Source organism: Quercus suber, unplaced genomic scaffold, assembly GCF_002906115.3.
Source record: "Quercus suber isolate HL8 unplaced genomic scaffold, Cork oak 2.0 scaffold_776, whole genome shotgun sequence".
Classification (NCBI taxonomy): Eukaryota; Viridiplantae; Streptophyta; class Magnoliopsida; order Fagales; family Fagaceae; genus Quercus; species Quercus suber.
Genome location: NW_027070212.1, coordinates 159,471 through 289,783, shown reverse-complemented (window position 1 = coordinate 289,783; position 130,313 = coordinate 159,471). Strand labels below are relative to the sequence as shown.

General features: G+C 35.1%; 3 protein-coding genes and 4 long non-coding RNA genes across 11 annotated transcripts; 3 read left to right on the top strand and 4 right to left on the bottom strand.

The window, feature by feature from the left end:
- Positions 1–41: 41 nt before the first annotated feature.
- Positions 42–8,869, bottom strand: LOC112033270 (LRR receptor-like serine/threonine-protein kinase IOS1). Of its 2 annotated transcripts, none has more exons than XM_065767135.1 (12): positions 8,646–8,869; positions 8,030–8,567; positions 4,205–4,686; positions 3,977–4,115; positions 3,822–3,893; positions 3,672–3,743; positions 1,882–1,962; positions 1,245–1,417; positions 920–1,146; positions 698–824; positions 353–415; positions 42–264 (listed from the first exon to the last, which is right to left on the bottom strand). In XM_065767135.1, exons 1-12 carry the CDS (start codon positions 8,731–8,733, stop codon positions 71–73), a joined length of 2,256 nt encoding a protein of 751 aa, XP_065623207.1. In that variant the 5' UTR covers positions 8,734–8,869; the 3' UTR covers positions 42–70. The 2 variants fall into 2 exon arrangements, with proteins under 2 accessions (XP_065623207.1, XP_065623208.1); XM_065767136.1 differs by having other exon boundaries at positions 920–1,143; positions 8,646–8,868.
- A 17,724-nt stretch (positions 8,870–26,593) lies between these two features.
- On the bottom strand, positions 26,594–27,689 carry LOC136064835 (uncharacterized). Of its 2 annotated transcripts, none has more exons than XR_010626490.1 (3): positions 27,521–27,689; positions 27,308–27,394; positions 26,594–27,030 (listed from the first exon to the last, which is right to left on the bottom strand). It is a non-coding gene; the product is annotated as an uncharacterized LOC136064835 (long non-coding RNA). The 2 variants fall into 2 exon arrangements; XR_010626489.1 differs by having other exon boundaries at positions 27,542–27,689.
- A 10,515-nt stretch (positions 27,690–38,204) lies between these two features.
- On the top strand, positions 38,205–39,799 carry LOC112033239 (uncharacterized). Of its 2 annotated transcripts, XR_002885185.2 has the most exons (3): positions 38,205–38,322; positions 39,248–39,358; positions 39,503–39,799. It is a non-coding gene; the product is annotated as an uncharacterized LOC112033239 (long non-coding RNA). The 2 variants fall into 2 exon arrangements; XR_010626491.1 differs by having other exon boundaries at positions 38,205–39,358.
- A 19,475-nt stretch (positions 39,800–59,274) lies between these two features.
- On the top strand, positions 59,275–62,350 carry LOC112033237 (uncharacterized). Its single transcript, XR_002885184.2, has 4 exons — positions 59,275–59,875; positions 59,957–60,001; positions 61,847–61,951; positions 62,103–62,350. It is a non-coding gene; the product is annotated as an uncharacterized LOC112033237 (long non-coding RNA).
- A 2,885-nt stretch (positions 62,351–65,235) lies between these two features.
- LOC112033238 (uncharacterized) lies at positions 65,236–68,389 on the top strand. 2 transcript variants are annotated; one of them, XR_010626487.1, is made up of 6 exons: positions 65,236–65,447; positions 65,564–65,618; positions 65,726–65,925; positions 67,125–67,282; positions 67,540–67,675; positions 68,207–68,389. It is a non-coding gene; the product is annotated as an uncharacterized LOC112033238 (long non-coding RNA). The 2 variants fall into 2 exon arrangements; XR_010626488.1 differs by having other exon boundaries at positions 65,726–65,958.
- Positions 68,390–89,382: 20,993 nt separating this feature from the next.
- Positions 89,383–90,259, bottom strand: LOC136064837 (novel plant SNARE 13-like). The gene is made up of 4 exons (XM_065767133.1): positions 90,207–90,259; positions 90,033–90,125; positions 89,849–89,923; positions 89,383–89,729 (listed from the first exon to the last, which is right to left on the bottom strand). Exons 2-4 carry the CDS (start codon positions 90,114–90,116, stop codon positions 89,625–89,627), a joined length of 264 nt encoding a protein of 87 aa, XP_065623205.1. The 5' UTR covers positions 90,117–90,125; positions 90,207–90,259; the 3' UTR covers positions 89,383–89,624.
- Positions 90,260–91,075: 816 nt separating this feature from the next.
- On the bottom strand, positions 91,076–92,102 carry LOC111998645 (novel plant SNARE 13). The gene is made up of 5 exons (XM_024030735.2): positions 92,025–92,102; positions 91,900–91,956; positions 91,726–91,818; positions 91,542–91,616; positions 91,076–91,422 (listed from the first exon to the last, which is right to left on the bottom strand). Exons 1-5 carry the CDS (start codon positions 92,100–92,102, stop codon positions 91,318–91,320), a joined length of 408 nt encoding a protein of 135 aa, XP_023886503.1. The 3' UTR covers positions 91,076–91,317.
- Between the last annotated feature and the right edge of the window lie 38,211 nt (positions 92,103–130,313).

Here is a 130,313-nt window from a genome sequence, read left to right as displayed (position 1 = left end):
TGTATTAAAAAAAAAAAAAAAAAAAAAAAAAAAAAAAAAAAAAAAACTTACAACTAAATAACAAAAATACTCACTCAGGGTCCAAGTATCCAGGGGTGCCAACAACATTTGTTGACACATGTGTTCCGCTATCAGTTTGGAAAATCTTTGATAGTCCAAAATCACCTAGTTTGGCATTGAACTTTTCGTTCAACAAAATGTTTGTGGTCTTCACATCCCTATGGATTATGGGTGGCTTACAACCATGATGCAAATACTCCAAACCTGTTTTACAATGCATTATTAATTATAGAAAAATAATGAAAAGATTAAACATTTTAAAAATATTTATACAAATCATCGTATTGCTAACCTTCAGCTGCATCAATTGCTATTTGAAGTCTTGCTTGCCAACTCAAGATATTTGTATTATGACCTGCATCCGTAAATAATCGCCTTAACCTAGTTGTGTAGTTCAAATAAATTAACCTTGATCGCGTTGTTTAAGAAAATTTTTTGAGGGGAAATTATTTTTATGTTGCTTCAAAATAAAAATTGGCTTAAATTAATAACTTGACCCTTCTACTATTGGCCAAATACAATTGTTCCCTATACTATTAGTTGAGTCAATTTAGCCTTCTAGTTTTCAAAAATCAAATCAATATGATTGTTGGGTCTCCATGATATCATTATAAGCTAGTTTTAATTGTGACCAAACCTGACAATTGTGCTTCTAAGTCTCTGTTGGCCATGTACTCATAAACGAGCCCCATGTTGGTTCCTTCGTAGCAATACCCGAGAAGGGTAGTCAAGTTTTTATGATGAACTCTCACAAGAAGTTTTACCTGCAACTCAAATCATCCTAACTAATTTAGTATAATAATCGCTGTATGGAAAGGTGTGTATCGGAGATCAAGAATTCTATGTTATAGTGGCTTGCCTCTGCTTGAAATTGTTGATACCCTTGAACTGATGATGGAGAGAACACCTTTACTGCTACACGAATTCCATCCATGCAGCCATAGTAAACTGTTCCAAATCCGCCCTTGCCAAGAATCCTCTCAAAGTTGTTGGTGATTCTTTCGAGATCAGAATATGTCACTTGTCGTTGCATTGACTCCAGTGGCCGATTCTGGACGTTTGGTTCAGTATCAACTAGCGCAACTGCTAAGATCATCAAAAGTATATTAGGCACATATCTTAGGAGAATTGAAGTTTTCTTTGTTTCCAAGAATGTGTATCTTATATTAATTTAATGTCCTAACCTCTAGTCTTATCCTGTTTTTTCCTCCTTGTGAGCCCACAAAAGATAGCCGCTATAGTCAATGAGAGGATAAGCAAACCAACAACTGATGCCAGTATTAAAACGACAATATTGTTCTTCGACTTTTTCCTCTCACATGAATCCGATGCACAAAGGTTTGAATTTTCTCCCACACTACCAACAATGAGGTTAATAGCAACAATTGGAAGTGATCAGCAAGGAATATCATAGTCAAATACTCACTCCGTCTTAATTTGTATGTCATCTATTCTATTTTGGAATATCCCAAAATATTATCTTGTTTCTAAAATTAAAATTCATTAATTTATCAATATTTCTATTATGCCCCTACTTTATTTTTAAAACCATTTTTGATAAATTTATTTGAGGGTAGTTTTGAAAACTAATACATTTTTATATTCCAAACAAGACAAAAATGATGTTCCGTTAAAAAGTTGAATTTTTGAAATATGACAAACAAATTGAGGCAGAAAAAGTATAATATTAGTGTATGATAACAATAACGATACTTTAGGTTTTTGTTGAGAAACTATGTACAGACATTATTTATTTTTGAAAATTGGAGCAAAATAAAATTATGATATTACAGAGTTCATCTCTTTTGACAAAAATCATACCTTAACAATAGCGAACCACTCTTCGATCTTTTTATGAGTTCAGCTGGAATAGAACCATTGAGCTGATTTCGTTCTAAGTTTCTGCAAGGGTAAAGTGAATATGATTTTCCCCCGTTTTAACATTGAATAGGTAACAGGAGGCAGGGTAACACATTGTAATGGGTGCAATTACACCCACTGAAATTTGGAAAAAAAAAATGTAAGAGTTTTGGTACTTTTTTATAATTACACATTTACACCCACTGAAAAAAAAAAAGTTATGTGATCAATTATGAGAACCCTTCTGAAAAATTAGATAGTACTGTAAAAATATATCATTCTAGATATAATCCTAATTCCTAAATCAAATATTATTTTACAAAGTGATCTCAAAAGAAAAAACCTATTATTCAACTTTTCTCCTTCCCCATCCAACGCTACAATTCGTCAATTTGGCCAAACAAAAATACGAAAGGGAAAATAAAGAAAAGAAAAGTGAAGAAGAAGAAGATGAAGAAAGGAAAAAAAATGATAGAGATGAAAAACGAATGAAAAGAAAAGGAAACTAGTGTAAGGCAGAATATATATTCACTTTAATTTTTTGTTTTTTACTAAATATTTTATACTTATGTATCCTTACTAATTTTCTAGAATATGAAGTTATTCATTAAGTTTTGAAGTATTTTAAATTAAATTGAATCCTTATATAGTAGGATATTACCTAATACTTGTTTAAGAATAAAATTATTCAGAGAAGAATTATATAATAAAAGAGCTAGCTTTAATTTAATTGGCACTTCCATAAGCAAGTGTTTGAAGTTTTAGGGGAGGAGCAGTTCGAGCTATAAGGTTAACACATATTAATGTGTGTTTGTTTCTTAAAAAAAAAATGATAAAATATTATTTTAGTCCATATATAAACTTTACCAAAAGTTTGTTTTTCATCCCTAAACTTTAAGAAGTTCATTTTTCGTCTCTAAATTATTGAAAAATTCATATTTTGTCCTTAAACTATTGAAAATGTTTTATTTATGTCTTTAAACTTTACTAAAGGTTTGTTTTTCATCCCTAAACTATTGAAAACGTTATTTTTACCTCCTTATTTTTGTCTTTATACTATTCAAAAAACTATTTACAAAGTTTAGAGATGAAAAAAGAACTTTTTAAAGTTTAGGGACGAAAAACAAATTTTTAGTAAAGTTTAGGGACCAAAATAGTATTTTACCCAAAAAAATAATAAAAAATAATAATAATAGAATTTTGTGCTACTATCCAAATGAAGCATATAAACTTAGGGGAGCATATCTACAAAAGGAAAAGGTTTCTCATAGGCCATGCCTATGAGACCTTTGTCTCACTAACAAAGGGTGTATGTGCTCGGCGCATACAAAAGTTTTGCCTTCAAAAGGATACCTATTAACCTCATTACCACTGCTTTCCAAAAAAATTAAAATTGGAAGTTTTTCACGTCAATTCAATTATGCTTATTTTAATGAGTATGAAATTGGTTGGTTCTTAGTACAAAAATAATAAAACAATATAAAATCCATATATTTATTTATTTTAAGAGTTTGTACTCATTTCAAAACAACTGAGAAAAAGAATATAGTAATGATCCTATTAAGCTGTTGTTTGATAGATCCCTAAAATAGGAAAATCAGTTACACTTATTATTAGTTATCAACAAGTTCGGTTGAAATTGAACCACAGATTTGGCTTTGTTTTAAATTTTTGTACGGATAGTGAATGTGATTCTTCATATTTTTAACAAAGAAATTTGTAGAATTAGTGCAAAAATCCAAATAACTTACAAGACCTCCAAATATTGCAATTTCGACAAAACATCAGGAACTGATCCAGTTAAGCTATTGTTTGATAAATCCCTGAAATAAGCAAATAATTTATAATTAATATATTGGATGTCCTAAATAATTGTGACCTGATTTGGCAATAATACTTACAAATATTGTAACATTACGAGAGTTGATATATCGGCAGATATTGCTCCAGTCAATTCACTAGAGGACAAATCCCTGATTACAATAAGCTAGTTAATTAGGAGATACTCCAAAGCATGTTTGAAAGCCAAAAATCTTATCTGAAGGCCTTAACTTACAAGGATATTACTCTTGGGGCATTATAACCATCATATCTACAATTTAGACCTTCCCACGAGTATGCTTGTGGGGCACACGGATCTCCTTGCCAGTTTCTTTTTACTCCATAAGTTGACTTGATCTTTGTTATAGCACCAACTAATATTTTCAAATTGATGATCCAAGTAAGTAAAATTCTATAGCAATTTTGCAAACAAGGATAATGAAATGCACAGTGAAATACATACCATCTTCTTGGTCAGTTTCTGATTGCAAGAGATTTTTCACTGAATATATCTCAATTGCATTGATGATGGGTGGAAGTGTTGAATTTTCAGTTTTCACGAGTGAAAAAACATATTGTCCTCCAGTACTAGTCAATGCATCTTTGCTATACAAAGTGAATGTCCACAAATAATCTGGAACATAAGGTCCATACCAGTGCTCCCCATTTAGTATAACGTTGAATGATCTGGACTGGTTGGCTTTTAGCTTTACAACTTCGGCAAAGTGCATGTAGATATAATATTTTGAAGTTGCATCCTCTGGGTACCACTGAAAGTACAAGGGAGCACTATCATTAATTGGTGTGGCAGCAGTACTCATGACGACAGATGGTGGCCGATAAGGATTGGAACTTGGGGATTCAATTGTAAGCGAGGTACTAAGACCTGTCCACTTTTCGTAATTATAGGGCCACCAAATGCGATCATAAACATCGTATTTATACCTAAGTAAAACAATATATTTAGCATACTCCAGGAACTAATTGAATTTATATTCTGTTCAAAAGAGATGTAAACTTGGCGAGTAGCTTGAGATCTATAGAAGTAATTATTGAATTTTAAATGGAAGATAAAAATATGAGAGGAGAAAAACAAAGGACGGGAAAGAGTCAATGGGCTTGAGAGCCTATGATCTAATTCAGAACTCGAAACATTGATTTCTAAAATGACTCGTACCATTTTTTTTGTCGCCAGTGTAGGATCTTTTGGAATTCAGCACTAAATTAGAATTCTTGATGAGATCTTGAAGGGTTTTATGTAAGGTTTAAAGTTTAAGGATTTTGGTAATAAAAAATTGAATCTTGAATATATTTGCAGGTTGTTTGGAATTAAAATAATAATTAAAAAATAGCCTTAAAGAAAAAAGATAAAGATAAAGATAACCATTAGGCAATTATACCCTCAGGATTTAAAATAAATGTCATGAATTTTGTTAAATTAATCTCATTATCAATATTATTAGCTAGAATAAAGCCATATATAAGCTATTAGGAAATCTTTTTGTAGAAAGACTAAGTGCCTGTTTAGTAGTGGCTTTTAAATAACAGTTTTTAGTGTATAAACAACAATAAATTTTTGACACGTATTTCTATAATACTTAAAAACATATTTTCACAATATTAAAAACTGAACAACAATACTTAAATACTACTACCAAACAGACCCTAAATTCCTAAATAACCAATCCATAAGAAAATTAGGAATACTAAAGAACCACTAAACCAAGTGGTACCCGGTTTACCATGAAACCGCTAGCTCAGAAGTTCGAGCCCCCGCAATAACCAATTACCTAGCCAAAAAAAAAAAAAAAAGAGTGATGGTGCTAGAAACACTGCTTCTTATAAATCTTTAAAGGAGACTACTCATTACATTCCCCATCATCTCACCCCAGCTTGGAAAATCTCGACACCAGAAAGAAAGAAGAGTGATGGCACTCTTGAACGTCATAAATGATACGTTGAAACTCATCAACAATTCAAGAAGGAAAATTCTAGTATCACATAATTGTACACAATTTTGGCCATGGCGAGTTGTGATCTTATGTTATGGTTTGATGGCAATCAAAGAATATTAATAAACGTTATTTTTTTTCTCCTCTCTTTTGTTAATATTTTCTTAACTTTAAATATATGCTAATTTGTATTTTAAAGAATTTTTTTTTATTGAGGTTTTGCCCCCAAAAACTTTATGTATTAAGATTTTTTTTTTTTTGGTGATGTCGATCATGGTTTTAAAAACCGAACCGGTCATAGAACCGTTTTTTTTGTAATTTCCGGTTCAACCCCGGTTTTTGACCGGTTTTTGGCCGGTTTTCCGGTTGTTGACCGGTTATTGACCGGTTTTGGAGCTTATAACCGGACCGGATTGGCCCCCGGTTCCCGGTTGAACCGGTCGGACCGGCCGGTCCGGTCCGGTTTTTAAAACAGTGATGTCGATATATTTAATTTATCTTTTGTTTAAAATTTTGTATAATTTATGTTTTTTATTAAACCCCTAGAAAATAATCTTCGAGCCACCACTAGTTCAAAAGTGATATAAAGTCTGTGAGTAGCTTGAGATCTACAAAAGGTAACTGTTGAATTTTAAATGGAAGATAAAAAAATGAGAGGGGAAAAATAAAGGACGAAAAAAAAAAATTTCAATGGGAAGCCTTTGATGTAATTTAGAACTCGAAACATGACTTCTAAAATGGCTTGTACTATTCTCCTTTTGGAATTCAACACTAAATTTGATTTCTTGATGAGATCTTGAAGGGTTTTATATAAGGTTTGAAGTAATATATATATTATCATAACTGGTAAATTTGAAGTTGCTACAAACTAGTTATCAAAGGTGTTGGATCTAAACCTTTAAGGGTGGTCTTGGAGACATAGACTAGAGGTCTATGTGATTCACAGCTTCAATGAGATTTTGAAGTGCATGGACTGGAGGTTCACTTTTGGAACAGGTCTATATCAAAGAAGTCTGTGAGATTCAAAACTAAGTTTGTTAACTTTAGTTAAACTTATTACGAATAGAATATTTTGACTGTAAATCTCCATCTGATTGTGAGTACAAAAAGAAGATAAAGCCATTTAAGTATTTGAAATATTTGGTCTCTTGGGATGGAAATTTTCAAATCGTGAATTTTAACTCAAGCACTATTTTGGCTACATGCTAGGTTGTGACTAATTACTACAACTCTACTAAATTTCTTTAAACTGGATCTAAATTTTGATAAATCCACTATTAAATTACAATTTCTTCTTATATCATTCATGCTTACAAAATTTTCAGAAGATCAAAGATCAACAGTTTTGTTTTCAATTAAGTGTTTAAATTTCAAGTTTTTATAGTCTAAAATTATGCATAAAAAATAAGTTTATGAATTGAATGGTAAATAACATCCAATTGACACAAAATTTCACAAGTACGTTGAAGACATAATGAACATGCAATGGAATAGTTAGATTTTCAAAATATGATACAATGTTAATTTTTTTAGTAAGAGTTGTAGCCATTAGCTACAACCAAGGTTCAATTTTTTGGTGTTTATTATATTTTTTATTTAATTTTTAGAATACATTTTTTTTCTTTTTTAGAGATTTTTTTAAGAATATGCGAGTATAAATTGAGTTTTTATATTATAAGGTATCAATTATGATCTATTTAAGAAATTTTTTTTGATGATATTTTCTTCTTCTTCTTCTTTTTAGCCCAATTTTTTGCTTAACACAAATTAGGATTTCTCAACATTTTCCGTGTTCTCTTAAGATTTCTTTTAGGTTTTTCTAAATTTGTAAAATTTCAGAGAGTTTTTTTTTTTTTTTCCTTATTGATTCAAGTATTTTTTTTTTTTTTTTTTTTCCCCCTTATTGATTCAAGTTGTGTCTTTTTATTTTATGAGAGAAATCAAGTTTTTCACGAAGTGAAATTTTGAGGTGATTTAGTTTAGATAAATTGAAATTTTACTGTGGAAATCAAGATATGGAGGCTCCATAGAAAGAATAAGAGAGAATTTGATTTAAGGAAATAGGAAGGTTGACGGAGAAGGATGGGAAGCCGGGACAGAACCTCAAAGCAAAGTTTGTTGGGGTGGGGGTTAAGGGAAGCATAATATACCAAAAATAATGCTCTAGTTAAGAAATTAATCGGTTATTGGTGTAGGTTAGTTTAGAATTACTAACCTCATATTCAATGACAAAGAAATTTATGAGTTGAGCTTAAGTCAAACCCGCTACTTCACTGCCATTATTGCAAACTGTCTTTTATACTTTTATTAAGATAAGGTCCAAATAAATGACTAACCTGTATTGTGAATTGCTTTTGGAACCAACATCCACGCGCCAAAAGCGTTCTAGGGATCCATCTGTTGTCTCATACGTCGAATTGGGCAGTGGCCTTAACTCTATTGCAGTTATAAACGGTGTCCCACGTTGCGTATTTACAAGACACAGTTGTATATAATTTAGAAGTGGTACATGTATCAGCTCCTTAACGAAACCATTGGATACATTCGTTATTTTGATGGTATTCCACATATTTGCTCCTAGATGAACATCAAATTCTGGTAACTTACTTTCTCCGTCATAATTTCCATAGAAGAAAGTTGCTCGGATCAAATACTTGGTGCCTTGCGTAATCCTTATGCTGTAACAGTTTCGGATTCCTTCAGGAAAGCTTCTGAGACTCCATACTTGTTGTTGAAGATCACCTTTAAATTCAGTTGATATCTGCCTATTTATGCCAGAGTCTATGAATCCCGCGTCAGAAATGTAATCTACGCCTGTTTTCCACTCTGTATAGCTCGAATTTTCTGGCAACCCACAATCTATGCTTATGAAGTCTGTGACAGAGAAATAACAATATCTTAGCCATAGCCATAGCCTAAACCAATAAAATTGCAAGGTTTAGATTATCATACCTGATTGATCCTGAGCATGAACCAGAAGAATAAGAGCCAGTCCACCAAAAAATTCAGAGATGAAACGTTTGAACCTCCCCATCACCATCTAAATTCCTTGTTAACTATTTGAACAAAGCCATGTTTTCCGCCATCTTATACTCTATTCATAATTTCCAGTCTTCCAGTCATTTGAGAGAACAGTAACACGGATAGGTTAAGGACCAAAATACTGTCCAAAATAATTACATTATATTAAGTTTTTTTTTTTTTTTTTAATTAGGGCCTTGTATTAAGATTCTAATTAGTAAAAGTCTAATTTTTTCCGTCTACAATATCAACTTTAGATTCCATAATGATTTATCTCTCAAAAAAAAAAAAATCTATAGAAGAACGTGAAACAGGGGATAGTTGATTTATTAATGAAAAGAGAAAGTAAATGTAGGGACAACTTATGTGGAAGCACTTCAGCAGATTTTAATTATTAGCTTCATAACCGATGAAAGAAATAGGTACCAATATATGTCAAGGGTGTTGCTAGCTATGTAACATAACATGGATAGAGGAAAATTCTAATATGATTAAGTCCACTTTAGCTCATGATGTTTTGAATTTCTCTTCTTCTTAATGAAAGTTATAGTATTCTTATTAAGGGAAAAAAAAATATCTAATATGTGTATTACAGAAAAAGAAGAAAACATCATATTAAGATTTGAGAATTTCAAATAAGTTCGTGTAAATGCTCCTATAAAATTGATTTATTATAATTGTAAGAAGTCACAAATGCTCAAAATAATTACCTTATATTAAGCTTCTTCTTTTTCTTTTTTTTTTTCCTTAGGGCTTTCTATAAGATTCTAATAAGTAATAGTTTAATTTTTTTCGTCTACAATATCAACTTTAGATTCCATAATGATTTATCTCTCAAGAATAAATCTATAGAAGAACGTGAAATATGGGATAGTTAATTAATTGATGAAAAGAGAAAGTAAGAGTCTGTTTAGAATCTGTTTATTTTGCAGAAACTGAAAACTTTTTGCTAAAAATACTATAGATAAAGGTAAAAGTTAGCTGAAATAGTACAGTGGGGCTCATGAATAGTACTAAAAAATGCAATGGAACCCATAAATAATAGTAAAAATAAACTAAATAGTAAAATAAAATATAGAAATCCAAGTTGTCTGGTTATTATCAACTTTATTTTTTACCCTTTCTAATCCACGTGACTCAAATGTAGGCACATATTACAAGCTTGTAACAATAATGCTTCTACATTTTGTAATAGGAAAATATTATACGAGCCCTCTTATCATAGGACATATTGAAGGTATACAGAATGTATTGCAAGTTTTTGTCCGAGAGAGAGTGCTTAATTGTAGAGTTTAACTCATTGCAACTCGCAGAGAAAAGTAGTGAATAGTGATAGAGGAGATGGTATATATGTATATTCACTGATGGAGGAACTGAAATTTGAAATTAGACGTACTGACCATTTGTGTTACCCTTCTTATATTTCTAGATTTTATGATGAATTAGCATTGCTAAAAGTAGATTCTTAAAAAAAAAAAAAAAGGCATTGCTAAAAGTAATTACCAAAAAATAAAAAAAAATAAAAAAACAAAATCCATTGCCAAAAATCCCTTTCAAGCTCCAATTATTTGAGTAAAGGTCATTATGAGGAGACAGCCAATTTTGTTATATGTGTAATCATCCAGGTGCTCATTGGCTGACATGAATTGGAATATCGTTTTCTCTAGGTCTTCCGAGATCATTGTAAGGATCTCACTTTCTCCGTGGTCGATACTTCGTGGAAAATTCAGTCTTCAACTGTGCTTACACATACACCTATTAGTTATTTTCCATGCCGAGCAGAACCTTCTCAAATCCTTTTTCTATTTATTATGATATCAAATCCCATTAAACTTTAAGAATTTTATTCCAAATCCATCCAACTTTAGTTTGAAAATTTAAACCTTCTCCAAACTTATCTACTCCCTCGATCCCACTTTGTTTGTCCTGTTTGAAAAGTCAAATTTTTTAAGGAAATATCATTTATTGTCTTATCTACCTTTTAAAAATGTATAAGTTTTCAAAACTACCCTTAAATAAATTTATCAAAAAATAGTTTTGAAAATAAAATAGGAGTATAATAGGAACATTAGTAAATTAATGACTTTTATTTTTAGAAACAGGACAATATTTTGGGACATCTCAAAATAGAATAGAGGACAAACAAAATAGGACGGAAGGAGTATTTATCATACCATAAGTCGGTCAAGCAGATAAATTTTTTTATTTTTTATTTTAACAAATTGTTATGACAAATGGAGGAAGGGAATTTTCACCCTATTTCTCTTCATAAATAAGATTAGTCAATATCATTAAGATTCAGGACGTCTCTTAACAACTTGATAAATTTAGATTAACCTAAATTTAAAATTTTGAAATACACTTAAAAAAAATTGAAATATTGTTTAACTAAAGCTTAGCATTAATAAGCCTTTTAGAGTAAATTTAAGTGGTTAGTCAATATCTTAGATCTACCCTTTAAGGATTACTTCACTAAAATTACTAAGTGTGTGTGACAGTTGAATTTTACATACCAAACCAGTAAATTCTGTACCGTACCAACTGATTTTGTTGATATTTGTGGTTTTGATACTTAGGCCGGTACAAAAACATTGTCATATCATGTTGATTTAAATATTGGCCGTAGATTGTTTCCGTATCAAAGTGAACAAAGTAAATACCAGATTTCAGCCGTTAAATTTAAATTGAACTAGAAAATAGAAAGGAAGAAAAAATCAGTCGCAGTGTGCCATCACGTCCCTTGATTGTTGTCACATTGCTAATTGCACCCTCCTTAGCTTGAGAATTGAGATTGGATGCAATTGCTATATGCAATTGCACCATGCAATTTATCCCCCTCCCCTCTCTCACAATAATTTTATACCATTCTTAGGTTGAGTTTGGATTGTACTGAAATTATTTCTCTTTTTGCATTAGGCATTTTTCTATGGGTCTTGTACACTGTTTACGAGATCCGCAAGTATGGATTTCAGTAAATCTAACTTTAAAATTGGGTCCTACAGTACTATTTACACATTTAAAAATTATTTCGCTACAGTGTTTTCAGTTTCAGCTTTCAGCAATAAGCAGTATCCAAACAAATCCTTACTTTTTTTTTTTTTTTTTTTAATTTAGTGATTGAGAGTTAAAATTACTTTTTACAATTTTAAACCTCAATCATTCATAGTAATTACATTAAATAATTGCATCAAATAAGTACCTAATCTCAATCGTCATCTTGTGTTCCGTGCTTTTCTTCTACCGTTTTTTTCTTTTTCTTTTTTTCATTTTGTCCTGCCTGTTGAATATTAGCTCTGATACCATGTTAAATGGAGAATATTATCAAACACAATGTGTTATACCATGTTGTGTATGCTAGAGTGGATGCGGAAGAGGAAGCATAGAATAGGAACACTGAGAACACGAGGGTTACGTGGTTCAGCTTTGACGGCCTACATCCACGGAGGAATCCCTTAAGGGCTACATCTTTATTGTATAGGAGTGTAGTACAATAACCTGTGTTACAATGAACCCTAACATGAGTATATATAGGCGACTAAACCCTAGACTACTAGTACAAGCAGGAATGAGTTTGGGCCTATTACATTGGGCTAATATATGTTTAATATATATCTCTAACACCCTCCCTCAAACTCAAGGCGGAAGCTTGATGAAGGCTTGAGGTTGGATAAGCATGAGAAGATCACTTGGAGATGCCTTGAAGAATGCCTTTGAAGAAACCACAATGAAGAATGTGCCAATTGACCAATTTTGGAGTTTCAAATGAAGAAACGGAGTCCAAAATCGGAATCTACGCGAAAAACTGAGCAAGATAGGCCCTTTCGGAAATTTTGACTTTTGGTCAAAGGTCAACGCAAAAAGTCAAAGTCAACTGGTCCAGGGTCAAAGTCAACGGATACTGGTCCGGGTCGGTTCCGGGTTTCCGGGTCGGGTCACGGATCGGGCAGCAGAGCCGCTGACGTCATCCTATGACGTGTCGCTGACGTGTACTAGGGCTGATGTGGCAACGGCTTGCGTGGCGCTGACGTGGCAGGATGACGTCAGCATATGACGTCAGCATCAGACTTCAGGAGCGTGGGGCGCGTGACGTTATTCCACCGGCGCGTGGATGGCACGTGAGAAGTCCACCGGCGCGTGAGGGCGCGTGTTGAGTCAGATTATGGCCGGAATTTCAGGGTTTGTAGATCGGTGAACGAGGAGGCCTTCAGGGCGGCGCGTGTACCATGAAAACGATCTGAAATTCATGAATCTGAGGCGGCGCGTGTGGGAGGTTCCGGAGCTGTTGGCGGCGCGTGGCGGCGCGTGAAGCTTCCTTTGTTGGCCGAGTTCCTGGGTTTTGGTCGCGGGAGGTCGTGGATCACGTCTGTGGTGTTGGTTTCATCAGGCGAGGCTTGGATTTGCACAGATCTGAGAAGTTGAGTCACGGCTTTGCTTGAGTTTGTGGATCTTGGACACAGCACTGAGCCACGGTGGCTGCGAGATGCCATGGAGTCTAAATCCAGTAGAGAAGCATGTGTGACTTCTGATGGTGGTGTGCACATGAGAATCTTCTTTGATTGTCAGAGATTTTGTTTGATGCCAAGAACGGAGTTTGGCTCTGATACCATGTTGAATATTAACTCTGATACCATGTTAAATGGAGAATATTATCAAACACAATGTGTTATACCATGTTGTGTATGTTAGAGTGGATGCGGAAGAGAAAGCATAGAATAGGAACACTGAGAACACGAGGGTTACGTGGTTCAGCCTTGACGGCCTACATCCACGGAGGAATCCCTTAAGGGCTACATCTTTATTGTGTAGGAGTGTAGTACAATAACCTGTGTTACAATGAACCCTAACATGAGTATATATAGGCGACTAAACCCTAGACTACTAGTACAAGCAGGAATGGGCTTGGACCTATTACATTGGGCTAATATATGTTTAATATATATCTCTAACACTGCCATTGCTCCCACGTCAAAGATTGACAGACGGACAGAATTTGGAAAATATGAAAAGTTTGAATCAATTTTTAAAACTATTCAAAACTTTATCCTTATCAAATCAGGCCAAGTCTTCAAGGCTTTAAGCCTTATTATGATTACTATTATTATTATTGGATTGAATGGATTAAGATTTGATATATTAGGTGAGATATAGATTTATAATTTAAAAGACTCTTAAATATTTAGAACTGTATATATATAATTATTAATGGTAACTCTAAAGACTAAAATGGCACACAGGTGAGATATAGATTCTGATTACGTTGTTCACCCGTTCCATCAGATTGTAAATGATTACATACAATTCCAAAAAGTTCTCCTGTTTGTACTTTTGTTTGCAATTGGCATTTCCATTTTTTTAAGGCAAGCTTATCCAAATTTTGTCTAGATGAGCGACGTCCATTGACTTGTGGAAAAAAAGGATAGGAGGTCAAGGAAAATGGAGGAAAAAGAAATATGGAAAGGAAAGAAAACTGTGTATCCTGTACAAAGCTGCAAGGGTTTCATCAGAAAGTGATAAAGATTAGAATAGTTAAAACTAATCATAGATGATAGTATTTGGTTGTGTCTTGGATACCTACTTTCTTAATTTACATGTTTATTATCAATATTAATTCAATTATATATACAATAGCCTTCACATTTCTTTTTCTTTTTCTTTTTTTCTTTTTTTTTTTTGATAAGTAGCCTTCACATTTCTAAACATTATATGGTATCAGAAGCAAAATTGACCAACTTCAATCTATAAGTTAAATGACTTCCACTTCGTCTTCCTCAAACGATATACTGATTCCGAAACTTCATCAGTCATCTCCACAGACTTTACCACTATATACTACCTGACAACTATTAAGATTACAAGTGACAATTACCTCTTGTGTATTTACTATTTATAAAATGACAAAATTTCTATGACTATGAACTTGTTGATTGCTCAAATCCAAATCCACTATTCGTTATCAGCACTAAACGAATGTTATTCCCAATCCGGCCTTCACAAAATCGCAACTACAAGTTCAAATCATCATTGGTGCGTATATCATCTCTTTTAGAAATTTTTTTTGCATGTAGTTAAATAATGTTTAACCTCTCGAGTCTTGAGACGTTTGACTGGCTCTAGTATACCTGCTCAAATCTCAATCTAGAACTTGAACAATGCAGATTTACCATTAGCTTGCCACTTAAAGGAAGGAAACTTGTCCACAGCTAATTATTTTCACAAATTATAGTGCTAGGTCTTGGTTCAAATTATAAATAATTTCGTCATTTGTGACTTGAATCACAACAAGTGTTGTTCCTGATTACTTCCTATCTCCCTTGTCCATCCACATGAACTTGACCTATTTCTTTTCCAATCCAAATCCACCCATTTGCCACTCCTAATTTTGGTTTTCAGTATTAGTAAATATCAATTAATACTGTTAGGTTCTAAGAAATTAGGAACTAATATATTAGAACTTCAATATGTATATGTTGGCAAACCATGATCAAAACGTTTAGTCTAGATTTAGGCTACTCAAAGTATGTGTATGTGTAAAGTTGGAATCAAGTAACTGCAGGAAATTACTATTCAATTTCTGCAAGGCTCAATCAATCAAAAATTAGACTTGATCGTTCGAAGCTCGTATAGATTGTTTTTCTGCAGAATTTTCGAACTCAGTCCAAGCCCGGTTTAAAGTGTAGGGTTTTATATTTTACTCCAAGTATAAAAAGAAAAAACCCTAGTCACGTTTTAGAGGTTGTTGATATACTGTGTGTGTGAATCTCTTGTGAGATCTAGATGTTAGGACATGTGATTCATGTTAGGAACATATGTCAACATTTTATGTAATTAGCTGATCCTTTGATAAAACGCACATTACTTGTAATTGGATAAATCTAGGATGTGTTTAATGCTTTAAGGAACCTTATTTCAAGTTTAAGTGTTAAAGCCATGCAAGTTTGTCCAAGAATCAAGTCAGAAAGTACAAGATTTTAAAGCTTGATAGCTAGCATCTATCGAGGTTTAAAAGCTATTGAAGCCCATGGCTTGACAGCTAGTTCAATAGATAGGGTATCTGTCGAGGTTTATGAAACTCAGTTTTTCAAGACTATTTTTTATTCTGATGTAGGACAAAATATTCTAATTAATTTTTGTAATCTTTTATATTTGGTATTTTTATGTAATTTTCGTTATTTTAGGTTTAGGGCATTTATTTCCTTATTTTTAGGTGCATTTAATGCTTTTTAGGTCAAATTTGATTCCTATTATGGTTAGGTATCAATTAGGAGTTAATTTAGATTATATTTTCTTGTCAATCAAGTTTTAAGGAGCCCTTAAATAGGCCCCAAAGTCTGTAAACGTTTTTTCATAGTTTATTATCAATAAAAATTCAGACTTGTGTCTTTTGTATTCTCTGGTGGATTCCAGATTTATCACCTTGTGGATTCAAAGAACCCCTCGTGGATTCGAGGTTTACTACCCAGGAACTAACAGTTTAGTTTCTGTTCCATCAAGAGAGCATCGTGTGTGCTTCTCTTCAGGCTTCCGCGANGTCGGGTATGGGTTTTTTTAAAAAAACCCGAAGCAGGTCCGGGTCAGGTTCGGGTTTTATTAAAAAACCCTAAAACCCGACCCGAAACCCGACCCGTATAAGACCCGGTTATATATATATATATATATATAATTACTAAATTACCCTCACATATATATAGCTAAAAACCCTAAAGTTTCCTATTCCTCTCCTCATTTCAGCTCAGACCTCTGCCTCTCCCTCTTCATCTCTCAGCTCTCTCACACACACGGCCACAAGCCCATAACCAGCCACTCTCATCTTCCTTATGCCGCCGCCGCACAGGCTTTACCTTTACCCCACGCCGTCGCCGCACGAAGCCCTGTTTCGCCATCTTTCTGGCCATATCCTTGGCTGCCTCGAGATGGCCGGCGTTTAACAGGCCTTCCATGAGGAGATCGCGGTCGCGGACCGGCGGATTGAGGCCTTTTCGGCTCATTTCCTTGAGAAAGTCTTGCACCTCTCTTAATCTCCCAATCGAACACCAGGCATTGACGAGGACGGCGTAGGTTCGCTTGTTCGGAGTGAGGTTTTTTCGAACCATGCGGTGGATTAAGGCGTAGGCGCCATGGAAGAGTTTCACTTTGCAGAGAGAGAAGAGAAGGGAGTTGTGGATTTCAATAATTTGTGGACAATTTTTTTTTTCTTTTTTTTTTCTGGGTTTAGTTCGCCTCAATCATGTGAGTTTGTGTTTGTGTTTATGATTTCTGAAAGGGAAAAATGAAAATCATAAATCTGAAATTTGTGTTTGGTTTTTGATTTTGAAAGTGAAAATTGTAGATCTGAACTCTGTGTTTGTGATTTCTGTGTCTATGTTTGTGAATCTGTGATTGTGTTTGTGATTTAGGACTGAAAAATCATAAATTAAAATTTTCGTTTCTGATTTTGGGCTGGGCTGTTCATGAGGGACGGGCCCCGCGGGGCCCGCGGAGCCCGCCAGGGGCGGGTCCGGGTCCCGGAAAAAAAATCCGTTTAGTAAACGGGCCGGGTCCGGGCCGCAGGTCTTGGCCCGTGGGTCGGGTCCGGGTATAGAAAAACCCGGCCCGAACCCGACCTGTTACCATTCCTAATCAGAACCCCAAAAACTACCATCACTAACCTACCATCATCGACCCACGATCTACCATCACTGACCCATCAACCACCATCATCAATCCATAAACTACCATCACCGACCCATGAACCCCACGCACCCTCCTACTCCTCCTAGACTTTGATTCTAGATTAGTACCACCACCACCACCACCACCATGCCTTCATCACCTAAGTTGTTCCACACCCAGAATCGCCCTTCGCTAGCCTCCCCGTGCAAATCAACAGTATTTATCCTCGCCAACTAGCTTCTCACCGGCTTCATCTTTAGACTTGATGTGCTTCTCAGCACGCCACAATATTGCGTGAACACTAGGCCAAGATTGATCCTAGTTGTTTGGGAGCGTGTTTGAGATGGAGTCGTCAGCAATGGCAATGGATTGGCATAGATCTGAATATGAAGACGAGGAGGCAGAAAGTGATGGGTTTTGTGGGCATTTAGACTAGGTTCAAGTTCGTGGGATGTCATGATCTATGAAATTAACCCAGACCCATGGAGTAAAAAGGGGAGACAGAGAGGCAGAAAGAAAGAGAAAGAGAGAGAGACGGCTGGAGGGAGAGAGGGCAGGAGCTATGGTGGCTTGTCTACGTGTGAGAGTGAGATATAGTGATTTAAGGTAGATGAGGCTTGCATGCGTGTGGGGGGAATAAAAAATTATTTTTTCTTTTAACATCCAACTATAGTGAACTACTATCTCTAATAGCTCCCTGTAGCAGACACTCAAGATTTTTTAACTTTACCTTCTTAGTTGTTAGAGTTGGGATCCCTAAGTTTAACGACAACATACTAGCACACTGACCAACAGGCTAATCTCTTTTGATGATGGCACACTAACCAATAGGCTAATCTCTTTTGATGTAACATTCTTAGATTCAATATTTTATTTATTTTGAGTTTAAATTATAGTTTTTCAATTTATCATATTATCCCATCTTAATCTATTATTATTTTATAATCTTATTAGTGGTTCAAGTAATTATGCTTTTTGCAAGTGAATATAAAATTTATTAATTTATGTTGAAAATGATTTTATTGTAAACCTTTTTTTTTTAATTTGAAAGATTACTAAACACACATTTTTTAACACTTTTTTATACTTTATTATTTTCTATTAAACTTATAAAAATGGTAAAAATTCATTTGAAAGTTGTTTAATATTTTTCAGACATAATTTTAGTAAAATTTTGTTAATATTTTCTGTGGGGGGAGTAAAACCCAACCCAACTTATTGGGCCCAAGGCCCTGAATGAGAAACACTCTTCATCCGAGGAGGTGAGGCCTTCAGTCAGAAGCCCACGCCAAATGGGGATGCCTTGAGATGAGTACGTTTACCGTCCGAGGAGATGTTCATATGTCCGAGTGGTCCTGCATCCTCGGATCCGAAGAGGTGTGACCCAGCAGGAGCATGGGAGGTTCAGGTGATCTATTTGACAAGTGTCAAGAGGGGGAGGAACCTCGGACACGCATAAAGATGACGGGAGCAGAGAAGTATCGAGGATGCGTACTTCAACCACCACATTTAATGCACTGCACCTACCTTCTTGGCCGCATTTATGTGGATAGGACCCCTGAACAGTGCTTTCTCAGCTACCGCCACTCATATAAGGCTAAAAGTGGGGTGATGGGACATGCACTCAAGTGGGTGCCTGGATGATAAACAAGTGGACGGAGGAGATGTAAGAAGACAATGCTATATAAGGGAAGGGCGCCTCTGATAGGAGGGGATCGAAAAACAGGAGAGAAAAAGGATATATTAGATGGTTGTAGCCCCAGGAATTGGGACCTTAGATAATCAATGAAAAACATCTCTTCGGACAGAGTACTCATATTGGTCCGAGAGCACATTAATTCAATTCCTCTCATTGGTGTTGCTGTTTAATACTGTTATTTTCATTATTAGCCTAGTCCTTTCACCCACTCTCTACAAAATTTATTGTTTTGGGCTCGGTGGGCTCCGAATCCATACCTCCTTGGGCTTGGGCCGCCAAAACTGACCCTACATTTTCCATTTAATTACCTTTATTTGTATTTTATTATTATTAAATTAATTATGACATTATTATGATTCAATTTCAGTTGAACCTTGGTCCAACCTTAAAAATCTTGAATCTCTTCCTTTTTCAATTCGTTGAACAGTTTGAGTTTGAAAACCATGATATTTACACAAGATTTTTAACATTGAGCCCCAAAATATATACTTGCTCCCCTACCCAAAAATACACAAACTAACCCAAGAAATACAGGTTATGGATCGAACTAGGTTGCTAAGATCTCTTGTAAATGATTTGATCTAGCAATTTGAAACAAGAAAATGATGGATCTGAATAGACTTGTTGTGAAAAGTAAATGTCAATAAAAAATAGAGATAATATCACTGAGGTTTCAGGAAAGAGAAATAGAGAGGAGAAGATTATATTATTAAGAAAAAAAAATATTTAAATACTGTGTTGTTTTGGTTTTTGGTTTTCATGATTAATATTCCAAATTTAATTTTTGATTCTTTATTTTTGGGAATAAAAAATATTGTAAGATTTTAATTTTGACACTTTCTTCTCAAAAAACAAATTGTAATTGAACGGTGTTCTTTGGTTGTAGAAAATATTTCCATATTGACAATAATTTAATGTTGACATTTTATTCTCAAAAATAAATAAATTAATGTTCCTAATTTAATCTTCCTTTAGTTTGCTAAACTTGCCCTAAGATTGTTTCTCAAAAAAATAAAAAAATAAAAAATAAATTAAAAAATTTAAATTTAAATTTAAATTTAAAAAAAAAAAAAAAAAAAAAAAAAAAAAAAACCTTGCCCTAAGATTTCATTTCAGTGATGCCTCAGTCATGCACCTTGTTTCTAACAAGCAAGCATTGTGGGACTTCTGTTGTTTTCTCTCTGTAAGTTGGTATAATTTCTTCTATGATTCAATTACAAATCTAAGGTGAATTTAATGCCATATCATTTAGAATTGTAAACGATCTGGCACTTTGCACATTATTAGATCTGGGAAATCACATCTTGACTGTCAAATGAACCCTCTCTAATTTAAGTAGAATTAAGAGGCTCTTGCTCCATGAAGTTTGTCTCTGAACTTGTGGAAATTTCATATCTAATTCTCTTTTTCTCTTGTTGGAAAACATTGCTTCATAACATATGTGCCATAAAGGAACATACAGACAAAAAAATTTAATAAAAAAAAAAAGTCAAGCCTGATAAAAGTGTCAACATTAAAAGAAAAAATGGTGTTCGTTGGTTGTATCTATGCTAGATAATGGAAGAGTGTAATTGAGAAGAAAGAGCACAAATTGATTTGAATAAAAAAAATTGATGCTACTCTAACAGCTCCGATGCTTCTTTTATAATATTTCTTATGTCATGATATTTTTATTTGCTGAAGTATAGAAAATATTGAACAGATGAGACCTAGCAATAAAGTAAGAGAAATATTAGCCCAAATACATTCCAAGAAGCTGCCGCCTAGTTTTCGTTATGCAAAGATTGAGTTAGATGAGGAGTGTCCACAAGGGACCATCCCGATTGTGAGGGTCACATACAATGAAATACCTGAGAATGTATCAAATTTAAGTAAGCCTCAATTTTCTCCGCATCGACCGATTGGTGGTTTGGGAGTAAGTGATTTATGGCTTTCTTTGTTTAATATTAGTAGTGCATTTTTATTTCCCTGCTCATTTTTGTTTGGTAATATAATTTAAGTCCTTTAACCTTGGATGGAATTTATCCTCATAGTTTGCAGGGCTGCTTACAAAGACAACCCCAGACAAAATGTATCATTCAAATTTAGCAAGTATTAGTGTATATAATCCTCAAGTTGGACCTCACCAATATATTCGGCTTCAGTAGCAGTTGAAGCAGGAGATGGACCTAACTTCAATCAAATACAAGTGGGATGGATTGTAAGTCTTAGGAAAGAGAAAAAGTATTTAAACTTTATTCAGCTAGCTTTACTTTTTATTTGAGGATATCTAATATCTTAACTTCTTGTATATATAGTTTAATTTCAACATATGCTTTCACCTTATCATTGTGTTTAAATTTAAATTTAAATTTTTTAATTTATTTTTTATTTTTTTATTTTTTTGAGAAACAATCTTAGGGCAAGTTTAGCAAACTAAAGGAAGATTAAATTAGGAACATTAATTTATTTATTTTTGAGAATAAAATGTCAACATTAAATTATTGTCAATATGGAAATATTTTCTACAACCAAAGAACACCGTTCAATTACAATTTGTTTTTTGAGAAGAAAGTGTCAAAATTAAAATCTTACAATATTTTTTATTCCCAAAAATAAAGAATCAAAAATTAAATTTGGAATATTAATCATGAAAACCAAAAACCAAAACAACACAGTATTTAAATATTTTTTTTTCTTAATAATATAATCTTCTCCTCTCTATTTCTCTTTCCTGAAACCTCAGTGATATTGTCTCTATTTTTTATTGACATTTACTTTTCACAACAAGTCTATTCAGATCCATCATTTTCTTGTTTCAAATTGCTAGATCAAATCATTTACAAGAGATCTTAGCAACCTAGTTCGATCCATAACCTGTATTTCTTGGGTTAGTTTGTGTATTTTTGGGTAGGGGAGCAAGTATATATTTTGGGGCTCAATGTTAAAAATCTTGTGTAAATATCATGGTTTTCAAACTCAAACTGTTCAACGAATTGAAAAAGGAAGAGATTCAAGATTTTTAAGGTTGGACCAAGGTTCAACTGAAATTGAATCATAATAATGTCATAATTAATTTAATAATAATAAAATACAAATAAAGGTAATTAAATGGAAAATGTAGGGTCAGTTTTGGCGGCCCAAGCCCAAGGAGGTATGGATTCGGAGCCCACCGAGCCCAAAACAATAAATTTTGTAGAGAGTGGGTGAAAGGACTAGGCTAATAATGAAAATAACAGTATTAAACAGCAACACCAATGAGAGGAATTGAATTAATGTGCTCTCGGACCAATATGAGTACTCTGTCCGAAGAGATGTTTTTCATTGATTATCTAAGGTCCCAATTCCTGGGGCTACAACCATCTAATATATCCTTTTTCTCTCCTGTTTTTCGATCCCCTCCTATCAGAGGCGCCCTTCCCTTATATAGCATTGTCTTCTTACATCTCCTCCGTCCACTTGTTTATCATCCAGGCACCCACTTGAGTGCATGTCCCATCACCCCACTTTTAGCCTTATATGAGTGGCGGTAGCTGAGAAAGCACTGTTCAGGGGTCCTATCCACATAAATGCGGCCAAGAAGGTAGGTGCAGTGCATTAAATGTGGTGGTTGAAGTACGCATCCTCGATACTTCTCTGCTCCCGTCATCTTTATGCGTGTCCGAGGTTCCTCCCCCTCTTGACACTTGTCAAATAGATCACCTGAACCTCCCATGCTCCTGCTGGGTCACACCTCTTCGGATCCGAGGATGCAGGACCACTCGGACATATGAACATCTCCTCGGACGGTAAACGTACTCATCTCAAGGCATCCCCATTTGGCGTGGGCTTCTGACTGAAGGCCTCACCTCCTCGGATGAAGAGTGTTTCTCATTCAGGGCCTTGGGCCCAATAAGTTGGGTTGGGTTTTACTCCCCCCACAGAAAATATTAACAAAATTTTACTAAAATTATGTCTGAAAAATATTAAACAACTTTCAAATGAATTTTTACCATTTTTATAAGTTTAATAGAAAATAATAAAGTATAAAAAAGTGTTAAAAAATGTGTGTTTAGTAATCTTTCAAATTAAAAAAAAAAGGTTTACAATAAAATCATTTTCAACATAAATTAATAAATTTTATATTCACTTGCAAAAAGCATAATTACTTGAACCACTAATAAGATTATAAAATAATAATAGATTAAGATGGGATAATATGATAAATTGAAAAACTATAATTTAAACTCAAAATAAATAAAATATTGAATCTAAGAATGTTACATCAAAAGAGATTAGCCTATTGGTTAGTGTGCCATCATCAAAAGAGATTAGCCTGTTGGTCAGTGTGCTAGTATGTTGTCGTTAAACTTAGGGATCCCAACTCTAACAACTAAGAAGGTAAAGTTAAAAAATCTTGAGTGTCTGCTACAGGGAGCTATTAGAGATAGTAGTTCACTATAGTTGGATGTTAAAAGAAAAAATAATTTTTTATTCCCCCCACACGCATGCAAGCCTCATCTACCTTAAATCACTATATCTCACTCTCACACGTAGACAAGCCACCATAGCTCCTGCCCTCTCTCCCTCCAGCCGTCTCTCTCTCTTTCTCTTTCTTTCTGCCTCTCTGTCTCCCCTTTTTACTCCATGGGTCTGGGTTAATTTCATAGATCATGACATCCCACGAACTTGAACCTAGTCTAAATGCCCACAAAACCCATCACTTTCTGCCTCCTCGTCTTCATATTCAGATCTATGCCAATCCATTGCCATTGCTGACGACTCCATCTCAAACACGCTCCCAAACAACTAGGATCAATCTTGGCCTAGTGTTCACGCAATATTGTGGCGTGCTGAGAAGCACATCAAGTCTAAAGATGAAGCCGGTGAGAAGCTAGTTGGCGAGGATAAATACTGTTGATTTGCACGGGGAGGCTAGCGAAGGGCGATTCTGGGTGTGGAACAACTTAGGTGATGAAGGCATGGTGGTGGTGGTGGTGGTGGTACTAATCTAGAATCAAAGTCTAGGAGGAGTAGGAGGGTGCGTGGGGTTCATGGGTCGGTGATGGTAGTTTATGGATTGATGATGGTGGTTGATGGGTCAGTGATGGTAGATCGTGGGTCGATGATGGTAGGTTAGTGATGGTAGTTTTTGGGGTTCTGATTAGGAATGGTAACAGGTCGGGTTCGGGCCGGGTTTTTCTATACCCGGACCCGACCCACGGGCCAAGACCTGCGGCCCGGACCCGGCCCGTTTACTAAACGGATTTTTTTTCCGGGACCCGGACCCGCCCCTGGCGGGCTCCGCGGGCCCCGCGGGGCCCGTCCCTCATGAACAGCCCAGCCCAAAATCAGAAACGAAAATTTTAATTTATGATTTTTCAGTCCTAAATCACAAACACAATCACAGATTCACAAACATAAACACAGAAATCACAAACACAGAGTTCAGATCTACAATTTTCACTTTCAAAATCAAAAACCAAACACAAATTTCAGATTTATGATTTTCATTTTTCCCTTTCAGAAATCATAAACACAAACACAAACTCACATGATTGAGGCGAACTAAACCCAGAAAAAAAAAAGAAAAAAAAAATTGTCCACAAATTATTGAAATCCACAACTCCCTTCTCTTCTCTCTCTGCAAAGTGAAACTCTTCCATGGCGCCTACGCCTTAATCCACCGCATGGTTCGAAAAAACCTCACTCCGAACAAGCGAACCTACGCCGTCCTCGTCAATGCCTGGTGTTCGATTGGGAGATTAAGAGAGGTGCAAGACTTTCTCAAGGAAATGAGCCGAAAAGGCCTCAATCCGCCGGTCCGCGACCGCGATCTCCTCATGGAAGGCCTGTTAAACGCCGGCCATCTCGAGGCAGCCAAGGATATGGCCAGAAAGATGGCGAAACAGGGCTTCGTGCGGCGACGGCGTGGGGTAAAGGTAAAGCCTGTGCGGCGGCGGCATAAGGAAGATGAGAGTGGCTGGTTATGGGCTTGTGGCCGTGTGTGTGAGAGAGCTGAGAGATGAAGAGGGAGAGGCAGAGGTCTGAGCTGAAATGAGGAGAGGAATAGGAAACTTTAGGGTTTTTAGCTATATATATGTGAGGGTAATTTAGTAATTATATATATATATATATATATAACCGGGTCTTATACGGGTCGGGTTTCGGGTCGGGTTTTAGGGTTTTTTAATAAAACCCGAACCTGACCCGGACCTGCTTCGGGTTTTTTTAAAAAAACCCATACCCGACCCTATTCTTTATCAGGCCGGGTAAAATCCGGCTCATTAGGGTTGGGCCGGGCCGGGTATCCGCGGGTCGGATCTAAATTGCCATCCCTAGTTCTGATTTGCAGGATGTGGGTAACGGTTGTTTATGGGATATATTATTTTATTGTATTTTTTATATTATTTTAATGCATTGAATGTTAAAGTAGAAGCTTTGATATTGAGTGCATTATAAAATGAGTTGTTAAAATAGATAAAGTAGTCTAAGAACAGTAGGAGGTTGCGTGGGGTTCATGGGTAGTTTATGGATTAATGATGGTGGTTCATGGGTTAGCGATGGTAGACCGTGGGTCGGTGATGGTAGGTTAGTGATGGTAGTTTTTGGGGTTCTGATTTGCAGGATGTGGGTAACGGTTGTTTATGGGATATATTATTTTATTGTATTTTTTATATTATTTTAATGTGTTGAACGTTAAAGTAGAAGTTTTGATGTTGAGTGTATTATAAAATGAGTTGTTAAAATAGATAAAGTAGGTTTTTGAGTTACTAAAAGTTATATTTTTTAGCCTTCTTACTGTAAATGCTCCAAGAATATAAAGTAATATTAGGAGGACAAAATCTATAAAGTAAAGTAATATTAGGAGGACAAAGTCTATGGAGAGAGATGAATTTTTATTTTATAACTAGGGAGAGATGATTTTGAAAATCCTACTGGAATTATTACAAGCTTTAGCATACCAAACATACCCATAATTCACTATCTCCATTCAGAGTATAAAGTAATATTAGAAGCATAGTTATTAAACCTGAACAAGACGTTGACCCGGTCTATGAGCTAGGTTACCGGATCATTGGTTCAATTAGTGGGTCATCAGTCAAACCGCAGGGTCAAATAACAAGATTTTAAAAATGAAATATATTTAAAATTAAGTTGGAGAAATCATAACCTGAATATGTAAATTAAAAAAGAAAAAAGAAAAAAAAAGGCTTATGCCGAAATTAAACTCGCCATTATAATTCAAAATCAATGTTTCATAAGCAATAGCATTAGAAATTCTATAAAATTCACAAGGAAAATAAACAAATGTCATAAAATTGCAACAAAGTCTTTGCTAAAGAAAATCTTGTTACATGTTTAAAAATTATGTATATTAAAGAAATAAAAAGGAAAATCTCAAACTCTAATGTGTATTTCTCTCAGTTTCTCACACATCACACTATACATGACAAAAAAAAAAAAAGAAAAAAAAAAGATGCTTAACTAAAAAGCAATCAAGAAATAAAGTATTAAAAAAAAAAAACCTAAACAAAAGAAGATAGTTGGTGGCATAGAGTTATATGGTCATACTTACGTGCTAATTGTTGGCCAAGTACATCTGTTCAGACTTCAAAGCATAAAAAAAATTTATGCACAGTAGCAGCTTGTAGCAGTAGGTTTTAAGAATTGTGAAAACTGAAAAGTGAAAAAATGTTTTTATTTTTTTTTTAAAGGTTTTCTCTTGTTTAAATTATCATATTATCACACATTTAAATAATAAAAGAGTCAATAAAGTTGATCTATTAATGTAATTTTACACAATTAACAAATCCGGTCGGGTCAATAAAACCCAACCAAGTCACACGGGTTGCTTAAAACCCACTGGGTTGCACTGGTTTTGACCGGGTCATATACTTTTCCAATCCAATTGATCACCTGGCCCGATTGATGCGCCGAGTCACCAGGTCACTAATTCGACTGGCTGGGTCGGGCTATGTTTAATAACACTGATAAGGAGGACAAGATCTATAGAGAGAGATGAAGAAAAGAGATATTAAGAGTATAAAGTAATATTAGGAGGGAAAAATTTATAGAGAGTGGTGCAAAAAGAGAAACTAAATCTTATAATAAAAAAAAAAAAAAAGGAAGAAAGAGAGAAACTAGTCTTACAACATGGTTGTGTCCTAAGAATGCTTAGAAACACCATTGATTATCATGAAAAACAACCTCTCATGCCAAACACCATAATAAAATTTTAATTTTAATGAGAAATTAAACAAAAAATATGTAAAAAAATATGAACCTCAAATTTATGGTTCTTGAGTGAAGGGTGCTTTAAGCTTGGTTGCTCATAAATATTCACGCAATCATAGATTTCTCCATTTTTAGTCTGCAAAAATATTGTAATTGTTAGATTAAATCTCAAGCTATTATAAATTCCAGGAGTTTGTTTGAAATGAAAATTGCAATTGCTTTTGCACTAAGTTGACATGGAATAATGAAAAAATTACTTTACCAAGCAGACAACCGAAGATACCTCAATACTTTTGATGCGTGGTTCAATCTGTTTTTCTGAAATAAAATCATTGAGATCATTCTCTTTTACTATGCCTCCATCAAGGGAGGATGCAATACATATTAAGACAAAAAAAAAACAACTAACTCTTTGAATGCCATGGATCCTCAACACTTGAGTTTGTCTGGTGTCAATATCTATTCTATACTATTTATAAAAGAATTCCTCTCTTTGGAATAGACTTTTATGTGGTTTAGAAATATCTCAAAACTTTATGTTTAATATGGAAAAAACTTGAGACCAATCCGGGAAAATATATTTCCAACTCCTCTTAAAATACCTACAAAATAGGACATTCTTCTACTAATCCATGTTTTGAAAACAAACTTATCCGAAATTTTTATTAAAAAAAGGAAAATTATGACACTAGCAAAGGAAAAAAGAAAAAAGAAAGCCCCATCACACTCGCAAAGCATGTGTGATAAGGCTAATATATTTATAAGAGATTAGAGACTATAAAATGTAGGGAAATTCTTGGTGCACATCCGAAAATGCACATGATGTGCACGTACTGATATGTAAAAGCATAGTTAGTGCCAGCGGAAATGAACTTATTTGAGGGAAACCTTATCCTTGTCATTACTTTGTCAATATATTCACTTAATTTCATTAAGGGAAATGTTAACCAATACCCTTAGGACATTAGTTTAGGAACTATTTTTAGAAATATTTTATTGGTAGAATGATAAAATAATAAATGTTGTTGACAGCTTTTTATATTTTCCAAGAAAGTAGTGTCCAAACGTTCCTAGTATGATTTATTAACAATTGCCCTAAGGGCATCCGTTAATATGACCATTTCATTTATATGGAATTTGATTTGATATTACTTTTTAGAGCTTTGCTAGGCGCACATATGGAAATGCACGTATAGTGCACGTATTTACGTGGATGTAATTTTTCGTGCATCCAGCTCATTAAATTACCTTATCACTCGCCTTTATTGGTATAATAAACACTGTTGATTCTTAATTCTGCTGGCACTAATTATGCTTTTACACATCAATATGTGCACGCCATGTGCATTTTCGGATGTGCACCAAGAATTTCCATACTTTTTATAGTCTCTAATCTTTTATAGATGGGTCATGCTAACAGATGTTATTAGGGCAATTGTTAATAAACCATAATAGGAAAGTTCTGACACTAATTTCATGGAAAATATAAAAAGCTGTCAACAACATTTATTGTTTTATCATTCTCCCAATAAAATGTTTCTAAAAATAGTTTCTAAACTAATGCCCTAAGGGCATTGGCTAACATTTCCCTAAGTGAAATTAAGTGAATATATTGACAAAGTAATGACAAGGATAGGGTTTCCCTCAAATAAACTCATTACATCATAATCCAGAAGGTTTAGGTATCACTAAATTATCAAAACAACTTACAAAATGATGATGATGATGATGAATTTTTTTTTTTTTTTTTTTTTTTTTTTGAGATAGTTTCAACCTATTGCGTCTGCTTCTGATGATCTCTTTATAATTAGACCAATACACCAATTGGTTTTTTGTGTAGGCGAGGATTGAACTTCAGATTTCTTATTCAATCATTAGAAATTTTACCAGTTAAATTAACTGGAACCCACAGTGAAGTTATTAAATATATACATAAAGGGTAATTTTAATCACGATGTGGTGAGTTTATAATAATCATAAATACATTGAATAGATACCAAATTTCAATCTCTTAATTTTGTCTTAGAAAATAAGTGAAACATGTTTCAATTTTCAACATATATCATGTCCTAATTTCAATTTCATGAAAAAAATATGTGAGATCTTATTTGAATATTGACCTTAAATTCTTCAAAATATGCTTTGGGCAAAGGGGGTTCCAAAATTGGGAGCATTTATGCCAATCATTGAATTATATTTTAAAAATCCAATCATTAAATTACATGCTCTATTTGTTCTTAACATGTATGCTAATTTTCATACTAATAGGATGTAATTTACCATTCGATCCATAAACTCATCTTTTATACATTATTTTAAACTATAAAAACTTGAATTTAAACAATTGATTGATGACATGGTTATTGACCTTTGATCACATTTAAATATTGTAAGTATGGAGAATATACAAAAATAATGTAATCCAGCAGTGAATTTATCAAAATTCACTTCTAATTAAAAAATATAAGGTGGTATAACATTACTTAAAGTGTGTATATATATATTGTCGACACTCGGCCTCGATTGGAACAAGGTGAAAAAAATGCCGCCGTCGTCACGGGCTTTCGTTTGACCACCCGCTGTGGCGACAACTCCTGTGCGTGCGTGGCCTCGTTGGAGGGCCCTTCTCAAAATGGTGGGTGTTGTGGTTCATGCAGAGCTTTGGGTGCTCTCTTTCTCTCGATGGAGGAAGGTAGGTCTACCTTTGGCGTTATGGTAAAAATCTGGGCCAAATTTTAAGGAATTACCAAAGGTAAGTGGAGTTGCCATCAATCATTGGGTTTTTCTAACGTGTGATTGGTCACCTGTTTCTAGTTAATTTTATTTAGGGATGACAATTTATGCCCGACCCACAGGTACCCGGCCCGGCCCGACCCTAATGGGTCGAGTTTTACCCAGCCCGATAAAGAATAGGGTCAGGTTTGGGTTTTTTTTTTTAATTTTTTTTTGGACTTCGCTGTCCGAGTTTTGGCAAAACTCGGCCCGAACCCAGACCCAACCCGGTTAGCATAAATATAAAATTAAAAAAAAAACCTACCTATATATATATATATATCACAACCCTAACCTAAAACTCATTTCTCTCAACTCAGCGCCTAGACTCACCTCATCTCATCTCACTCTCACTGGCATCTCATCCGGCCCTCACTAAATCTCATCCTCACCCTCACTCTCATTCACTCACTGACCCACCCTCACCCTCGTGGAGGAGCACGAAGATGGTACACAGTTGTAGTAAAAACAAGCTATCACCGAAAAGTTTGTTTCTTTGGGCTTGTTTCCCTTTTCAGTTGGGGTCGAATTCCCTTTGTCTTTTTTCTTTATGGCGTGGGTGTGGCTGTATATACATTTGAAGGGGTTGGAATGGTTTTGCCATTGGAGTCAAAGGCAAAAGACAAAGACAAGTTTAGGAAAGTTTTGGGGTAGTGTATGACTTTCATTTCTCTATTGTACGATGGATTTGGAGCTCTGGGTTACTTTGTTTTTAGTGATGAAATGAAAATTAAAGACAGTATCAGAAACCAATTTTGGTGAAGGATTGGTCCATAAAATTTTGTTTCTTCTATTTTTTGTGTTTATTTATTTTCTGTCTAAGAAAGATTGATAACAATGTTGATTGTTTTTTTGTTTTGTTTTTTTTGTTTTTTTAAAATAAGATTGGGTTGGATTGGGCCACGGATTAGGCCCAGAAGTCGCTGGATTGGACGAGGCTCGCAAAGACCCGATGGGCCAGGTTTGGGGCTAAAAAAAAGAACCATTTATTAAACAGGCTGGGTCCAGATAATAGATAAAGACCTGCGAGTCGGGTTCGGGTATCAAAAAACCCGGCTCGAACCCAACCCATTGCCATTCCTAATTTTATTACCAATCCTAGGTTAAGAAAAATGGCATTTTTCCTAATCTAATGTGGATGGCAAAAAACTCTTGATTCTTAGGTTTGGAAGTTTGGTTATGTGTGGGGAAGGTGTTAGGCACCCTACAACGCTTGTCCAATGACAGTCCTTTGTATTGATAAAACCTTAATTTTTGGAAATTGGCAGTAAAAACATGATTTCGGCATTGGCTTTCGGGGCTTTGCACGCATGGGGGCTTTGAGGTTTCATTTTGGAATGGGTGTGGTCCCAATCTATGCTTTCCTAAAGCATTCAAGCAATGTACCAAATTTCCACAGCAAAAAATATGGCAACATGTCACCTTACTTTCACGGTGGAAATTAGGCATCGCTTGCCTTAGGTGACACGGACTATGACAATCGCACCGAAAAAGGGGCGAGCAGGTATATATATACATACATCATGCACAATGAAAACACACAGAGTAGGAAAGTAAATGCATACATCCTTAGAGCATGGCCCAAAATATAGGTGTAGGAAAGTAAAGAGGGGTCGCCATACTCTAAAGATGAGGACGAATGGTACATGGCATGATCTACCTACTACAACCCATCTAAGAGAGAAAGAGAGGAGGAAGGAGGGGGTTTAAAAAAGTACAAAACTAAAAGGGAAAGGCTAAACTCCTAAATCTATTGAACGCTACTGCTTGGCTCACATCGACATGCTTGCGTCTGTGCCCTAGCTCCATGCGCCCTTGTTCCATGTGTGTAGATGCAAAGGCAAAAACAAGAAACTAGCAGACATGCAATGGAAGGAACAGGTGCAAGAAGCATATGAAAAGGCATAAAGCGGATAAGCATAATAGGCATGGCAAGCAAAGAAACTAGAAAGCAAGCAAACAAGCAAAAAGACAAACAAGAAAGAAAGCAAACAAAATGTGGTGTTTGCGAGGGACAAATGTAGGTTTGGATCGGGAGTCCATAGCTTCATTGTGTTGAAGTATGAACAACACACTAGCAAGCAAGACTCATGCATGGACATGTAAGCAAGCGTGTAAAGATGCATATAAAGCCAATGGGTGGCACAAACAAGCATGGTAAGCATATCATCGCATGAAGCAAAAAAGGGAGGGGTATGCACGGAGCAACTCGGCATCATCCCAAGTGGTTACACCTAAACAAGGCCTTGTGGCCGTTGGATGTAACCACACAACCACAAACCCACTAAGGGTGTCAAGCTTGGCAAAGTCTAGAACTAGAGAGGCTAACAAAAGCATAAAGCATAGAAGAAAGCAAGCATAGACATGCAAATAGGGTGATCCAAACCCTTTGATATGGGCCAAGGTGTACGGATAGTGACAAAGACCATAGGGTCTAGATTGGGTCCAAACCAATAGGCCAAAACATAAGAAAATGCGATAAAAGGAACAAGATGGCTACAATAGCACTTGGCATGACAAACATAACCTAGGTCTACGCACATAAACATGGCATGGAGCGCATGAGCACATGGAAGATAGTATAGAGCATGTAGAGAATATAGATCCGAGCACTTAGGCATGTGAAAACATAGATCTAGTCATGTAGGTGCAAAAACATGCATGTAAACATGTAGAAATTTAGCACATGGATATGGTAAAACATGAATCCAAGCAAATAGACATGTATTGATGTAGATCTAAACATATAGCATAGAAATAAACACGTAAACGCATAGATCCAAGCAAGGCATAAGAACGACATCAAGCAAACATGTGAATATGTAACCTAATCATCACAGAGCAAAAAGAGGAACGAAACAAAGGAAAACATGGCATAAAACCCTAAGCGTGTAGATCTAAACATATAAGCATGTGGAAACATAGATCTAGGCATGAAACATGGCATAAGACATAACAACCAAGAAATTTAAGCTAGAAACACAAATAAAGCAAGAAACATGCTAAAGAAAGCAATAAATCATGTTATGCAAGCAAAAATAGCAAGACAAATGCTAGAAGAAGATTTAGAAGGTTAGGGGTGTGGATGATAGCTAGAAAACCTACATTCGAGAAGCTTTGATGTGTTTTTTGGGTGTTTTTTGGTATTTGGAAGAGAGAAAAATGTGTAGGGAAACCAGGCAGAGAGTAGAAATTTCGAAAAATGTGTTCCTCCCTTGGTCTGAGGGGTGCTTGGGGCTTATTTATAGCCTTGGCACGTGTTTTAAGGCGGCAGCCCTTTAAGGACCGCCGACCTCAAAAGGGCTAAAAAGAGGGTGATCTTGACACCCTTAGAAATATTTTGACTTTATGTTTCTAAAAATGTATGGATCTTGAAAATTCAACTGTCGGATCAAAAGTTATGGCTCTCGGAAGTTAGCAGTGCATCAATCAGTGTGTCATCCCGGTTTTCGTGATATCTCGGCCATTCTAACTCCGATTTCGACCTATGAATAGTTGTTAGAATGAGAATTTGATAATCTTCGTAGTGGCATTGGTTTTAACCTGTTCTGATAGTTGGATCAAAATTAGGATTTCTCGGCCCACTCGGGATTGACTTTGGGTCAAACTTGGTCAAAGTTGTTTAAATTCTCCAAGAAGCTCAGGTTTGATGTAAAACTATGAAAAATATTGTTTTGTGAGAGTTTCGACCTTGTTTGACCTTCGGTCAAACCTAGGGTTGATCAAGGCCATTTTGCTCATTTTAGCTGAAAAAGGCACTTTGGGTGTTCTGATGCCCGAACAAGTTGTGCACATCTTGTGATCCTTTGTTGTACAACCCTAGATTTGGTGTTCACTCTCTAGTGATCATCTCTCTATCATCACATGTACAAGACCCATATCATTATTTGATGCACATAGAAAAATTTCTGAAGTAGGTGATAAATAGTTTTAGAAATTGCAAAGGCCTATTTGATAAAATGTATTTTCATATTAGGAAAGTGTTTTAATCCTAGAAAGACACTTGCATTTGATATGTTGCATTGCATGGAAGGTATTATTTGTGCGTTGAGTAATTGGTTGTTTCAGCATTATGTGAGTACATTGAGGGGATATTAGTTCTTTGGAGTTGCAAATTTGAAGAAGAAAAATATTGATCTTTAGATTTGCAAGAAGCAATGAACTATAGATCCTATTTGGCTGAGATTTTTTTTTAAAAAAATAGTGATTAATAGTGTAGGTGAACTTCTAGGAAAATGAATTACATTATTTTACTAGTGACTCTTGTTATGGCCTTTACCATTAAAACATATCTAGAAATTTTGCAGTCTGAAATCTAATTTAGAAGCTCGAATGGATCGAAACACAGCATATTTATCAAGTTTAGTAACTAAATGTCAATACCAAGTAGTGTGGTGATGTGGTCACCTCATTGCATTGTCTGCACTCACAACTATTATAGCTAAGATACTCTTGTCTATACTCTATACCCTACATGGCAATTTTGCCCCCAAAATTGATTATGGAGAGGCTAGCTGGTCCTGTGGCAGGCTCTATATAACAAACTGTATTCATGCCACAGTCTATGCACATGTCATTCTCCTGCAATTTTATCTCACAATGATTCTTTTGGCCATAACACATCTAAACCTAATGATAGCGTTTCTCTATTCTTCAAAGTTTTTGGGGAAAATGAGATGGACTCCAAACCAATAACTACAAGATTCACACACGCTTTCCGTCTATAAGTACGTGTATAAATGATTTATATATAATTTAACCTTTTTGTGTATAGCTTAGTATCATCTTCAAAATACTAATCTATTCCTCTTCCTTCTATCTCATTTTTCTTACTTTCATCAGAATTAATACAGCCTCGTTAGGGATGGCAAACCGTTTTCACTTTTCACCCTGTTTTGCTCTTCAATACTAATCCATTCCTCTCCTTCAATACTCTTTACCAGAGGGCATGAATTAGGTGGGAGGGGGGGGGGGGGGGTTCATATAGAGTTCTAGAACACTTGCCACTTGCAAGTTTGTGAATAATTTCTATTAATGAAGTAAATAAAAAAAAGTGAAAGGAAATATTGATATAAAAAAGTAAAAAATAAATAAAATAAAACCAACTGAATCGCACAAGGAGTACGACTAGAAATTGAAAGAACCAAGATTTTGTAAAAGAACTTCAAGAGTAATAATTATCACACCCCTGCAATTGCACACTCAATACACACTCCCTTTCAAATGGTGTTTTGAAAACAGTAAAAACTATGTGGGCATGAAATGTATACGAAATGTGCAACAACGAGTGTGTGACAAGAATTAGCCAAAGCTCAAATCACAAGCGATGCCCTTAATAATATAGCAAACTCACCCTCTTCTCTTTAATTTACTTCAAAGAGCCGCGGGGAGTGGGGACCAATGTATTCAAAATGAACTTTCACCCACAAGATCCACAATATTGAAAGTAATATAGGACAATATGCCTCGAATGATTACTAGGTTAGCCAATGGCATGTAGCTTGAGTCGTAACTCATGTAAAGGGACCAGCAGACTACCGTTTTCCTTAAACATATTGTGAGGGCTATACCTCTGATTTATGATGCATGTCATTGCTTTTTATCATGATATAGTTTTTCAAGAGAAAAAGAAAGAGACGGAGAAAAAGCAAATCTTAAATGCTACATAGTCGGAATAATTAACTTTCACCCTTTTTCATTTTTGTTACAATTGCACAAATCATTATTGAATATTTAATATAAAAGGAAAATAGAGAGAGGGGGAGTTGGGGGGGGGGGTTGTTCTTGGCACATAATCCTGATGGATAACCAAAAGTTCAGCATAATACTCCATTGACATGACCTAGCATCAACCAGTTCACAGCTTCAAAGTCACAGGTGGAATTGGACTTTTAATCACCCTAATTAGGCCCTCTTGAGTTGCAGATGCAACATGCTGCTCATCAAAACATGTATAAATCGGTTCATGACACAGACATCACTTGGATGGAGAGAAAACAGCAAAAAGAGTAGGAGGTAATTAAAGAAGAATAAAGAAGTGTTTCTGCTATTTATGAACATATAATGAAATCTTTACCTCTCTCTTTCTATTGAAAATTTTAGCAGAAACAAAACCACGTGCATTGTAGGCAGCGGGGCTGTTTACTGGGGGGAAAAAGCCAAAACAAACTTGCAAGCACAAGCATCTAAACAAAACTAAACGTGAGAACTAAACACCTGATGGCACATACCACAAATAATAGGCAGTCATCAGCTCTGAGAGGCCAGTGAAAGTGCATCCTGAGATGGAATTGAAAACAAGCTTATAGTAATGATTGAAAAAAGTGGCAAAGGAATGCTCTTCAATCAACTTTGACCATGAACTTAAATGCACATACAATAGTTGACGACATGTATGTCAGGATATTTAAGTTTGCCAACAGAGATACTTCCAAGACATGGCCAGAAACATCATTTGATAAATGATAGTAGCAGTGCATCTATTCAGCAATACAAAAGAAGTTGTCCAATTTTTTTAAAAATGCAGTTTGCTACAAGGCAATAGTTACCTGAATTCACTTCGCACTTCTCGTTTAAAATCAAGAACCATGTTAGCAAACTATGATTTGGTCATCTTTTTCAGATATATAACGGCTTAAGCTAAAACAGGCCCTATATTTTTAAACTGATATTGAATATAAAAGTACTCGATAATCAATTTTGGCATATTGGCCACACACTTTGGTGATTAATCATCTGGTAATATGACACAGACACTTACCAGTGGTCCAGACTAACAGCACTTGTCTTCAAATTCTTCCTATGGTGGGGATTCATACTTACTTGAAGTAATATCATATCAAAGTATATGCCACTACACATCTGTAAATGACCAAAAAAGCATATTAAAAAATAGGAACAAAAATAAAGCCAAGTAAATTGGACCTTTATCCAGATATCATTAATAATATTCGAATTTATATTTGATTAAGAGTACATTAAACATCGCATAGGGCATTATTTGTGCTGGTAAACTGTCCCAAGAGCTCTTCTATATATGCCAAGTAAACCTTTCTTGGGGCAAGGCTCACCAACAAAAATTTTCATCCTATATATGTATGTGTGTGTTTCATATTTATATTTATCAAATAAGCCATCAGAAATTACGAGATATCAAATGTACACAAAATCCATGGGTAAGTGATGTGTACACATGCTCTTTCATGGAGCTTTTTTTCTTCAAGAAATACATATATTTGGATCATTTCCATTTCTATTTGAAATAGAGAGAGATGTTAGAACATTCACAATGGTGGAGCTAAAATATTTAACTTTTAGCATTTCAAAATTTTACTTTATCTATTTTAACGCATCACTTTATGACACACCCAACATCAACGATTCTTTTTTTTTACCATTTCAATTAAAATGATATAAAAAAACTTATTAAAATAAAAATAAAAATAAAAATAAAAAACTTCCACTATTATAGACACCGCATTTTGTACCCCTTACGACTCGACCTCCCGTTTCCTAATGATGCTTAAATTCTAAAGCCCAAGACTAGTTTAGAGCCCAATCAAATATAAAATTGACTTGAGTAGTGTAAAAATGGAAAATATAACCTTTTAAATAAGCAAAAATCTATTTTTGGAAATAAAATGATCAAAGTGGCCCTCAACCCTGCGTATGTGGGCCAAAGCTTGCGTACACAGGCACATTTCTACTTACGCAGCTAGGGTTTCAGAAACATGAAAAAGACTGTTAGGTTCTAAAGATTTAGGATTTTATGTATTTATAACTCTAATTTGTATTGTTGGCAAACCATGATCAAAACAGGTTGTTTAGTCTTATTTAGGCTTGCTCAAAGTTGGGTCTTTCATGTAAAGTTGGAATCGAGTGGCTGCAGATGCATTGGTGCATTTCAGCCTGGCTCGATTAGGGATGGCAATTTAAATCCGACCCGTGGATACCCGGCCCAACCCGACCCTAATGGGTCGGATTTTACCCGGCCCGATAAAGAATAGGGTCGGGTATGGGTTTTTTTTGAAAACCCGAAGCGGATTCGGGTCGGGTTCGGATTTTATCAAAACCCGGCCCGAAACCCGACCCGGTTAAGACCCGGTTACCTTGAAATTACAAAAAAAACCCCATATATATATATATATATATATATAAAGTTGTAAACCCTAATATCCTAACCCATCCGCCTCTCATAATCTGATCTCATTTCAATCTCTCTGTCACTCACGCCTCAGCCCCTCACCTCAACCCTCAATCTCTCGCCTCAGCCACGCACAAGAGCACATTTGGGTAAGGATTGGTGGGTTTTGTCTCTCACCGTTTGGTATGTTAATTTCTTCTTTAGCTGTTTTTCACTTATCTGTTGCTGTCTAGGTCCCAAAAATTGGTTCTATTTTTCCTTGTTTTTATTTCATTGTTTGGTATGATGAGTTCATTCAGTAAAGTGGATCGGTTTCTCAGTCTACACTCTGCATCCGCTCACTTCAAACTTCATAAGAACAATAAGGTTGAAATATTTAGAAATATTTGGAGTAATTCGGTTGGTTCAAGTTGATGTAAATAGTTTCATGTTGTGATTCTTTTTTCTTTTTTTTTTTTCTTTTTTTTTTTAATTTTATGAAGTTCAAACTGCATCTGATTTGGAGTAATTCGATTAGTTTTATGTTAATTTTATGATGTGAATAGTTTTATGAAGTTCAAACTGCATCTGATTTTTTTAATTTTTTTTTTTATGCTATGAATTTTGGAAGTGATGGGGCAATGCTATGAAATTTTATAAGAGTGAATCTAATTGTGAACAACTATGGATATAAATATACACACATTGCATTATAAGAACTAAATGAAATAGATTTAGCTTACAATTAGAACTTTTAAGCATTACTTTGAAGAGGAAAGCCTTTTTCGAGCCATGGTATTTGCACCACAACTACACAGAAAGGTGGCTTTTTATTATTACTATTATTATTATATTGGTGGACTCTTTTTTTATTTTTGGTGGACACTTTCAATAGGATCCAAAGACTGCAAATGGATGTCAACCCTTTGGCCAACTAGGACTTCTTTGTTATCTTAATACAGAATACTAGCTCTTACAGTTGTTTTTCCATTGCTACTCTTTTTCTATATGAAATCTCCATTTTTATATATGGAAATCACATGTTAAACATTCTCATGATTTTATTTTATTTCCTATTATTTTTTTATGAATAAGAAATTATTCAATCAAGAGAAAGTTGGAAACAGAACACATTACAAACAGGTTGTTGCAGACATCATCCTTAGACGGCAAGCTACTCTACAAGATTCAACTTGTGAAAACACTGTATGGAAGCTTCCAAATACAACACAAAGCTTTATTCTGAATTGTGTTTTTAACTTTGGTCCTAGTAGCCAATCTGTCATAAACTGAATGGTTTAAATTCTTTCATTTTAGTTGTTTATTATCCAATTCAGCTCATTGTTGTAGGTTCTTCAACTCTGTCTGGAGATTGTCCACTTCAATCAATTCTTGATGATGGGGAGACTAATGAAGAGCATGGGAGTTGTGTCACAATTGTGGAGGATTAGACATTTTGTATTAATTTAGTAGTCTTTTTTAATTTCTTAGACTTGTTGGATTAATTTGTTGGTTTGTAATTATTCTAAGCCTTTTTAGCCTTTTTGTAATTTCTTAGCCTTTTTAATTTGTTGGTTTGTGGAGGATAAGACATTTTGTAATTTCTTAGCCTTTTTAATTTCTTAGACTTGTGAGATTTATTTTGTAGCTTTTTAATTTCTTGAACTTGTTGGACTTGTGATACTTATTTCTTGGACTTGTTGGATTTTAAAAAAAAAAAAAAAAGGCGTTCTTAATCTTTACTTCTTTATCTCTCTTTCTCTCACACTTTTATATGTATATGATATGGGTTCAAGGTATACTTGGAACCCGTTTGGATAGGCATTATTGAAGAGGAAAATGCTCATTAAGGATCTGGACACAATAAAGGTAAACGTTTGTTAGAGCAATTTTAACTAGATTGCGCTTACAAATCTCACCAAATCAACGGTTTTAAAAGGCAAAATTTTAGAGCTTTTTCAATTCACGTGATTCAATATCAATTATCGACCGTGCTTTTTTTTCATCCAAAAATCTGTTTTGTCCCCCAAATACTAGTATATATTCCGGTTCTATGTTCTTTCTCAACAATCCTTCTTCACCAATTTCCCACGTATCACCTCCGCCTTTGGTGCTCTGCTCTTCTGCTTCAATTTTTGTCGTTCTTTGTTACTGGGTCTGCTTCCAAATCTCAGGTAAACTTATTCTTCATTCTTTTCCTTGAATCTTTCCTATAGATTTGGTTTCTACATGTTGGTTTAACAAGTTATTTCAACGTAAACTATGTTTAGTTAATACTAGAGATTTGGGTTTGGTTTTTAGTTCTTGGTTTAGTAAATTAAATTTAGTTTTGGAATTTGCTTTGAGAGTTGGCGGCAATGGGTTTTTTTTCCTTGAAAAAAATAGAATAAGTTGAAAAAAATGTTATTGTTTAAAGGTCACTGCTATAAATTCAATTTTTTTCCTAGATCAAAGTAAATCTCAATACTTTTGAAAAGGGTTGGGAGAATATTATAACAACTTTTGAAAAGAAAACAGGAAAAGAATATGCTAGGGTGAAGTATAAGCATAAGTGGGATGCACTGAAGAAAGATTGGGTACTTTGGAATAAGTTGAAGGGAAGTGAAACTGGATTGAGATGGTACGCAGCCAAAGGGAGAATAGCTGCAACTAATGAGTGGTGGGAGAGGAAGCTAATGGTACGTTTCATATAATCCATTGTACATATGTTGTATTAGTAGATAAACTATGCTAATGTGAGTTGTTAGGTTCTAAAGACTTAGGATTTGATGTATTTAGAACTCTAATGTGTAATGTTAGCAAACCATGATCAAAACAATATGTTTAGTCCTGTTTAGACTTGCTCAAAGTTGTTTAATTTATGTAAAGTTGGAATCAAGATGCTGCAGATGCATTGGTGCATTTCGACCTGGCTTGATCGATCGAAAGTTAGACTCGATCAATCAAAAGTCGGCCAAAATGTTTTTCTGTAGAATTTCCAACTCAACCCTATCTCATTAAATGCTTTGGGTTTTCTGTTTTTGCCCTAGGTATAAAAACAAAACCCTAGCCACATTTTTGAGAGTTACTCTAGGTGTATTATTGCTCATACTTTGCGGTTTATGTGAATCTCTTGTGAGATCATTGAGGAGCTTTCCTTCACATAAACTTAGTGTTTTCAAGGTAGAGATTATTTCAACATCTTGATGATTAACTCAGTTACTGCCATTGGAGCTTAAAGAATAACAAGCGTGGGTGCTTGTATCTTGTGGAGAATCCAAAAAAGAAGGAGTTCGTGAATTCGGAGCTTGCATGTGGTCGTGTCAGTAAGTTCTACTGGTGGGTAGCATTAGGAAGTCAAGCGGGGAGCTTGTAAGTCCTTTTGTATAAATTTCAATTCTTTCAAGATAGTGGATTCAAGTTTACCTTGAGGATAGCTAGGTCAAACCATCCCCAGGTTTTTACCGTGTGGTTTCCTAGGTCATCATATCTTGTGTTATTTATTTTTTCGCTGCTTTATATTCTTGATATGATTGTTTGATTGTGATAACCTAGATTTGCATAATTTGACTAAGTTAATCACTTGGTTAATTAACTAGATTAATCTGGTTAGTTTAAGGGGTCTAAAACCGTTCAAGTGGTAATAGAGCTGGTAGCTCTCTTGTTTGAGATCTTTTGATTTTTGAGCTGATCCTTGACCCCTGTTGTCATGGAATCTTGGCAAATCTTTTTGCTTATATGTCAACTTGTCTACTTGTGGTCTTTGCCCTTTGTTATGTTTGTTAAATCTTTCCTTGAGTATCTTGGTATAATCATATGTAATAAGAATTATGTATGTTGTACTGCTTTAACCGCCTTAAAGGCACGTGATTCTTGTCTTTGGTATTTGGATAGTAGTTGTTCCAGGCATATGATAGGAAACAAAGGTTTATTCAAAACTCTCTTTGAAGGAAAGATTGGGACAGTCACTTTTAGAGATGGAAGCAAATCTGTAATCAGAGGCATTGGAACTGTGGACATTCCAAGATTGCCAGTGTTTGAAGATGTTTGGTATGTTGATGGATTGAAGACTAATTTACTCAGCATAAGTCAGATTTGCGACAATGGATTAAATGTTCTTTTCACAAGTATGAATGTGAGATACTTGATGGAGGAGGTGACTGTACGTGTGTTGGTGTAAGGACAGGGGCGGCAGCACATTATAGTTAGGGGGTTCAAATGAACCCCTTGACCTGAAAATTTTTATATATATATAATTTTTTTAAAAAAAATTATTTTAAACCCCCTGCAATACAAATTTGCACCCCCTTTACCATCAATCTGACCCCTTTATTTTTTTAAAGCCCAACTTAAACTCTAAAAAAATAGAAGTCCAAAAGAAAATTTTGGTCTTTAATCTTAGAAATAAAAAGCCCATAAATCTAATTTTGAAAAATCATTAAAAAAAAAAAAGTCAAATAAAACCTAAGAATTTGTAACGGCCTAACCTCTAAAATCTCTCATTATCCTTCTTCACTCTCCAAACAGAAAGGAAAAAGGTTGCCTCTGCTTCACACACAAAATCTGCCACTGCCACCGCTTGGTCTGCCTTCTGCGCCGCTTGATTTGGTATTTTGGCTCTCTCTTTCTCTCTTTCTTTCACTGTGAGAGTGTGTTTATAGTGTTTTGATATGCTATTTGTGTGAATGTGTTTATAGTGTTTTGTACCGCCGCCCCTGTGTGGTGTAATCTTTTGATTTTTTTTTTTTTTTTTTGGTTGATTTTTTGAATCTTGGACCGTGTGTGTGACTGTCTGTGGGAGCTGTGGCATTAGAACCGTGTTTTGAACTTCTGATATTTGTTTTTGAGACTTGAGTTTTGAGTCTCTAAAGTCTGACCATGTGTGTGACTGTATGTGGGCTTGTGGGGTTAGTGGGTTATAGATTTATAGGACTTATTACTTTTATTAGTTTATAGTGTTTTATTGTTGTTGAGTACTTGGGTTTGAGTTTCTTTACTGTTGGGTGTTGGCGCGTTGCAGAGTTGCTGTGAGTGTTTTGATGATTTGATATAAAGTTGAGTTATTACTTTGACTATTTGACTAATTGGTAACTTGTGAGTAGTTTTTTTAATTTTGTTGAATCTAAGTTGTGAGTTGTGAGGGATTGCTACTTATGTGACTTGGTCAATACATTAATATTAAAGACAATAAAAATATAAAATATTTAAAAAAATTGTAAACTTATAAATTATAGAATTGCAAAAAAATCACTTAACAACAATAATTAATATATTTATTGTATTAGAAAAAAAATATGTCAAATGAATTTATAGTTTATTTTTTGTCCTTTTGCTAGTACTATGGATAAATTTGTAATAAGGAAACCCCGTAGGCCGCAACAGTGGAAAGAAGTTTTTTAGCAATGAAATATATCAAGAATGATTTACTTAATCAAATAGGAGATCAGTAGTTGAATGATTGTTTGACTATATACATTGAAAAAAATATAGTTCGTAGGATTGATAATGAATCTATCATGCAACGGTTTCAAAATATGAAACCTCGTAGAAGACAATTGTAGAATTTCATTTTTTTTTTTTTTTGAGATATTGATATATTCAAATCTCTTTTGTTTTAAGTATTATATAATTTATGTTTCATATTGACCCCCCTAGACAAAAATCCTGGAGCCGCCCCTGTGTAAGGACAGCTGACAACTATTATGGCATAACACCAAGTGTAAATAACAAGTGCTTTAGTGCAAAGATTAATCAAATTGATTTGTGGCATCAACGGTTGGGGCATGCCAGTCATAACCAGTTAGAGAAGATTTCCAAATGTGAGGCAGTTATCAGTTTACCTAAGTTTGAGAAGATAGATAAGTGCTTTTGTAGACCATGTCAAATAGGTAAACAAGTAAAATCCAAGCATCCGTCTGTGACTAGTGTTCAAACTTCAAGACCTTTAGAGTTATTACACACTGATCTCATGGGTCCTGCCAGAGTTCAAAGTTTAGATGGAAAGAAATATATTCTAGTTGTTGTGGATGACTTTACTAGATATACTTGGGTTGTACTTTTGAAAGATAAAGATGAGGCTCTTGAGAAGATGATACATCTGTGCAAGAAATTGCAAGTTGAGAAAGATACTGTGATAGCCAAAATCAGCAGTGATCATGGAAGAGAATTTGAGAATACCAAGCTGGCTACTTTCTGCAATAATCAAGGCACTCATCAAGAGTTCTCATCGCCCAAGACACCTCAACAGAATGGGATTGTGGAAAGGAAAAACAAGGTTTTTCAGGAGATGGCGCGGGTTATGCTACACAGCAAAAAGTTGCCAAAATCTTTCTAGGGAGAAGCAATCAACACTACTTGCCATACACTCAATCGGGTGTATTTTAGACCCAACTCCAAGAAAACTCCCTATGAACTTTGGAGAGGGAAGAAACCTGTTGTCAAATATTTCAGGATATTTGGTAGTGACTGTTACATTCTATGTGATAGAGAGAACCTAGAAAAAGTCAATGCAAAAAGTGATAAAAGAAACTTTCTAGGATACTCTTTCACTAGTAGAGCTTATAGAGTGTACAATCTGAGAACCAAAACAGTCATGGAATCTTCAAATGTTGTGATAAATGATGAAGTGTGTTCAGAAGCACTTTCAAAAAGCACTGCTCCCGTTCAAGATAAGTCTCTAGAAGTTGATGATTCACTTCCTGCTGAGTATGTGGGGAAACATAGTGAGGAAGAGCTGTTGCTGTTGAATGATACAGTCTCAGTACCATCAAGTTCAAAACCATCCACTCCGGTTCATGACACTCGACAGGTACAAAGTGAGCTCAGTCCTCCATCTGAACAGAAAGGTACCACCACATCTCTAGTTAAAGGTCCATCCTCTAGAGTGAGATTGAACCATCCTCCCACAAATATATTGGGTAGTCTGAATGATAACATGAGATTGAGATCAAAAGCCCTGAATGTGATTACTCACTCATGTTATCTGTCCCAATTTGAACCAAAGAAAGTGGATGAAGCACTTCAAGATGCTGATTGGGTAAATTCCATGCATGAAGAACTTCATCAATTCGTTCGAAATGATGTGTGGGAATTAGTTCCTAGGCCGAAGAGTGTAAATGTGATTGGAACTAAATGGATCTTTAAGAACAAGTCAGATGAACATAGCACTATGATCAGAAATAAATCAAGACTTGCTGCACAAGGGTACATACAAGTGGAAGGAATTGATTTTGATGAGACTTTTGCACCAGTAGCAAGGTTAGAATCCATTCGGATACTGTTGGCCATAGCAAGTCATCTAAATTTCAAGTTGTATCAAATGGATGTCAAGAGTGCTTTCTTGAATGGGATGCTACAAGAAGAGGTATATGTTGAACAACCTAAGGGCTTTATTGATCCTCACAAACCGAATGATGTCTACAAGTTGAAGAAAGCCCTCTATGGTTTGAAACAAGCTCCTAGGGCTTGGTATGATAGATTAACTGCATATTTCACTGAGCATGGATTCAAAAGGGGATCTGCAGATACAACTCTCTTCATAAGAAAGGATAAGACTGGTTTTGTTGTAGCTCAAATTTATGTTGATAACATTGTTTTTGGTGCTACTGATAATTCTCTTGCTCATTCTTTTACAGATGAAATGAAGGTGATATTTGAAATTAGCATGGTTAGTGAACTGACTTACTTTTTAGGGTTGCAGGTAAAGCAAATGGAGTCAATAATCTACATCAATCAAGCTAAATATGCAAGAAATCTAGTCAAAAGATTTGGATTGGACAAGGCTGCTCATGCTAGAACACCGATGGCTGCTAATGCAAAATTAACAATTGATCCTTTAGGTGAGTCTGTTGATGTTACTTTGTATAGAAGCATGATTGGATGTCTTTTGTGTTTGACTGCTAGTCAGCCTAATATCTCTTTTAGTGTTGGTGTCTGCTCTAGATTTTAGTCTAATCCTAAGGTTTCTCATTTAAATGCTGTTAAGAGAATTATAAAGTATATAAGTGGAACTTGTGATTATGGATTATTTTATAGCAAAAGGTCTATATTGTCTCTTGCTGGTTTTTCTGATTCTGATTGGGCTGGGAATGCTGATGACAAAAAAAGCACCACTGGGGGTGTTTTTATGTTGGAGCTAATCTTATGGCTTGGATGAGTAAGAAGCAAAATTCTGTTTCTTTATCCACTGCTGAGGCAGAATATATTGCTGCTAGGAGTTGTTGTTCTCAGCTCCTTTAAATGAAAAAGCTTTTAAGTGGTTATGGGATTCCTCAAGACACCATGGTTGTCTATTACGATAATTCTAGTGCTATAGATATATCTAAGAATCTTGTTCAGCATTCTAAGACCAAATACATTGAACTTAGATATCACTTCATTAGGGATTTGGTTGAAAAGAAAATTGTTGTTCTTGGGTATATCCCTACTGAATGTCAAAACGCTGACATCTTCACCAACCTCTTAATGGAAGTAAGTTTAAGACACTTCGTCAAGTAATTGGTGTGCTTCGATGTCCCTAGTCTCTTTTGGCTTTCTTGGTCCTTGTGCTTCATTACTCTATTTTTTGTGACCATTGTTCTTTGGTTTTGTGTTTTTTTTTTTTTTTTTTTCTAGGATTTGCATTGCATAACATTCATGCATTTCATTCTAGGATTTATTTGTTTTCTCTTTNCATCTTAGTGCATATCATAAGATTTTGTACTCGAGAAAGTGTAGCACATGCACAAAAAGAACATAAGGTGATGCCTCACCTTAATTGCTTAATGCTTAAAATTGGTGTGTACTATTAGGCTTAATGCCATCTCACATAATTAAAATTGGTGTGTATTATTAGGCTTGATGCCATCTCACATAATAATGAGGCAAAAATATAAGAAACTTATATGATTGCAAACTTTTGTTTTAGGAGATGTGGGAGTTATAGGATGTAACTCTTTAGGTGATAGTCTCTTTTAAATTCTATGTAATGAATTTTGTAGATTTTGTGATTGATTTCTATTCACATATCACCTCACATGTATCTCAAGTTTTTGCTAGTTTGCACACACTACACAAGTTACTCTTTGCTAAACACTGTACATGTTATTATGTGTGTTTTTGGTCTGACTAACCAAGTTTGAAAAATACCTTGAGTATTATGCAAAACATTTTTTTTTCTTGTGAATTTAAAGGAAGAACCGGTTGACATTTTACCTCGGAGAATTTGGGATTATAAATTTGGGTTTTTGAAAAAGTATTCCATTTCATCTCATACTCATGCATTGTGTTTCATTGTTTTTAATGCTTCCAGGAGTTATTTTCAAAAATTGGTTTGAGTTTTTCAAAACTGAAATTTTTCTCAAAATACTATGATTCATTGCCTGTTTCATCGATTCATTCTGTTTTTCGATCGATCGAAAATATTTAAAATCCTTTTTAAAACTTTCGGAGTGATTCGATCGATCGAATGTAATTTTCAATCAATCGAAAGTCGTGAATCAGGTTTTTAAACAGTACTCTTTGACTGATTCCTCTTCTTTTTCAAAAGACTTTTTCAAACTTTCTTTTCTCTCTCTGACTAGGCAAGGATCTTTAGCGATTTTTTGTCGTTTTCCTCCAAAATTTTTGCAAGAATTCTCTTTCCTCAAGCCGGCAAGTCCCTTTTGTCCCTCATTTTTGAGTTTATTTGCATTTTTCATGCATTTTATCTCATAATTTTGGACCTCTTTCTTTTTGGGATTTTTGATGTTTTAAACCCAATTTTGTGCAATTGATCAATGGGTTTTTATGGAGACAAGCTATAAATATGTTCTTGATAGTTTAATTTGATCAATTTTGGGTTTTATGGAAAATTGGAAATTCTAGGGTTTATATTTGTTCCGAATTGGAGATTTTGTTCAATTAGGTTGAATTTGATAAAATTGGCTTGTTAATTGGATGTAATTAGGCATTATCATCTATGGATTGTATTCTGTAATGCTTAATTCATCAATGTGCTTCAAAATCTTAACAAGTGGTTTTTCAATTTTGGGTTTTTGTTAGAAACTCCATGCTTAAGCCAATTTTGTTAAATTGAACATAAATTGAGCTTAGTTTTATTGCATTAGTACATGCATCATGGCATTTTAACTGTTCATGCATCATATAGTTTTTTTAATTTTTGGTGCTAACTTGCAATTTGCCCTTGGTTTTTATTTGTTTCTCTTTTGGTTTTCTCTATGTCTCTGTCCTTTCCTTAGCATCATGCTTAGGAAAACTAGGGCTCGTAGGTCTATCCCTTCACCTACTCCTTCCCTCCCGTACTTTGACTGTGAGAAATTTCCGAGTGAAAAAACCAGGAGATCATTGAGAAGCTGAACCTTAAGTGTAAGATATGGTCTAAGCGTTCTGTCATTCTAGATGAGTTGGATCCTGCCATTAGGGCAAACTTAGAGCGTAGGGGCTGGCTAGCCTTGGTGGATATTTCTAATCCTCCTCCACCTGCTACCTTGATTCGAGAGTTCTACTCGAACATCTCGATCCGCATCTATGATTCCAACAATTTAGTAAAGAGTTGGATACGAGGCGTAGAGTACACCATTACTCCTACCGTAATGGCTGATGCTCTAGAGGTACCTTTGGTCTAGCATCCTATCTACCCTTATGATGAGTCTCCCGTTTTGAGTGATGTCATTTCTTACATCACTGGGTCATCTATCCAGTGAGGTTCTGATCCTAGGATCACCACTACTGAGCTTTCTAAGCTTCACTATCTTTTCTTTAGGATAGCGTGTCACTGCTTTTGGCCCATTTCTCATCTGCACACCATTCCTCTCGAGATGTGTGTATTTTTGTATGTTCTAGTTACTGATGCTCCTATCAGTTTTCCTCATTTGTTTCTTCGTTCTTTGAACGAAGTGTATAGGAGTTCATCTTCCTCTCATGCCCTGGTTCATCCTATTTTTATTCATAGGATTCTTCTTTATCTTGATCTTAGTGGTTTTCCCTCCTCTGAGCCTGTGCATGTCATTGGTCTTTTAGGTGCGTCTTTTCTTAGACAGAGGGCTGCTCATCTTCGAGCTGACTCTAAACACCCTAGGTCTTCACCTTCTGGGTCCGCACCTCCTCCCTCTTCTTCTACAGGTCCTTCTGGTGAGGCTGTTTCTGATCTTGATGCTGCTGCTGCTGTTGTTCCTCCACCTCCATCGGATGACTTTGATATCCGTCGTACTTTGGAGACTATCCTGACCGTTCAGGTGACTCATGGTCAGATTTTTGTGGACTTGGTTGATGAGATTCATGCGCTGCGAGCTGATCTGGCACATCTTCGGTCTCCCTCACCACCTCCTTTTGATGATGGATTGTGATTGCCCTTTGGCATTCCATCACAAAAAGGGGGAGTAGTATTTGTCGAGGAGAGTTTTGTAGTTAGGGAGAGTATTTGTCGAGGAGAGTTTTGTTGTTAGGGAGAGTTTTTTGTTGTTTTGAGGAGCTTGTGGAGCTGTTAGATTGTATTTACGCGCTTCACCTTGTATATCATTTTTTTTTTTGGGATATTCATGTTAAGGGGAGTAACATTGATTGATATACATGTTTTTTTTTTTATTCTTGTTGTTTTGGATTCACTATTTATTGATTTATATTCTATGAGTTATTCATTTGATATATGTCTTTATTGTGTGTTATGTGAATCATACAAGAATGTTATACCTGTTTATATACTATTTTCTGTCACACATGCGTTTATGCATTTGTTGAGTATTTCAAGAATAAACAGGATGATTCAATTGAGCTGCTGTCTACACTTGCAACTGATGGATAGTAGTTAGGATTGAATTTTGGTTTATGAGCATTATTTTTGTAAAGGGTTTTTTAAAATTGTAAACTTTGAGCTTAGTATTTGTGTTTTGTCACGGATTGCCAAAAGGGGAATTTGTTAGGTTCTAAAGATTTAGGATTTTATGTATTTAGAACTCTAATTTATATTGTTGGCAAACCATGATCAAAATAGGTTGTTTAGTCTTATTTAGACTTGCTCAAAGTTGGGTCTTTCATGTAAAGTTGGAATCGAGTGGCTGCAGATGCATTGGTGCATTTTGGCCTGGCTCGATCAATCGAAGAAAAGACTCAATCGATTGAATCTCAGGCAAAATATTTTTCTGCAGAATATTCCAGCTCAGCCCTAGCTCATTAAACGTTTTGGGTTTTCTGTTTTTACCCTAGGTATATAAAGAAAAACCATATCCACGTTTTTAGAGTTGCTCCAGTTGAGTTGTTGCTCATGCTTTGCTGTTTTGTGTAAATCTCTTGTGAGATCTAGAGGAGCTTTCCTTTACACAAAACTTAGGGTTTTCAATGTAGAGATTACTTCAACATCTTGATGATCAACTCGGTTGCTACCATTGAAGCTTAAAGATTATCAAGCGTGGGTGCTTGTAGCTGATTGGAGAATCCAAGAAAGAAGGAGTCCGTGAATTCGGAGCTTGCACGTGGTCGTGTCAGTAAGTTCTACTAGTGGGTAGCATTAGGAAGTCAAGCGAGGAGCTTGTAAGTCCTTTTGTATGAACTTCGATTCTTTCGCATAATGGATTCAGGTTTACTTTGAGGATAACTAGGTCAAATCCTCCCCAGATTTTTACCGTATGGTTTCCTAGGTCATCATATCATTATACTTTTGATACGATTGTGTGTTTATGATAACCTAGAATTGCTGAAATTAACTAAGTTAATCACTTGGCCAATTAACTGAGTTAATCTGGTTGTTTTAAGGGGTCTAAAACCGTTCAAAGACAAGTTTTCTGCAATAATGACTGAGGTTTGGAATGAATCCAGCATCATTTGGGAGCCACTCCAAATCCCATTTTTCCACTATATAAATCTTTACATTGTACATTTTCAAAACGCACAAAAATCTTACGAGAAAAACCTAAGATTCACTAGAAAATAGTGAATTAAAAGGAAGTTTTTCACAAAACATCCTCAAGTTAATTTTCTTTGATTAGGACTTTTTCTGGCCCCAATCCTTTTAGTTTAACGTTACTAATCACTTTCTTATTAGTTTGTGAATAGACTTGACTGAGATGAATGATCAAAATCAAGCTTGGAAAGCTTTTTGTGTGAGGTATTCTTTTAAACTTCTCTTTTCCCTTTCTTTTATTATCTTCCTTTAAATCCTCCTGTTTGTTTTGTTTGTTGTTAGATTATGTTTTAACATACTTTTCTAGGTTAGGTTTAAGTTTTTGTATGTTTGAAATGCATGTTTGCTTATTAGAATTAGGGTTTTAGTTCATGTTATGCTTTTTGCCTTGTTCGTTTCTAGGTTAGGGTTTTGAACAAGTCTCATGCACGCATGCTATAAGCATGCGTATGCAAGTTTAATCTTGCGTACGTGTTGTGCACGTAAGCACTTACCTAGAAACCTTAATCCAAATTTCTTGTTGTTTGGCTCGTTTGTTTCACATGCTTTGTCTTTTTTTAAAGTCCTTTTCATATGCTTATATGTATTTGTGCCTCTGTCTTATACGCTTTTTGTCTTTAACATGTTTAAATTAGGGTTTTTATGTTTGTTTCTTACTTTAATGTCATGCCATTTATTCACATGTCCATGCATAAGTGTCATAGGTGCTGTGTTACTTCAAGGTAAGTAAAAGGTAATTCATGCATTAAAAATGTTCATTCATTTGTATTATGGTTTATTTTGATGATATGATGGAGTATGCTTAGATGTATGATTAGGGTTTGTAATATATTAATGTCTTGCTGCCATGATCAAGTTGTTGCTTTAGATGTATGATAGGGTTTTCACATGCTAGATGAATGGGTTTCTTTTGTGTGTTTGGCTCTCTTTTACTTTGTGGATAGATAAGTATGCTTGTTAAGGGATAAAGGTGTCATGTTGTGTGTGTGTGCGTGTGTGTGTGAGTCTAGAATATAAGTGTTGAGTTAGTTTTCAACAGGTTTAAGACATAAGACACAATGATGAGAGGCCAATCTTAGGGTTGGGCGATCTTAGGTGTCTAACACCTTCCTAAGAACGTACCTAAACTCCTAACCTATACTTTGGCAGTAAGATCAATAGTCCTTCCTCGAAGAGACGCTATATATATGGTTCCTAGACCACTGCAAAAACTAGGTGGCAACTCCCCCCTTGTGTCCACAACCACAAAAACTTTAGCAACCAGTCACAACCACCTCCACTTGCCATTACCACCATCGTGGCAACCACAACCCATCACCATCAACTCACTGCCACAATCAAACACACAAAACCTATAGCCAAAATCAACAGAACCCACCACCATAGCCAAAATCCACTACCATCACCACCAACACAGCCACACCACCACTAACCACCAATCCCAACCACCACCATCCACATCCACAACCATAGCTAACAACCCAATTACAGCCACAACCCAATTTCAACGCCCCACCACCAACACAGACCAACGAACCCACCCCAACAATGACCTACACCGATCCACCCTAACAACAACCCACCACCACGAACCCAAACAAACGGTCTCAACAAACTTAAAGGCAAGAGTTAAACAAAGAAAGGCTTTGGTTCAGTTGAGTGGGAGAAAATGGAGGTGCTGCAGAGAAAAAAAGATAGGGGAGAGAGAGAGAGAGAGATTTTTAATGAGAGAAGAGACGAATGAAAAAATGTTTTTTTTTAATCACTTTGTTGCTACAATTGATTGCCAAAGATGGTAGTTTATTGTAACAAGTTTGTTAAAATTTTTAACGATAGCACCATTGATGTAGCTTGGTTTTTGTTGTTTGTGGTGCTAAAAATAGCAATTTGGCAATGTAAGAGAATCACTATGAAAATAACCTAAAGTTTTCTCTTTTTGTCACACATTTAACATAAAAATTATATATTTGTTTCATATTTATATTTACCAAATAAGCCATCTGAAATTACGAGATAACAAATGTATACAAAATCCATATGGGTAAGTGATGTGTACACATGCTCTCTCATGGAAAGTTTTTTTCTTCTTCAAGATATACATAGACTTGGATCCTCTACATTTCTATTTGAAATAACTTTAGCTAGATTTTCTGGTGAAGGTCATTGAGAGATTTGGGTTGGACCCATTAGGTTAGGTGGGTGAATATTATTTAGATCTTAGTCTAAGGGTGACGTTAGCTCACTTTTCTGATGGTCATTGAGGGATTTGGGTTGGGCCGTTAGGTTACGTGGGCACATATTATTCAAATCTTGCCAACTTGTATTTGGGCTCTCTATAAAGTGCCCATTTGGCATACACACAAAAAAGAAAAAAGAAAAAAACTTTTGATTTTTACATTTTATCCGTAGTTTTTAAACTTTTGATTTTTAATCTCTCCTACTCAGAGTGCTTTTGTTCTGGGTTGTCTTATTATGGATAACTTTATGGTGGCTTATGAGACCCTGCATTCTATGCATTGGCTTAATAAGGGAAAGAATAGTGCATTGGCACTTAAGTTAAACATCAGTAAGGCCTATGACTGAGTTAAATGGGATTTCTTACATGGTATTATGACTACGTTGGGTTTTCCGGAGATTTGGGTGAATAGGGTGATGGGATGTGTTACTAAATCCTCTTTTTCTATTCTCGTTAATGGTAAACCCTATGGTCATATTACTCCATCTAGGTGAATTCGTCAAGGAGATTCTCTCTCACCTTATCTATTTCTATTATGTACAAAGGGCTGCACTTCATTATTAGTAATGGCGGAAATAGATGGGCACATTCATGGGGTTTCCATTTGTAGGAGAACACCAATGATCTCTAACTTAATTTTTACAGATGACTCACTGCTTTTCTTCCAAGCCAACCAGCATAATATTAAAGAGGTGACCAAAATTTTGAAAGTATATGCTGCTACCTCGGGTCAAAGTATTAACTTGGAAAAATCCTTGGTGTTTTTTAGTAGCAATACATCAGCTAAGAATAAGAGTTGGATCAAAGACAAGCTGAAGTGAAGGAGGTAGATTGCTTTGAAATATATTTGGGACTGCCAACTGTGATTGGAAAGGCAAAATACCATTCATTTTCTTATCTCAAAGACTGGGTGTGAAAGAAACTTCAAGGATGGAAGGGTATGATGCTGTCTAGAGTTGGGAAGGAAGTATTAATTAAAGTTGTGGCTCAGTCAATATCGACCTATACAATGGGTGTGTTTTAATTACCTATAAAGCTATGTGATGAACTTGATGCTTTATGTGCAAGATTTTAGTGGGATCAAGTCGAGGATGAACGTAAGATTTATTGGAGAAGTTGGAACAAGCTGATTGAGCCTATGAAGAGGGGAGGAATGGGATTTCGTGACTTAAGAACTTTTAATCTAGATATGTTAGCGAAGCAAGGATGAAGACTTATACAAAATAGAGAGTCTCTAATGTACCAGTGTTTCAAAGCTCGGTACTTCCCACGGACTGAATTTTTGGATAACTCAAACTCATTAAATAACTCATACGTGTGGAAAAGTATTATGGCAGCCAAACCAATCTTAACTGATGGATGTTGTTGGCGGGAGGGTGATGGATCAGCCATTAAAGTTCTCACAAATAAATGGATTCCTAATTATCCAACGAACGAAGTGATACTTCCACCAAGTGAGGAGGAATGGGAGTGGCGTGTAGCTGATCTTATTGATCCAAACTTGAAATGGTGGAGGCGTGACTACATCAACTCTGTGTTTCATAAGGAAGATACTAAAGCTATTTTACGTGTATCTCTTAGCCACAAACAATGCTCAGATACCATTGTATGGTTACATCATAGGAAGAAAGTATACTGAGTTAAAACGTGATATTATGTGGCAAAATGGGTCATGCAACTTGAGAACAGAGCTGAAAGCCCTTCTGGTCCGATTGGAGGTCAGCTGTGGCAAAAATTTTGGATGCTTCATGTGCCAAATAAAATAAAAATCTTTGGATGGAGAGCTTGCCAAAACATATTACCCACCTGTGACAATCTTGCAAGGAGGAAGATTATTGAGGATGATAAGTGCTTGTTGACTACCAGGTGTGCCAAATCAGGGATACATGTGTTATGGGAATGTGGGGTGGCACAAGACATCTGGGTGGATAGTTCAGTCAAATTGCAGAAATATATTCTTGAACAGCACGATGTAGTGCAATTATTTCAAGAATTATTGAGCATATTGCCCAAGATTGAGTTTGAATTATTTTTGGTTCAAGCTTGGCTAATTTGGAACCAAAAGAATGTTTTGAATCATGGAGGGAAGCTAAAGGATTTGACGTGGCTGAATAGAAAGGCTACTGATTATCTAGATGAGTTTTGGCAAGCCCAGGACCTACCGCAAATACCAGTGATAAATACGGGTTCCTAGGTGTGGCAACCTCCTCCAAGATCAATGTTTAAATTGAACTTTGATGCTGCTACTTTTCCAGGCTTAAACTGCTCAGGTCTAGGTGCTATGATCTGCAATGAGAAGGGTAAGGTGATGACAGCTTTATCAGCAAGAGGGCCCTCGGTGACTGACAGTGAGGAGATAAAGACCATGGCGTGCAGGAAGGAGCTGGAATCCGTGATTGATGCTAGCTTTTGTGAGTATGCCTGGGTTCTTTAAGTTGTTCTTCCGTGAACTCCCCTACACAATGATGAAGAAGTGGGTGGATAACTACTGTGCATATTATAGCAGTTTAATAGAAGGTTACCTCTCATCTATCTTTAGCTCGGCTACTGTTGTAGCAGTACCATCGCTCTTTATCTGCACAAAGTTGGGAAAAAGATGGCCTTTGCTGTTAGGGTTTAGTTCGTTATTCCTAGGATCTGCCTTAAGCTCTTCAACAACATTTTAATAATTTTTAAATTAGGTTATTGAAACAAAATAAATTGTTGCAATAATTTATTGCAACATAAATTTTTTTGCAATAGAAGTATTACAACAATATATATATATATATATATTGTGAGTATGCTCGTGTTCTTTATGTCGTTTCTCCATGAACTCCACTACACAATGATGAAAATAAGGATGAATAACTGCTATGCATATTATAGTAGTTTAATAGAAGGTTACCTCTCATCTATCTTCAGCTTAGCTGCTGTTGTAGCCGTACCATCGTTCTTCATCTGCACAAAGTTGGGAAGAAGATGGCCTTTGCTGTTGGGGTTTAGTTTGTTATTCTTGGGATTTGCCTTAAGCTCTTCAACAACATTTTAATAATTTTTAAATTAGGTTATTTTAACAAAATAAATCGTTGCAATAATTTATTGCAACATAAATTTTTTTTGTAATAGAACTATTATAACAAGAGTATAAGAAAAGAAATATTTTGCAAAGAAAAGTTTTTCTAGGAGAATAATTTTTTTTTAAAAAAAATCTTTTGTAAATGATTTTTTAAGGAATTTTCAAAAAAAAAAAAAGAAAAAAAAAAAAAAGAGAAGTTTTCAATAGAAAAAAAAATGAAAAAAAAAAAATTATGCCCTAAGTTTTGGCCCCATTCAAAAAAAAATTCAAATCAAGAGAGCCCAAGATCATGAGTATACCATAGATTTTCGAGAAAGACATTGAGCCATAAAAGTCATAACATACCCTAGGTTTTGGATCGAAATTCAAAAATCTTTTTCAAAAACAAGAGAGCCCAAGATCATGAGTGTGTTATAGGCTTTATTGAAAAAAGTTGAACCCATCCATACTTTGGGAAAGTTTTGAAACCCTAAAACCCAAAGATATGGGTAGCTTACTAAGCGTCCAATGAGCATTAAAAGAGGAAATCTTTTCGAACCAATTGACCAAACTCTTTGAATTAGGGGCAAGGCCCATTTGAGAATGAAAGATAAAAATGGATCAAACTTTTGAAATTAGGGGCAAGCCCTCACGAGGGAGGAGAGTGAACATTCAAGATGAGCTTTGTAATTGCACAAATAAAAGGTTTTGATATGTTGAGATAAAATTTGGTCACCCTTTTTTCAAAAGAAATAAATAAATAATTAAAAATCCAAAAAGAAAAAGAAAAGAAAAGAAAAGATGTGGACTTCTAAATGTCATGGCCCATTTTAAATACAAGTTGAAATAAGTTTTTCAAGAAAAAAGAAATTTTCCAAAATATGTTTGGCTTGCATTATAAATAGGGCATTGATTTTTGTGTTTAAATTGTTTGATGAGACCTTTTTCATAAGGTCTAATAGAGCACAAGATGTGAACTAACCTTGCAAAATTCATGTATAACCTATGCTTAAGCCCAAATGAGGATGAGAGAGCGAGATGAGTGACTTGTAATTGGATTCTAAGCCTAAAGAAATAAAAAGAGAAAAGAAAAGGAAAGAAAGAAATGAAATTGGGCTTGGATCTAAATGAGGGAAGGAGAGAGTGCGAGATATGTGAATAATGTAATTGGGCTTTAAGCATAAGGGAAAACATGAATTTTGAAAAATTGATATAGCTCATTTTATTTCTAAGTCCAAGATAATGAAATGATACAAGACTTAGAATACGAATGAGACATACATATAGTCCCCAAGTTGATGCAAGTAAGAAAAGTTGATTAAGACATTGGGTCCAAAACTTTAAGACATTGGGTCCAAAACTTTAAGACATTGGGAGCACATGTTTATTTGATTAAATTCGTTGTATACAATTATCTAAGTGTGATTTAGTAAATGAACACATGTCATTTGTCATATACTGGTGTATAGTATATCTATATGTTTCATTTTAATACTTATTTTAGTAAAATCTCCTTCTAGCCTTAGGCTACGACGAAGTCTATAGCCATATTTTGTCACTTTTTTTTTTCCTTCTCTTTTTTACTGTCAAGTGCTAGTTTGAGAGTGTGCTTTAAAATAAAACTTTATCAAAATATAGCCTTTTGAAACTCTACTTTTATTTTAGGTAAATTTTTTCAAATAGTCTATTTAAAAAAAAAAAAATTGCAAAATAAGATATACTAGATGAGCACTAAAATAAAACTCTTTTACTAGTTTTCATAAATCCGCTCATGCAAAATATCCATAACCCAAATAATAGAATCAACCTAAAAGAAATAGGATTTTCCCCAAGTTCAGGTACATGTTTCACATTAGCCAAAGTCTTCGGAATCGCATCAAACATCTTAACTTTTACTACATTTACTCTCCAAAACTTTACATTCCAAATTATTAGCCAACATAATAAAACCTTCACATGAATATATATGAAAAGAGCAAGTGGAATCTCATCAAATCTGATAAAAAAAAATTACTGTAGTGTCAAATCAGTCCATTAGAACATCACCACAATCTTTGTCCTCTCTATATATTAAAGTAGTCATCGCATTTGCCAACTTCTAAGTATCACAACTTCTCTTGAAATCTATTAACTTTGCTCTTAAGTTCTTGCATGGGTATTAACAATTTTTCATCTATTAAGAGAACGATTTATCCAAGAAAATATCTTAACAAATAACAATTACATTCAATCACAAATTATACAAAAGTTGTCCATTTTTCATGGGAATTTACATATTACACAGATGAATGAAGGGATAGAACCAACTTCATATTTCCCTTTTCCACTCAACCAATAATCTAGACAGGATGTTATTCCGGTTTGTCTCCATTTTCGTGAAACAATTCCTCAAGAAAGGCAGCTGATGAAAATTCTTCCCATGCAACATACCCTTATCACAGGGGATATTGGACTTTTGCTCATATCTTGTAAAAATAATAGCAATATGTTCCTGTTTTGAAATTATTTAGGTTGGCATCATTGTTTTTTAAACTCGATTTTAACAAAATCGAGTTATGTATCATGGGATCGTGTCAAAGGTGGAGGTATTAGTTCCAAATGGGATGCACGGGGGATTAATCAAACACCTCGAGCTGATATGGGGTTGGGCCTAAGGCCTTCGGAGGCCCAAAGCTCTTCAGTGGGAAATACAAATATACTAGTTGGCCCGTGTATGTCAAGCCTAAGAGGTAATGAGCAGAGAGAGTGGGGAGTGGAGAGTGCTTTAATGCTTATCTTAGCCCTTGGTCTTCAAGCCCAATATTTTGTGCCAAACAGATCCCCGATTGCGTTAATAGATGGGTTTGATGAAGGGGTGATTTCGGAAACTGCTTGGCTGATTTTCCCGTGTTTATTTTGACAGACTAAAAAAGTGATTGGATGTCCCAAGTAGGCTCTGTAACAAAAGTCTAGACCCTGTTTCAATATTTCTTTTTATGTTTAAGCTTTCTTGTCTCTGAGCCTGTTGTTGTCTGTGTAAAATACCCAAAATATTCTTCATTTTTACTACTCTTTTAGTGACTGCATAAAGAAGTAAAAGTTCGAACAAATTATGGCTTTGAAATAGTTTTGTGCTTGACTTTTTCATGTCAAATTGTTGATTCAATATGTTGTGGGGTTCATGCAATGTTGAAGTATATGCTGTTCCGCAATTCTGCTACAGGAACTATAACTTTAAATTTTGCACAATGCTATAAATTTCTGGTACCCTAATCCATTATCCCTTTCATGGATTAAAATTAGTGAGAAAGTTGTTAATGGTACGCATGTAAATATGTCTTTGTAGTTCCAATTATATATCAGGTTCAACGAGTACGTGATGGGAAACGCTTTGCTGCCCGAAGAGTAGATGCGCTACAGAAGGGAAACATTGTATTCCAATTAATTGCATGTTATTGAAATTTTCCTGAGTTGAGTTTGGGCAGTGTTTACTTTGATCATGATGCATTTTGGTTGCCATGCAAATATAACATTCGATTAAGTTGATTTTACAGAAAGAAGAAGGGTTTGAACACCAGGAAGTAGCAATGCCTTCTGTACCTGCTCCATATTAGAATGGTAACTAATATGTGCTTTCCATTTTTTTATTAAACATTTTCCCATTTCTTGCTGTTTTAATTATTGAACTCCAACTTGCAGCTTCCATCGATGGAAGAACTACATGAGAGACGTAGCAATTCACAGGTTATTGCTATCTGCCCTTGCATATGGACATTCCATATCTCCACTAGTTAGATTAAATGATTCATCTGTCCTCGTGTATTGCATATTATTCTATAATTTATTGGTTCTCGATTATTGTTTTGTTTATTTGTTTTCTTGCTGTTGTGTTTTTATGTACTGTATAATGATCACAGTAAACACTAAGTTTGGGGGTTTTTAAAAGAACAGAATGGAATATAGTGTATTTGGAAGTTTTAAAAGAAGGAACAGAAATAAAATAAATATATAGTTTTATTATTATACCCGACGCCTTTTTATTTTTTTTTTGTCTCAAAATAGGGATTAAATTGTTAATTTACTACCATTTCATTAAAGGATTGAGTGTTCCTCCCACTTTGAGAAGGAATGTTTAGAAGGGAATGAGATGGAATGAGCATTCTCTCCTAATCATTCCATTCCTTCCTAATAAACTCCCAATTAGGAAAATGGTTGGAATGTTCTTAAAAATCCCTTTCAATTGTTCCATTCCATTCCTCCCCCCACCCCCCATCCCAAATGGAAGTTAGTTTAGCAATTTGACAAGGAAAATCCTATTAGGCAAACCTATATGTTTCTCGGACAATTTATAAAGTCCTAGACTATAGTTCTTGTTAAAATTGGAATTTCAGAAATTTGTTGGAGAGCTTTATACTATGATCCCATCTTTCAATCTTCGTTTGGGAGTTCAAAAGGAAATGAAATGAAATGTATAAGCAAGGTAAAGGAATGGACTGGAATTAAGTAATTTTGTTTGGACATTTAAGAAGAATGACTCGAAGAATCTGTTTATGAATCAAGAAATTCAAAATATAGGAGAATTACTAAATTCTTTATTTGTTGTTCAGTAACTTTTAGGTTTGGTACAAGGCTGCCTCATTAAGCAACCAAAACCATCTTTAGGATTTAAAAGAAGGTAAGTTATATATTATATAGGAATTCACCATTCAAAATATATATATATTATATAGGAATTCACCATTCCATATGATGTTTAAATGTTTAAAGATATAAGGCTAAGGATGTATGTCCACCTTTACTTGCTTTGAAGATAAGATGCTATTTTTGGTATTGTCAAGCTCACTATATAGTTATCTATGCTACATGGGAGTCTTAGGATACAGGTGGTATTGTTGATGGTATACTTCTCTACCAGGCTATAAAAAAAAAATCTACATACATTCATGAGTATAAATTCAGTTTATTTTTCTTAATGAGTAAACAAATTTAATTATGAGAGAAAAGGGTCACAACCCATGGGAAGTACACAAGAGATACACCAAAGAGTCAAGAATAAGTTTAAAAAGACAAACGAGAAATTTAGATGAGGTAGAAAAAAGAAAAATAATCACTGGCAGCAAATGCATGCAAGCACACCTACAACAGACACAGTGCTTTCTCTATATCAGATCCTATATGATATAAGCTTGTGAGCCTCCAGCAAAGTAGACCGGGATAGCCTTCCAGTTAGAGCCTAAGAATAAAGTGAACCATAATTATGTCTGTATTTGGCTTCACTTGAAGATAGGAACCAGAAAATGTGCCATATATGCAACCTGTCAACTTGTTTAAACTGAATTGTATTTAATGCTATCAATACTTTTCTGCTAGCTTTAGTAATTGATAGAGACAAGCATGGGACATTGTTTCGTAGTTCTGTTCTGTCTGCTTATGTTTTGTTTTGAGTACTGTTGCTTGTTTTCCCTGGGTAATGTGTGCTTTGCAGTAATTGTGAAATTGGATGGATTTTCATTGTTATTGTACCTAAAGATCATCTTGTGATTATGAGCCTAATAACATAGCTAAAATGTTGGTGTTCGGCTGATTCAGGACTTATGGGAACAAGGTGGCCGCTACAAATTTCATCCATTGGCCCATTGAGATACAGTTTTGTGAGCCCAATGCTTCAACCAATCAGACTAAATCTCCTCCAAGGTTAGCCTGGTTTATTGTGTTGGATATTCATCTTTTCCTATGGGCTAAATATGCACATCACTTATTATAGAAATATGAATGTGGTTTTTGCTTGCATGCAAATCCATGTTTACAAGCCACATCTTTTGAGTACATTTTATTTTTATTGCAGTTTGAGGTATTGAGCAAAAGGCAACTCTCTGATGATCAGGCCTTGCATAGGCAAGTAAAACCTTTTTATAAATATATATATATATATACAAGGTGGGTTCTGCTTTGCTTGAATAAAAGCTGAGCAGAATGAGTATCTCATAATGAATGAGCAATGTGGCCTTTGTATTGTTCTGCATAGTTTTTGAGGGAACCTTATACTGTAATTATTCGTATATTCCAATTAAGTTAACATGCCATATCATCTATGTGTTATATTTACATGACTGAAAATCAGCCTCACTGTTATTTTGACCCTTCGTAGTGCTCTTATATATATATATATATATATATTATGTTAAATGTGTGATAAAAGAGAAAACTTTAGCTTTTTTTTTTTTTGGGGGGGGGGGGGGCAAAATAGAAAAAGAAAAAAAGCAGCAATCATAGTTAACTATGTTGGATTGGCTAGTTCAACAGGAAACTAGGCACCAATCCGGTCCTATAAAAACCCCTAAAATCGGTAAATATCGAGAATTGGGACCAAAAACAGTTCCTAAACTCTACTGATTTTTAAAACTATTGACGAAATGCAAATTAAAAAATCAGAGTTTTTTTGGGGGTACCAAACGGACACTTTATAGGGAGCCCAAACGCAAGTGGACCACGTCTTAATAATATGCGCCCACCTAACCCAACCCAAATCCATCAACAACCTTCACAAGAAAAGCTAGCTAACGTCAGAACAACTCTTCTTCTTCTTCCTCCACTACGCCACAGCCCAAGTTCTTCCCGGTTCTAACAATGGAGAAAGGGGATTCGAAAGTTACAATTACTTTGTTCATCATTATATTGATTCGCATCATGTATGCCAGAATGTGAAACCTCTTAATAGCTCCAAGTCCAAAGCTCCAGTATGTACCCTCATAGACATAGTTTTGGGTTAAGGTCAGCCATTTCACAAGCTACAGCTACTACCTTCATTCCCATTCATATAATGAAACTGTTTCATTACATTTGTTATTTGTATTGTATGTATGGTAATGAAACTGTTGTCGGTGTTGCCAAAGGACAGTTTTAGTCCTAGGTTCTACGTTGCTGCTACTACCAATAACATGAGCCTTCAAGAAAAATCTCGTGTCGTCAACAACTCCGAGGTACATACCTTAACTGAACTGATCAAATTACTGATTTTCTCAAAAGCCTATTAGGAAATTATGAATTGAATCATATAACCGATATTTTAATGCTTTCTTAAGTGAACCCCAACATGTGTGATTTTTAACATTTTAAATAATGCGTGTAGACAGGGTTCGAATTTAGGACCACATGCTATTAAAAAATGATGAATTTAATTATTTAATCAATATTTTAACAGCACCTTACTCTTTGATATGAGTAGAGGCAATTTTTACATGTTTGAAATCAGTGGAATTTTTTTTTTTTTTTTTTTTCTAAATTTATAATGGCAAGCAGGCATACACGGAAAAAAATATATGCCATCAACTTTGACTAGTTTGTTGAGGATTTATAGCTCCAATGAATTTTGGGACTATGGCTTGGTGGTTGTTGTTGTAAGCAGCTAAGCTGCAGAACAAAACCAGGACCACAGCTACACCACAAGCAGCAGAGCTGCAACCACAAAACACTTATCAACTACTCGAAATAAAAAATGAAATGTTCCACAGATTATGTTACATTCTATTTTGTAAAGTCTTTCTAATATTGTTACACGGAGATAACTTATATCTGCAAAACTAAGGTGTGTTGGAGTATAATCCCTCATTGTCTTATGTGGGTCATATGGAGGGAAAGTAACACATGTATTTTTGAGGGGGATGAAAGATTGATTCATGGGTTGAAGCTCTTCTTCTTTCGGGCTTTGTTTGAATGTTAAATGCTTTGGGTGTGGTTAATTTCATTTCTCTTCCTGATATGATGGATTTTTGTACTTTCATTCATGTTTATTTTTTTTCTTCTTTGGCTTTTAGCACACTGCCTGCGTGCCTTGTATATTTTTCCCTATTTTTGATTTTCAATGAAGTTAATTACTTATAAAAAAAAAGAAGAAGAGATGGCTTATATCTAACCTGCATAACTACTTTGACACTTTCAATAGCAGACTTTACTTTTCGCACCATGAATTCTAGCACCTCGGTCAATCCAAATATGGTAAATGATAGCTGCAAGAGCAATCTTGCAGATAACATGCTGCCACTCTCTTCCTTTAAGCTTTTTAATGTGCCAATTAAGCTCATACGACCAGCAACAAATTTGCTGATTGAACAAGCACTTCCTCTAGATTTCCATTCAAATCCTACTAGAAAAAGGGCATGTGAAAAACAAATGGTCGCCTAATAACCTCAACCCTTCTCTCTTATCACTTGCCAAGTGTCCTTACAAGTAAACCAACAGTGAGCAACAGCCAACCGTTGCACCTGATCTTCCTCCCCAATTGGTACTTCAGACAGCTTAGCTTAAAATGCCATTAAGTCATTAGACCTAACAAGAGGCCAGTTCCAATGACCTTTCAAAATAACTCAAGATGGTTGACCTTACTCAACGCTTACAGCATCATAAATCACATAAAATCCGTAATTTTTGCAAATGGGGGCCATCAGTATGCCTAGCAGCATGCCATAAGAAAAATTTTCCCCATTCCTCACTTTATGCTTCACCAAATGCCTTACTTCTCTCGTAAGCTGCAAAACCTTTCTCCACCCACAGGCAATAATTGGGTATAAAGACAGACCAAAAAGATATAACCATAAGCAAGCAAGCACAAGTCTAGGCTACCCAAATAGAGTCACCCCTTGCAAAGAGATACCAAATAAATATCATCACAGCTGCCTTATTTCAACCAGATACTTCCTTGCTGGATGGTTGAGACTCATCCTACAGCAACATATAAGGAGGTTTAAAGATCCAGTATCACTTATAAATCATTTTGTTAATTATGATTTCTTTCCCTTATAAGTGAATTTTTTTTGAAAAAAAAGATGAGGATTGGATGAGCTGGAGGACAGAATATTACATAGCTTCTGCATAAAAAGGATATAGTCTTTAATTGTTTCCTCCATTGTTGTCGTAGCAGGTATACTTACATTGTGCTTTCCATTGAGAGCTGGATTTGATGCAGCATTTGTACTACATTGTATCTTCTTATGATGTTGCAGTTTTGTCAACAAAAGTTTCATTTTTTAAATGGTTTCTACTGCAGATTGGGATCAAGGTGGCAGAAACTGCTCAGTTCATCCATATCTATCGAACCAGGGAAGTTGGTCAATCATATTTTGCTTCTATTTGGACAACTTTGATTGCAATGGCTCATGCGCTCTGGCTAATCACTAAAATTAGACCCCAAGTGGTATTATCTCTATCCTTGTCTATGCTTCCAGGCATGTATGTTTTGAACACATAAACATATTGCTGTAATTTGATTATATAACTTAATAAGTCTGTATCAACTTTGTATAACTTCAGATTCAAAGGGCCAGGGACTTGTGTTCCGCTATGTGCAATTGCATTCTTTTTTAAGGTGTGGATGTACTCCATTAAGACCCCCTCTCTCTTTGGTTTTTCTTGTCCATATTTTTTGAATTGTTTAAGATGATATCAGAGTACATCCTTTAACCTTAAGTGCAGGTAATTGGGTAGATGGTCATCAGTTTTCCATTTCAAGAGTATAGCAAGATAGAGAAGGCTCTCATTCAGTGGCTTACTTCTTGATCAGTTATGAATAGCTGATGAGTTCTTTGTGCAATGGCCACAGCTTCAAAGGCAATATTCACGAGCTCACTATGTTGGTTGTCTCATGTAGTTGAAGAATTCAGCCTCCGACATTGGTACTTTCACTTCAACCTCCAAGTTTTTGCAAAGTAAGGTCAACTGTAGTTTGTTTTTACTCTCTTCAGGGCTCGACTTGCAATGTTTACATTGAAGTTTGAACTTGAAGCCACCTCCTAAAATAATTTCCTAATATATAGATGGTTGGATTAAGCAATATTACACTACTTAATATTTTTTAATTAGATATGAATTTTGATAAATCCTCCGTTAGATTACATTATTTTCATATATTCTCCATACCTGCAAAATTTTAAGGTGATAAAAAGTTAATAGTCATGTCAATAATCAATTATTTAAATTCAAGTTTTTGTAGTTTAAAATAATACATAAAAGATGAGTTTATGAATCGAATGGTAAATAACATCCAATTAACATGAAAATTGGTATGAATATTAAGAACATATAGAATATGTAATTTAAGGGTGAGATTTTCAAAATATGAATTTTATAACAATTAATTCAATGGTGTAACATTATTTAGAGTTACGCCAAGTGTAACTTGAACCCAACGCATTAGGTTTCTAAACTATTTCAATACTAGAGCTCTCTTTTTGCAAAGTTCTTCAAGAGACTAAATGTTTAGATTAGGTTATTTTTCTTGTAATTTGAGTAGAATATATTCTAAGACATTCAATGTACTCTTGTGGTTTTATCAACAGATTGTCAAATGAGTAGATTGTTAGGGTCATATTTTTGTGTATTGGCAAACACGTGATGAAATACACTTTATATGCAATTGAGTCTTAGTTTAAGTGTGTTCAAGGAATGTCCAAGTGGTATGATTTGAAGACACAAGACTGTACAAGAAACTGTTCAAGAAAACAAGACTTTGATACCTCTCTCTACCTATTGATCCATCGAGAATAAATGAATCTCGATACTTGGCTCGACACCTCTCAAACTATAGAGTTACGAGAAAACTTAACAGTAATTTCTGTTTCAGCCTATAATAACTTGGTCCAACTTAGGATTCGTGCACTAGGGTTGTAGAACATATAATTTGATTGTGAGGGAGAGAAAGGAAGAGGCTTGCTTTCAATTCTAGGTCTTGCATTTGTTCCTTAAGATTTTGCCTCTAAAGTTCAAATTTTAAATTGTTTGATGACTGCACCAAACCAAATATGTATAGGGTATGCTGCTTTTATAGTTGCAGCCTCTTCTATAGAAATAAGGAGATATACCAATATTGGTGCAGGTCAAGGTGGATCTCCAGTGTGGAATGAGAAAATTACATTCAGGGTAGAGTATCCGGACAAGGAGACCAATACAAACTTATTCTAAACATCATGGATAAGGACACATTCTCTGCTGATGACTTCATTGGGCAAGCCATGTGAGACATCATAACATCAGGTCTCTTAGTTACATTTTATGTTCTTAGTTAAGACTTTCATAAATACTTCTCCTCGAAAAGGTATAATTTTTTATGTGGCTTGAAGCCATTAGAAAAGCCATTTAGACTTAAACAGTGAGGGTAATTGATAGGAGGGACTGGAGGGATAATGTAGAGCATGAAAAGCAATTTTTTATGTGCATTATATATATATATATATATATCTTTGTTGTTTGATTGTCCTTCCTCACATACTATACAAATTTTCCATTTGCAGCATCTATGTGGAGGATTTAATGGCAGTAGGAGTGGAGAATGGAACTGCTGAGCTACACCCTCGCAAATATAGTGTTGTTCGCAAAGACCAAAGTTATTGTGGAGAGATTCAAGTTGGTGTCACTTTCACCTGAAAGGTATTTCTGAATCTTATATATGAGCTATGAGCTGGTTGCTTCGTTTATTACAATGAGACTAGTAAACAACATAGTGCTGTATATATATATATATATATATGCACCTTCTCCTCTTGAAAGAGTAGAGTGAAGGATGAGGTTGTCATTTCAAGACCTATTGAATGAGTGTTTATTAACTTAGAAAAGTGTGTTTAGATACAGTTCCTTTGCTACAATTCAATTGAGAAATATAAGGTATAATCATTAAGGAACTATATCTAAGTTTTGCTGATTTATAATGTAGTTCTAACACAAAATTACATATTTGCTTCTAATATGTATGCTACTCATATACTTATAATAAATAAAAGTAGTGCTGTCATTTCTTTCTTTTTTGTGATGAAAAGTGCCGTTAATTATGTTTTTGCTTGAGACTGAAAATGGTTGGTGCATGGAGTAATAAATGATGCATTGAGTTCCATAAGCCAAAGGAGTACATGACATCTTAATTACAATTTCTTGTTTGATTAATGTGGTTTTTCATTTTTAAAGTATTGTAGGTAGAAGAGCAATATCATGGAGAAGAGTAGGGAGGATGGAAGCAAAGCTACGACTACTAGTTTATCAAATATAGTTTGGTGATTAAATTGTGTCTTAATTTGATTTGTATGTAATTTGGGATAAGGGTAACATGAGTCTGGTTCAGAGCTTTTGGAATATTTTTCTCCCTAAAAATATTTTTTTTACCTTTCTTAACAATTGATTTTCTAGGAACTAAAATAAAATAATTAAAAAAAAAATGAAGGGCACAAAAAAAAAAAAAAAAAAAAAAAAACCCAAGAAAGGAACAAAAGTTCAAATTTTGCTATTATTATATTTTAGCATAAAATGTAATGCAATAGTCACAAACTATTAATATAATCAATTTTTTATTGGTTTTCATCTACGCCTACTATTGACATCACATTTTTCCTTTACTGAAAACAGTAATCTGGTATGCCACCTTTTCCGCCAAAACAAAAGGTATATCCTACTGTGTCGTCTTTGTATGATTCATCTCCTTCAAGGTAACAACGAGACTCGGCAGTTTGAATATCATTTGGCGAGCGAACTAATTGATTATTGGCACCTACATATTGTACATTAGTCATGTAAGCAGTTCGTTGATATATAACATCATCAAATTTTCCACTACCCATTTGACGGCTAGCATTATCACTTGGCGAAGTGAAAACATAGCCTCCCCATTTCAATGTGTCTGCTCCAGAATTTAACTCAAAAAATAGTTTTTCTGGAAAATATCCGACTGGATGACGTTCAGTATTAAAATACACCCATCATTTTCCAGTTCTAGTTGAAGCTGCTCCATCTTGTTGTTATCATATAACCAAAAACAATAAAAAGGAAAAGGAAAAAAAAAATGGAAATCAGAAATTCTGCAAAAAAATTATTTGATAAACTAAATTTCTAATTGTAAACATGCATTCAAATCCTATGTTAAAAAAGAAAAAGAAAAAAGAAGTAATTATTACCCAAATCATGGAGAAATGCAGAACCACCTGATCAGCGGTACCGAAATCAGAGACCTTCTCTGTAACACTTCCAACTGGAACGTTGGTATTAGTTTGTACGAACCCGAAGCAAGCAAAGATTATGACATGGTGAAACTCCTTTGTTCTAGTCCATGTATAGTGTGAAATTCAAATTAAGTTAGTACTATGTATTTGTACCCAAAAAAAAAAAAAAAGTTCATCATGCCAAGAACCTTAAATATATTTAAAGATAAAAAGTACTTACAAGTTATTTGAAAAAACCAATGGGTGTGTGTATCACCGTGCACGTCTGGGTTTACCTGAACAATGTAACAAATCTATATCTATATTCTATCTATATCTATATCTATATATTACTAAAAGCTGAAGCGTAGTGTTTAATGCTGCTGCTCTCACGTTGCACCACATCAACTGTCACGTTAATTTTTAAAATATATATATATATATATATATGAGATGGGTTCAAGTTACACCTAGTGTAACTTCTTAAGAGTTACACCTATTTTGTATCGTAGATTTCTAATAAATCCAACAGTTGAAAAAAAAGCATTAAATGATTTTTACTTTCTACCTTATTTACCTAAATAATAACAATTTTTCTCTATCCTCATTTATTACTTTTCATAGACCTCATTTGGTGTGTTTAATGATGTCCCTTTCTTCTTACAATTGCTGGATTTATTTTGGTTGGGATTTTCAGTTTTCCTAATCTCCTAATTCACGTATTCTCTTTAAAAATAATAATTGATAGAAAACTTTATAGATATAAAATAATTATATAAATTAGTGTATCTAAAAATCATTACAGCTCACCAAGACCATGCATGTGTTGCTAGAGGTGTCAGCCACAAATACAAAACAAGGCCTCATACAAAACATAACTCAAACTCATACTGACATTTCTACTCAAAACCAATTAACTAAGTCTCGTAAATGGGAAAAAAAGAAATCTCATAATCAAAGAGTAAAACACCTCAAAGCTTTGGTCAAGCTTCTTAATTCCGTAAGTTCCGTTTTTTGTTTTTGTTTTTTTTTTTTTTTTTGTTTGTNAAAAAAAAAAAAAAAAAAAAAAACCCCATAAAGAAAGGAACAAAAGTTCAAATTTTGCTATTATTATATTTTAGCATAAAATGTAATGCAATAGTCACAAACTATTAATATAATCAATTTTTTATTGGTTTTCATCTACGCCTACTATTGACATCACATTTTTCCTTTACTGAAAACAGTAATCTGGTATGCCACCTTTTCCGCCAAAACAAAAGGTATATCCTACTGTGTCGTCTTTGTATGATTCATCTCCTTCAAGGTAACAACGAGACTCGGCAGTTTGAATATCATTTGGCGAGCGAACTAATTGATTATTGGCACCTACATATTGTACATTAGTCATGTAAGCAGTTCGTTGATATATAACATCATCAAATTTTCCACTACCCATTTGACGGCTAGCATTATCACTTGGCGAAGTGAAAACATAGCCTCCCCATTTCAATGTGTCTGCTCCAGAATTTAACTCAAAAAATAGTTTTTCTGGAAAATATCCGACTGGATGACGTTCAGTATTAAAATACACCCATCATTTTCCAGTTCTAGTTGAAGCTGCTCCATCTTGTTGTTATCATATAACCAAAAACAATAAAAAGGAAAAGGAAAAAAAAAATGGAAATCAGAAATTCTGCAAAAAAATTATTTGATAAACTAAATTTCTAATTGTAAACATGCATTCAAATCCTATGTTAAAAAAGAAAAAGAAAAAAGAAGTAATTATTACCCAAATCATGGAGAAATGCAGAACCACCTGATCAGCGGTACCGAAATCAGAGACCTTCTCTGTAACACTTCCAACTGGAACGTTGGTATTAGTTTGTACGAACCCGAAGCAAGCAAAGATTATGACATGGTGAAACTCCTTTGTTCTAGTCCATGTATAGTGTGAAATTCAAATTAAGTTAGTACTATGTATTTGTACCCAAAAAAAAAAAAAAAGTTCATCATGCCAAGAACCTTAAATATATTTAAAGATAAAAAGTACTTACAAGTTATTTGAAAAAACCAATGGGTGTGTGTATCACCGTGCACGTCTGGGTTTACCTGAACAATGTAACAAATCTATATCTATATTCTATCTATATCTATATCTATATATTACTAAAAGCTGAAGCGTAGTGTTTAATGCTGCTGCTCTCACGTTGCACCACATCAACTGTCACGTTAATTTTTAAAATATATATATATATATATATATGAGATGGGTTCAAGTTACACCTAGTGTAACTTCTTAAGAGTTACACCTATTTTGTATCGTAGATTTCTAATAAATCCAACAGTTGAAAAAAAAGCATTAAATGATTTTTACTTTCTACCTTATTTACCTAAATAATAACAATTTTTCTCTATCCTCATTTATTACTTTTCATAGACCTCATTTGGTGTGTTTAATGATGTCCCTTTCTTCTTACAATTGCTGGATTTATTTTGGTTGGGATTTTCAGTTTTCCTAATCTCCTAATTCACGTATTCTCTTTAAAAATAATAATTGATAGAAAACTTTATAGATATAAAATAATTATATAAATTAGTGTATCTAAAAATCATTACAGCTCACCAAGACCATGCATGTGTTGCTAGAGGTGTCAGCCACAAATACAAAACAAGGCCTCATACAAAACATAACTCAAACTCATACTGACATTTCTACTCAAAACCAATTAACTAAGTCTCGTAAATGGGAAAAAAAGAAATCTCATAATCATAAACCTCAAAGCTTGGTCAATTTTTTTTTTTTTTTTTTAATTTGTAAAAAAAAAAAAAATCATTTTGTTTTTATTTTTTCTACCTCTACCCAAATCACATTGAGAGAAAGAAGCAGATCTGCTTCTCTAGAGGGTTTTTTTTTTTTTTTTTACTGGTTAAGCAAGAGAGAGATAATAGGTGAGAGAAAGAAGAAGAGAATTTCATTTTATATTGGGCAAGCAAGAGAGAGAAATTAGGATAGAATTAATTTGTTATAAATAAGGAAGAGAAACATAAAAGATGCTGTTTTAATTAGGTTGGTTGAGGTGGCTAATATGTTTTTTTAACCGTTAGATTTCCTACAAATTTACGATGCAAAAAAAGTGTAACATTTACAAAGTTACACTTGGTGTAACTTGAACCCATCTCTCTCTCTCTCTCTCTCTCTCTCTCTCTCTATATATATATATATATATAATTTGTGTTCTGTTTTGAGGAAGTTTTTTGAACAGATTCGCAAATTCAAATTGAGACTAAACCCGAAGAAATGTGCTTTTGTTGTGACTTCTGGCCGCCTATTGGGTTTCGTTGTTAGCCAAAAAGGTATAGAAGTAGATCCTACAAAAGCCAAGGCTATCTTGAACATGCCCCCTCCATGCACTGAGAAGGAGGTTAGGGGTTTCTTAGGCCGTTTGCAATACATCAACCGTTTTATTTGTCAATTGACTGATGTTTGTGAAACCATTTTCAAGCTTTTAAGGAAGAACCAACCAAAAGATTGGAATGAACAATGTCAAGCCTTTGAGAAGATAAAAGAATATTTGTCATAGAATTTGTCAAACGCCTCATCGTCATCCATCCTTATTTCTTCAAAGCTAGTAGTGAGCCTTTGAAGCTTAGAATCTTTCACAGCTTTAGTGTCTTCATAAATGTTTTGAACAATTGTCCATGCTTCATGAGAACTTCCAGTGAATGAAATCTTCTTAAACTCCTCGTTAGTCACAACACTAAACAAAGCACTCAACGCTCGACTGATGAAAATTGTAGCTTTGATTTGGTTATCATCCCAAGATGTTGGTGATTTAGTTGGTCTAGTCCATCCAACTTCTACAGCCAACCAAACTTTCTCATCTAAAGACTGCAAAAAAGCTCTCATGTGTACTTTCCAATATGCATAGTTAGTACCATTAAAAAAAGGAGGAATAATCAAAGATTGTCCACAATCAATAACAACAAGAGTCAATGGATCACACAAAAAAGATTAGAAACCTAATCATAGTGTGCTCGCTCTGATACCACTTGTTGGGTTAAAAAAGATTGAACCTGTTTAATCAATTCAATTATCAAAGTTGATTAATTAGGTCAAATTACAGGCAAATCATGGATGCACCAACAAATCACCAATAAACTAATATGCAGTGGAAAATAAATTGGCATAGTGATTTGTTGATGAATGGGGAAAACCTCTTATAAGGCAAAAACCCCCATTGGGTGAATTTAAGGTCATCACTTCTAAGAATCTATTAATCAACAATCAAGCAGTTACAAGTACAAGAAATGTTACCACTATCCTAGCCTCTCCGAAAATACCAACCTATAGTTGAACCATTGCTTCAATACTCAATTAGACTTGATCTTGTAGCAGACTTCTTTCCTTTGTTGCACAAATCTTATTTCTATGACTAACTGCTTTGCATGGATCTCCGTACATAACTAACTCTAGGAACTTGATTGATTGTTATTGGCGACAAAGTTCTTCACTTCATAAATGATGAAGATCAGGAAGTATTTGTTTACAAAACTCTAAAGTGTACAAATGTAGTAGCTTCACATAGAGTATATGAGTTCTAGGTCTTTGTTTCTTGTTTTATGACTTTTAAAATAAGCGTTAAAATGACTAGGGTTGTAGGAAGAGAAACCCTAATCATTCAAGTCATCATGGGCCAAATTCCAAATATGAGATTTCTGAAATCGTAGTTCTCGATAGATCAAGCTTGTGTCGAGTTTCTCCATTAATCTTTGATAGTAGCATCTATTAAGCTTGTGTCGAGACTTAATAAAACAACCTTTCTTCACTTGTTTCTTGGATCAACCTTCATGTCTTTAATGATACCACTTGATATGTTTGAACAATAAACTTCTTGGTGTAGTAAACCCAACTTAGATCTATCCAATTACAAGTAAAATGCGTTTTGTTAAAGAATTAGCCAATTACATAGAAAATATGACCCTAACTGGAATAGTAATCCTTGGGAAGAGTTTGTAGTTTGTGATAGGAAGGGTGGGAAGATTAGTTTTTTGTAATGGGAACTTCTACACCACATTCATCTATTTGGAAAATTGGGAAGAGTTTTTGTTTGTAGTTTGTCAGACATGAGGTGTGAAGTTGTGAGTTGTGGGATTAGAGGTTTTTACTTTTATAAATGGGTGAGAAGTTTGTATTTGTCTAAAACTGGGAAGTTATAGGAAATTTATTTGATAGTTTTTTTTTTTTTTTTGAATTTTATTGAATTACAATTTTAACCTCATAGATTAGATGAAGGAAAGATAGAAATGGAACCATGTTAGAAAACTCATAAAAAAAAATAGTACCCAAAAAAATAAATGAATTTTTACCATTTTTATAAGTTTACTAGAAAATAATAAAGCATAAAAAAGTGTAAAAAAAAAAAAAATGTATTTAGTAATATTTCAAATAAAAAAATAGTTTAAAATAAAATAATTTTCAATATAAATTAATAAATTTTATATTCACATGCAAAAAGCATAATTACTTGAACCACTAATAAGATTATAAAATAATAATAGATTATGGGGTAATATGATAAATTGAAAAACTACAATCTAAACTCAATATAAATAAAATATTGAATCTAAAAATGTTACACCAAAAGAGATTAGCCTATTGGTCAGTGTGCCAGTATGTTGTCATTAGACTTGGGGATCCCAGGTCTAACAACTAAGAAGGTAAAGTTAAAAAATCTTGAGTGTCTACTATAGTGAGCTGCTAGAGATAGTAGTTCACTATAGCTGGATGTTAAAAGAAAAAATATTTTTTTATTCCCCCCACACACATGTAAACCTCATCTTCCTTAAATCACTATATCTCACTCTCACATGTAGACAAGCCACCATAGTTCCTGCCCTCTCTCTCTCTCTCTCTCTCTCTCTCTCTCTCTCGTGGGTCTAGGTTAATTTCATAGATCACGACATCCCACGAACTTGAACCTGGTCTAAATGCCCATAAAACCCATCACTTTCTGCCCCCTTGTCTTCATATTCAAATCTAGTCAATTCCATTGCCATTGTTGATGACTCCATCTCAAACACACTCCCAGATGACTCGGATCAATCTTGGCCCAGTGTTCACGCAATATTGTGGCGTGCTGAGAAGCATATCATGTCTAAAGATGAAGCTGGTGAGAAGGTAGTTGGCAAGGATAAGTAGTGTTGATTTGCATAGGGAGGATAGCAAAGGGTAGTTTTGGGTGTAGAACAACTTGGGTGATGAAGGCATGGTGGTGGTGGTGGTACTAATCTAGTATCAAAGTCTAGGAGGAATAGGAGGGTGCGTGGGGTTCATGGGTTGATGATGGTGGGTTGGTGATGGTAGTTTTTGGGGTTCTAATTTGCAGGATGTGGGTAACGGTTATTTATGGGATATATTATTTTAATGTTTTGAATGTTAAAGTGGAAGCTTTGATGTTGAGTGTATTATAAAATGAATTGTTAAAATAGATAAAGTAGGTTTTGGAGTTGCTAAAAGTTATATTTTTTAGCTTTCTTCCTATGAATGCTCCAAGAACATAAAGTAATATTAGGAGGACAAAATCTATAAAGTAAAGTAATATTAGGAGGACAAAGTCTATAGAGAGAGATGAATTTTTTTTTTTTGATAACTAGGGAGAGATGATTTTGAAAAGCTTACTAGAATTATTACAAGCTTTAGCATACCAAACATACCCATAATTCACTATCCTCATTCAGAATATAAAGTAATATTAGGAGCATAGTTATTAAACCTGAACTAGACATTGACCCGGTCTATGAGCTGGGTTATCGGATCACTGGTTCAATTAATGGGTCATCAGTCAAACCGTAGGGTCAAATAACAAGATTTTAAAAATTAAATATATATAAATTTAAGTTTGAGAAATCATAACCTGAATATGTAAATTAAAAAAGAAAAAAGAAAAAAAAAGGGCATATGCCCAAATTAAACTTGCCATTATAATTCAAAATCATTGTTTCATAAGCAATAGCATTAGAAATTCTATAAAATTCACAAGGAAAATAAACAACTGTCATAAAATTGCAACAAAGTCTTTGCTAAAGAAAATATGGTTACATGTCTAAAAATTATGTATATTAAAGAAATAGAAAGGAAAATCTCAAACACTAATGTGTATTTCTCTCAATCTCTCACACACTCACATTGTACATGACCAAAAAAAAAAAAAAAAAAAACAAAAGCAAAAACAAAACAAAAAACAAAAGATGCTTAAACTAAAAAGCAATCAAGAAATAAAGTATTAAGAAAAAAAAAAAAAACTAAACAAAAGAAGATAGTTGGTGGCATAGAGTTATATGGTCATACTTACATGCTAATTATTGGCCAAGTACATTTGTTTAGACTTCAAAGCATAAAAAAAATTTTTATGCATAATAGCAGCCTGTAGCAGTAGGTTTTAAGAATTGTGAAAACAAAAGGTGAAAAAAAAAAGATTTTTGGATTTTTTTTTAGGTTTTCTCTTTTTTAAATTACCATATTATCATACATTTAAATAATAAAAGCTTCAATAAAGTTGATCTATTAATGTAATTTTACACAATTAACAAACCCGACCGGGTTAATAAAACTCAACCGAGTCACACGGGTTGCTTAAAACCCACTAGGTTGCATTGGTTTTGACCAGGTCATATGCTTTTCCAATCCAATTGATCACCCGGCCTGATTGATGTGCCGGGTCACTAGGTCACTAGTTCGACTGGCTGGGTCGGGCCATGTTAAATAACATTGATAAGGCGGAGAAGATCTATAGAGAGAGATGAAAAAAGAGATATTAAGAGTATAAAATAATATTAGGAGGGAAAAATCCATAGAGAGAGGTGAAAAAAGAGAAACTAAATCTTATCAAAAAAAAAAAAAAAAAGAGGGAAGAAAGAGAGAAACTAGTCTTACAACATGTTGTGTCCTAAGAATGCTTAGAAACACCATTGATTATCATGAAAAACAGCTTCTCATGCCAAACACCATAATAAAATTTAAATTTTAATGAGAAATTAAGCACAAAATACGTAAAAAAAATATGAACCTCAAATTTATGATTCTTGAGTGAAGGGTGCTCTAAGCTTGGTTGCTCATAAATATTCACGCAATCATAGATTTCTCCATTTTTAGTCTGTAAAATTATTGTAATTGTTAGATTAAATCTCAAGCTATTATAAATGCCAGGAATTTGTTTGAAATGAAAATTCAATTGCTTTTGCACTAAGTTGACATGGAATAATGAAAAATTACTTTACCAAGCATACAACCGAAGATATATACCTCAATACTTTTGATGTGTGGTTCAATCTGCTTTTTTGAAATAAAATCAAGAGATCATTCTCTTTTACCATGCCTCCATCAAGGGAGGATGCAATACATATTAAGACAAAAAAAACAACAAACTCTTTGAATGCCATGGATCCTTAACACTTGAGTTTGTCTAGTGTCAATATCTATTTTATACTATTTATAAAAGGATTCCTCTCTTTGGAATGAACTTTTATGTAATTTAGAAATACCCCAAAACTTTATGTTTAAAATTGAAAAAACTTGAGGACAATTTGGGAAAATATATCTCTAACTCCTCTTAAAATGCCTACATAATAGGACATTTTTCTACTAATCCATGTTTTCAAAACAGATTTATTCAAAAAAGGAAAATTATGACACTAGCAAAGAAAAAAAAGAAAAAAAGAAAGCCCCATCACACTTGCAAAGCATGTGTGATGAGGCTAGTATATTTATAAGAGATTAGAGACTATAAAAAATAGGGAAATTCTTGGTGCACATCCGAAAATGCAGATGGTGTGCACGTACTAATGTGTAAAAGCATAGTTAGTGCCAACAGAAATGAATTTATTTGAGGGAAGCCCTATCCTTGTCATTACTTTGTCAATATATTCACTTAATTTCATTTAGGGAAATGTTAACCAATGTCCTTAGGACATTAGTTTAGGAACTATTTTTAGAAACATTTTATTAGGAGAATGATAAAACAATAAATGTTGTTGACAACTTTTTATATTTTCCAAGAAAGTAGTTCCTAAACTATTTTATGCTTAGTTCGAACTATTTTATGTTTAGGGACTATATTATGTTTCTAAAAATAGTTCCTAAACTAATGCCCTAATGCATTGGTTAACATTTCCCTAAATGAAATTAAGTGAATATATTGACAAAGTAATGACAAGGATAAGGTTTCCTTCAAATAACTCATTACATTGTAATCCAGCAAGTTTAAGTATATGTATATTTTAATCACATGACTCACTAAATTATCAAAACAACTTACGCAATGATGATGATGATGATGATGATGATGATGATGATGATGATGATGATGATGATGATTTATTTATTTATTTTGAGAAGGTACATGATGATTAAATAGGTATAAACAATAAAAAAAAAATAATTAAAAAGTAATTTTTTTTAAATAGTTTCAACCTATGACGTCTACTCTTGATAATCTTTTTATCATTAGACCAATACACCAATCGGTTTTTTTGTGTAAGTGAGGATTGAACCTCAGATCTCTTATTTAATCATTAGAAACTTTACCAGTTAAGCTAATTAAAATCCACAATAAAGTTATCAAATATATACGTAGATGGTAATTTTAATCATGGTGCAGTGAGTTTATAGAATTTTCCCCTAAAAGTATAATAATCATAAATACATTGAATAGATACCAAATTTCAACCTCTTAATTTTGTATTAGAAAATAAGTGAAACATGTTTCAATTTTCAACATATATCATGTCCTAATTTCAATTTCATGAAAAAATGTGTGAGATCTTATTTGAATGTGGACCTTAAGGATTGTGTATGTTCTTCATGATTGTGGCACGCACTATGTAAGCTTGTGCATGCCCTACTCATTTTCTAGGATACCTAGAAATTGAATATTAATTTTGATGAAAATATAACGCAAATAAGGTAACAATATGAACCTGAATTGTATGATTTCTGAACGAAGGATGTTCAAAAATAGATTGCTCGTATATATTCACACAATCATAGGTGTCTCCATGCTCAGTCTGCAAAAATCTTATTATTGTTAGAATAAATCTCAAGCTATAAGGAAATGAAAATACTTTGTTAGAATGAAAATCGCAATTGCTTTTGCACTAATTTGACATGGAATATTTGGAAGAAATAATCGATATAGAATAATAAAAATTACTTGCACAAGTAAAACTATCAACAAATATATAATAGATAATACCAAAATACTTTTGATGGGTTGATCAGGTTGTATTTCTGAAATCAAATCATTGAGATTATTCCCCTTTATCATGGCTCTATTATGGAATGAACCGAAATATGACAAGACATATAAAATAACAAATTCTTTGAAAGCCATGTGGATCCTTGGACCTTAGTACTTGAGTTTGCTTTTTAATGTCCACTTGTTAGCTCAATTAGATTTAAATGTCAATATTTAAAAATGAATCTTTTTCACAAGGAAAGTCCCAAAAGTCTAATCCAAAGATTAATAATCTTTCCAAATTGACGACAATCAAGCTCTAATGATAAAAGATGACTAATTTGAGTTTAACCTAAAAATCAATTAAGGAAATGATAAGTGATTAATAAGGTAATAATTACATATCTTTCCTAAAAGGCTAAAGGTTTAATTCCAAATTGATTGACAAACATTAATGGTTGACAATCAATATATTATATTGCGTAATATATTGGAGATAGTTGACTAAAGGTTAATTAGGAAATGACAAAGCAATCAATGACTTATTTAATTTGATGATCCTTCCTAAAAGACTTAGATATTTGAATTCAAACTAATTTGATATATAAGGCAATAAAAGTCAATTGATTAAAGAACACTTAAAAAGGCAAGAGTACATTTAAAGATCAAGAGCATGTTTAATAATTGATATTGAGTTTATTAAAAGAAAGACATTCAAGATTTAATGAAGACTCCACTCCAATTAAGTGTCACTCATTCATAAGACTTAATCACTAATTCTCATTACACATCAACCCTTTGTTTCCACCCACATGTGGACACACTTGGATGATGATCTATCTATATGCTTAGAGGCTTAAGTGATTATACATTTGGACATTCATATGCTCTTGCACTTTGACGCTGAGGTGATTTGGTGGTAAGAGGCCCGTGTTTAGATGCTTACATGCTTAAATGTTCATGTGCTTATATGTTTTAACATGTTTGTATGTTCTCATTCCCACATGCTCTTACATGCTTGGCTATTAACATGTCTATTTGCTTTGATGATCGCATGTTCACATGTTTTGATACTCACATGTTCATATGTTTAGATACTCACATGCTCATATGTTTAGATGCTTACATATTTAGACATGTTCACATGCTTGGATGCTCATATGTTTAGATACTCACAAGTTCACACGCTTCCATGTTCGCATGCTTGCACGTTCATATCTTCCCATGCTTACACATTCACATATATTGATGTTCACATGCTTACATACTTGGATGTTTGTATGCCTACATATTCGCATGCCTCGTGCTAGATCATAATAAATAAGGCTGTTGGATTTGTAGCAGATTACACTACTAGACTATAGCAACTTAAGCAGAGGTGGACCTACACTAGGGCAGAGGGGGCCATTGCCCCACCAACCCCCCCCCCCCCCCCCCCCAAACCACAAACACACACACACACAAATTAAAAAAAAAAAAAGTATAAAAAAATTAAGATTTGCTCTTATATAATATATATATATATTTGTCTCTCATTTTCTAAAATATTTAGATATTGACCTACAAGAAAATATAAAAAATAAAATTTATGCCCCTTCAACTACAAAAACAAAATAAATAAATAAATAAATATGGACTAAACAAAAATCGCACACAAAATAAAAAAATACTTATTTTGTATGTTATACTTTGTTAATGTGTTTTATAATATAAAATGTTTAAGAAATACTTATTTTGTATGTAGTATTTTGTTGAATATGAAATAGATGTTAATTTTTATTTTCATAACTTTTTTTTGGTTTTAAGCTTTGGCCTCCCTCAGGTATGAATCCTGGTTCCATCCCTGAACTTAAGCTTTATTGAGTGAGCTAGGATATTTTACTAATTGATGCAGCATCATGTTTTGTGTTGGAAAGTTCTGTGCTCAAGAACCTCAAATGAAGAAGATGCTGCCTTGATCTCTATAGGATCTGATACGTTTGTGATAGGTATTACCTATGAATTGTCAAGGATTATCTACTATGTGAGGGTTGGTTGTGTGCTTCCAAGAACACTCCCTTGGTGATGAGATCAATGATATTTGTGGGTTTTGAACTCCAACCCATGTAGCAAAGGGAATACGGCCAAAGATGAGTGGACTAATATTTGATTGGGTCAAGTATTATGAGAAGCTCGGTTGTGTACTTCCATAAAAACTCCCCAAGTGATGAGCTCACAAGTATATTTGGGCCTTAAGGTCCAACCCATTTAGCAAAGAGAATATGGGCCGAAGATAAGTGGCTAATATTTGTTTGAGTCTATTATTTTATTCCCAATAATTATTTGTATTTTTCTAGCCCAATATAAAATAAAGGCTGAATCCGTGGAAATTTGATTGAAGTAAGACTTCATGTTTACTTTATATATTCAATTTTCTTTTATAGGAACTTCTTGATTTATGTCTTGAAATACTCATAATATATATATATATATATTGTTATGTCTTGAAATAATGATGAACAAAACCTTCATGTTAGAACATGTGCAGATACTTTAATTATGTTTGCTATGACTGTAGACTTTTATTAAGCTCCCGTGGATCGTAATTGCATGGCACAGTTTCTGGTCCAGCATTGGCCACTTTGGCCTAAGCTTAATACTTGAGAAAATCTTATTTTAAGTTTTATTATATACGAACATGCTTAAATGAATAAAAAACAAATTTAAGGTTTATCACATTGATCGGCAGCTATTGCAGCGCTACAGTACAACAAACCTGAATTTAGGAGTCTAGACTCTTTATTTTTTGGGCAAAATTACACTATTAGTTCTTGAAATTTACCATATCAACACAATTGGTCCTTTAAGATATAAGTGAGTATTATTGGTCACTCAAGTTTAAAAAATAAATACTATTAGTCTTTTTGTTAACTTTGTTAGTATTATTGTTTATGTGGTTAACGAAACACAAATTGACGTGACAACTTAAATATATAACAAAGCTATTTAATTTTGCCATGTAATCTTTAATTACTATTTATATTTAAAAAAATGAAAAAAAGAAGAAGATTGCTTCAGTCCCTCCATTCCTCTTTCCCTACTTCACCGTCTTCCAAACCTCCAATCCAGTCACCAAATCACATCAGAGGCAACACAAATCTGCTACCCAAGTAAGTGGAACCACCTTTGACCATACAAAATCTTCTCTCTCTCTCTCTCTCTCTCTTCTCTCTCTCTCTCTCTCTCTCTCTCTCTTCTCTCTCTCTCTCTCTCTCTCCTCTCTCTCTCTCAAACCAAGATTCATTGAACCAGGGCCGGCCCAAAACATTTTGGGGCCTAAGGCAACAATTAAATTAAAACCTTTTTTATATTTATGTATTAACTAAATTAAAATTTATTCAATATTTTTATATTATAATATATTTCATTTAAAATTTATTTTTATTGCCTTTTAAGATGCAAATTGATTAATAAAATTTTTGTGTTTAAATTCTTCAACATCTCATTTTTAATCGATAATATAGTTAATCCACTTAATCTTTCTTGAACATTGTTGATTTATATATCATTTTATTAATTTTAATTTTGAAAAACTTTTTTCTACAAAAATAACTGTAACATGTGTTATTAGTAAAATTCTATAAACAATGCATGCATTTGGAAATGAATCTAACATTTTTATATAATTAAGTATGTCAATTGGAGGATATTATTTTGCTTGTAAAATTTCTTTTAAAACTTTTAATTTTGAAAATAAATCTAAACCATCAATATCATAATAAACATCATGTTTGGCAAAAGATTCAAGATGAAGTACTATTGTAGCTATACTGAACAATAATAAATATCTAGCAATCTCAAAATGTATAAATAAAGACAAATTTATTATTGTGGGGCCGTGGGCCTGATAGCCTCGCCCATCATGTCGCAGGCCCAAGGCCCAGGCCGAGGAGCACAGGCTATTCAGGGCTAAAGTGGGGGAAACCTCTTTTCCCAATCCTCGCCGAGGACCACCTTATCCTTGGCCTGACAAAGGTGATTTTGGGAGAGACTAACCCCAAAGTAAGTTGTCACTCTCGCATTTAATGCACTCAACTAACCCCCCTGGCCGCATTAATGGGGAGGTAACCCCTTGGCAGGATAACGTTGATCAGAGTGAACCACTTGAGTACTGATAAGGCCTCTGATGGGACGAACGGCCAGAAAAAATGCAAATAGATGATCAACAGATGGAAGAAGGAGATAGGAAGATGAAAACTATATAAGAAAAGCAGGTAAAGTAAAATGGGGGAGGGGGGGGAAAGGGAGAACAATAAAGCCTCCTCGGCCACAGGCCGAGGAGTATCCCCCAATTGTAAAGAAACTCTTAGCATTTTTATAAGAAAAGTTCATGCATGGTGATTGACGGCCAACACCTAAACCTTTCAACCCACTCTCTATAAATTTATTGTTTGGGCTTATTGGGCTGAAAACCCATCACTCAGGGTCAATCCAAATTGAGTCCTTACAATTGGCGTCGTCTGTGGGAAGGATTAGGTGTTGGCCGGCGCACCAGGTAAGTGTTCTAAGTTCTAAGTATTCGTTTTACAGTAGGTTGAAAAAAAAAAAAAGTATATAGAAGATTTGGCAGTAAAAAAAAAACAAAGAAAGATCTTGATATTATTATTTCATGCATAGAAAAATTACATATTACAATCAGAGGCTCAGGTAGGCCTGTTTTACAAGCAAATTTACAAGCTAATAGCCACCTGCTATTTCTACAATCAGAGGCCCAGGTGGAGCCGCCCTAAGAAAAAACTAGCCGGAGAGAAGTGCCAACCCGTGCTTTTATTGGCACCGAGAATGGGAGGGCTTGACAAGGGTGGAGGAGGTGAATGACAATCCTGTCTCCAGGCCCCAATAACTTCCTTCTCGGCTAGCGGAGCTGAAACAAAGAGAGGAGCAGATGCAGGGGCTCCGGGATACCCTCCCCATGATGTTCCTCGTTCTCTCCGTTCTCTCGAGTGTTGGTCGTTGGAGACGGCAACACTCGAGCACCGCCATGAGGTGAATTCGCACGCCTCCTCGTCGGGGGTGTGCTACGAGAAAGACGTTAGGTTCTCTAGCAACATCCCTCTGGATACCTCGAAGGGCACCATCAGGGTTACGCCTAGACTCTGCCTCACCGAAAGCCCAGTGGGGCTGCGCATACCGATTTTTTCAGTCCCGATAACAATTCCGCGGGGTTGTTAAAAGGGCATGGGAAGTTGGAAGAAAGTGTTTTGTTCTGTTTGTGTTGAGAGGTTCATGGGTTGTGGAGGAACCATCTCTTACTTTATATAGGGATGGGGGTTGGTGAGAATTAATTCATGCAGAGTTCGAAAAGAGTATTATCAGCTGGGTTAGTAATGAAGTCGCCAATTTCCAAGGAGCGCACGGACGGTTGGACTCGTGTCAATTTACGAAGACATTAATGAAGGCGGTTCGCGCACCGGAGCGTCAAGCGCGAAACACGAACAGACAAAGGGCGCTTCATAAATGAAAAAGATGGGCCTCGAGTTGGAGGCGAGATCAATGCCACATGTAAAGATCATAATTTGACGCAAAGAGGAATCATCTCCAGTAAAGCGATCTGAGGACAAACCTCTACTTACGGAAAATTGAAGTGGTAGACAGAACCAAGGTATTGCATGGTCCTCGGACCAAACCTATGGTAAAACTACACACACCATTATACCTGGGTACTAGACAGAACCAATGTATTGCATGGTCCTCGGACCCAAACCTATGGGGAAACTAGATACTTACAGGAAAAATTGAAGTGGTAGACAGAATCAAGGTCTTGCATGGTCCTCGGACCCAAGCCTATGTAAAACTACACACACCATTATATCTAATACTTACAGAAATTGAAGTGGTAGACAGAACCACGATATTGCATGGTCCTCGGACCCAAACCTATGGTAAAACTACACACACCATTATACCTGGGTACTAGACAGAACCAAGGTATTGCATGGTCTCGGACCCAAACCTATGGGGAAACTAGATACTTACAGGAAAAATTAAAGTGGTAGACAGAACCAAGGTCTTGCATGGTCCTCGACCCAAGCCTATGGTAAAACTACACACACCATTTATCTAATACTTACAGAAAATTGAAGTGGTAGACAGAACCAAGGTATTGCATGGTCCTCGGACCCAAACCTATGGGGAAACTAGATACTTACAGGAAAAATTGAAGTGGTAGACAGAACCAAGGTCTTGCATGGTCCTCGGACCCAAGCCTATGGTAAAAACTACACACACCATTATATCTAATACTTACAAAAAATAGAAGTGGTAGACAGATCCAAGGTATTGCATGGTCCTCGATCCAAACCTATGGTAAAACTACACACCCCATTATACTTGGTACTAGACAGAACCAGGGTATTGTATGGTCCTCGGACTCAAACCTGTAGAGAAAATAACTATCTAGAGAAAAACCAAAGCGTTACTTAGAATCAAGCTATACCACGATCTTTAGATTTATATTCGAAGGGTAACAGACGGTTTCATAAGGCTAACTCCGGAATAGAATACGATATTGAGCAGAATACAATAGTAAAGCAAACAAAAGAAATATCATTAGATGGAAGTAAAGTATTATGTATTCAATTCAAAAAGAAAGTATACAATTCCCTTACAACGCCACTGAGGCAAGAAACAAAATGAGATAAAAGGAGAAGATAAACAAATTCATCCTACGCCGTATCTAGTCTCCTCAATTCAATGGGCAAATTAAGTCAATAGGTAAATCAAAAGATCTGGCCAAGGCCTAAGGCTTGATTTCAAAAGGTCCACCGGAAGACTTGCCATGTCTTGTGGTATTCCCTGACCCTCGGTTACAACTTCCCCAACACTCTTTGGGGCTCAACCTCCTCGGATGGTTGATCAGTTAACGGCACATCTCGACGGTCCTATCCTGACTTTCAACCGATGGTAATGAGGATCCTCCTCAGGAGCAGCAGGTGCAACCTCGCGAATGGCAATAGGGTAATATACCCTGTCCCTCTTCTAAGATCAATGAGGCATCAACCCCTGCTTGGTTGAGGGCTTCATGCCAGGTTTGAGAGCAATAATGCTGCACACTGCAGGAACTTGAGCCCGAAGGATGGCTTCAGTCTTAGCCACCCCTTCTGCGAAAGCATCTTCCTCTGCCTTTTTCACAGAGCGCTCAGCGTCTGTTTTGCAAATTCCACCTCATCTTTGGCTCTCACAGCCTTGTCCTGGCATACTCGGCAACACCTTTTTCATGGATTGCCTTGGTCAATTGTGCCTTCATATAGGTAATGTTCTTATTGGCAGTTTGTAATTGACCCTCAACGTCTTGCAAGCGATAGCTTGATCCTCAGCTTGCTTCCTGGCCAAGGCTAGGTCAGAGACAGCAGTATCCCTGACGTTTGTCATCTCTGTCAGATCATCGGTCGCCTTTTTTAGGTCGGCCTCAGATCTCTTAAGAATATTGGCAGCCTCCAAGAATTTGTCGCGCTCTTGCGCTAAGGCATGGCTATGATCATCAATCCTCGTCCAACCTGAATAGGCGCTGGATAGTCTGCCAGTAAAACAAGCAACTCTGTAAGAGAAAGAAAGATACTAAGCGACAAAATTTTTAGTAAAATAAATAGGTGCCAAGGGACCTACCATGCCTAGATATTTCTTAAGGTCGAGGACAACCTCTACCCCACTCATTTCTCTAACTCGGCCATATCAGTAGGAAGAAGAAGAGATTTCTCTAGGGCCTCGGCCACGAGAGCCCTCCTCGTCTCCTTGAGACTCCCGCATCGACGCGTTATCCATTAGGGCTGATCATGGAGCATGGCAGCATGCAGCCAGGCTTGAGCCTCGGGCTGCTGGTGGCCTTCTTACTCTTCTGTTGATCACGAGCTTCAATTGCTTTGGAGCTTGCGAGTCCTACCTCCTCGGGCGAAGAATGAGATTTGCTCCCATCCATTGGCTCTTTACCCTTGGAAGTCTTTTCCTTTTCGGGTCATGAGACTCGGTAGGAGGGTCTGTTACTGTGGAACAGGGACGACCTGGTTTGCATGGTTAGAATCTGGGGCTGCGACTCCCCTGGTACATCCTTCTTGGAACCGCTTCGAGCAGGTCAAGAAGATTGGTTTGGGCTGTCTTTTTAAACCCATCTCAACCTGAGTACCAACTCTTAAGACTGGAGATCGGTTTCGACAGTACTTCAAATTCACATTATTGGGTATTCCATAGTCGACAATGAATTTGTTCATCATCTCATCGGACTCGACCAACTTCTTAAACTTACCCATTCCCCAAAGACAACTAAAAGTTCTAAAAGAGAAAAGGAAGATTGAAATCAAGGAAATTTGGGGTTGCTAAAAAAAGAAGACTTACAGAAGTATGACGATACTCTTCAAATAGTGTGCAAGTCGAACCAGATTCAAACTATATGCATCAATAATTATAAGCGCGAAAATGATGAAACCAGGCGGTTCAAACAGGTATTTATACTCCCCCTTAGGTTCCCCAAATGAAACCGCTTGCTCATAAAAGCAAAAGATCATGCCGTTGAAAGTGGGAAATGTGGTGCCGCCAAAATTTAATGTGGGCACCCATTAAGTCTTGAAACGCTAAAAACGCGCATCGGGCAGTCAAAAATCCGCCAACATCAGTACAAACCAAAGTGGGGCAATTCGTCCAATGGACCCGCAGGTATCAAAACCCTCCTCCCCGTTCGTGGGAACGTGTAGCAGAGTTTTGAGGGGCTATTGTGGGGCTCGTGGGCCTGATAGCCTCGGCCCATCATGTCGCAGGCCCAAGGCCCAGGCCGAGGAGCACAGGCTATTCAGGGCTAATGTGGGGGAAAGCCTCTTTTTCCAATCCTCGCCGAGGACCACCTTATCCTCGGCCTGACAAAGGTGATTTTGGGGAGAGACTAACCCCAAAGTAAGCTGTCACTCTCGCATTTAATGCACTCAACTAACCCCCCTAGCCGCATTAATAGGGAGGTAACCCCTTGGCAGGATAACGTTGATCAGAGTGAACCACTTGAGTACTGATAAGGCCTCTGATGGGACGAACGGCCAGAAAAAAGGCAAATAGATGATCAACAGATGGAAGAAGGAGATAGGAAGATGAAAACTATATAAGAAAAGCAGGTAAAGTAAAATGGGGGGGGGGGGGAAGGGAGAACAATAAAGCCTCCTCGGCCTGTATCCCCCTAATTGTAAAGAAACTCTTAGCATTTTTTATAAGAAAAGTTCATGCATGGTGATCGACGGCCAGCACCTAAACTTTTCAACCTACTCTCTATAAATTTATTGTTTGGGTTTATTGGGCTGAAAACCCATCACTCAGGGTCAATCCAAATTGAGTCCTTACAATTATATTATTCAATGAATTAACACTAATAAAAATTATATATATTTATTCTAAGTAATAAGTTTTTGTTTTTTGGATTGAGTTATTTAAAAAAAAAAAAAATTGCTTGCTTTATGTGATACTATAGTTTATAGTATATTAATACTAATATACTATTACACTATACACAACAAAAGTTACAAAACGGATCCAATAACAAAAAATAAAAATAAAAAGTTAAAAACGCAAGATTTAAATAAATTAATTAAAAAAATAAAAACCAAATCTTTATAAGCCCATAGGTAAAGTAAGCCCACAGCACAGCCACAGCCCACAAAAATCCACTAGGACCATCACGATGAAAAAAACAAAACAAAACCAAAAACCTCACATGAAGATTCACAGTGCATCAAAGGAAAACTGAAAAACCAAATTTTAAAGAGGGGAGGAGTGAAACCATACCTCAGGTTAGGTCCTCGGTTCTCAGATTTGATGAGATCGAAGGAGAAGTAGAGCTGAGATAGAGAGAGGAAGAGAGCAAGTGTGAGAGAGGCAGAGAAGAAGGGCTGAGATAGAGAGAGACAGAGAGTAAGAGTGAGAGAGAATGAAAGCAACGGTGGTTAAATTTTAGGGTTACACAGGGAAACCATGGTATTCAAAAGAAAGCAAAACGGACTCATGCGATTTACACATAAAAGAGAATCACAAACAGGATATGCACATATCAGGCAAGATATATAAAATCATGGAAATGTGAAGAAAAAAAAAACAATTGATGCCCACAAACAGCGATCCTCTGGCCTCACTTCCCTCAACTAGAACATGAATCATAACCGGATGGAAAACTGCTTCTCTGAAATAATGAATCTAATTGAAGTATTCTGTATCCCTCAGATATAAAAGCCTCCTTGATGGAGCTGGAGGCGCCAATCCTGGTATGTCCCTGATGTTTTTGTTATTGGGGTTCACAATCTGAAATTTTACACATTTCATAAAAGGATAAATGAATTGATGAAGTCATAAAGTTGGTGCATGATGCACGATGGTAAGAAGTATACAGCAATAGATAGATGACTTAAAGAGGATAATACCTTGACGACAACAATGGCTATTACACCACAGACAAGAAGTAATAGAAAAAGCATGATGCACTTATCTGTAGCCACCTGAAATAAATAAATTTTTTTTTCTAAAATTATAATTCATATAAGTAGCTTGCAGAAAATAAATGGAAAACGAGTTGCATTTAGATAGGGGAATGAAAAAAGAACTAACCTGCCTACCAATCTCCTTCACAAGCTGGGAGGCCTTCTTAATTGAGAAGTTAATTGTATCCAGCTCATTAACAATACGGCCCATTTGATCAGTCTGCAAAATATCAGATCAGAGTTCAGAAGGCTAAACACATGGGAAGAGAAATAATTGAGATGATTGAATGGTCACACTTACTTGACCCTTTAATTGAACAGCAGTTTCAGTTCCCACTTCAATTGTTTGTTCAACATGGGGGGGGGGGAAGGGAGAACAATAAAGCCTCCTCGGCCTGTATCCCCCTAATTGTAAAGAAACTCTTAGCATTTTTTATAAGAAAAGTTCATGCATGGTGATCGACGGCCAGCACCTAAACTTTTCAACCTACTCTCTATAAATTTATTGTTTGGGTTTATTGGGCTGAAAACCCATCACTCAGGGTCAATCCAAATTGAGTCCTTACAATTATATTATTCAATGAATTAACACTAATAAAAATTATATATATTTATTCTAAGTAATAAGTTTTTGTTTTTTGGATTGAGTTATTTAAAAAAAAAAAAAATTGCTTGCTTTATGTGATACTATAGTTTATAGTATATTAATACTAATATACTATTACACTATACACAACAAAAGTTACAAAACGGATCCAATAACAAAAAATAAAAATAAAAAGTTAAAAACGCAAGATTTAAATAAATTAATTAAAAAAATAAAAACCAAATCTTTATAAGCCCATAGGTAAAGTAAGCCCACAGCACAGCCACAGCCCACAAAAATCCACTAGGACCATCACGATGAAAAAAACAAAACAAAACCAAAAACCTCACATGAAGATTCACAGTGCATCAAAGGAAAACTGAAAAACCAAATTTTAAAGAGGGGAGGAGTGAAACCATACCTCAGGTTAGGTCCTCGGTTCTCAGATTTGATGAGATCGAAGGAGAAGTAGAGCTGAGATAGAGAGAGGAAGAGAGCAAGTGTGAGAGAGGCAGAGAAGAAGGGCTGAGATAGAGAGAGACAGAGAGTAAGAGTGAGAGAGAATGAAAGCAACGGTGGTTAAATTTTAGGGTTACACAGGGAAACCATGGTATTCAAAAGAAAGCAAAACGGACTCATGCGATTTACACATAAAAGAGAATCACAAACAGGATATGCACATATCAGGCAAGATATATAAAATCATGGAAATGTGAAGAAAAAAAAAACAATTGATGCCCACAAACAGCGATCCTCTGGCCTCACTTCCCTCAACTAGAACATGAATCATAACCGGATGGAAAACTGCTTCTCTGAAATAATGAATCTAATTGAAGTATTCTGTATCCCTCAGATATAAAAGCCTCCTTGATGGAGCTGGAGGCGCCAATCCTGGTATGTCCCTGATGTTTTTGTTATTGGGGTTCACAATCTGAAATTTTACACATTTCATAAAAGGATAAATGAATTGATGAAGTCATAAAGTTGGTGCATGATGCACGATGGTAAGAAGTATACAGCAATAGATAGATGACTTAAAGAGGATAATACCTTGACGACAACAATGGCTATTACACCACAGACAAGAAGTAATAGAAAAAGCATGATGCACTTATCTGTAGCCACCTGAAATAAATAAATTTTTTTTTCTAAAATTATAATTCATATAAGTAGCTTGCAGAAAATAAATGGAAAACGAGTTGCATTTAGATAGGGGAATGAAAAAAGAACTAACCTGCCTACCAATCTCCTTCACAAGCTGGGAGGCCTTCTTAATTGAGAAGTTAATTGTATCCAGCTCATTAACAATACGGCCCATTTGATCAGTCTGCAAAATATCAGATCAGAGTTCAGAAGGCTAAACACATGGGAAGAGAAATAATTGAGATGATTGAATGGTCACACTTACTTGACCCTTTAATTGAACAGCAGTTTCAGTTCCCACTTCAATTGTTTGTTCAACAACCTGAGGTAGCCCAAGAGTTAAGATCGCTAGCAACTGAAATTTGAGCCAAGTCATTTTCAAAAGTTCACCTTTTTAGTGCGTTCAATGGTCTGATCGGTCTCATCCATTGTCTTCATTCCAGCATTGATAAGTTCTTGATTTGACATTGCTACAGGGTAAGACATGTCAAGTTGTTAAATAGACCTATTGGTTGTGAACCACTAAAGAAAAAAAATCCATATATGCATGCATAAAAATGTGCATATAAATCAAGGGTAATATAATCTTTCGATTGTTTGATTCACTTCCATTTTTTAGTCAGATGAAATTAGGGAAGCTTATTACAATTATTTATAAAGCATCATTATTGCAATCAAGTGTTATTTAGTGTATGCCACAAAGAAACTCCTGCATTGAAGCTTATCTCACATAAACAAGTACTAATCTCAAATTCTAAGGAAGAAATCAGGACTTGCAATTTTGATTTGTGATTGTTTTGTGTGTAATATTTTTAGAGTGTATTTATATTTTATCTGGTTGAATTTTGGTTTGTCTAAAGGTTAATGATATTATTTTGGGGATAATTGATTTTGTTTAGACCAAAAACTTTTCTTCGTTGTTCTTTGGTCAAAAGGATGTAACAATTTTTTTGGGTTTCATTTGAAAACCAATATATATATATATATATATATTATGTTACCTCTTCTTTTTTCCAAAATTTTGGAGCCCCCTTCTATTTGGGGGCCTTAGGCAATGGCCTAGTAGAAGGGCCGACCCTGCATTGAACACAAATATTTATTGGTTGGGTGCAAGAAACCCAACAAAAGGATTCAATGAATGTAATCTTTCTTATTAACCGTTGATCCCCACAAAGATTGGTTGGGATGGAAAAAAAAAAAAAAAACAATCTTCAACATTTTGTAAAGGAAAACAAATATGAATATAATACTAAAAATCACTCAAATATTTGAAGACTATTGAAAAATATTTAAACCTCTCTATGTTATTTATAAATCCATTGGAAACAAATCTTAAGAACAAAGATACATAAAGATTAGCCATCAACGGAGATCCATGGTGATTGGCAAAGGACATAGAAATGTTTTGTGCTGCTGATGCAGTGGCAACGGCGACAATTTGTAAATTGTCAGTGGCTAACAGTGGTGAGAGTGGCTGAAGTAGCAGCAACAATGGCAATAGTGACAGCACCACCCGTTCGGAGAGGAGGAAGATAAAAACGTAAGGGGGATTCATAGGAAAATATGTGGAATTTTTTTAACAAAATAATTAAAAAAAAAAAAAATGACTCACATGCTATGTTGCTAGCCTGACAAATTCATCAACATGGCTATTGCCGTATAGACTTACATGAAAGTTAAAAAATGCTACATCATTTTTTCGTTAACCACATAAGAAATAATGCTAACGACAATTAACCAAAGGACTAACCATTCTCATTTTTTAAACTTGAGGGACTAACAACACTCATTTCAAATTTGAGAGACTAATTGTGCTCACAAGTTAAACTTTAAGGATCAATAGTGTAGTTTCATTTTTTCTTTTAATACCCATTAAATGAAGAATTTGTTAAGAAGCCAACATTTTGGTAACTTTAGCCACACTTTAGTGTACAAAATCTAACCCCTTAATGATTTAGATTAAATAATTATAAATCAAAAATAAATTTATGTTATATCATTTAAAATTTCAAAGATAATGTTTATATTATTTACACTCTTAAACTTAAGAAATAAAATTTTAATCATAAAATGGAGAGCTACCTTGGCTTGCCCACAGACATGGTGCAAACCAAGCCATGGCTGCATGCATGCCCTACATACTCAAGGCATGCCCATAGGCATGGTGTATTGGAAATGGTAAACCAAAAGATGCTTCTTGATTTTTCTATAACAGTATATGTTTCTTCTTTTCCAATAACTGTCTGTGTTTATTGTCATTCCATAACGTTTGTGTTTTTATGTTTTTCATATTATAGAATTTTCTATTATGAATACAACTCTTGTAATTCCACTTGGTTGGAAACTCTATAAAAGGAGGAAGATATGTGGTGTGAATTTGTGTGAGAAAAATGTAAAGAGTGAAAGAGAAAAATGTAGAGAGTACTCAAGGCAGCAACCTAATATATTCCAGTATAGGAGAAAGTATTGGAGAGTGCTTAAGGTCACAGCCTTATTTGTGAGAGTTTTGTAAAAGACCACAACCTTATTTGTGAGAGTTGTGTAAAAGGCCATAGCCTTACTTGTGGGAGTTTTTGTACAAGGCCATAGCCTTTGTTGTTGAGGATTCTGTACAAGACAACAACTTGATTTCTCTTCCTTTTGTGAATTTGAAATTGTGTCTAATAATATATTCATCCCCTCTTTCTTGTGAGTGTTTTTTTTTTTTTGGTTATTCTTCCTACTAAGAGGTTATGAATCGAATAATAAATTAACTTTCAATTAAAATAAAATTTAACATATATGATAAGAACATATATAATATGTAATCTAAAGGTGAATTAATATCTTATACATAATTCACAATTTTATGGAGGGAGAGACCTTAGCCTAACAATTTCTACACACATCTAGATTTGCTAAACATGATCGTATATATATGGACCATGGGCTATTGCAGTTTGAATGTAAATTTTGATGCAACAATAAGAGAGTGAAAATCATGCATTGTAGTGGCAACTAGGGATTACAAAGGTGACACTATCATAGTTTGAATCGACTTAATATAGAAGTAAATGATGACCTACTGGAATATTCATGTCTAATGAAAAAAATAAATGGTTAATATAACATAATAATGCTCAAATATATATTTTTTAAGCTATTGGGTTAAGTGATATCCCAAACTCTATATATAATATATTAATCCCTTAATTGGAGTTTGGGTAGTATATGTTGCAGACATTGTGTGCATTTATACACTATCAAAATATAACTGAAAACTTGATTTAAAATCACGTTTTCAATTCTATATATTTTGATAATGTATAAATGCATGTATGTGTGTAACAAAAATTTCACTTCATGTTTTTACCTTTTAATACAAAGGTACAAAGATAAGTGATTTTTCCTTCAAATCAAATAAAGATAATGCACAATTTTAGATGATGTTAGGTGAATATCCAATGTCTGATTGTGTTATAAAAAAGGAAACAACTTTGAGAAAAGAGATAAATGATCTGATTGCCAAATTAAAGAAGAAAAAAAAAAGGTGACAACAATTATCAAGAATTAATTGGTTGAAGAGTGGTGATCATAATACTAAATATTTCCATACTTATGCTAAAAAAAAATATCAAGATTTTACAATTTTAACTGAAATTTCATTTTTAAAACACAATTTCAAAGGGAGTGTAGAGTGTGCAATTGTAGACACCTTACTTCGTTTCCCAATTATAATGATGTGTCCCTCCAACGATGAACTGATTGAATGATGTGCATAACTCTCTGATCTCTCTCATTTGACACGTCTTTATTTTATTTTTAACTCCTTTATTTGTTTATTTATTTCTTGTTTTAACTGTCAATCTTTATTTTAAGTGCATTTGAAGCAACAATTTTCAATCCATGCACGCTTGTCTTTTTTCCCTTTTCCACAAAATCCTCAATTTTTAAAAGTTATATAAAAAAAAAGATCAAGTTTTGTCCCTCAAGCTCCTTCTGTTATTTTAACTTAAAAAAATTTGCATTTTATTTCGAATATATTGGCAAACCCAACTTTAACGGTCAAAAAGAAAAGGAAAAAACGAAATAGAATGGTGAGACGTATATGGTGGGTACAATGGATAGACACCTCCAAAACTAAGCAGGCCCAGCGTGCCTTCATTGGCACGATTTTTGTCTTGGTTGTCATTCCATTGTTCCAGCGGGTGCAGTAGGGTGTGTGCAAACATAAACAAATAGTCGATGGATTTTGAATTTGAAAACAGAGAGGGGAGACCATATAAGGATGGAAATAACGAGAAAAAAAGGGGAGGAGAAAAAAAAAGGGGAGAAAAGTAAGAAAAAAAGAGAGAGAACAGAGTAAAAAAAAAAAAAAAAAGAAAAACAGGGAGACACCATTTTTCACAGGATTTCAGAACTAAGATGGACCGGTCTCTCATCTCCTAAAATCATTTTCACTACACCTCTTTGCATACTAATTTTCAAAAACTTTCAAAAAAAAAAAACATTGAGAGATTGAAATTTCTTGGGAGAAAACCTGGTCCTGAGGGGGGACAAATCTGGCCCCAAACTAACAAGTCCAATAACCATATTCCTGCTATCAGTCTGGCCCACACTGTACATAGCTAGTTCAGTAGCTCTCCATCAACCATCACCGGTGGAGCGTTGCGTGGTGAAAGGACCATCCTTTAGAGAACGTCGTTGTCGTCGCTGTTCATCTCAATGGAGTCATCATCAAACTAGTCCAAAGAATTGCTGAGTATGTTTTCGACCTTACCACTCTTTATCCTTGCGTGTTTTAGTCGTTTGAAGTTTGGATGCCTTGTGAGATGGGTATGTTCTTTGCTACGTATGTTCCTTTCAGTCTGAATGTTAAAGCTTGAAGCTTGGGCTGTTTTATGACCAATGAACTAAGCTTGGTTGTAATAAACAAAAGTTAAAAGTCAAAAGTGGGGTTAAATCATGTCAGCATATGACTTAAAATGTGGACCATGCATTGAAAGCTTTTGATGAAGGCATGGATTTTCAAACCGTAGCTACTCTACAAGTTGCCTAGATCCACTCTTCCCACAACCCTTATGTTTTTTGGTTTTCGCAAATAAAAATAAAAATATACTTCTTTTTTTACTTCAAATCAAAACCAACTCACAAGCTACTAATCTGATTAAGCCCCACATTTTTTTTTTAGTATAATCCCACTAGTCCCCTTAAAATGTAATTTTCTCATGTTGCTCAGATCATGACTTGGAAGAGTTTAAGTAGGGGTGTGCAAAAAACTCAAGAACTGAAAAAACCGCTTCAAACCGACGTAAAAATTTTGGTTCGGTTTCGGTTTTATTTTATAAAAAACCAAATATTTCGGTTCGGTTTTCGGTGTCAAATTTTAATACACCGAACCGACCGAACCGAACCGAAATATTATTATATAATAATATCATTAATATATTATTATATTATATTAAATATAAAATATTTTGTAAAATGCTACTCTCTACCGGATATTTTCAAAAAAAAAAAAAAAGTTTTGCTTTTCAGCTTTTGGCAGTTGGCAGATGCATGCTTTGCCAGCTTTGCTTTGGGCAGTGGGCAAAGTCCAATCAATCAGCTGAATCAAGAAACTAAGTTCAAACTAAGTTACCAAACTAACTCAACTAAGTTATCAAGTGACTAAAGGGAAACTAAGTTCAGTAAGGTGCAGTCACATATTATTATATATTATTATATTATATTTTATATTAAATATATATAATATTAAGTGTGTAAACGTGGGCTTGGCTTAAGCCACTGCCCCCCCCCCCCTTTTTTTTTTTTGAAAGAAGCCCAGAAAGAATTTAAGTGTGTAAACGTGGGCTTGGCTTAAGCCACTGCCCCCCCCCCCCTTTTTTTTTTTTGAAAGAAGCCCAGAAAGAAGCCCACTGCCCATTAGATAATCTAGATTAATTAACTAAAATTAAACTAATTAACTAAATTAATTAAGTTAACAAAAACTAATTGAAAATAAAAAAAATAAAAACCCTTACCCCCCTACCTACCCCACTTACATTACACGCCCTCATCTGAAAATAAAATCCTCCATCTCCCTCATCTCCCTCACGCCTCCATCTCCCTCATGCACGTCGGCCTCCATCTCCCTCATCGGCTCATCGCCCTCACGCACGCCGGCCTCCATCTCCCTCACGCACGCTGGCCTCCATCTCCCTCATCGCCCTCATTGCCCTCACGCCTCACGCCTCACGCCTCCATCTCCCTCATCGCCCTTACGCCTCACGCCTCCATCTCCCTCAAGCGTCATGCCTCTGCTGCCGCCTCCACATGCCGGCCTTCACACGCCGGCCTCCCCACGCGGCTTGATCTTTTCATTCTCACGGTGACCTTCTCTAGTCTCTTTTTAATTTCTTGATAACCCTCTCTTTTTTGTATTTTGGGTTTTGAATCAATGCTATTTTTTTCTGTGGGTTTTGAATCAATGCTATTTTTTTGTGAATCTGATGTTGAGTTGTTTTTTCCTTATTGAAAAAATGTGATTTTTTTGTGAATCTGATGTTGAGTTGTTTTTTCCTTATTGAAAAAAATGTGATGTTGAGTTGTTATTTTCCTTTTGTGACTGTGATGTTAACTTAGAGTTTTGGAAAAATAGATAGCCCATGTGCTTAACCGAAAACCGACCGAAACCGATGGAAACCGAAATACCACCGAAACCAATTGATTTCCAATTATTTCGGTCGGTTTCGGTTGGCCAAAACTAAAAAAACCGACCGAACCGAACCGATTACACCCCTAAGTTTAAGTTTACACATGCTTTTTATAGTAGTTGTTATATCAATTCCTTGATCTACTTGTTAATTTCTTTGTCATCACTTTGTTTCATTATTAACTTGCTGCCTCTTTTTATTATTGTTGTCTTGTCTTATGATTTAGCTTTAGGCCACCATGCCATAAAATCAACTACTTGCTTGATTTGGTGTAATGAATTCAGTTAATAATATTGTGCCCATTGAACGATTAATTGAACATCAAATTGTCCTTACTTATTTAGTAGAGACCGATAGACATATCGGACATGCGTGGGTGCCTCATACCTTCTCACGACGTAATTTGACCCCCAAACTCGTCCTTGGTGGACGTAAACCATTTTCCTTATCCATTGAGTCAATCAAATAAATAAAAAAAAGGGCTTTTTATATTTGTTATCCCTTAAAAATAAAAATAAAATAAGTGGTGACTCCTCAACTTTTTTTTTTTTTTTTAAGACTCACGATTTTTCTAATAAAAAATACTCTCAAAATCAAACTTTTCTTTTTCTTAAACCACCCCCGGGGGGAGGGGGGCGGGCTTAGGCGTCACGTGGCTGTGTCCACAAACTGGCAACTCCACTGGGAACTAGTTAAGAAGGTCAAACTCGAACATGAGTAGGGGCAATTTTTTTTTTTTTTTTAATTAATTGTTTGATGGGCGCAACTCTCACATGCAATCTCTAAATTTAAATATTGTGGTTTGCTTGAATTGTCTGGCTCTTCCATATATATACATGTTGGCTACTATCTTCTTTTTCTTTTTCTTTTTTAATTTTAAATATGTGTTTATCTTGTGATGGTTGTGCGCATGCATGTGAGAGTAATGGCATGGTGGATTTTCGTGTTTTGGCCCCTCAAGTGAATCAAGGAGTCCCTATTCAGCCTTGTGGCTCTGTCTCCTGTAGTTGACTCTAAGTTCACTGAACATGTTGCAAGATTTGTGAAACTTGAAGGGTATTTGAAGAAGTTTAGAGGAATGGGCGATTTCTTATTTGACGTGGAAGATTCTGGGTTAGAGATTGCAACTAAGTTTCCCCCTAAGTTCAAAATGCTTGACATGGAAAAATATAATGGGATAGGTTCTCCAAAGATTCATTTAAGGCTATACCGAAGTTTGATGAGTTCCAAACAGTTGGATGAATAGATGCTTGTCAAGCTTTTCCTCTTTCTTTGACTGGGGCTACCCAAGGTATTATTCTATTAGTCCATCTAGGCTGAGAACATGGGATGATTTGATGCATGAGTTTCTATCATAGTACACTTTTAACAATGATGTTGATTTGTCATGAAGAGAATTGGAGACCACTAAACAAGAGGATGGAGAAACTGTTAGTGCCTATATTAGTCGATGGAGAGCTAAGGTAGCTTAAATGGTTGATAGACCTAAAGAGCAGGAGTAGATTCAGATGATTTTATGGAACTTGAGAACCCAGTTTGCCAGGCATATGGTTGGAAATAGCTATCTTGATTTTTGAGCTTTAGTCCAAGCTGGTATTGATGTTGAGGAAGGATTTTCTAGGGGCTTATGGTTAGAACCTAATTTGAATAATCATATACGGAAAAGATTGGCAAGTGGTTTTACTAGACAACCTGAGGTTAATGTTCTTGACATTCAGTAGTGGGGGCCCACTAGCCTAGGTTACTCACACCTAAAAGGGCATTGGTCTACTCATTATAGCCCTAATCAATCTGCCTATCACCAGCCCATACCTACCCAATATAGTCATGTTCATCATCAATACCCCCAACCAACCTTTTGTGTCCTTGAATGACCCAACCAATGTCCATGCCATTCAAACTCCACCTCCTTTTAATTACAATCTCCATAATATAAGGCTCCACGTGTATTTACAAACTTGAGGATGTCTCTCAGTTGTGCTTTTGAAAAGCTTTTGGCTGCTAGAAAAATCACACCGTTACCTCCTAAGTAGTTGCCAAATCCTTTGCCTCCAAACTTTAGGCTCAACCAATATTGTGCTTACCACCAATCCACTGGGCATCTTATTGATGATTGCTCTACTCTTCGCAATGCAATTGAGGATTTGTTGAGGAAGAGAGTCATTGTCCTTGAGCCGCCCCCTAATGTGACCACCAACCCTTTACCTACACATATAACAACGCCACCTCCAGCCAACCTTAACCTTATCAACTTAGATGACCCACTTGAATCCTCCTTCCACATGATATCATGGGACACACAGGAACCTAGACCTATAACCCTTATACCAAACACGTTGTCATCTCAACCTCCCCAACTACCTATTGACCATGTCATGCATAACTCCCTTGATGTTGAGCCTTATTTCCTCTCTCCTGAGTATACACAAGTACACCTTTTGTCCTCATCTCTAGCCCTACTAGGTTAGGTCCTTTCCTCTTATCTGCAGGTGTGAACAACTTTTTGCATGTTGACCAGTATGGATCTATGGAAAGCACAAACTTTTTGGGAAATTGGCTTGGTAACTCATAGTGGTTGAGTAGTGCATCCATCAAATTTATCAAATGATAAAGAAAAGACTCATGCTAAGATTATAGAGGACGTAATGAGGTTATTAAGTAGTCAAAGAGGACGCACTAATGTGTTGGTTTGGGGATTTTTAGCTTCATCTACTGCCCATTGAGATGCTTTGGTAAAAGCTTTGACTCAGATCCATGTGCGTACACCTGCCTCTCTTGATGAGGTTGTTCACTTGCTTATAGCTGACCATTCCATTGTTTTATCATTCTCAGATGCTGACCTTACTCCTAAAGGCCTGAACCATAATCGGCCTTTGATGATTGTTGTTAGTTATGCATCTAGACGAATCCCTTCAGTGATTGTTGATAATGGGTCTGCTTTGAATGTTTGTCCACTAGTTTTTACAATTACCCTCGGATTTAGGAAAGCTGATTTTTGTGAATCTTCCTAAGGGTGAGTTTGGTTCAGCTTTTTGTGAAAGTGCATAATGAAAAAGTTGAGTTTTTAAAAAGTCCATAATGAAAAAGTTGAGTTTCAAAAAGCTGAGTGTTTGGTAAAACTGTTAAAAAGTGCTTTTTGAAAAAGCTGAGTGTTTGGTAGCACTTATAAAAGTGGCAGTTTGAGGAATAAATTACCAAAAAGGACAATGTATATATAAGGGAGTTTATTTCATACTTTTTTTTTAATGCGAGTTTATTTCATACTTAAATCAACTACTTCATATACTTAAATCAATTTTTCTTTTTCTAAAAAAATTATTTTTTTCTCATCAATATTAGCTAATAACAATCTACCACTTAAGATTTATTGTGAAAATATTATGATAATTGATACTGATTTTAATTTGAACATACTATTACAATTATTTTTTTTCTCTTTTTAAAAAAATTATTTTTTTTCTCACCAAGTTAGCTAATAATAACCTACTACTTAAGATTTATTGTGAAAATATTGTGATAAAAATTGATACAAATTTTAATTTTAACATACTATTAAAATTTTTTTTTCTCTTTCTAAAATAATTATTATTTTTTCTCACAAATATTAGCTAATAATAACCTACCCTTTAAAATTTATTGTGAAAATATTGTGATAAATATTGTGGTAGTATTTTTAAATTGGTTCTTTGACTTTCTTTCACCCATACGTTTCCTCTTTTTTCTTTTTCTTTTTCTTTTTTTTTTTCTTCTCTTGCATTTTGTCCACCACACACGTGCCCCATAGGATTCCTTCATCTCTTTTTTTTTTTTTTTCCCTTTATATTCCACTTGTGATTCCAGAGCCTTCTTTTCTCCTTAAGATGAGAGAGCAATTTCTCTGAAGGGTAAGACAGATGTGTGGCCTGCGTGTGTGAAGATTCTGAAGTGTAACCCTTGCCCTTTAGTCAAGGGCAGTTTTGTAACTCCACGAGCCCAACGGATATAAAAATAAAAGCTGAGTCCCAGCTTTTCAATTATGGAGCAAAAGGCATTCATTTCCAAAACGCGCAAGATTTGGAGGAATGTAAAAGCCAATTTTCAGAAAAAGTTTGCTTTACTCTCACCAAACGCAAATATAGAGCAGCATTTTGTAAAAGCCAACTTTTAGGCTCAGAAAGTTCAACCAAACGGGCACTAAGTGGTCAAAGCTTATGATAACACAAGCAGAAAAGTTATTGGGACTCTTGAGTTAGGAATACAGTTGGGATTTGTCACATTCCCAACTCTTTTCCAAGTTTTAGAGATCCGGCCTTTCTTTAACCTTCTTTTAGGGCGACCATTCATTCATGCATGGAATGTTCTTCCATCATCCCACCACCAGAAGTTGAGATATAGGCATGGAAAGGATATTATTACTATAGATGTTGTTCTTGATCCCTTCCCACTTTATGAGCCAATATTGGAGATTAAAGCATAGTGACTCCGATCCTATGTTGAGTGGCTTTGGCTTCCATTTCGAGCAAGTGCAGACTATTGAGATATCTAATCCTACGAAGGACTACTTGCCTTTGCCGTTCAATTTGTATAGTAATTTAGTCATATTAGAGATTATGTAATTTAGTCATATCAGAGATTATGCGGGATATGCAATTCATGCCTGGTCTTGGATTAGGTAGACGCCAATAGGGAGTGTCGAAGTTTGTTGAGGATATTGAGCCAAATTCTATTTTTGGCCTAGGTTTGCTCCAAAGGAGGAAGATTGGGCTAGGGTGAGTGTCATACATTGAGGTCAAAGCCTTGCGAGGTGATTGGGCATACCTTTTCATTATTTGATGGCTCCGATTCGAGGCTCTCTCATGGACTATTTTACTAAGTCAAAAACCAATCTACCACACTCACAACCATCTCAGGTTTGGGTTGATGAGATCACTAGAGAGATTGTATGCAGTTTTGAGGCATTGTTTGGAGAGCTACACGTATTTGATGTTGGAGGTAGTGATGCATTGGCTTCTAAGATTGGTTCCACCAACCACATTAGAAGTTCTTGCTCAAAAGTCATCAGTTACTACTGTGGGTATAAGTCTACTTGCTCATATCTCTCAGTGCTCTAGTAGCAGCAGTATTTTATCTTTGCATTTCCCTGATTTTGTTACTGATGAATCTGAGTTTATGGATGGGGCCTTTGCTACTAATGACTACCAATGTGAGGTGGATGACATGACTCTAGGTCCTCTGGTTTCAAAAAAAGAGAAGATCACTTTGGATTTGATGATGATTTATTCTGGGAAGCTTGAGGCCTATGATTCTAGTTATTATTCGGTGCATGAAGCCTAATGTGTCGTAGCTGAGGAGAATGCCTTGGGGTCCTTTGAGCCTCTCCCTGTTTCGATGTCTAATGATTTTGTACTTATCACCAATGTTGGTGGAGATGCTTTTGCTACATGTGTTGAGTCTGTTGTTGCTTTTGAGCCTATCTTGAATACTGAGTCAGTTGCTCATAATGTACCTTTTTCTCAAGTTAATGAAATGAATGTTTCAGAGTACTCATTTATGTCTTGAGATAATATGCCTTTAAATCCTAACATAAGTATGGACTAACCAGATATTTTTGTTTGCAACTCGGATGAGTCTGATCCTTTAGATTCAAATGATGAGTCAATGTTAGATCAACGACCTCATGAACTTACTCATACTATAGAATCCCATGAAAATCGAGCACAACCCATCATGGAGGAAACTGAGGTAATCGACTTGGGGACAAAAGCCCAACCTAGGGAAATCCAAATAGGGACTTCCTTGTCCCAAAGTGAAAGATCTAAGTTAATAGAGTTGTTGGAATCTTACTTGGATGCTTTTGCTTAGTCCTATGAGGACATGCCTGGACTAGATACAAATATTGTTCAACATCACCTCCGCTTACTCCCTAATGCTAAACCAATCAAACAAATGCTAAGGAGAATGAATTCAAAATGGAGTGTGCAAGTTAAAAAGGAAATTGAGAAGCAAGTAAAAGTAGGCTCTCTGAGAGTGATAGAATACTTAGATTGGTTGGCCAACATCGTACTAGTTGCTAAGAAAGATGGAAGGGTTCGAATGTGTGTTGATTATCGAGACTTGAATAAGGCTAGCCTGAAGGATGATTTCCCTCTACCACATATAGACATGTTGGTTGATGCTACATCTGGGCATGCCTTATTCTCATTCATGGGCGGTTTTTCAGCATATAATCAAATTTTGATGGCACTAGAAGATATGGAGAAAATGACATTTATTACAGAATGGGGTGTTTATTATTAGGGTTGTCCACGGGTTGGGTCAGCCCGGGTTTGGGCCTAACCCGCACTCAACCTGATTGGATTAGGTCACTAAAAAATTGACCCATACTCACCCAAAATATGGGTCGGATTCGCCGAGTCAGGTCATCGGTTGGGGTGGGTCGGATTTAACAATTTGGTGAGTTTGGACCACATTGGACCAAATTTGTAGATTTTCATGGATTTAATATTTTTGGGCCTTTTTGGCCAATATTATTGGGCTTTCTAAATTTTGTCATATCAGATTGGGCCTTTTTTTTACATCATTTCATTTAAAATGGGCTAGTACCCTTTAAAATAGGCAGTCAAGCTTTGCATGAACATATATTAGTCCAAATCTATACTTCCCAGAGCCCACATATTGATATTTGGGAACAAAAAAATACAAAGTAAAACCTTGACACAATAGCAAGCAAATAAAAACACACAAAATACCATTTTTTACCACATGCTAAACATCAATAGCATGTAAAACCTAGGCATTAATCAAACAAATAAAAATGCATAAAATAGAAATTTTTTTACCACTTGTTAATCATTCACACATTACAACAAATATTTTCCAAATTGCCAAAGCCTAAAGGCCAAGCCATTGGGCAGTACCTCAAAATTGCCTCAAGAGAACTCAAGCATATGAAAGTCAATCTAAAGTTTAGATTCTAAATACATTAAACCTGCCAACCATTCCACACATCAAGTAATATTCCAAAACCACATAGTAGCAAGCATTGCTACAAATACTAGAGCATCTTCATAATTCTATACATACATACATATATATATATATATATTAAGCCATAGAGGCAGCAAAGAAGGTAGTTACTGCACAAGTGTAAGGCAGTAAACCACCATGGCAGTAGGCAATATTCCCAATAGTATATATAATTAGTTACCATTATGAGTTACTAAAAGTATTTCCAAAAAATAGCTTTCCTAATGTAGTAAAGAACTACTCTATTATCTATAGTGAACAAGTCCATAACTTATAGAAAGGAAAGCCTACATAGATGCAAAGTTTTCCTTCCTATAAGCAAGAGTACATGTATAAAGAAAAGCTATACATCTGTCCAAAAAAACTCCCAAAATATATCCAAAAAATTGCCTCCTATACAACATGTGACCTTCCTTCCTCCTACAATACAAGGGGAAAAAATTATTTATCAATAATATATAAAGACAAAGAACAAAAACTACAGAATGACCAATATGAACAAAAATTACAAGGGCAGAAACATACCTGGTCTTTGTTGCATTGTAAAAAAGTTTCAAGAAACCCACAAACGTCCTACAATTATGAAAATCATCCCCACAAGGAGATCTCAAACCACCACTCTTTTCCTTGTTCATAAAGTATGAATAATAGCTATCATTCTCAAAGTCCATTCTTAGGAACACTTTCTCAAATTTTTCAGCAATATCTAACATGAGGTAGGTAGAGTTCCACCTAGTAGGTATGTCTAGACTTAGTAAACACTTGGATTCAATACCTAATCTCTCCATATAACTCCTAAAAGTTTGATTTCTATTTGGTGAGGACTTCACATACCTCACCGTTTCACACACCCTAGCAATGGACGCATCAATTTCTTTCAAACCATCACAATTGGATTTAAGATATGTGCACAACACCTCATGTGCAAGAAATCATGTTCTAAAATAGTCTCCTTCCAATCTTTGGTTACTGTTTGTAAAAATTTAATGGTAGCACCATTAGAGGAAGCATTATCCACTGTTAAAGTGAATGTGCCATCAACACCCCACTCTCGCAATCACATCTCAATCTTTCTACCTGTAGTCTCCCCCCTATGGTCTTCAACTTGACAAAAATTCAGAATTCTCTTATGCAAGTTCCAATCATTATCAATAAAATGACATGTGAGGGACATGTAACTTAGATTTTGAATACTAGTCCATGTGTTTGTAGTAAGGCACACCCTACGACCTTTCAAGGCTACCTTTAGTTTCTCTCTTTCAACACCATAAATGCGAATCACGTCCCTTGCTTTAGTTTCTCATCTATTACAATCATTTCAGTGAGTGCCTTCCTAGAAACCTCAACAGTAAAGGCTTTTGGTACAAGCTGAAACCCTTCCTCCCCATTCATTTTGGGTTCAAATGCTAAGGTTTGTTGCCCTTTAAGTGCATCTCTATTAGGGTTCTTAACACAATTTGGTACATGATTCAACAAATTAGTAGTACCATGCCCCTTACTATTAGCACGATAAGTTTTTTGGCAATAATGGCAAATAGCCTTATATTGATCCTTACCAATCTTTAATTTTTCAAAATGATCCTAAGCAATAGACTTTTTCCTATTATTACCACAATCAGCATCTACCTCGCTCACCTTGGCTTTGTCATTAGGTTTAGGTGGAAGTGCCTCAGCATTAGTTAGAGTGGCAGCAGGTTTAGCTTGGATAGCGAGTGTTGTTTGGGAAGGTGGTGCATCACTAGAAGGGTCCATAACCAAAAGACATCAAATTTAAGCATTTGCAAACAACCATAAAAAAGAAAAAAAATGATCCTCAGAAAGATCATTGAAGTTGACCTCTTAAAGGGCAAAGACACATACACTAGAGCTTTGTAGAATAAGAAATATCATAATGCATAAAAATTGACTTCACAAGTACTGATTGGGATGTATCTTGAATCAACTAACAAGATTGACCAAAAAATTTAAAAGACAATGTGCAAGAATATATCAAATTATCAAGTCTAGTGAAAGGGTGCATCATGTCTCAATCTTTGTCTAATTTTCAAAGGATTCATATAGGTATCAAACTTACAATTAATAATGACCTTTTCTATAATTTAAAAGGAAAAAAGTAGGGCTTCTAAACTCTCAGTTGATGAGAAGATAACCCAATCCTATTTAGTATGATAACTCTGATCAAGACATGAAGCAAAGGATTGATATATCATTTTACACGTAAATAAACACTACATAGATTGGGTGGCTTAACAGCTCTGATGAGAAAGAGAAAATCAAAGCTAAGAAAATCAAAGCCACAAAAAGAAATTACAAAGACATATCATCATCAATTTGCAAACACAATTATTGTAGTAAGATATTCCTCAAACAGGAGATGAATAAATATGACTTCAGACTTGAGTTTTCAGACCCAAAAAAGAATTTAGAAGCCTGTCCAAGGGCTCAACTAAGCAACCCCAAAAACTTTGATTGAGAAGGGATCCATATTAATCATTGATCTTGTATTAGTTATTGTGTAGTACATTCTAAAATTTTTCAACATATAATATTCTAGCTGAGCTAGGGAAAAAATGTAAATATAAGATCACCATATTCACTAGTAATTCATGAAATTTTATCTAAGTATTCTATTTAAAAAGAACGGAAAATCAACAACAATAGGTCAAAGCGACAACAAAAAAAATGACAATAGTAACACACAAACAATAACAAGAAGTTAAAAGAGAAAGAAATGATACCTCAGATAACTCTTAGTTGTTAGGGACTCAACCTTGAAAAGGAAGCAAAAAACCTACTTGAACAACTTTTAACTCCTGTATAAAATTAGGATTTCAAATTTTTAAGTTAGGAAAGCAAAATAAATCAAACAAATGAGCAATAAAATACAATCAGATAAGAAAATAAGAATGTGTTTGTGTTAGGTTCTAAAGATTTAGGAATTTATGTATTTAGAACTCTAATTTGTATTGTTGGCAAACCATGATCAAAATAGGTTATTTAGTCTTGTTTAGACTTGCTCAAAGTTGATCTTTCATGTAAAGTTGGAATCGAGTGGCTACAAGATGCATTGGTGCATTTCGGCCTGGCTCGATTGATCGAAGGAAAGACTTGATCGATCGAAGCTCGGGCAGAATGTTTTTCTGCAGAAAATTTCAGCTCAGCCCTAACTCATTAAACGTTTTGGGTTTTCTGTTTTTACCCTAGGTATATAAAGAAAAACCCTAGCCACGTTTTTAGAGTTGCTCCAGTTGAGTTGTTGCTCATACTTTTCTGTTTTGTGTAAATCTCTTGTGAGATCTAGAGGAGTTTGACTTTCCACAAAACTTAGGGTTTTCAAGGTAGAGATTACTTCAACATCTTGATGATCAACTCGGTTGTTGCCATTGAAGCTTAAAGAATATCAAGTGTGGGTGCTTGTAGCTGATTGGAGAATCCAAGAAAGAAGGAGTCCGTGGATTCGGAGCTTGCACATGGTCGTGTCAGTAAGTTCTACTGGTGGGTAGCATTAGGAAGTCAAGCGGGGAGCTTGTAGTCCTTCTGTATGAACTTCGATTCTTTCGCATAGTGGATTCAGGTTTACCTTGAGGATAGCTAGGTCAAATCCTCCCCAGGTTTTTACTGTGTGGTTTCTTGGGTGATCATATCTTGTGTTATTTACTTTTCTGCTGCTTTATATTCTTGATATGATTGTTTGATTGTTTGAACCTAGAATTGCATAATTTGACTAAGTAACAACTTGGCTAATTAACTAGGCTACTCAATCTGGTTGTGTTTTAAGGGGTCTAAATTTTCAATAGTTTGGATTTCATCTTTTTAAAATAGGGGTTCATCTTTTCTTTTTTCTTTTTTAATTTTTTTTACAGTGAAGATTCAAGTATATTGATCAAAGAAAAAAAAAAAAAAAAAAAAAAAAAAAATTGAAGATTCAAGTATATTGATCAAAAAAAAAAAAAAAAAAAAAAAACAAAACAAGGAATAAAACGGGCAAATAAGAAAAAACAAAAACAAAACAAAACAAGGAATAAAACAGGGCTGATACAAATCACACTCAGAGCACACTAAAATAATGAATCAAACTAATTATAATGTCTGTCTGTAAAGAGTATACATGAAAATAAACACAAAGCACACTCAGAAAAGTGATAGCTCAAGTCTTCAAAAAATGATAACACAAACAAACATACTCAAATTAGGGGTTCCATCTTTGAAAAGTGATAAATCAAGTCTTTGACCAACAAATCAAATAAAAAAAATTTAGGGTTTCATCTTTGAATCCAATCTCTTGTTTAGGTCCCTAATCTTTAAGTTTTAAATCATTTGAACAAGATCCCTTAAGTTGCTTTTCATATGATTCTTATTACTTAAAAAAAAAAAAAACAAAAAAACTCATTTGAACAAAATGATAAATCCATATCACAAACACAAAATACAAAAAAGAGGGATGAAAAAGGAAGAAAATTTACCTGATCTGAGAATAGGAAGTCGAGACTAAGAGGCTGAGAAGACCAATGGTGGAAAGTGGAAACAAAGTGAGGTAACGGCATTAGGTGGGGTGAGGAGGCAGCAACCCTGTGGAGTGAAGAAACTAAAAATATTTTGATGTAAAGGAGTAAAGGACTTTGTTTGTTTCAAAATAAAAAAGAGAGATTTTGAAATCACTAGAGAGATTAGAGAGTAGAGAGAACAGAGAACATTCAGAAAAGTCCAATTTATAAAAGAGAGAGATGAGGGTTAAGAGTCTTGAAACCTTGAGTTTGAGCCAAGTAAGAAGTAAGGAAAATATTATTTTGATTTTTATAAGTGTAGCTGAGTAGAGTCTTGAAACCCTAAACCATGGTCCATGATTCATGACCAGAGGCATGAGAAAGTGAAAATTTGATTTTGATTTGAAGGGTAGCCAACTAGCCATTCTAAATCATCAGATGAAGATTTTCTTTTGCGTGGAAGCTGTGAAATTTCAATGCTTTTAGCCTTTTAGTCCAATCACTCTTGCATGTAGCACTAAACAATTCAGCTTTTAGTCCAATCAGTACTCTTCTCTCTTCAGACTTCACATGATCTAGAAATAACCCACACACACACACACACACACACACACACACACATATATATGTGTATATATATATATATATATTTTAATCTTAAACCATCGGTCGGGTCAGGTTCTACAGCTTTTTAACCCATTAACCTGCTACTCGAACTGACTATTCAATTTTTATTAGAGAGGGACCCAAATTTGACTGGCCATGGACTTTGGGTCCACCCATTGGGCCTCAAGTCAGTGGGTAGTGTCTTTTACCACTAGACAGCCCTAATTATTATCAGCTCATGCCTTTCGGTTTGAAGAATGCGGGTGCTACTTTTCAAAGGGCAGCTACCACCATTCTCCATGATATGATGCATAAGGAGGTTGAGATTTACGTTGATGATATGATTGTGAAGTCTAAGGAGAGAAGTGAACATTGTTCTATTTTGAGGAAGTTTTTTGAACAAATTCGCAAATACAAATTGAGACTAAACTTGAAGAAATGTGCTTTTGGTGTGACTTCTGGTCGCCTATTGGGTTTCGTTGTTAGCCAAAAGGGTATAGAAGTAGATCCTGCAAAAGCCAAGGCTATCTTGAACATGCCCCGTCCATGCACTGAGAAGGAGGTTAGGGGTTTCTTAGGCCGTTTGCAATACATCAGCCGTTTTATTTGTCAATTGACTGATGTTTGTGAACCCATTTTCAAGCTTTTAAAGAAGAACCAACCAAAAGATTGGAATGAACAATGTCAAGACGCCTTTGAGAAGATAAAAGAATATTTGCAATCACCTCCAGTATTAGCTCTGCCTATTTCTGGACGCCCGTTGTTGCTATACTTGTCAGTATCAGATGTTGCTTTGGGCTATGTTGGCCCAGTACGATGACCATGGTAAAGAAAGAGCGATCTATTATTTGAGTAAGAAAATGCTTGATTATGAATTGAAGTATAGTACCATTGAGAAGAATTGCCTAGCTTTGGTTTAGGTTACTGAGAAACACTTTATTATCCAAAAGGAACTGTTGGAGGTTTGTGAACCCATTCTTAGTAACCCAAACATCTCACTTTATTTTCCAACAATTCCTTTTGGACACCCTATTATTTTGGTTACTTTTATTAAAGTACTAACAAACATTTTATTATCTTTATGATTATAGAATAAACCTCTAACAGTTCCTTTTGGATACCCTATAGTCTAAAACAGAAATGGTTTTCTTTGTAGGGTATCCAAAAGGAATTGTTGGAGGTTTATTCTATAGTCATAAAGATAATAAAGTGTTTGTTAGTACAAATGACAAATTCTTGGAAAATGACCATATGAATGATTATACTCCTAAAAGTAGAGTTGTTTTAACTGAAATGAATGAACCTATAAATGAACAACCAATGGATGAAACTAGGGATGATGTTGTTGTATTGGATACACCACAAGATATTACTCATGAGATGTCTAGTACACAGGTGCCTCTTTGTAGTGGGAGGATTGTTAGGCCACCTATAAGATTTTTAGGTTTGGAAGAAACTTATGAAGTTATCTCAGAAGAAGCTGAAACTGATCCTCACACTTATGAAGAGGCAATGAATGATATAGATGCATATCATTTGGTCAAAGCTATGAAATCTGAATTAGATTCAATGTATTCTAATCAAGTTTGGATCTTGTAAAGGCGCCTAACGGCATTAAACCTATTGGTTGCAAATGGGTTTACAAGAGGAAGAGAACGATAGATGCAAAGGTTGAAACCATTAAAGCAAGACTAGTGGCGAAAGGGTATACACAAAAAGAACGTATTGATTATGAAAAAACCTTTTCACTATTAACAATGCTTAAATATATTAGAATTCTCTTATCCATTGCTGCTCATTATGATTATGAGATTTGGCAAATGGATGGCAAGACTGCTTTTCTAAATGGCAATCTTGAAGAAGAAATCTATATGATGCAATCGGAAGATTTCATTGCAAAAACCAAGAGCTTATGGTATGCGAGTTGAAAAGGTCCATTTATAGACTTAAGCAAGCATCTAGGTCATGGAACATCAAATTTGATCAAGCAATCAAGTCATTTGGTGTTGAACAAAATCTTGATAAACCATGTATGTACAAAAGACATTGAGATAAAGTAGTAATGTTCCTAGTGCTTTATGTTGATGATATTCTACTCATTGGAAATGATGTAGGGGTAATGTCATCAGTGAAGATTTGGTTGTCAAGCCAATTTGATATAAAGGACTTAGGTAAGGCTAATTTTATTCTAGGGATCAAGCTTTGGCGAGATCGCAAGAATAAGATGTTAGGCTTATCACAATCTGGATATATAGATAAGGTTCTAGAATAGTTTAGCATGCAAAACTCCAAGAAAGGATTACTTTCTTTCAGACATGGAGTTCCTCTATATAATGACCAAAGGCCTAAGACTCAAGAGGAAGAAAATATGATGAGACAAGTGCCTTATGCTTTTGTAGTAGGAAGTCTCATGTATGTCATGCTTTGTACTAGACCAGATATCTGTTATTCAATTGACATGATCAGCCAATATCAATCAAACCCAGGACCAAAACATTGGCAAGCTGTAAAGCATATTCTCAAGTATCTACGAAGAACGAGAGATTATATGCTTGTTTACCGATGTGAGGATTTGATTCCCATTGGCTATACAGATTCAAATTTTCAATCAGATCTAGATTTCAGAAAGTCCACTTCAAGTTGTGTGCTTACCTTGGGAGGTGGAGTCATAAGTTGGAGGAGTGTTAAGCAATTTTGTATTGCAGACTCCACCATGGAAGCTGAATATGTTGCTGCTTATGAAGCAGCAAAAGAAGCTGTTTGGCTCAAGAAATTCCTTTCTAATCTTGATGTAGTGAGAATAGAGCAAGTTCCTATCACATTATTTTGCGACAATAGTAGAGCGGTTGCACAATCCAAAGATCCAGGGAATCATAAGAAAGGAAAACACATTGAGAGAAAGTACCACATCATTCAAGACATTGTTACTCGTGGAGATGTAGTAGTTGCAAAGATTGAAAGTGCAAATAATCTAGCAGATCTCTTTACCAAAACCTTGCCTCAAAGAACTTTCGAGTCACATTTGGAGGGAATGGGAGTTAGATTAGTGCACAATAGTCTTTAGGGCAAATGAGAGATTGTTAGGATTAATGCCCTAAAATCCTATTGTATGATGATATGTATGTTATTATGTATGAAATTATGTATGACTTAATGTTGTGATTAATAAAGTTTTTTTATTATTTTCTAAAATGATGGTGACATGAATATTTGGACATTATCATATTGTCCATGAGATACATAGTATGTGATTTATATGAAAAGTCACAAAAGATATAAATCACAAGTTCTTTGTAAACTCAAAATTTTAGTTCGTAGTTGGTGATGAAATTGGGTATTTCACTTGTGAATACTATAACATATCAACTAAGATGATTTGTCTTGATCATGGAAGTGGAGACTTCTAGTTGATATGTTGATATGTTTTAAGAGTTAAAATATATTGAACTGGACCGATGTGAGATTTATTGTTCTCCTAACGACTGTCAAATGAATAATAAGTTTCACGACTTTTATTTACATGAACTCTTAATCCTGAGAGAATAATGGACCTGATCATGAAGTGTAGGTTACTTTGATATATCAGGAGTGAGATCTAAAGTTACGATCAAAACCTCAGTATGTTGGGTAGCCACATTTAGTGTTGATGGAACATATATTCTCAAGATGAAATTCATAGTGTCTTAACGGAGATATAAAATATTCCCTTGATATAAGTTTAATGAGTTTGTTATTCAGAATGTTAGGCCTAACTATTTTAGTAAATAGTTACTAAAGTATATATTTATGAAATTGGATTTCATAAATATATGAAGAATAACTTAAAGGATTAAATCGGGTACTCAAGGATTAAGATGTAGTAATCTATAAAGTGGCAGTCTACATTTATGACTTTATATTACTACGATTATTTTATGAAGAGGTTGCATGTACAATAAAGTCTTGAGATATAATTTATTAATAAGGCCTAGAGTGCAATTATATTTATATAGTGGTATTAAATATAATTAATGGTAACTTTGGATTTGTCAAGAGTTGACAGAAAAGCCCAAGGCCTGTTGGAGCTAGTGTCTTATTTGTTCCCTTTTGGTCCCACTCCAAGCCACATACTAAAGCCTAATTGGAAAGGCCCAAAAGGCTAGCCTAATCAGATAATTAGTTATAAGGAGAAAAACATACAGAATTTAGTATAAAAAAAAAAAAAAAAACTTGAAATGGTTTGTATGTGAGTATTGGACACTCTCTAATTCTCCCTTGAAAAAATTCATAGAAATTAATTGAGAGATCACACTTCTTGGGCACGAGTGGAATTGGAGTGAAGATTGAAAGTGTTCTCAAGAACTTTTGATCTTTGGTTTTGAAATTCACCATACCAAGGTACATTCTCTTATTCTTGAATTTTGAAATTTACATAGTATATGTTATCAATTGCGAATGAAGTAGATCTGTTAATTTTCTGCTACATATGTTTTATATGCGATACAAACATGTATTTTTCCAACACTTATGACATTACATTTGTGGTCTAAAAGTCAGTTAAAGGTCAAATTATCGCAGACCGCCTCTCTGCTCATCCAATATTGGACAAGCAAGTTGTTGTTGATGAATTTCCAGATGAAGACATCGTCATGGTAGAAGAAGGGTCTTCGACATGGAAGATGTATTTTGATGGCTCCTCAAATAGTTCAAGACACGGGATCGGTACTTTGTTGATCTCCTCAGATGGTGATGTCATCCCAATGGCCATTAGACTATCTTTCCAAACAATTGGCTAGTGACTAATAATGTTTTAGAGTATGAGGCATGCGTTATGGGGCTAGAGACCGCAATAGAGTTGGGGATAAAGAGACTAGCGGCCTTTGGTGATTCTAACTTGGTGTTATAGCAAATCCAAGGTAAATGGAAGACTAGAGATCCAAAGTTGAGGCCATATCATGCTTACTTAGAGCTTTTAGTTGGAAAGTTTGAAAATATCACTTATCATCATCTTCCTTGGGATGAGAACCATCTAGTTGATTCTTTGGCTTCTCTTGCTTCCATGTTGCATATTCCTGAAGGTGTAGTTATTTGCCTTTTTCTAGTGGAAAAAAGGACAGAGCCCGTATACTTGCGCATTATGGAAATAATGGAACTATTCTCAGATGATAAACCATGTACACTGACATTTATCAATTTTTGAGAAACAATGAATATCCTGAGTGTGGTACGAAGAAGGATACACGTACTTTGCGTCAGTTGTCCTCTAGATTTGTAATATGTGGGGACACTTTGTACAAGAAATCAATTGAGGGCATTTTGTTGTTGTGCTTGGATGAATTGTCAATAGAAAAGGTGATAAATGAGGTGCATGGCAGGCAATGTGGACCTCATATGAGTGGACATATGTTGGCAAGAAAGATAATAAGACTTGGCTATTTCTGGTTGACAATGGAAACAGATTGTTGTAAACATATTAGGGGGTGTCATAAGTGCCAAATCCATGGGAATCTCAATCACGTACCACCTTCTAAATTTCATTACATGACTACACCTTGGCCTTTCTCGGTGTGGGGCATTGACATAATTAGGAAAATCACCCCTAAGGCATCAAATGGCCATGAATACATTCTAGTGGCAATTGATTACTTCATGCAATGGGTTGAAGCAGCATCTTATGCCAAGCTGACATCGATAGAAGTTTCCAAGTTTATCAAGTTGAACATTATTTGTAGGTATGGGTTCCACATGAGTTGATATATCCGATCAAGGCCCTCACTTCAAGAAAGAGATTTCAACCCTCTTAGCAAAATACAACATCCAACATCACAAGTCATCACCTTATAGACCCCAAACCAATGGAACTATGGAAGCAGCGAACAAGAACATGGTGAAGTTATTAGAGAAAATGATTGAGTCACATCGTGATTGGCCAGGAAAATTACCGTTTGCATTGTGGGCCTATCGAACATCTTTTAGAACAGTAATTGGAGCCACACCTTTCTCTTTAGTATATGGCATGGAGGCAGTATTACCGGTTGAGATTGAGGTTCCTTCACTGAGTGTCCTTGGAGCACCATGTGTCAGAGGAAGATTGGATTAGATCTAGGTTCGATGAACTGAATCTAATGGATGAGAAAAGTCTTCAGGCTGTAAACCATATGCATGCTTATTAAAGGAAAATGGCTAGAGCATTTAGCAAAAGGGTGAAATCCCGTGGACTAAAAAAAGGGGATATGGTTGTAAAGATGATCAAATGCACGGTGAAAGACCCAATAGGCAAGTTTAGGCCTAATTGGAGTGGCCCGTTTATCATTAAAGAACTATCTCCCGAAGGTGCGGCTTGGCTAATGGACTTAGATGGGAATCAATTCTTTGAGCCAACCAATCTTGACCAACTTAAAAGATATCACGTTTGAAGTAATGACCAAACGATGGGTGATCTTCATTACTTAAGCCTATTCTTACATACCTAGCCTCATTGGTCCTTTGCTATTAACTCTTTTGTTACAGTACCCACTTTCCCCTTGTTCACCTTGGGTAGGGCCTTCAAGGTGCGACATCTCTTGGAATTACTTCTTGGAATCTATTGTAGAAAATTTATCCCCAAAAAAAATGTCATGTATTTCCCTGAAACTACGTTAGACCAGATTCCATTGGATATGTAGGCAACCTATTTAAAAGTAGGTTCGGTCTCATTTGTCACTAATCCCCATCTTTGCTCACGTGTTCATTTTCTCATACCATCATCCCTTTCCCCATTTGCTTATCATCAAACCTCACCATTGGTTCATGATTATCTCGCCATCAGCCAATTGTCGTCATTTCGTCACATTTAACCATGTCCTATTCCTTAAGATGCCCACACTAGGGGCATGGGTGCGTTATTGGATTTAGTTTCCTTCGTTTCTTTCACATTTATCCACATGTGGCACCACAACCCACAGGTCCACCTCGATGTCATGGTTATTACTTTAAACTTTTTATCTTCTAGCAACAGATTAGATTAGAATTGGTAACTTTGGAGTTTTGTGCTTTAAATCTCACGTTCAATTATGAATCTATGCTATGGAGATCTCATCTTTCACTAGGAGCCTGGATGTTCTCTTGGTTTGTAGTAATCAATTTGAGCTTCTTGTGACAAAAGCATTTCATACCAAGGGCATGGAAACCCCTCTATTTTGGATTAAATCAAGCTTAAGAGAGGGCTAGAAGAGGTGACTAATGAGTTTTGGTGGTAAGGTTTGACCTCGTTAGTGAACATTTTTGTTAGGTTCTAAAGGTTTAGGAATTTATGTATTTAGAACTCTAATTTGTAATATTGGCAAACCATGATCAAAAAAATATGTTAAGTCTTGTTAAAGTGTGCTCAAAGTTGTTTAATTATTGTAAAGTTGGAATCAAAAGACTGTAGATGCATTGGGGCATTTCGGTTTGGCTCGATCGATCGAAGAATAGATTCGATCGATCGAAAGTTGACCAGATTGCATTTTTTTGCAGTTTTTCCAACTCAGTCCTAACTCATTAAGCGTTTAGGGTTTTATGTTTTTGCCCTAGGTATATAAGGCAAAACCCTAGTCACGTTTTTAGAGTTGCTCCAGTTGTATTGTTGCTCATACATTGCTGTTTTGTGTAAATCTCTTGTGAGGTCTAGAGGAGCTTTCCTTTACATAAAGTTTAGGGTTTTCAAGATTGAGATTACTTCAACATCTTGATGATCAACTTGGTTGCTACCATTGAAGCTTAAAGAATATCAAGCGTGGGTGCTTGTAGCTGATTGAAGAATTCAAGAAAGGAGTCCGTGGATTTGGAGCTTGCACGGGGTTATGTCAGTAAGTTCTACTGGTAGGTAGTATTAGGAAGTCAAGCGGGGAGCTTGTAAATCCTTTTGTATGAACTTCGATTCTTTCATAATGAATTCAGTTCTTCCTTGAGGATCGGTGGGTAAAATCCTCCCCAGGTTTTTTACCAGTTTGGTTTTCCTAGGTGATCATATCTTGTGTTATTTATTATTCCGCTACTATATATTCTTGATATGATTGTTTGATTGTTTTAGCCTAGAATTGCTTAATTTGACTAAGTAACAACTTGGCTAATTAACTAGGCTACTCAATCTGGTTGTGTGTTAAGGGGTCTAAATTTTTCTAACAAGTGGTATCAGAGCAAGTAGCTCTTTCATCTGAGATTTTTGATCTTTGAGCTGATCCTTGACCCCTGTTGTCATGGAGCATGGACACTCTCTTGTTGTTCCTCCTCACTTTAATGGGAATAACTATGCTTATTGGAAAGTAAGGATGAAAGCATTCCTGAAATCCATTGATGAGAGAGTTTGGAATTTCGTTGAGTACGAATGGCAGAAACCCACTACTCCTGTGAGTGAGTGGCAAACTTCTGAAAAAGAAGCAGCAGGCTTCAATAGCAAAGTTATGAATGTCATCTTCAATGCTGTTTCTATGGAGGAATTTAAGAGGATCTCTAATGTTGAGGTTGCTCATTCTACTTGAAAAATCCTCCAAACTGTGCATGAAGGCACAAAGGCAGTTAAGATAAACAAACTGCAGCAATTAACTTCTAGGTTTGAGAGCATTAGGATGTCTGATGATGAATCCTTTGATGAATTTTATGCCAAACTGAATGATATTGTTAATTCTGCTTTTAATTTGGGTGAAATCTATGATCAACCTAAAATTGTTAGGAAGATACTTAGATCGTTAACTGAAGACTTTAGACTCAAAGTGACTGCCATTACTAAGAGCAAGGATGTGGACTCCATCTTTGTTGATGAGCTTGTAGGATCTCTTCAGTCCTATGAGTTTGACTTACCCAAAACAAATAAATCCAAATCAATGGCTCTTAACTCTGTTGATGATGTTGAGGCTGGTGGATTTGATGATGAGCTCTTTGCTACAGAGATAGCTTACCTTGCCAAGAATTTTAGAAACTTTCTGAGAAATACAAATAGAAGGGCAAGAGGTACAAATACTGCTGAACCTAGAAACTTTAGGAAGAATGATCCCACTAAGGTTAATAACTTTGAAAAACCTAGAGAAAAAGTAGGTCAATCTTCAAACAATTCTTTGGGTGCTCAGTGTTTTGGTTGTCAAGGGTATGATCATGTTAAATCTGAATGTCCTACATTCTTGAGAAATAAGGGTAAAACTATGGCTGTAACCCTTAGTGATAATGAGGTTTCTGATGATGAGTCTGAATGTGACGAGGATGGAAACTTTATTACTTTCACTGCTACTGCAGTAGTCAATGAAAGCATATCTGTTGAGGAGAACCTTTCTGATAGGGAACTCTCTGAGGATGCAGATCTTCAAGAGGCCTATAATAAACTTTGCAAAGTTGCTGCAAATGATGCTATGAATGTTGAACTTGGCCTGAAGAAAATTGATTCTCTTGAGCTTGAAAAGAAAAATTTGCTTGTTAAATTATTTAATGCTAATGATCTTTTGAACCATGTGAAATCTAAGAACATGCTTTTACTTAATAAAGTTAAAACTTTAGAACATGATTTATCTGTTGCTAGAACTGCTAGTTCTAAACTTGATCACATGCTGAAAATTCAAAAGTATCCTTCTGATAAATCTGGGATAGGATATGTTGAAAGCATCTCTGTGTCTACTCCACATTCCACGAACTTTGTTCCTTTATCTTCTTCTGAACCTTCTGTGAGTGAGGTTGTGAGTGAAACTGTCAACCCACCTGTGAGTGAGGTAATCAAACCTGTAGAAGTTTCACCTCCTAAGAAGATTAGGGTTGATCTGAGAGAAACTAAACCTACCCTTTCTAAGGACAAGATGCATGGTAAACCTGTTTGGGTTTGTCATTATTGTGGAAAGTCTGGACACATTCGTCCGAACTATTACAAGCTTTAAGCTGCTTAGAGAGCAACTAAACCAAAGGTGCCTGTGCCTCAAGTACAAGATCCTATGGCACTTATTGTTGAATTGGTAAAGACTTTGAACCTTTATTCCAATTCTGGAATTAGAAATCATGCGAATGTGAATATGAACTCCAATGCTCGTGGTGCATCTAAAAGGTTTTGGATGCAAAAGACTCGACCTAATTGAGTCTTTTTGACATGGTCCTTGTACTTCATTGCTCATTACTTTGTGACCATTGTTCTTTGGTTTTTTGTGTTTCTTTTGTTTTGTTTCTGGGATTTGCATTGCATTACATTCATGCATTTCATTCTAGGATTTATTTCGTTTTCTCTTAAATAAAAATTAAAAAAAAAAAAAGGAGAAAAGGAGAAAGCAAAAATGTGTTTGACATTGTTTTCTTGGTTTTTCAAAATAAGGTTGGTCAATTTATTTACACATATCATGTCCTATGTACCTTGTTTAGCTTTGATGAGCTTATTTATTGCACTTGACTAGTTGAAGCTTTGTAGTGCATGTTGTGTGGGAAAGATGTTTATGGTATTTATCACTTTGTCTTGATCTTGAAGTCATATGTTATTTGATTATCGGACTTGATCCTTTTGAGAAAGGAATAAATAACCATCTCACCACTATTCACTAGCCAATCATGAACACCTTAGTGCATATCATAAGATTCTGTACTCGAGAAAGTGTAGCACATGCACAAAAAGAACATAAGGTGTTGCCTCAGCTTAATTGCTTAATGATAAAATTGGTGTGTACTATTAGGCTTGATGCCATCTTACAAAAAAAAAAAAAAAAAAAAAGAGGCAAAAATACAAGAAACTTACATGATTGCAAGCTTTTGTTCTAGGAGATGTGGGAGTTATAGGATGTAACTTTTTAGATGATAGTCTCTTTTAAATTTTATGTGATGGATTGTGTAGACTTTGTGATTGATTACTATTCACATATCACCTCACATGTTTCTCAAAGTTTTTGCTAGTTGCACACACTACACAAGTTACTCTTTGTTAAACTTTGTACATGTTATTGTGTGTGTTTTTGGTCTGACCAACTAAGTTTGAAAATACTTTGAGAATTATGCAAAACATTTTTTTGCTTGAGAATTTAAAAAGAGAATGGCTGAAATTTTCTTTGGAGAAACTGGGATTAAAATTGGGTTTTTGAAAAATCATTCCATCTCATACTCATACATTTTGTTTTCATTATTTAATGCTTTGAGGAGTTGTTTTTCAAAATAAGGTTTGTGCTTTTCAAAACTGTGATTTTTCTCAAAAATTTTTTTGTGAGCCTCTGCCTAATTCGATCGATCCATTCTGATTTTCAATCGATCGAAAAAGTACTTTAATTTGTTTAAAAAATGACTGTCTTACTTGATCGATCGAATGTATTTTTCGATCAATCGAAAGTTGCGAATTAGGTTTTTTAAAAACGCTGTTTTTGACTTTTTCAAACACTTTTTCAAAAGTTTTTCAAAGTCTTTTCTCTCTCTCAGACTTGGCAAGCTCAATTTCAAATTTTTGTCGTTTTCCTCCGGATTTTTTGCAAGAATTCTCTTTCCTCAAGCCGGTATGTCTATCTTACCCCTCCTTTTTGAGTTTATTTACATATTTCTTGCATTTTTCATGCATTTATGCTCAAAATTTTGGACCCTTTACTTTTTGGGATTTTTGATGATTTAAGCCTAATTTAGTGTAATTGATCAATGGGTTTTTGTGGGGACATGCTATAAACATGATTTTGATGGTTTAATTTGATCAATTTTGAGTTTTGTGAGAAATTGAAAATTCTAGGGCTTGTAATTGATCTGAATTGGGGATTTCTATTCAATTGGGTTTAATTGATGAAATTGGCTTGTTGTTTTGATGAAATTGGTTATTCTAATCTGTTTTCAACAATGTGTGATGATCAATTCATCAATTTGTTTCAAAATTATCAAGTGATTTTTCAAATTTTTTTTAGGGTTTTTGTTAGAAACTCTATATTCGAACCAATTTTGTGAAATTGAACCTAATTCGAACTGTGGTTACTGCATTAGTTCATGCATCACAACATTGTTATTGTTCATGTATCATATAGATTTTTATTGTGCTAACTTACAGTCTGCCCTTGGTTTTGTTTTATTCTTTGCCCTTTTCTTAGCATCATGCCTAGGAAGGTTATAGCCCGTAGGGCTATTCCCTCTTCTTCTCCATCCCCTCCTTCTTTTGATTGTGAGAAGTTTCCGAGTGAGAAAAACCAAGATATTTTTGAGAAGCTAAACCTTAAGAGAAAGATTTGGGCTGAGCGTTCTGTTCTCTTAGATGAACTTGATCCTGCCATTAGGGCAAACTTTGAGCATCGGGGTTGGTTACCCTTGGTGGATATTTCTGATCCTCTTCCACTTCTGCCTTGATTAGAGAGTTCTTTTCGAACATCTCTATCCGCATCTATGATTTCAACACTTTGGTAAAGAGTTGGATACGAGGCATAGAGTACACCATTACTCCCCGGGTAGTGGCTGATGCTCTAGGGGTACCTTTGGTCTAGAATCCTGTCTATCCTTATGATGAGTCTCATAAGTTGAGTGATGTCTTGTTTTACATCACTGGGACTTCTGTCCAGTGGGGTTCTGATCCTAAGATCACTTATGTTGAGCTCTCCGGGTTACACTATCTGTTCTTTATGATAGCCTGTCATTCTATCTGGCTCATCTCTCATGTTCACACCATTCCTCTTGAGAGGTATGTATTTTTGTACGCCTTGGTTACTGATGTTCCTATTAGTTTTCCTCATCTTTTTCTTCGTTCTTTGAACGATGTTTATAGGAGTTCATCTACTACTCATGCTCTTGTGCATCCTATTTTTATTCATAGGATTTTGCTTTATCTTGATCTTAGTGGCTTCCCTTCCTCTGAGCCCGTTCATGTGATTGCTCCCATAGGTGCGTCTTTTCTTAGACAGAGGGTCGCTCATCTTCGAGCTGGTTCTAAACACCCTAGGTCTGAGCCGTCTGGTAGCGTACCTCCTCCTTCTTCTTCTACAGGTCTTGCTGGGGAGGATGTTCCTGATCCAGTTGGTGATGATGCTACTGCTGCTGATGTTCCTCCACCTCCTTCGACTGACTTTGATGTTTGTCGTACCCTGGAGACTGTCATGACCGTTCAAGCAGCTCATGGTCATATTTTGGTGGACTTGCTAGATGAGATTCATGCTCTGCGAGCCGACTTTGTGTGTCTTCATTCACCCTTACCACCTCCTTTTGATGGCGACTTGTGATTGCCCTTTGGCATTCCATCACAAAAAGGGGGAGTGGAGTTTTTGACTTGTAGAGGAGTTTTTGTAGTTAGGGGGAGATTTTTTGTTTTTTGAGGAGCTTGTGAAGTTTTTAGATTGTATCTAGGTGCTTCACTTTGTATATCATTTTTGCGGATATTCATGTTAGGGGGAGTAACATTGATTGATATACATGTTATATTCATTGATTCTTGTTGTTTTGTGATTCGATGCTTATTGATTTATATTTATGAGTTGTTCATTCATATATGTCTTTATTTTGTGTTGTGCGAATCTGACAAGAATGTTATACCTGTTGTTTTACTCTTTTCTGTCACACATGCGTTTATGCGTTTGTTGAGTATTTCAGGAATATACAAGTTGATTCAACAAAGCTGCTGTCTACACTTGCAACCGATAGATAGTAGTTAGAGTTGAATTTGAGTTTATGAGCATTATTTTTGTAAAGGGCTTTTTACTTGTAAACTTTAAGCTTTTAATTAGGGTTTTGTTACGGATTGCCAAATGGGAAGTTTGTTAGGTTCTAAAGGTTTAGGAATTTATGTACTTAGAACTCTAATTTGTAATATTGGCAAACCATGATCAAAACAATATGTTAAGTCTTGTTAAAGTGTGCTTAAAGTTTTTTAATTATTGTAAAGTTGGAATCGAGAGACTGTAGATGCATTAGGGCATTTCGATTTGGCTCGATCAATCGAAGAATAGATTCGATCGATCGAAAGTCGACCAGATTGCGCTTTTCTGCAGTTTTTCCAACTCAGCCCTAACTCATTTAACGTTTAGGGTTTTATGTTTTTGCCCTAGGTATATAAGGAAAAACCCTAGCCACGTTTTTAGAGTTGCTCCAGTTGTACTGTTGCTCATACATTTCTGTTTTGTGTAAATCTCTTGTGAGATCTAGAGGAGCTTTCCTTTACACAAAGGTTAGGGTTTTCAAGATTGAGATTACTTCAACATCTTGATTATCAACTTGGTTGCTACCATTGAAACTTAAAGAATATCAAGCGTGGGTGCTTGTAGCTGATTGAAGAATTCAAGAAAGAAGGAGTCCGTGGATTCGGAGCTTGCACGGGGTCGTGTCAGTAAGTTCTACTGGTAGGTAGCATTAGGAAGTCGAGCGGGGAGCTTGTAAGTCCTTTTGTATGAACTTCGATTCTTTCATAGTGAATTCAGTTTTGCCTTGAGGATCGGTGGGTAAAATCCTCCCCAGGTTTTTTACCGGTTTGGTTTTCCTAGGTGATCATATCTTGTGTTATTTATTATTCTTTTTTGCTTGCCTTCGCTTACTTGCCTTTAAAATACATACATACTTACTTATGTACACACATACACATACACAATCACTACCACTGTCACTTTTACTTTTATGTCAAGTCCGGCATTATTCTACCTAACACATGGGCATCTTTCCACCCCATGTTTTACATTTCTGTCAAGCATGGCATCTTTCACTCGGCTTATGGTCAACAAATGGCATCTTTCCACCCCATGTTTTACATTTCTGTCAAGCATGGCATCTTTCCACTCGGCTTATGGTCAACAAATGGGCATCTTTCCACCCCAAGTTTTACATTTCTGTCAAGCTCAGCATCTTTCCACCCAATGTTTTACATTTTTGTCAAGCCCGACACCTTTCACCCAGCACATGGGCATCTTTCCACCCCATGCAGGGCGGAGCCAGGAATTTTCGTTGTGGGGGGGGGGGGGGCAAGTTGCAACTCTAATATATTTATTAGACAACTCCCACATACACTTATACACCGCCTTTTTATTATATAAACACACTTTTTTATTTGATAAGTTATATATACACACACCAAACAAAAACAAAAAGAGCTTAGTAATTTTAATCAAAATTATGTTTGGTGGCGATTTTAATAAAATAAAATTCATTTTTATCTATTTTCTATATAGTGAAATTCTTAAAAAATTTCATTTTCGATACAAATTATCAAATTTTATACTAAAGTAAAAAATCTTTCAATTGAACTAATGAAATTTTTAAAACATAAATGATCCAAAACTTGGAGGAATAAGTTAAGATTCAAACATATTTGATGTTATCTTGCTCTAACCATTATGTAGTAACTAAAAAGACATTTCATGTATAGTTTTAGTGACATTATTTTTTTTAATGAGTCAATGACTTTAATTGCCACATAACTGGTTGAAAAAGATATAAGATTCAAATATGTTTAGTGCCAAGCTTTATCAAATATTTAACAGATATAAGAGCATATTTTACAATAAAAAAATAGAATTGTGAAATATAATGTTATGTCTCTATAATTATTAGACCAATTTTTTTTTTTAAGAGCATCATTGGACTAAATCAAATATTTGGGGGGGACAACTCTTATTTTTGTAGAATAAATTTGAAAAAATTAAAAAAATATATATATATATTTAAAAATATTTCAAAATTTTGGGGGTCCATGCCCCCCACCCTTACACATAGCTATGCCTTGATCCCATGTTTTACTTTTCTATCATCTTTCCACCTCATGTTTTACATTCTGTCAATCCAGCACCTTTCCACCCGGCACATGGCACCTTTCCACCCGGCACATGAGCACATTTTCATACCATGTTTTACTTTTCTGTCAAGCCCGACATCTTTCCACCAAGTGATTTACTTTTTCAAAGTTCAATACCAATGCCTGCATAAGTTTCATGGAATCACATTGTCTCTTTCCTAACACGTTGCGTGTTTTCGTTTATATTCTTTATATCACTCGTCAACTTTTTTTTTTTGTTTGTCATTTTCTTTAGCATTTTGTGTTTATGGCTTTTCGTAAGGCTGGCATGGCTTAGTCTATAAAAGAACAATAAAAACATATAAAATAAATAAAATAAAATAAAAAACTTTTTTTTATTTTTGTGACATTTAATCTACTGTCATTTATATTTCGTTTCTTGTGTTCTAAATTTCGTTGTTTTAGCCATGCAAGCTAGCCGGCGAGAACGCATGCTCAGTGACCTGGTGGTAAACGGTTGTGCATTATAATGAGAATGAAATTGGTTGCCTTCTTTCACTTCGATGTTCACTCATTCCATTGCTCATGCACACATGCATTCACTCACTCACGATCTCCATCGAAGAGGGGCATATTTGTAGACACCTACTTCGTTCCCTAATTATAATGCATACCTTTTGCGCATGCGTCCACCCAATGATGAACTGATTGAATGATGTGCATAACTCAGTGATCTCTCTCTCATTTGACACGTCTTTATTTTATTTTAAACTCCTTTATTTATTTATTTCTAGTTTTAACTGTCAATATTTATTTTAAGTGTATTCGAAGCAACAATTTTTAATCCATGCACGCTTGTCTTTTTTCCTTTTTCCACAAAATCCTCAAATTTTGAAAGTTATATCCAAAAGATCAAGTTTTGTCCCTCAAGCTCCTTCTGTTATTTTAACTTAACTTAAAAACATTTGCATTTTATTTTGAATATATTGACAAACCCAGCTTTAGTGGTCATAAAGAAAAGGACAAAACAAAAAGGAATGGTGAGATGTACATGGTAGGTACAGTGGACAAACACCTCCAAAACTAAGCAGTTCTGGCGTGCCCTTATTGGCATGATTTTTGTCTTGGTTGTCATTCTACTATTCCAGTGGGTGCAGTAGGGTGTGTGCAAACAAAAACGGATAGTGGGCAGATTTTGAATTTGAAAACAGAGAGGGGAGATCATATAAGGACGAAAAAAATGAGAAAAAAGGGGAGGAGAAAAAAGCAAGAAAAGGGAGAAAAAGAAGAAAAGAACGAGAGAGAACAAAGTAAAAAAAAAAAAAAAAAAAAAAAAAAAGGAGACACCATTTTTCACTGGATTTCCCCATTTGGTTATCTCTTCATCACCACATCGTTTGTCTCTTTTACTTCTACTATTGGTTATTGCAATATGGCATGTATGTTTTGACCAAGTATTTTATAACTAATTAGTTGATTAACTTAACTTAAAATTTGTAACTTGGCACAACTGGAGTATAAATTTGTCCTAACATAGAATATTGAGATACTAGTAAATATATATATATATATATATAGGTTTCCTTTTTTTTTTTTTTAAATGCCATAAGTTGAAACTCTCTAAAAAATAAAAGCTTTTCCGTTTTTAGTGTCCAGAAACATGAGCAAAATTGTAAACTACAAGCTACCCATTATTCTAGACAAGGTGCATATGATCCTAAAAATTGTGGCTTAGGTCTGTGTAAGATATATGTGCCAAAGAAAGAAAAAAAAAAAAAAAAGACACTCATCATCCAGAGTTTGGTGAAGTGCATATATATATATATTGTTAGGGTTTGTGCCCTAAAATCCAATTTATTGGCCTATCATGAATAATTAAGTTGCTTAATTATATGAGACTATTTATGAACTAGTGGGACATTATCTTAGTCCATAAGATGCATAGTATGTGGTCTATGTGAAAAGTCACAGAAAGATATAAATCACAAGTTCTTTGTAAACTCAGAATTTTAGTTCGTAGTCGGTGATGAAATTGGGCATTTCATCTGCGAAGACTATAACATATCAACTAAGATGATTTGTCTTGATCATGGAAGTGGAAACTTCTAGTTGGTATGTTGATATGTTTTAAGAGTTAAGACATATTGAACTGGACCGCTGTGAGATTTATTATTCTCGTAAGGACTGTCAAATGAATAATAAACCTCATGACTTCTATTTACATCAACTCTAAATCCTGAGAGAATAATGGACCTGATCATGAGATGTAGGTTACTTTGATATATCAGGAGTGAGATCTATAAGTTATGGTCAAAACCTCAGTATGTTGGGTAGCCGCATTTAGTGTTGATGGAACATATATTCTCAAGATGGAATTCATAATCTCTTAACGAAGATAGAAAATATTCCCTTGAGATAAGTTTAATGGGTTTGGTTATTCAGAGTGTTGGGCCCAACCACTTTAGTAAAAAGTTACTAAGTATATATTTATGGAATTGGATTTCATAAATATATAATGAATAACATAAAGGATTAAATTGGGTATTCAAGGATTAAGATGTAGTAATCTTCAAAATGACAGTCAATATTAATGACTTTGTATTACTACGAATATTTTAATGAAGGGGTTGAATGTATAATAAAGTCTTGGGATATAATTTATAGATAAGGCTTAGAGTGCAATTATATTCTTATAGTGGTATTGAATATAATTAATGGTAACTTTGGACTTGTCAAGAGTTGACGGAAAAGCCCAAGGCCCATTGGAGCTAGTGTCTTATTGGTCCCTTTGGTCCCATCTCAAACCACAAACTAAAGCCCAATTGGGTAGGCCCAAAAGGCTAACCCAATTAGAAATCAGTCATTATTTAATAAGTGTTATTAAATAAAGAAACTATGAGAATGGTTTTAAAGTACGTAAGATGAAAAGAAAAAGATATCAGTTTTTCTCCACAAGGAGAAAAAGAAGGATTTTTCTTTGAGAGTTTATGTACAAAAGGACTGATTGAGAGACCACACATCTGGGGCACTATGTGGAATTGAGATGAAGATTAAAGGTATTCTCAAGTCAAGGTTTTGAAATTCACTGCATCAAGGTACGCTTTCTATTCTATGATTCTAGAATTCATGGTTACATATTTATCTTTCATGATTTGAAGTAGATCCATGTTTTTGTTGCTTCCACTGCGTGTGTTTTTGTATGAGATACAAAAACCAGATTTTTCCAACACACACACACATATATATATATATACTGTTAGGGTCTTTTTCTTTTGTTTGGAAAATCAATCTGTGAGTAAGCTCGTGCGTATTAGGATTTAATTTCTCAGAAAGGCAATGTGACAAATTTGATTTGGCTCTCTAGCTAGTTAGTGGAACTGAACATGTCACAAAGCCTATCCAATTAAATATGCACAATGCATTAGCCCAATAAAAAATAGAGTATACATCGATCATTCTTATTTAAGTTTATCCCAGAAAGATTCTCAACCCCAAAAAAAAAATAAATAAATAAAAAAAGAAAAAAGTTTATCCCAGAAATTATAGTCATAAAGTGTTGCTAAATATTGCACCATGAAATTTATCATGTTGGACCCTTCATTTTTTTTTTCTTCTAATTATTGGTTTGAAACGCATTATCCAAGAGTTTTGTAGTTTAATCGGTATTATTTACGGTTCAAGTCCTCATCTCTCATTATAACTATCAAGTATTGAATTAAAAAAGAGAAAGAAAGAAACTTGATATCGTAAGACCAATAATTTAAAAAACTTATTGCTTTAATCATTTAAGAAAAATTTAGAATTTATCTACTTCTTTTAGTTTAATTTTTTAATAAGAAGATAGCAAATTTCATTAAGAAGAAAATAAAAATAATAAATCTTAAGTCAATATAGACTCAATCATATAAGAATTTTCCTCTATTCAAGTTTATAAATTGATTTCAACGGTTTGGAGTTGTTAAGGAAATAGGCATTATATGTACATGTGTACAAGGCACCTATGTATGTAAAAATGGGTGAATTCTTATCAACTTAATTGAAAAGTGCCTATCATATTTATGAAGGTTTTTTTTTTTTTTTTTTTTCATAAATCTACAAATAGTAAGTACACATCATTCAAATTTAGTTTGAATCAATTGAACGAATTATTCTATTTTCACATAATTTCACTAATGATAGATACTAATGCATATATCATCATATGTTAATTGGGGATCACATACAAGAAAATCACTATTGTGGCGGATTTTTTTGCTATGCGAAAAGTGCCGCATATAGTCATGTATTG

Excerpts from the sequence above, each read along its gene's own strand:
- LOC112033270 (XM_065767135.1), bottom strand. The coding sequence starts at position 8,733 with ATGGTGATGGGGAGGTTCAAACGTTTCATCTCTGAATTTTTTGGTGGA. Across the intron at positions 8,568-8,645 it reads TCATGCTCAGGATCAATCAG|ACTTCATAAGCATAGATTGT; the intron begins GTATGATAATCT and ends TCTCTGTCACAG. Across the intron at positions 1,418-1,881 it reads AGTGGTTCGCTATTGTTAAG|TGTGGGAGAAAATTCAAACC; the intron begins GTATGATTTTTG and ends CATTGTTGGTAG.
- LOC136064837 (XM_065767133.1), bottom strand. The coding sequence starts at position 90,116 with ATGGGCCGTATTGTTAATGAGCTGGATACAATTAACTTCTCAATTAAG. Across the intron at positions 89,924-90,032 it reads TGAAGGAGATTGGTAGGCAG|GTGGCTACAGATAAGTGCAT; the intron begins GTTAGTTCTTTT and ends TATTTATTTCAG. Across the intron at positions 89,730-89,848 it reads TAGCCATTGTTGTCGTCAAG|ATTGTGAACCCCAATAACAA; the intron begins GTATTATCCTCT and ends GTAAAATTTCAG.
- LOC111998645 (XM_024030735.2), bottom strand. The coding sequence starts at position 92,102 with ATGTCAAATCAAGAACTTATCAATGCTGGAATGAAGACAATGGATGAG. Across the intron at positions 91,617-91,725 it reads TGAAGGAGATTGGTAGGCAG|GTGGCTACAGATAAGTGCAT; the intron begins GTTAGTTCTTTT and ends TATTTATTTCAG. Across the intron at positions 91,423-91,541 it reads TAGCCATTGTTGTCGTCAAG|ATTGTGAACCCCAATAACAA; the intron begins GTATTATCCTCT and ends GTAAAATTTCAG.